General features: G+C 35.1%; 3 protein-coding genes and 1 pseudogene across 5 annotated transcripts; 2 read left to right on the top strand and 2 right to left on the bottom strand.

Annotated features, from left to right (window-relative positions):
• Positions 1–15689: 15689 nt before the first annotated feature.
• On the bottom strand, positions 15690–16906 carry LOC120072047 (metalloendoproteinase 1-like). Its single transcript, XM_039024469.2, has one exon. It carries the CDS (start codon positions 16888–16890, stop codon positions 15940–15942), a length of 951 nt encoding a protein of 316 aa, XP_038880397.1. The 5' UTR covers positions 16891–16906; the 3' UTR covers positions 15690–15939.
• A 63181-nt stretch (positions 16907–80087) lies between these two features.
• LOC120072048 (Zinc finger C-x8-C-x5-C-x3-H type family protein) lies at positions 80088–134782 on the bottom strand. 3 transcript variants are annotated; one of them, XM_090310862.1, is made up of 10 exons: positions 134534–134782; positions 133190–133388; positions 122089–122186; positions 121887–121982; positions 108518–108611; positions 95238–95455; positions 94994–95112; positions 83782–83962; positions 81130–81202; positions 80088–80350 (listed from the first exon to the last, which is right to left on the bottom strand). In XM_090310862.1, exons 1-10 carry the CDS (start codon positions 134575–134577, stop codon positions 80312–80314), a joined length of 1161 nt encoding a protein of 386 aa, XP_090166988.1. In that variant the 5' UTR covers positions 134578–134782; the 3' UTR covers positions 80088–80311. The 3 variants fall into 3 exon arrangements, with proteins under 3 accessions (XP_090166988.1, XP_090166989.1, XP_090166990.1); XM_090310863.1 differs by having other exon boundaries at positions 94994–95091; XM_090310864.1 differs by lacking the exons at positions 80088–80350; positions 81130–81202 and adding an exon at positions 81742–82026.
• LOC150037885 (uncharacterized) lies at positions 97855–98607 on the top strand (annotated as a pseudogene).
• LOC150037884 (uncharacterized) lies at positions 103980–105702 on the top strand. The gene is made up of 4 exons (XM_090310752.1): positions 103980–104007; positions 104134–104159; positions 104245–104956; positions 105464–105702. The coding sequence occupies exons 1-4, from the start codon at positions 103980–103982 to the stop codon at positions 105700–105702; spliced, it is 1005 nt and encodes a 334-aa protein (XP_090166878.1).
• Positions 134783–144179: the final 9397 nt, after the last annotated feature.

The raw sequence follows: 144179 nt of genomic DNA, 5'->3' as shown, positions 1-144179 counted from the left end.
ACTATACCCAACGTTGCAATGCTCCGAAAGTTGACAGAAAAAGTAAAAAGCGTGTGCGCGCCTTTCGCAACCAAGCATTAGAGCCAGCGTCGAGCTAGGGTCGCAAAGCTGTGACCCTCATCAGTTAAAAGCTTCGATTTTCCAGATTTTCAAAAAGGCATATTTTATTTTTATTTTTTTAATTGAGAGGGACAGTGAGAAAGAAAATAAGAGATAAACCCACGAAATTCTTTTGTTTTTGAGAAAGTTATTGTAAAATTCACAAGCCTTTTTTCTGAATTGCTTCGTTGATTCTATGAATTCTTTCAAGACTTCTTCAATTTATGGCTAGGTAAGTAATTTTCTTGGGAAATCAAGCCTAGGTTTAAATTCTTGAGATCTTTTGTATAATTTTCTTGAATTTTGTGCATTCTTGAATGTTCTTGTGTTGAATTTGAATAGAAATTAATGAAAAATAGTTGACGTCTTGATTCTAAAATTTCTTGTATGCAAATCTTGCTTGGCACTATTGCATAATAGTAAGATAGGTTGTAAAAATTAAGATTTCTTGTTTTATTTAGGACTTTCTTTCTGAAATTAATTCTTGAACTTCTTAATTCAGAGCATTCAATTAATCATTCTTGAAATTTACTCTAATGTGTTTCTTGAATGTCATAATCATGAGAACCCTAGTTTCTAAAGCAATCTAAGAAAAGAACATGAATTTGTTGAATTGAAGTGTTTTTGACTTAGATGAGGACTAATTGGTATGGTACATGTTAATTAGCTAATTGGGTCTTTAGGGTTTTTACCCTATTGGATTATGGAATGTGAATTTTTATGTATTTGTTCAAGATCAATGATAGAATTAACCTAGCAAATAAAGATTTCCCAAGATCCCTTTCTATCAATTCTTTACGAAAAAAAGAGGAATTTTTTGTTACAATTGTTATTACCTTGATTGTAGTTAGTTTCTTTAAAATAAACAACCCCCCATTTGTTACGTTTTGGAATTCAATAATCCAAACCTTGCCAGTTAATAGAGGTTCCTTGTGGATCGACCTCTTACTTCCGCTATGACTACATGCATAGCATATGTCAAGTCGTGTACATAACATGACATACATTAGACTACCAACTATTGATAAATAGAGAATACATCTCATATCCTTAACTTCTTGAGGTGTCTCAGGACACTGTTCCTCCGACAGATGAACTCCATGCCTGAAAGGTAACAAAGACCTCATGGAATTTCGCATCTTATATCTAGACAACATCTTGTCTATATACGATGCTTGAGGTAGGGCTAACGTTCTGTTTTTGCGATTTCGAATGATTTGGATTCCAAGAACATACTAAGCCTCTCCTAAATCTTTCATTTGGAATTGTGTTGCTAATCATTGCTTAACGTCAGTCAAGAATCCTACATCATTCCCAATGAGTAGAATTTCATCAGTATACAACACTAGGAAGGCTATAGTAATTTTGACAATTTTCTTGTAGACATAAGGTTCGTCAATCTTCTGTTTAAAACCATAGGATCTGTTCGCAGTGTCAAATCTTATATTCTAGGATCTAGATGCTTGTTTTAACCTATAAATGAATCATTTAAACTTGCAAACCTTTTGCTCTTGATCCTGTTCAACAAACCCTTCTGGTTAAGCCATATAGATATCAGGATCTACTAGTATGCAACGGAAGCCAACGGAATAAAGAAACACTCTAATTACATTTAATTTGAGTTCTAAAAGCATGCTTAAATATAGAAACTTCAGAAAAGGGTTTCTAAACTACATACCTTTGATGAATTCTCCCAATTCCAAGCTGCTATTCACGTGATTCCAGCTCCAATTCAACAGTGAACCACCAAGAGATCTTTTATACTATCTCAGACTTGAATTTGAGTAGTGGAACTCAGATTGGAGTGAATTTGTGAAGGGAAAGTTGAGTTTTTTAGATGATGAACAAGCTTTTTGTAGAAAACTTTTTTTCCAGCAGCAAGTCTCTCCTTCATCAATAAAAATGGAGTGTTTTATATATTATCCACATGCAGGTCCTCAAGTTCAGCAACGTTGACACTTCAATTTGCTGAAGAAAGTGGGAAATATGTGTGTTTCATGGAAGAACACCTCATATTTCATCAAGAAGTGGAAATTCCCACTTTCACCTAATTTCCATTTTATTCATTAATTAATTTTAATTAATTCTTAGTTAACTAAAATTAAATAATCATTTTAAATTCTGAATTTGAAATTAAAATGAAAAAATTTTGGATTTTAATTAATTAAACAAGTTTAACTAATTAACTAATAATTTAATATCAAATATTAAATTAATCACCCATCTAATTTAAAAACATGAATTCTATTCATGTAATTAATATTTACATCAATATCTAAATATTATTAACTCTTCAATTTCATTTATGATAAATTAGATATTAATTAATTATATCAAATATAATTATACAAACCCTAATTTGAATTTGAACTTATTCAAATTCAAACCCTAACTTCAATTTGAACATTTTAAATTGATATCATTTCAAATTCACTCAATTTATTAATTCAAGGTGTTCATGTTTTACGAGCTAGTAGAGGGACCTTATGAACCTACAAATCATGAGCTCCAACGATTTAAGAATAATTGGCTAAAACTCTTTAGATCAAATCAATCACTATTCATTAACTATCAAGTCACACCACTATAGCTCAGTAGTTACACTCTCCTCACTGTAGATATATTTGTATCCACTTGATTTAACCATAATCAGTAAATTGACCCTTCACATATTGTTCGTAATACTGTTTGGGTCAATATGCTATTTTACCCTCGATATTACATCTTACTCCTTAAGTTCCACTGATCCTCTAATGAACAATTGGTTTGTGATCTAATCACTAAACCAAATCCCTCTTGGACCAATGAGAGAGTGGAGCGCTTGTTCAAGACCTGAATTCAGTATTTAAGAGAACAACCTTTCTCCTATCCCTAAATTGGGTAGGCGTGAATTTCTTATTGCACCCTATGTTCCCAGCTATCTACCCGATCTTACCCCTGAAATGGGAGGCTTATTGAGTTGGCGCTGTTGAGCCAACTCTCACCTATACAAATTTAAGGATAATCTCGAATAAACAGGAGTTCATAGTTAGCTCAGGATTAAGATCGAGTTACCTAGGTCATATAAGCGAAATAGTTAGTCTTAAACAGTAAACAACGTTATAAAGTAAGAGTGACTTATTTCTTGGTCCGATCTTATGCAAACTCATTGCATAGGATGCCCCCACTCCTCATGTCAATACATGAACAAGTCAGGATCACTTAGTTTGTAGTACCTTTACAATAACTTGTAACAACTACGGAGTGGGCCGTATCTGGTAGTGTTACCAGAATAAGGCACCTAACCTTATTTGTATACTATAGACCGTTTTGGCTATTTACTCGAATCTGATCCATTTTTATGTCTCCACATAAAGTTCAAGTATTCATATAATAGCCATGAATCTTAGTTTATTGGATTTAGACTTTATAAGTGCAATTTATAGATTCAATAATAACTTTATTGAAGTAATGTCGAATAACATCTTTATTGATAATAGAATATGTTTAACTTTACAAACTGCGAGTTTCAGGACATACAACCCAATAATAGATACTCTCTTCAAGATTGGCATTTCGAAAGACTATCTTGACATCCATTTTCCAAATTTCATAGTCACAAAATGTGGCAATGGACAAGAGTATGCTAATCAACTTTAGTATGACAACAAGGGAAAAGGTTTCTTCATATTCCACCCTCTCTCTTTAGGTATAACCATTTGCCACAAGTCGAGCCTTAAAGGTCTATACTTTCCGATTTGGTCTCATTTCCTTTTATAGATCCATTTACAACCAATAGATTTTACCTCATCTGGTTGATTTAAAAGTTCCTAGATCGAATTGAAATACATAGACTCCATTTTGAGGTCCATGGATTTGATTCACTTGTCTCGATCTACATCATTCATTACCTGTTCATAGGTCAATGGATCCTCAGTGCCGTCATTGGGTATGATGACCTAAGTTTCTGTTAAACCTATGTAATGGTCAGACTGATGGACAACCCTTTTATTATGTCGTGGTATTCTTAACTCTTGAGAAGGATGTAACTAACCAGAATTACCAGCTTCATCAACAACTCTTGTTGAAGGACTGACCTGATCAACAACCCTTATTGGTTTATTTGTAGCTTCTTTGGAAATTTAACTCAATACTAGTTTACTGTGAGGTTAATAATCTCTCATGTGGTCATCCTCTAAGAATGTAGCATTTATTGTTATCTTGAGGATCATAAAACATACCACATTTGGTTTCTTTGAGGTATCTTACGAATAGGCACAATCTTGAACGACATTCCAACTTCTTTGGATTTTACAACAACACACATGGAGGACATCCTCAAATTCTTAAATGACGTAAACTACCTTTATGTCCTCTCCACAACTCATATGATGTTTCAAATAATTTTGAAGGAACCATGTTCAAAATGTATACAACTGTCTCTACTGTATATCCTTAAAACGAATCAGACAATTGAGCATAGCTCATTATTGAACAAACCATGTCTAATAGGGTTATATTTCTCCTTTCTGATACACTATTTTGTTGAGACGTACCGGGTGCTGAGAGCTGAGACTGAATCCCATGTTCTACCAAATAGTCCTGAAATCTCAAGTCCATATACTTTTCACCTCGATCTGATCGAAGTGTTATAATTGTTTTATCTAACAGATTCTCAACCTCTGCCTTATATTCCTTGAATTTTTCAAAGGCTTCAAACTTGTGCTACATTAGGTAAACATAGCCATACCTTGAATAATCATCAATAAAACAGATGAAATACTCATACCCTCATCGTACTTTGACATTCATTGGACCATAAAGATCTGAAGCACAAGTTCTAAGGGTCCTTTGACTCTAAGACCTTTTCCTATAAAAAATCTTTTTGGTCATCTTACCCTCAAGACAGGTCTCACATGAAGGTAAAAAGTTGTCTTCTAACTGACTTAGTAGTCCACTCTTGACCAATCTCTCAATCCTGTTGAGATTAATGTGGCCAAGTCTCAAATGGCAAAGATAGGTACTAGGAGAAACTTTTTGTCTTTTATTTTGAGTTTCAGCTGTTTTAAATATCTCAATATTTAAAATGCTTTTGCCTTGGTTGATCTTAACACATATAAGTTGTTTTCAAGTTTTGCAGAATAAATTTGAACACCTCTTGAGCTAACAAACACTTCATTAACTTTGAAAGATACTTTATACATTTTTCTAACAAATAAAAAATAGATATTAGATTCCTTCTCATATTAGGAACTAAAAGTACATTTTCCAGTAAAATGAATCTATCCAAAAAACAACTTCAAGTCTCCCACTGCTTTAGCTGAGATAACCTCTCCTATTCCAACTTTGAGAGTTATCTCGCCTTCTCTAAATTGCCGCAAGGAAATAATTTCCTGAAAAGAAATACAAACATGGTTAATGACCCCGAAATCTAGTATCCAGGTAGAGTTATCCCGATAACGAATCCCTATTCATGTATACAATTTTTAAATCATATTTAAATTCTTCCAACTCTATTTGTAATATAGTTTAATTCACAATATGATTATGTCAATTATATCGCATATAATTAATGCTTACTCCCTAAGTCGAATTTGAACAATTCAAATATCTCTCATCACACTATTTTAAGGTTTAGTACAATATGAGCTAGCAGGGGGGCCTAATGGACCTCAGATCATGAGCTCCAACGATTCAAGATTAACCGTCTGAACTCTTTAACGTAGCTTACTAATATTCATAACTATCAAGATACTCCACTATAGCCCAGTAGCTGCACTCTCCTCATTGTAGATATATTTCTGTCTACTCGATATAACCATGATTAATAAGTCGATCTTTCACAGGTTGTTTGTAATTAAAGTTGGGTCAAAATTACCATTTTACCCCTGTAATTACATCTTTCACTCAAAGGTAATTGTATTCTTGAAACCTATTTTAGCAGAAAACTATTTTGCATGCTTTTAGAACTCAAACTAAATGTAATTAGAGTGCTTATTAATTCTGATTTCTTCCGATGCATGTTAGTTTACTCTATCAACACAGACCACCTTTTGTCTCGTTGGGGTATCCTACGAATAGGCACAATTTTGAATGATGTTCCAACTTCTTTGGATTTTGCAATAACACGTGTACAGGACATCCCCAAATTCTGAAATGACGTAAACTATCTTTACATCCTCTCAATAGCTCATATGATGTTTCAAAAATAATTTTGAATGAACCATGTTCAAAATGTATATAGCTATTTCTACTGTATATCCTTAAATGTATATAGCTCTTTCTACTGTATATCCTTAGAATGAATAAGGCAATTGAGCATAGCTCATTATTGAAAAAACCATGTCTAACAGGGTTCTATTTCTCCTTTCCAATACACCATTCTACTAAGGCGTACTGGATGTTGAGAGCTGAGACTGGATTCCATATTCTATCAAATAGTCATAAAATCTCAAGTCCATATATTTTCCACCTCGATCTGATCAAAGTGTTATAATTGTTTTATCTAACAGGTTCTCAACCTTTACCTTATATTCCTTGAACTTTTCAAGGGCTTCAAACTTGTGCTGCATTAGGTAAATATAGCCATACCTTGAATAATCATCAATAAAACAGATGAAATACTCATACCCTCATCGTACTTTGATATTCATTTGACCACAAATATCTGAATGCCCGAGTTCTAAGGGTTCTTTGGCTCTAAGACCTTTTCCTGTAAAATATCTTTTGGTCATCTTACCTTCAAGACAGGTCTCACATGAAGGTAAAGAGTTGTCTTCTAACTGACTTAGTAGTCCACTCTTGACTCGTTTGAGTTCCTGTCTTCTAACTGACAGGTCTCACATTATAATAGTCTACACCCTAAACATAGGCTATAACAACACACCATTTATTATAACCCACAGATTATAATAACCACAAACTATATAACCTACTCTGTGTCCCAAATGCCCCATTTGAGTTCCTGTTGTATTAGTCTTCTCATCTATTAGAATATCTTCATTGGGAGATAGAGATGTTCAAAAAACCCAATAGCATAAAAAATTCGATCAATCCAACTCAATCCATATGGTTTGGATTGGGTTATCAACTTATTTGGGTTGATTTGGATTCAAATAAATGAAAACTTTATAGGACAGGTTGGTTCATAGATTTCTAGAATAACCTAAACCAACTTGAACTTATTAATAAAAAGTATTTTTTTACTCTCAATATATATATACATATATATATTTATTACAATTTTACCTAGTTTCATGATTTTTTTTAGATTTTATATTCTTCAATAACTATTAAAAGCAATTTTCTAACACTATAAAAAATTCATAATATAAATTGAAACTGACTTGCTCATTTTAATTCAACATGGGAAAATAAGTAAATAAGTTTTTTTAATTTTATTTTTTTACAAATTTAACATTTTACCTTTTTGAAAAATAAAAATTTAAATAATGACTCGAGTAACCCTAAACCAATCCACCCAAATGTTTCATAATTTGGTTGGGTTGGGTTGAGTTATTATTTAATCAGGGTTATTTGAGTTAAAAAAACTTACAATCCAAACAACTAGATTGAGTCTAAAATATACTTCAACCTAGTCTAACCTAACCTAATCTACGAACATCTCTACCATGATAACTAATCTTAAGGGGATAAATTTATGCCATTTCCTAAAAAGGATGTTCATAAAATTTTGATGAGGTTGGCACTCCCACGTTTTCAGTTTTGACAAAATACAACTCAATAGATTCATCATATAACAATGAATTGAAATATAATTACATAAATGTCAATGTATTATTAATATATGTACCAAATATCATTTATTATATACTTACATTAAACTCTATCAAGATGAGTTCCTCTTGTCATGTTCTTTTTTGGATGCCTCTTTACTTGAGAAATCCAGAATCTGTTCACTTCGTCTCTTTTGTGCTCTTTCACTCGACAATTTTACATGAACCATTTTCATATAACACGTTCACAACATTGTAGTATGAATTCGTATTTCAGATAACCTATGATATATATCTTATATAAAATAATTCATATGATATATCAGAACACAGATTAATACAACGTTCAACATAAACAATATATTTTAGAGTATATATCATAACATAAATTGATACAATGTTCAACATAAACAATATATTTCAGAGTATATATATCATAACACATATTAACACCGATACATTTCACAGATTTACACCATGTTGAACAGAAATCTTTTTCCTTAATCATAAAATCCCACATTCACCAAACAGTTTTTTAGGGTATATATCATAAATATTCAAACTTTGAAATAACCAATTTTTTGTTTTTATCAGAGTACATATCACAACATCACAATGTAAGCACGAAATAAAGTTGGTTCATATGAAGTTTTGTATGGATGTTCAGCTGAAACACCCTAATGTATGAAGTACTCTTCAATGGACAAATAGAGTAGCAAAGAAGTTGGTTTACAACCAATTATATGAATAATAGACCACAAAATAAAAGACTATGTAGGTGAAAAAAATAAAGGAATTTTCACCTCAAATCTACTATCGTCGTTTGGGATAAGGAATGGAACAAACTGGAGTAAGAAGTTATGAAACCTAGAGAATTATGAACTTTTGGAGTCTACATTGTAAGAAGTTGATCAGATAGATATAAAGTTGATGGTTTTTAATAGTGGGACCACCAACTCCTTGGACCAAACAAGAAGTGGAGTTCATGAATTCCTATTTTCGTACTTCTACTTTCCAACTCCTTGGACCAAACACATCCCAAGGGTTTCAATACTTCCACTCTACTATATATACGAAATAGAGATGAAAAAGGGTTGAAAATAGGATCCCATTTGGTAACCATTTGATTTTCGTTTTTGAAAATTAAGCCTATTTCATTCAAATTTCTTACAGTAATTTGCATCTTTCTTAAATACAATGATTGAATTCTTAGCCAAATTCCAAAAACAAAAAAAACATTTATGAAAGCTACATTTTTTAGTTCTAAAAAATTGGCTTGGTTTTTTAAACTATTGGTGAAAAGTAGATAACACAAGAAAAATTTTGGATGTGAAAGTAGTATTCATAAGCTTAATTTTCAAAAACAAAATGATTACCAAACGAGACTTTTGTATCTTCATTATCGCGAGAGTTTGAGAAGGATAATAAAAAAGAACGGAGTGATTTTCTATTTATTTCAAATATATTTGATATAATGTATTTTCTAAAAATATGCGCGTGAATGACCCTTCAATTTTCTTTTAATGATATGTAATTTCGTCACTAATATATAAATAATGACGTGAAAATTTGTGATTAAAAAAAAAAAATCTCTTAATCTCTTTAATAAAACAAATCCACCAAACAATCATGACTACCTTAACTCAATACATATACATAATTTATTCCTATAGACAAACAAATATTTTTATTTATATGCTACCTAAACTTTAGCTTATATTTTCAAGGGTTACAACTATTTTTTTTAAGTTCAACAAATATTGGATATGAGTAAATTTGAACATCCGACCTCAAAAAAAGGAGTATATAATATATATCAATTATTATTGAGTCGTGCTCATGTTGATTTAAATAATTGGTAATTTGGTTTTGCTATGATAAAAAAATAGAGCTTAATTTTGCAGTACCTCAACTCTTATCATACAATTTCATTGTTCACCATTTTAAAATCTCACCTCTTCTCTTAATTAGGGCATTTTTCTGTACTGTTGTTGAACTCACGTTTTCCTTTTTTATTAGTAAATACTTCAATGAATGATAGTCTTGACTTTGTCTATTTTAATTGATTCCTAACTAAAAAACATTCTATTTTATTTCTCCCAAGCACTTGGGGCATAAAAAAAAAAAAAGTTACCAATTATAATAATTATTATTTATTATTTCATTAAATATACTTCTATTTATCTTACGAAATTTTAGTGCAGTTCTATTGATTAAGACATATATCATTGGCTAAGAGATTAGACATATATCACCATTACTTTGGTTATACTTAATAAAATAATAATAATAATAATAATAATAATAATAATAATAATAAGTCCTTTATGTTATTTTATATTGCTCTTTTAGTGGTTCTATTGTTTCAACCAATTTCAATCCTGTTTGATAACCATTTGATTTTTGTCTATGAAGCACAGACACAGATACAACTACATGATATAGATACGATCGGATACGGTGATTTGTCAATTTCTAAAAAACTAAAATACGGATACGTCTAAGGATACATCATTTATATATATATATATATATATATATATATATATATATATATATATAATATATATTTTTAAAAAATGAGGATACTGATATGTTGAGGATACATTATTTTTCTTTAAAAAAATTATAGGATATAGATAAATTTAGCATATAAGTTAATAACAATAGCACAAAATAGAATACAAACACTAAAATACAATACAAAAAAAAGCAATATCTAAGATGTTGAAGTACAATAGTTAATAAAATGCAAAAGAAAAGTGATTCATATTGTAAAGAAGAAGAAGAAGATTATAGAGAGAAGTATGAAGATAAACGAAGAACTTATTATTGAAGATATCCAAATGGTTTATATTTTGGTGGACTTTGCGGGGACTAAAATATGAAGATGGAGATTAGATGATTCTAGTCTAGGGCTTGGTCCATTATTTATTTATTTCTCTTTTAGTTTTGGACTCGAGTAGTGAGCTTTTTATATGTTGCCGAATTTTAGATTGGGAAAGATTAGATGAGTTACTTGTCTTTTTTCTTTTTTAAAAAAAGTACGCATAGAAATAGATACGTCAAATCGTGTGTCAGATACGTATCTGTAAAGTATCTGAAAGTATAGATACGTCAAATCGCGTGTTAGATACGTATCTGGGAAGTATCTTGAAGTATCGGTATCCGATACGTGTCTGATACAGATTCTTTGTCTCACATGAAATATCTGAACTTCATAGATTTTTGTTTTTGTTTTTAGAAATTAACACTACTACAAAAACAATATTTCTTGACTTTTTTAAATGTCAAGTGTTACTTTTCTTGACGTTTTAAAATTTTTTAAAAAACGTCAAGGAATCAAATGTCAAGAATGTGGATGTTCACTAATATGAGTGTTCTCGACATGTTTGAAATGTCAGAAATATGAGTGTTCTTGACAAAGAAAAAACGTCAAGATATTTTTTACTTGACATCATTCTTCATATCATTCTTTTAAAAGAAAAAAAAAAACGTCGTCACATCATTCTTTTAAAAGAAACAAAAAACCAGCCCACAAAAAAAGGAAAACCAATAAAGAAAAAAGGTCTCTAGTATTAGAGTTAAAAAACATACAACGGAAGAAAAAGCGGATCATTAAGCATTCTAATTCATTAATTTTGGCTTTGAATTAAGCATGCTCCATAATTATGAAGAACGTTTCAAGACATACCTTTGAAGAAACACTTGAATCACGATTCCAGCTGTAAATCTTCTCCAAATTAGCTTGTGAACCATCACAAGACCTTCCCCACTATCCTCTTGGTGTCTTGGATTGAGTTATACGACTCAAAATAAACTTGGATTAAGAGAACATGAAGAGGAGGTCACTAGTTTTAGCAGAAAAATTGAAGAACAATTTCTTTAGTTTTTTTTTTATTCAGTAATTGTCTCTCCTCCAATTTCTCAGTCCAATCTTCTTTATTTATTGCATGACTATCATGCAAACACCATTGCTGCATGTATTGCAGCTCATGCTTTGGAAGATTCACTGAATTTGGAAATGGAAAATGAGTGAGCTTCTTGCTTAGAAAGTGGAAAAATCTAACTTTTGGGATTCTTCCATTTTCTATTTCATTTTCATTTTTTGATTTCCAAATTAATTTCCAAAATTAATTTTCTTTCCAAAAATGAAATTTTATTAATTTTACAAAATTAATTCAGTAATTAATTTATCTAATAAAATTAATAATAAATAAATAAATAAATAATTTAATTAATTTAATATCAAATATTAAATTAATATTTTACCAATTCCACTATTATGAATCCCTATTCATGAATTTAATACTTAAATCATATTTAAATATTAATTGATTCTCAAATTTCATTTAATTCCAAAATTAAACGCGTAATTATATCATATATAATTACTAATTCCCTTAATTCAAATTTGAATGTTTCAAATCAATTTATCACGTTACTCTAAGGCTAATCCATTTGTGAGCTAGTAGGAGACCTCGTGGACCTACAGATCATGGGCTCCAACGATCCGAGATTAATTGGCTAAACTCTTTACACCGAATTAACCCCCAATCGTTAACTACTGGGTTACTCCACTAAAGCCCAGAGTTGCACTCTCTTCACTGTAGATATATTATTTCCACTCGATATAACCATGATTAGTAAGTTAACCCTTTACAGGTTGTTCATAATAACGGCTGGGTCAAATGACTATTTTAACCCCGAGATTACCTCTTGATCAAGTCCTACTAATCCTCTAATGAACAATTGGTTTGCGATCCGATCACCAAACCAAGTTCCTCTCGAGCCAATGAAAGGGTGGGACCCATGTTCAAGAACCGAAGTCAGTACTTCAGGGAACAACCTCTCTACTATCCCTGAAAGCGGGTAGGAGTGAATTCCATCTTGCACCCTATGTCCCCAGCTATTTACCCAATCTTACCCCTAAAATGGGATGTTTATTGAGCCGACGCTGTTGAGCCAACCCTCATCTATGCAAATCTAAGGATAATTTCGAATAAATAGGAGTTCATAGTTAGCTCAGGATTAAAGTCAAGTTACTAGGTAATCGCTTTGAAATAGTCAGTCTTAAGTAGTAAATAACATTATAAGAGTGACTTATTTCATGGTCCGATCTTGTGCAAACTCATTGCACAAGATGCCCCCAATCCTCATGTCATTACATCTACGAATCAGGATCACTTCGTATGTAGCACTTTACAACTCCTTGTAACAACTACAGGGTGGACCACATCCAATAGTGTTATTAGAATAAGACACCAAACCTTATTCATATACTATAGATCATTTTAACTATTTACTCGAACCTGATCCACTTTTATGTCTCCACATAAAGTTGAAGGACTCATGTAATAGTCATGGATCTTTTAGTTTATTGGATTTATTTCTTAAACGAAATAAATAATTTGTATATTCAATAATAACTTTATTGAATTTTCAGAATAAGTTTACAAGCCATGAGTTTTAGGACATAAAACCCAACATCTTGTCATTCTACAAAATCCTTTTACATTTATCCCTAACTTAAGATTTGAAAATACAAAGACAATGAAAAGAAAAAGTTTTCAAAATTTCAAATGACCCTCATTTTCCATTTTCAAGTTTCTCTTAATTTATTTTACAAGTCTGGATGATATATTAATATGGTATTGACTCTTGATTCTTCCTAAACCAAAAAGAAAGTAGCGAAATTAGGTGAATTAGCATCAGTAAATGTTGACTTCTTCATAGCCTTTTATTAAGCTCTTTCGTCAATCACAGTGCACGAAATAAAACAACAATGTAGAAAATACATCAAACATAAATTCAGTGCATTCTTCATTAAAAATACAGGGGCTCGCAATAATGGGGATTACAATGCAAACAAAAACCTAATACAAATAAAATCCATGATCTTGTGGAAGCTAAGAGAATCAAAATTAAACAAAATATTAAGGCAAAAAAACAAAAAACAAAAATCAAAATCAAAATAAAACTCACATTACTGCAGATAGACAACCTCAAGCCGATGACAGATGGAGCAAACTCAACCTCAAGCCGATGACAGATGGAGCAAACTTTGTTGTCAATGAAATGTAAATATCCTTTGAACCCTAACGAACCTTTGAAATACAAAAATGGAAGGTCGAGTTTCTGAAATACGAATCTTTAAATCCTAAAATACCGTACGAATCTTTGAAATACAGAAAACGAAAGCTTGGATTAAATGTTTCACGCAAGAAAATGAAATCTTGAGATGAAGACAAAACGAAGTTGCGGCGGCAAGAAAGCTTGAGACGAAACAAAAGCTTGGGCAGTAGGGAGAAAACAGTGGCGACGGCGTGAACGCTTCCACGGGAGGGAGCTGGTCGAGTTCGTTTGAGAGGGAAGCTAAGGCAGCAGCAAAGCGAGAGAAGGAAAATGGCTGGGTTCGTTTGAGAGGGAGAACGAAAATTAACTCATCATGCATACTGAAATTAAAGTTTTGGAAAAAAATAGTTGAGGAAGTCTTAGTCACTCTTGACATTTTTAAAATGACAACAAAACATCGCTTAAACTTGACATTTTTAAAACATCAAGAATTGGTTAGCATGAAAAAAATTCGAGAAAAACTCCAACCTCCACCTTTTTTTGCATTTTCTTGACATTTTTCATTAAAATCACTAATGACTTGACATTTTTTTTTCACAAAAATGTCAAGTAATAAAAATTGCAAATGTCAAGAAATGTGCTTTTTCTTGTAGTGTAGGCTTGTAGACACTACTTCCTCTTCCAATTTTCTTCATTTGTTATTATTATTTTTTTTACCAATAGTTTAAAAACCCAAACAAAATTTGAAAACTAAAAAAAGTAGCTTTTAAAAAGTTGATTTTGTTTTTAGAACTTGACTATTCAAACACTGTACTGAAGAAATATACAAATCATTATAAAAACTGAGATGAAGATAGATTTAATTTTTAAAAGTAAAAAACAAAAAACAAAATAATTACCAAATGAAGCTTTAATGTTGCATTTTATCATTTTTCATTCCTAAAATTTCCGTTGATAAATGTTGAGAATTGGTAAAATGATAGGCTTGCTTGACATGATGTTAACTGAGTTTGCATAAGTTTAATTATAAACACCAAATATTAGAAATTAATACATACAATACATATAGACTATTTTCAAATATAGAAAAAAAAATCAAAATTTTTACAAATATAGCAAAATTTCACTATCTATTTGTGATAGACTGCGATATACTATCTATCTGTATCTATTTGTATCATGATAGACATAAATAGTAGTCTATCACGGTCGATCGCAGATAAACTGTGATATTTTGCTATTATTTATAAATATTTCCGCAGTTTTGTCATTTAAAATAATTTTTTTTATAAAGTATTCTACAAAATATGTTAATATAATCTTACACAAGATTTAAAATGTTGTTACCGAATGAAGTGTTAATGTCTCAAATTTATGTAAATGTTCATGAAACTATTAATATAATGTTGATGATAACGTGGGATATGTCCGAAAAAACTTTAAAGATAAAAAATAAAAAAATATATTTAAACTAACAATTAAACATTTTACATTTTTCAAATAAAGTAAAATTCTTATTGTTTATATTTCACATTAATTACTTTTTCTTTTTTTTTTTTTAATGTTATTTCTCATTGATTTTGTATGATACAATAAAAACGTTGATTCACCCAATCAAATCACTTTTGGTCCCTGAATGTTTATTAAAAATAATAATTTAAACTTTTATTTTATAACGATTGAGTTTCTACACTTTCACTTTTGTGACAATTTAGTCTTTTAAACTTTAATATATAACAATTTAGCCATTATATCTTAAAATTTGTAATGATTTAATCTTTAAGAAAAATTATTATCAAAGATTGAATGAACATTTCTTACCAAACTTTAGTATGTAACAAATTTCATACAATGGATTGAAATTTAATGAGAAATAGGTCAAACAAAAAGAATCCAAAAACATTGAAAATATTACCAAAATACAATAATAGCTAGAGAGCATCACACAAGTAGAGGTATAACATAGATCATCATCAAATGCATTATTATTATTTAAACAACACAATCTAGTTTAAACTTTTTGTTGAGGAGGCTTGTGATCCAATTAGGGTTAGCGTCTGTTGTATAAAACCTTGATTCCTTTGATATCATCTGCATTCAAACCCTTAGTAGTCCCTGATTTGATATAAGGATACATTATAGCATTCCTAACATTGCTATGCCCAAGTCCAAGAAGATGTCCAATCTCATGCAAAGCCACTGTTTGTAAATCATATCTCCCTTTCACTGCCCCAACAGCCCATTTCTCCGTTGAATCATAATGAAATCTTCCATCAGTTGGAGCAAAAGCATGTGCCAAAGTCCCCCCTGGCCCATCAAATGGGTACCCATCTCCATGGTTTCCTCCATAGAAACCTATCTTCAAGTCAGCTCTTCTATAGTTTGTGGCCAAAGAAAACTTAAAATGGGTGTTCCGAGCCCACGTCGCGAATGCTCGAGCCACCGGTGCTTTTGCATCCGCACGAGTGCCAGGAAGAAATGCATATGTGAGGCGGTATTTGGTTGATGGCCACCTACGCCTTCCTGGGAAGAAAGCGTAGTGCGAGACGGCGTGAGGAAGGTGATGGTGATGGTGATCATGTTCACTGTCGTTATCGTTGTCATGTTCTGATAACATTCGACTGGTAGTTCCATTGATGATATCTGGAACACCGCATCGAGGTGTTGCGAGTTGGGATATCGTCTCAACATCAAGGAGTCCAGTGGGGTTGAGATGGAAATATTGTTGGTAGGTTTTGATGGCTGACTCGAGGAAATCGTCAAAGGTATCGTCGAAGTCAGCTTCGATCAAATGGCCAGTGACGTTGATTCGATGGTTTAAATAACCATAGTAATGGAAAAAGTTCTTAAGCTTGGATATGCCATTGACATGATCACCTTTCTTACATCCTTGGAGGTCATTGAGAAATGCAAATGGAGAAACTTGGAGCAACGGAAGTGAAAAGCAAAGAGGAAGGAAGATGGAGATGAAGAGAAGAATTACCAAAGGTTTATTCGCCATTGATGAGTTTGATATATATTTGGTTGATGGTTTTGATAATATGGATAGAATTAAGGAGAGGCTATTTATAAGCATAGCCTTAATTATTATATATTAAATTATATAATATAATTATAAACAACAGTTGGAACTAATAATATTGTTAATTTAAGAAGAGAGAAGAAATGGGAAGCATGTTTTGTTGACCGCGGAGTCGATTAAGCATAACTTATTTGAGCTTAGAATATTAGTAGTCGATGTAATTAATGCTCTTTCGAACATTTATATAGTTTTTAAGGTTTTCTTTCAATTGGAACTACCTATATTTTTAGAAGAATACTATTTTTGTCCATTTTAGTTTTCATACTTCCAAAATTCTAACTTTAAATAGTGTACTTTCAATAAATCTAAATTTAGTCTTATGAAGTTAATTTATATCCAGATTAGTTAAATAATAATAATAATAATAATAATAATAATAATAATAATAATAATTTTCATGTAAAAAATACAATGTGTGAATATGTTTCTAAAATTTATAATAAAAAAGCAAATAGATAACTAAAAAAATAAAAATAAACAATAAACTGGTAGTAGGCCTGCTGTTAAGGTTAGAAGAATTAAACCCACTGAAGAGACCTTGAGCGGAAGCGAGATTGTCCCAATTTCTCAAATTTACAAAAGAATAATTTTACAAAGAAAAACATTTAGATCATGCATTTAATTTAGAAACAATACAACATGCTTAATGAAATTACAAAAAATTAAAATGTGTTACAAAAACTCATACCTCTTGAAGAACGTTTCTTCAATTGGAAAAATCCTCGATCTCTAAAATGGATAGCACCACGATGGATACCTCAATATTCTCAGGCAGAGAACCTAAGAGGTATGGACTCTGGCTGGCTATTTTGGTAAGGGAAGGGAGATTGAGGAAGGGAAAAACTTTTGGTTTTTCACATAACTCTTCTTTGTTTTATGTGTATTCTTTTTCTTTTTTGCAGGAAGGAGATGAAGAATCTGCAGGAACAAACCTCCCACTTATGAGATGTGGAGAGAATTAAGGGGAAGAAAGTTATTTCCCTCCCTTTAATTTAATTTTAAAATAAAATAAATTAATATAATATTATTTAATTTTAATAAATCAAAATATTATATATATAATAACAAATTTATTATACATATATACATAACTATATGTTATATCATATATAACATATAACCCATAGTTTCTATTCTCTCTCACAAATGGCTTTTAATATAAATCATATTTATATTAAATTCAACTATATGAATCCAATTCATATAATTAACATTTGAATCATATTCAAATATTTATTTTCACTCATAAATACTTAATATAATGTATCAAATACATATAGTAAATATATCATATATAATTAAATTAACTTAATTATATCACATATAATTAATTATCTCAATTAATTTGAACAATTCAAATAAATCCAAAAACTGATTCTCATTTATTCCAATTGAGCTATCGAAGGGACCTCATGGACCTGTAGCTTGAAGCTTAAAAAATACATGAATAATTAATTAAACTCTTTAATTAAATTATTCATCATCTGTTAATTGTCAGGCACTCTACTAAAGACTGACAACTGCACTCTTCACACTAAAGACGTATTTCTGTGTCCATTAAATAAGACCAATTAACAGTATGATGACCCTTCACAAATTGTTCGTAAGTACAACTGGACCAAAATTACCATTTTGCCCCTGTAGTTACATCTAACTCCTTAAGTACCACTGATCTCTCTAATGAACAATTAATCATAGTCCACCTATGATCAAACCCTTCTCTGACCAGGAAAGGGTGTGGCGCCACACTATTTAAGCCCTGAAATCAACCCTTAAGGGAGTAATTTATCTACTTGCTCCGACATTGAGGAAAGAGTGAATTCATTTTTGTGTAGTTGTGTTCTCAACTCCCCAATCAGATGAATCTCCAAAATAGTAGGCTTGTTGAGTCAGTGATCTGATCACTCTCATCTATACAAATCAAAGGATCGTCTTCATAGGTAAGAGTTCATAACTTACTCAGGATTCAGGTCATGTTACCTATGGTCATTCCGGTGAATTGTAAGTCTCTATTATAAACGACGTTATATAATGAGATTAAACATTTTGTGGTCTGGTCTTATACAAACTCCTTTGTATAGAATATCTCTACTCACATGTCTCCACATGAATGATCAAGATCAAATCATTTGTAGCACTTTACAACAATTGTAACATCTACAAAGCGGGCCATACTCGTAGTGTCACCAGGAAAAGGTATCCAACCTTATTCATATACTACAAACCACTTAGGTTATCACTTAAACATGATCCACCCGTATGTCTCTACATACATGTTTAAGCTACAAGATAACCTTGGATGTTAGTTTATTGGTTTGTGGTTACAACTAATTTTGAAATAAAACATCATATATTTTATTATATAAATAAAATGTTTGTACATTGCAATTACAAACTATGGGACCCTACGAGATTTAGGGCATCAACCTCAACAGTAACTACTGTCGTCACATTCTCTTCTAGATTAAGAGGGTAGTCTTGAAGGGGGTGTGACATGTATGGTGTATGAGAAACTATGAGAAACTAACGAGCAGTTTTGAATGTATTTCCATATAATTCTTGAGTTAAAGACTTCGTGTGAATGCTTGTTTACTTGTTGTAAAAGTATCTCTAGTTTCATTATTATTTTGCCTTTAACTTACTCATATATCATATGGTATGTGAACAAACTGTGACTCAAATACCTTTCAGCTAGTTTAGTTTATAACTAACTTTATCTTGTAACAGTCTGTTGGTATGTGTCATAAATACCACTGATCAGAAATCAAAGAAGAGTTTTTTCACACATTCTATTTTTCTGTAAACAAAAACAACCTGTAAGCAATCTTCAATTTAGAAAGAAAGTGAATCTTTCCATGGTCGTAGGCTTATTGTCCGAACAACGTAATCCCGTGTGTTTTTCTTCTTCTCTTTATCTTCTTATTTCAATCGATATCAATCTTTTTGCAAATCACAAAAACACAATCTTGTTATTAAATCGTATCGATTTCAGAGTATCAAGTTGAACCGCATATCAATTTTCTTCTATCGAGTATCATTGAGTCTGATGTTTTTCATCTTCAAGTTGTTTGAGTAAAGATTAATACTCATCGAATAGAGTTGAGTATCGAACAATACTCATCGTGTTTCATCGAGAAAAGAATAGAAACTCGTGAGGATAGAAGGAAATTTCCATCGAGTATCGAGTAGAAACTTATCGAGTGTCGAGTATCTAGCATCGAGGATTTAACAGAGCCTTTCTCAGCCATTTCTTCACCATCTAAGTGTTGATCTTGAAAATTGGACATAAAAAAGATTGAATAACCCAACAGTATACAAATGTTCTCTTTTTTGCTATGGTTGGAAGAACCTCGAGGTATATTCTCTAAAATTATTTTTGTTGATTTTTGTTGAATTTAGTTGCTATTTTGATAATTTTGTTTACTTGTTTGTGTTTAATAAATTCGTTGATTAGTCGTCAAACAACGCAGAACAATAAGTAAGCAACATTATGAGTTGAATTAAACACATGCAATTGCATTGGTTGCATTCATGGTTATCAAAGATGAGATTTCAGTCAATTGTTGATAGCTTTTGAAATTGTTCAAACAAATCAAAAAGTTCTATTGTGCATTTATTGATATTAGTTTAAACGACTTCAAGATTGTACTTTTAGTTTTTTTTCCGACGTACTTTAAACTCCTTTTTAGTGATGTGTTGGGATGAACCCTAAGATGAACATTCGTTCTTTTACTAGTTCTTTGTGCAAATTCAATAAAGTGGACAAGCAACAGCCAATAATTGATATACAATATCGTTTTGTAGGGTTAGTGATAACAATTCGTTGCAATGTACTTAGCAATAGTGATCCTATTCATATTCTTTGTAAAGACTTTTGTCAATTTCTAGTGTTGGATTGATATCAAACCTATTTGGATATTTCTTCAGCAAGTATATGAGTACATTTTTTGCAAGGTTTTTCCTATTCTAGTTATCTTGGTAGTTGTTACACATGTTTGCATCTGTTAATTATGTAGGTTATCAAATCAAAGTTGACTAAGCTTGAAAGACTACTTGCAGGTAGCATAAATTTATTGGTATGTTAGTCTTTGATTTGTTTCTAAAATTCTATTCTTATGTTTCCACATTCTTATGTTCGCTTTGTGAAGGGCTTGAATTTGACAAGCTATTCAAGTTGCCAAGGTTTATCACAAAGTGAAATGTTAGTATGGGAGACTGCTTTTGCATTGTGTTATATACTTATATTTTGTTTTGTTTCACTTTATTTAAAGACTAAGTTATTAAACTTTGTTTTTTGTGTTAAGTTTCTCAACACACGTATTCTTTATTAAATGATTTTTAGGGTTAATGGTCGAGAAAATTTTATTTAAGGTGCAAATATGGTATATTTTCAACTCTTACTCTCTCTTTATAGTTCGGGACTGATTAATGTTTGAATTAAGGTTTAAGATTGTTTTGTTTGTTTTTGGTGTTCAAGCTTCATTTAGATCATTTCAAACTCTTTCTAAATGTCGAGCCTAGTTTATAATTCTTGGAAACTCTCTATTGTAGTTTAGAATTAAGTCACAGTATTGAATTAAGGTTTAATGTTGTATTCTTACTAGGTTTTGAATGAACCCACTCAAGTGGTGAAGCTACCAAGCAAGATAATGGAGAGAGATTAACGGTGGAGTAAAGTTTTTTGACTTGTTGAAATACAAGAGATAAAATGTATAAGAAAATAAAGAAATTCTCTCTCACAAGAGAGAATAATATAAATAATTTTCATCAAGATAAAGTAAACGAAATCTTTTATCAAAAAGGAAGATTCAATAAATTTGTAGAACTAATGTTGATATGATGTTGCCCGAATTAAATGAGTGGTATATTTATCTTCCTTCAGATATGTCACAATTAAAAAACTCTTCACTAAAAATTGATAGGATACACAATTTATATAGAAGTAGGCTTCTCCACCGACATTCCGACGATCAAGTTATTAATCGTTTAGAATGAGAGTTAGAAAGAAAAAATTAGAGAGATCAAGGTATATTTCAACGTACCTCAAATGTCACGAGTCCTCTCGATTATATAGAAATGAGTTTCATAATGGTTATTTGTTAATTAACTTCTCAGTCACTAATCAAGCCATTGTAAATTGTCGAATGTATTTCACTAGTGGCCAAAGTATGTGCCAAAGTACCAAATTTAGGCATAATTTTTACCTTCATAGGGTCGACTTCCTCAAGTTTTATGGTTGTTCCTATGTGTCGGCTTCTATATTTAGGCATTATGGATTTATGGTCGACTCTATGACGATCTTCATACTTAGGGAAATATATTAGACATATTTAAATAATAATATGTTTAATTAAAGTATGGGCTATGTATGTGGATTAATAATTTATCACATTGGGTTATTTTATTAGATTGGGTCCTATTATGTGATCTAATTAATTAAGGCCCTAGATTCCTAATTGAGTATGGACTTAATGGGTAGAAGCCTATTCCTAATTAATTAGGGTTTAATGAGAATCCTAATTGAACTAGAGACCTTAGGGCTATGGTCTCCAATATATACCAAAACAATAAGTTTCTTGAATCCCATCTAGAGAGAGATCCCACTAAGGGCATTAGGAGTTTTGGTTGAGGAAGACCATAGTCATCTATCAACTATCATCAATTTTGCAATGGAATCCGGTATGTTATTCTTGACAATTTGGCATGAATGATCCTATTAAGAATTTATGCTAACAAGTGCTATCATAGCCTGAATTTCATGTTGGTTTGTTGGTTTAGATTTATTTTCTATTGTTTTTTTTTTTTTTTAAATTTTGGTTTCAGTAAATAACTTATAGAATCTTTAATTCTTTAAATCTTGGTTTAATCGGCGGGTTAAAGTATTTTTGGTTTAAGGAATTCAAAGATTTAAAGTATTTTTGGTTTTGTTGGCTGTGCGTGCGTGGGTTTCACAACAATTGTCGCCTGCCAATAGCCTTTTTAATTCAACGAATTTGGTAGTCTGAAAGTTTTTTTTTTTAATTAAATTGTTCTTGCCGACTTCAGAAGTCCAAGTGATTTCTTGTTTCCTCACTGCAACTCAATGTTATAACTATTTTCCTTTCAATATGGTTTTGGTGACCATTGCTTAATCTGAAGCTAAAATTATGTATTTGCTTTTAATAATTAGTTTGATTTATTGCATCCACTTGCAATTTAATGGGTATCTAAATAGTCATTTGTAGATTTAATTTAAATTAGCATATTGATGATTTAAGGTTAAATTTGATTAATCATGTTGTGGATTCAAGGTTAATTGATCATGTTGTGAATTAAGTTTAAATATGATTGATAATGTGGTAAATTTAAATTTAAATTTGATTGATATTTTGGTGAATTTAAATTTAATTTAATTGATGATATTTTGCGATATTCACATGTTTATGTTGCTTTGATTGTATTATGTATATGCAACTATTAAGTGAATATTGGTAAAGACTATTTGGTGTTCTTCCTCCTTTATTTTTGTACAATAATATTTTTATGTTATTGTGTCTTATATTTTAGATTGAATTGGTCAAAATAACATGTTACCAAAGTAGCCTCTATTATCTATATTAATTTAATTCTAAAATATAAGATGTGCATATTCATGAATTTATGCGAATAATTATCCGCCCAAAGGAAGATAATTATTTGGCCAAATTGTGGGTATGCATGTGGTAATGAGTATGTGGCAATTTTAAGGATTGTTAAAAATAGTCGGTCCAAAGAAATGCTATTTTTTGATAGAGTTAATTGTTAGTACTTTGATTACTACGTTGAGAGTACCATTTACAGTTGGTGTTTTTGCCCAAAGGCTGGACCTCAATGTTGTGTTAGGTATCTTGTTAAAGCGACCCACCACATATGTGAAATTATTTTGTTATATTTTAATTGTGAGCATATGTTTTGTTGTTTATTGTTTAAGTTGATCTTACTTAAATATTTGGAAATCTGAGTTCAATCCCTAAGTTGAATGGATCGAACTTCAAGATTTGAAAGAAAAGCCTAGAGATACTTGTCGGGTGTATGGATTTGGACCTTGCATTAAGGACCGATAAACTTACTTCTACTGAGGAACAACCAAATACGGCTAATATAGAGAAGTGGGAACGGTCAAATCGCATGTGTCTGATGATCATTAGGCATTCCATTCCGGAGCTCTATCATGGAAAGTGAAAATGCCAAGAAATTCCTTGCTCAAATTGAGAAATATTTTGTTAAAAATGAGAAAGGGGAAGCAAGTAGTGTTTTAACTTCTTTAACTTCTATGAGGTATAAGGGCAATGGAAATATAAGGGAGTACATTATGGAAATGTCCAATCTCGCAGGTAAATTAAAGGCACTTGATATCGAGATAAATGAAAATTTACTCGTGCATCTGGTACTTATCTCTCTTCCTACACAATTCACTCAGTTTAAGATAAGCTATAATACTCAAAAGAATAAATGGAGTATTAATGAGCTTATCTCACAACGTGTGCAAGAAGAAGATAGGATTAAGAGAGAAAGGACAACAAGTTCTTATTTGGCAATATGCTCTCATGATAAGAAGAAAAGAAAATTTGTGGATGCTGCAGAAGGGACATCTCAGCAGAATAAAAACAATAAACAAGCTACTGAAAATCCTTGTTTTTTCTGCAAAAGGAAAGATCACTTCAAGAAAGATTGTCCTAAGTACACCAAGTGGCGTGTAAAGATGGGTAAACTTCTTACTTTGGTTTGTTCTGAAGTTAATTTAGCTTCTGTACCTATAGGTACTTGGTGGATAGATTCTGGTGCTACTACTCACATAAGTATATCAATGCAGGGTTGCCTGTGGAGCCGACCGCCAAGTGATGCTGAAAGATTCATCTATGTGGGCGATGGAAAAGCAGTTCCAGTTGAAGCTATTGAAAATTCTAGATTACTTTTAAAAACTGTTATTATTTGGATCTGAATGAGACTTCTGTTGTACCATCATTTAGACGGAATTTAGTTTCTATTTCCAGTTTGGACAAATTTGGTTTTTTTTGTTCTTTTGAAAATAATAAAGTTAGTCTTTTTTCAAGATTCTAAACTTATTGGTACGGTACTTTAATTGATAATCTATATATGATTGATTCTTTTACTTCATTTAACAAGATCCTGTTATCTAATTCACGTGGTACAAAGCGTAAATTAAATGAGAATTTCGCTATGTTATGGCACAAGCGTTTAGGTTACATCTCTAAACAGAGAATTCAGAGACTTCTGTCAGATAAAATTTTTGATTCCTTTGATTTAAGTAACTTTAACATTTGTGTGGAATGTATTAAGGGAAAACAGACAAACATAAGAAAATTAGGTGCCAACAGATGCTCAGACGTCTTAGAACTAATACATACAGACATTTGTATATTTCATTACGTTCATAGACGACTATTCAAGATATGGGTACCTATATTTAATTCATGAGAAGTCTCAATCCTTGGACATTTTCAAGTCTTTCAAAGCTGAAGTCGAACTTCAACTTGGAAAGAAAATTAAGGCTGTCAAATTTGATCGTGGTGGTGAATATTACGGTAGATATGATGGATCAGGTGAACAACGTCTAGGGCCCTTTGCCAAATACCTAGAGGAATGTGGAATTGTCCCGCAATACACTATGCCGGGCAAACCCAACATGAATGGTGTAGTGGAGAGGCAGAATAGAACACTTAAGGATATGGTAAGAAGTATGATTAGTTATTCTTCTCTACCAGAATCTCTCTAGGGTGAGGCACTAAAGACTGCAACATATATCCTTAATAGGGTACCTAGTAAAGTAGTAGCCAAAACCCCTTATGAGTTGTGGACAGGAAAGAAGCCTAGTATTAGACATCTTCACATCTGGGGTTGTCCATTTGAGGCTAGGCTTTATAGGCCTAATGAAAGAAAATTGGACTCAAGAACTATTAGCTACTATTTTGTTGGGTATTCTGAGCGCTCTCGGGGTTTCAAGTTTTATGATCCCACTTCTAGATCATTGTATGGGACAAGAAATGCTAGATTCCTTGAGGATGTTGAGTTTGGGGGGGAAGATAACATAAGGAAAGTTGTCTTTGAAGAGGAATTAGTTTCTTTTCCTCATGTGATTATAAATGATGTTCAGGCTCCAATTCCTGACTTCATTATTGAACCAATTATATAACAAGACAACATTGAAGTCCCCGTTGTTGAACCTGAAGTTCAAACTCAATAACCTCAAGAAGTATCACTAAGAAGATCTACTAGAGAGAGAAGAAGTGCAATTCCAGATGATTATATTGTGTTTCTTCAAGAACATCAGGATGATGTAGGCGTAATGGAAGATAATCCAATCAACTTCCAACAAGCTTTACAAAGTTCTAACTCTCAAAAGTGGATAAGTGCTATGGAAGAGGAAATAAAATCCATGAAAGACAATGACATTTGGGAACTTGTCGAATTTTCATCAAGAGTGAAACCCATAGGTTGTAAATGGATATTTAAAACCAAAAGAGATTCACATGGCAATATCGAAAGATATAAGACTTGTCTTGTTGCAAAGGGTTTTACTAAAAAGGAAGACATTGATTATAAAGAGACTTTCTCTCCGATTTCATCGAAAGACTCTTTTAGGATAATCATGGCACTGGTAGCTCACTTTGATTTAGAGCTACACCAGATGGATGTAAAAACTGCATTTCTCAATGGGAACATTGATGAAACGATTTATATGGTGCAACCAAAAAACTTTGTGTCTGATAATTCAAAGTCTATGGTGTGCAAATTAAAGAAATCCATATACAGTCTCAAGCAAGCCTCTCGTCAATGGTATCACAAATTCCATGAAGTGATAACCTCATTTGGTTTTGAGGTGAACATTGTGGAAGATTGTGTATATCACAAGTTTAGTGGGAGTAAATCAATTTTTCTGATATTATATGTTGATGACATACTCATAGCTAGTAATGATGTAGGTTTATTGCATGACACTAAGAGATTTCTCAAAAGAAATTTTTAGATGAAGGATCTTGGTGATGCTTCTTTTGTATTAGGAATTGAAATACTGCGAGATAGTTCTCAAGGTATTTTGAGATTGTCACAAAAGAACTACATTGAAAAGATCTTGAGTAGATTTGGCATGAAAGATTGTGCGCCGGGAGATACCCCGATCTCTAAAGGTGATAAATTTCATTTAGGTCAATACCCCAAGACCACACTCAAGACTAAGTAGATGCAGAAGGTTCCTTATGCATCAGCCATTGGAAGTCTAATGTATGCCCAAGTATGTACGCGTCCAGATATTGCGTTCATAATTGGAGTGTTAGGCAGATATTTGAGTAACCCAGGGATGGATCATTGGAAAGCAGCCAAACGGGTTATGAGGTATTTACAGAGAACAAAAGATTATATGCTCACTTATCGGAGATCAGAAGTTTTGGAGATCATTGGGTATTTTGATTCTGATTATGCTGGATGTCAAGACATTTTGCGATCCACTTCAGGCTATATCTTCACGTTGGCTGGAGGAGTTGTATCCTGGAAAAGTGTTAAACAAACACTTATGGCTTCTTCTACCATGGCTGCGGAGTTTATAGCATGTTATGAGGCATCTAATCATGGAATATGGTTGCGAAATTTTGTCACTGGGCTGTGGATAATGGTTGGCATAGAAAGACCACTAAAATTATTTTGTGACAATAAGTCGGCAGTGATGTATTCCAACAACAACAGAAGCAATATGAAGTCAAAGCATGTTGATGTGAATTTTTTGGTTGTTAAAGAAAGAGTTCAGAATGGTCAAATTTCGATAGAACACATAGGAACAAACTCTATGGTGGAAGATCCATTGACTAAAGGTTTACCACCTAAAGATTTTCATGAGCATGTTGCTCACATGGGTGTTAGTCACTTTTCTAATTCCATGGTTTAGTGGGAGTTTGTTATTGAGGATGTTCTTTGACCTTATTTTGTTTATTTTCTATATAGAATAAAGTTGATGGTTTATGTTTTATTATCTGAACTCGTTTATCATGCATGCAGTTTAGCATAAAGTTTTTTAGAATGATCTCATTAAGGAATTTGGACCAGTTGGAAACAGGCATGATCTAGATTACTTTGCATGTAGTTTCTATGCTATCCATCCATACTTGATCTATGTCATCGAATGTATTGGAATTGGTGATCAAGGAAGGTTTAGTTACAAGGGTAGTGATGAAAGCCGCCTTGATTCCGTGCTAATATAGGAGATGGACCAGATTGAACTAAAGGGGAATTCTATTATTGAAATAACTTGTTTATGCGCGCTTAAGGTTTATGTGATTTAATTATATCAGGTACACAAACATAGCCCACGTGGGAGATTGTTAAACATATTTAAATAATAATATGTTTAATTAAAGTATGGGCTATGTATATGGATTAATAATTTATCACATTGGATCCTTTTATTAGATTGGGCCCGATCTAATTAATTAAGGCCCTAGATTCCTAATTGAGTATGGACTTAATGGATAGAAGCCTATTCCTAGTTAATTAGGGTTTAATGGGAATCTTAATGAAACTAGTATATAAAGAGACCTTAGGGCTATGATCCCCAATATATACCAAAACAATAAGCACTCAGTCTTTCTTGAATCCCATCTAGAGAGAGATCCTACTAAGGGCATTAAGAGTTTTGGTTGAGGAAGACCATAGTCATCCATCATCATCTTGAAGCTATCATCAATTTTGCAATGGAATCTGGTATGTTATTCTTGACAATTTGGCATAAATGACCCTACATCTATTCAATATAGATATTAAGAATTTATGCTAACAAAATAAGCTTAATGGCTGACCCTATTGAGTCGATCTCCACACTTAACTAAATAAGTATTCAATTTTTTATTCATTACAATATTGATAATGATGAGATGAGAATCATGAGATAGCTATTTAATATTAAAGAAATGTTGATTCATTAAAAATATTAATATTTCTTAAAGATGTTAAACACTTTGATTATATCATCTCGAAGACAATACTTAGTATGAAATTTTTTGGGAAAAAGAAATACTGACAAGTGCAAGTGAATTTTAAAATATTAAACTTGAAGTGAAAAAAAAAGTATAATTCAAATCAACGGGTATATTATCGTCCAAAGAAAATCATCTGGTATATTCAATCTTATTTGAAATAAGAAATTAAATAAATAAATAAACATCAATGGTTCAAGTCAACGATCAACAATGGTTGGTTATTAAATAATTATCTGAAAACAACTGTACGTAACATTTTAGAAAAGAGAAAAACAAAAGTTTATATTCAAGTCGATGGATAGAGAAATCATTTTCTTTTTGTAAGAAATTATCTTTTTCTTCCGTGGATTTTTGGCAAATGAAAATACATCAATAGTCAAAATTAAGATAATTGTCTATTTAATCTTTGAAAATCTTTTAAAAATTATTTTAAATGATAATTTTGACTATTTACTCGAACTTGATCCACTTTTATGTCTCCACATAAAGTTCAAGTACTCATATAATAGTCATGGATCTTTTAGTTTATTAGATTTATTTCTAAAACGAAATAAGCAATTCATAAATTCAATAACAACTTTAATGAATCAAACTTCAATAATAACTTTTTTTAATTTCAGAATAAGTTTATTGTTTTACAAATTACAGGTTTTAAGATATAATACCCAACACTTATCTACTTACCCAAACGTTAAGAAAGGAGTGAATTACGTCGTTGTGTTCGCAGCTACCTAATCAGACGAATCCCCAAAATGGTAGGCTTATTGAGTCGGCGATCTGGCCACTCTCACCCATACAAATCAAAGGACCGCCTTCATAGGCAGGTTCACAACTAACTCAAGATTCAGGTCATGTCACCTATGGTCATCCTGGTGAAATGTAAGTCTCTATTATGAACAGTATTATATAATGAGAGTATTCATTTCATGGTCCGATCTTATACAAACTCCTTTGTATAGAACACCACTACTCACATGTCGCTACATGAAGATCATTTATGGCACTTTACAACAATTGTAACATCTATAAAGCGTGCCATATTCATAGTGTCACTAAGATAAGGTACCCAGCTTTATCAATCTACTACAGATCATTTGAGTTATCACTTAAAAATGATCCACCTGTATGTCTCTACACAGATGTTTAAGCTATATATGATAACCTTGAATGTTAGTTTATTGGTTTGTGGGCTAATGCTACTAAATATTGAATTAAACATCTCATATTTTATTAAATAAATAAAATGTTTGTATATTACAATTACAAACTACAGGACCCATGAGATTTAGGACATCAATCGCAACAATCTCCCACTTGTCCTAAAACTAATGGGTTGTACAACATAAAAGTCATATTAAAATAACAGTACACATAAAACAATAAACTAGAACATAATACACGCCCAGTACAAAATCTCCCACTTGCCCTAGACTAAATGTGGCTTGTTCTGTAGACCCATACTCTGCAGATGACCCTCAAACACTTTAGCTGTGAGGGGCCTTTGTAAATGGATCAACAACGTTGTACTCCGAAGCTATTTGCGTGATGATTACGTCCCCTCGATGCACAATCTCTCGGATGAGATGATACTTCCGCTCTATGTGCCATGACCTGTGTGATTAGTTTTATTATATAACGCCATTAATAATAGAGACTTACATTTCACTAGGATGACCCTAGGTGACATGACCTGTTGAGTGAGTTGTGAACTCTTACTTATGAAGGTGGTCCTTTGATTTGTATGGATGAGAGTGGCCAGATCGCCGACACAATATGCCTACCGTTTTGGGGATTCGTCTAATTGGGGAGCTGGAAACATAGCTACACAAGATGAAATTCACTCCTTCCCTGATGTCGGGGTAAGTAGATAAAATTTTCCTTTAGGGGCTGATTCTGAGGCTTAAACAATGTGGCCACACCCCCACTTGGCCTGATAAGGATTTAGTCATAGTTGGATTATGACATAATGTTCATTAGAGGGATCAGTGGTACTTAAGAAGTTAGATGTAACTATAGGAGCAAACAGTAATTTTGGCCCAACTGTACTTACGAGCAATTTATGAAGGGTCATCACATTGTTGACTGGTTAAATCCAATGAAACAGAAATATATATATATATATATATATATATATAGTGTGAAGAGTGCAACTGTTAGTTTTTAGTGAAGTGACTAGCAGTTAATGGATGTTGGATAATTTAATTAAAGAGTTTAATTAATTATCCAAGTACCATTGGAGCTTCAATCTACAACTTCATAAGGTCTCCTCTGTAGATCAATAGAGATTATTGAGAACTAATTTTAGATTAATATGAATTGTTCAAATTAATTGAGGGAATTAATTATATATGATATAACTAATTAAATTAATTATATGTTATATAATTAATATAATGTATTTGATACGTTATAATATAAAGTTTATTTGAGAGGAAATAAATATTTGAATATGATTCAAATATTAATTATAAGGTTGAGATTCATATAATTAAATTTAGTATAAATGTGATTTATATTAAATATCATGAATGATTGAGAGAAATAAAACTATACGTTCTATTGTATTTGATACAATATGAAAACTATAGGTTATGTGTTATATTTGATATAACATATAGTTATATATATATATATATATATACATATATATTATTTTTAATTTAAATTTATTTTAACTTAATTTTAAAATTAAAGGGAGGGAGTTGTAACTCCCTCCCCTTAATTCTCTCTCAATCAGATGTGTAGGTGATAGGGATGTTCAGTTTTTTACGATTCATCTTTTTCTCCTAATCTTTGAGTGTCAAAGTGATGCTCTCTGGGTTTTTGAAAAAGAAAACACAGAAAAAAAAGTTTTTCTTCTTCACTGCTCTCAAATTCTCTCCCTCTTCCCAAAAACATAGAGCCCACAACTCCTAGATTCTTATTCCCAAGAGAATATAGAGGTTGACCTCTTAGTGGTGGTCATAGGTTTTGTTGTGTCTTTGAAGATTGATGTGTTCTGTACATGTGATGAAATAATAATGCTTATGAGATTTAACGCTCGGTTTTCTTTAGTCAAACACAAAAGTTTCTGGTGAGTCCAGAGTTGAACACAGGGATTGCTTGTAAGTACGCGATGAAACTACAAATATGATCTTAGCGCGAATATAAAATGTTCAAAGGAGTGATTGAATAAGCGAGCTTAAACTTATATATGCGATTGGGATGTTGTTTAAAATGAAGCAGTGCAAGTTGGGTAATAGTTATGTGATAGGAGGGTTGAAAAGAATTTTTACTAACTTTCTCTAAAAAACTAGATGAAATATGCAATCAAGCTATATACTCAATATTACGACCAACACTTCTCAGTGTTCTTTGCCACATTATCTTATCTCTAAGATGCATGCGATAGATGTAATATGCAGAGAATGAACTTATTTTTAAGGAACATTTTCTCTCGTTTTATGAGGTCTTAATCTAAATTCTTTCAAACTTAGATTAGCTTTACTTAGAACAATTTCTCAATTGATTCAAACAACAAATTTAAGCATGCATAAAACAAGTTGATCGCATGATTCCTTCAGTTATTTAGTCATGTTAGCTACAATCTTCTCAACCCATGAAATGATTTAGCTATGCATGATTTTGGTGAAAAAGATAGACAATATATATATTAAACATGTATTCATACTGTAATTCTGAATTTGACAATATAAGAAATACAATGCAAATACACAAACAAAAAGAAAGGGTCAGAGAGTCAAGTCGTGGTTCACAATGTCTTGCTTCCTCCGGCTCGTTTTACAGCTGCTTCATTTAGATAATTGAACTGTAACATCCCAAGTTTTTAGGAAAATTTAAGTTAATTATCCCAAATTGTTGAGGTTTAGTTTCCTTAATCTTTGAAATTTGGAATGAAATTGTTACAGTTGAAGAAGTTTTTTTGGTTAATGTGGATTCTTTGAGTAGAGTTTTAAATTAATTAGAAGGGATAATTGAATTATTTGGATAAGAAATTTTGAGTTTTTGTGAAATTTGAAAGGGAAAAGGGGGAATTGTGGTTTTAAGATCTTTACACTCTTTAATTTTGGAATTTGGATCCAAAATTTTAGTAAAGAATTAGGAGAAGATAATTGGTTCATTTGAAATTTATTAAATCAAGTATCTAAAAAGATCTATAAATTTGGATTTAGGTTAATTTGGGAAGTTGGAATTTAATTTTGTGATGTAGGATTTCCGCCTCGCCTCTCTGTCCGCTGCACCCAGCCACGAAGTTGCACTAGCGCCACTCGTCCAGATCTCTTTCGCCGCACGCTGTTCCGCGCGTCGATCTTGCACAACCATCTGCGTCCGCCGTTCGCGAGCCCGTCCGATGCCACCCGAAGCCGCCATATCATTTTTCTTCTTCACGACCTCCGTCCACCATAGTTCAAGCTTCGTTCGGTTTTACCATCATTAGATCTATTTATTTGGGTAAGATTTATGCCGTTTGGGTTTGTTTTCGGTTGATTCTTGAATACCCATTTAGTTTTGGCATCAATCGGTTGATGCCTATTGTGTTTCAACTTTGGATTCAAGTTTGTGAAGGTATTGAGGTATTGTTCAGTAAATTTGGAGTTTCTTTTAGCGAATTTTGGTAATTTTTATGCTTTGATGACCCTCTTGTGGATTAATTTTTGTTGTTGAGAAATTTTGGTAATGTCATTTGGAAGTGATTTTTTTTACGAAGTTACATATGGATAATTTATTTGAGACATTGGTAGTGAAGTATGTGTGTTATTAAAAGCAGTGAAAAACAACTTCAAAGGTTGTTGAATCAGTTATACAAGACTGTCTATAAATACTTTTGTAATCATATTTATATATTCAAGAGAGAAAAATTACATCTAGAAGAAAAACTAGACAGAGACTTATCTTTGTATAACCATTGTAACTCCCCATCTGCAACAGCTAGCTTCTCTCCATAGATGTAGGTAAATTTTGGCCGAACCACGTAAATCTTCTGTGTTCCTTCTTCTTCTCTTTATCTTCTTTATCTTCTTGCTCGTATTCTTTAGCTCCTCAACAATCTTGCAGAATTTCGATAGCATTTTGCATTATTCTTTTGTTTTCCTCTCTCGGTATTTTCTACAAGAAAGAAATATTGTGTTAGTCATTAAAATTCTTTCTTTTTTATGAGTGCTCAAAGTTAATCAGGGTCGTCAACGTGTATGGTGAAGATTCTTCTTCACGAGAATTGTGCTTTTAGCACATAGAATTGATTTCCAACTGAAAACAAGTAAGTGGTATTTGTATATTCGGGTTAGACTCTTTAGTTTGCAAAAGCCCAAATTATTTTTCCTTTTGCTTTTGTTTTCTAAGCCCATCAGTGCAACAAGTGGTATCAGAGCCTGCAAGAAAACTTCAAGATTATTCAAAGATTCATAAAGAAAGTAAATCTTGGAGCTTTCGAAATTAAAAGGGAAAGAAATGGCGGTAGCAAGACATGGTATTAAAAATTTTGATGGGAAAGGAGACTTTGGCTTATGGAAAGCCAAAATCAAAGCAATTTTGGGGCAACAAAGGGCTCACAAGGCCCTTGAAGATCCAATCAAGCTACCTACTACAACAACAGAAGAAGAGAAGGAGAATATGAAGCTACTTTCTCATGGCACACTTGTTCTTAATTTGTCAAACAGTGCATTAAGACAAGTAATCGACCAAGAAACAACATTCAAGATGTGGACTAAGTTGAATGAACTATACGAGACAAAGAATCTGCTTAACAAGCTTTTCCTGAGGGAAAGGTTTTTTACCTTCAAAATGAGTTCTTCAAAATCCTTAACAAAAAACTTGGATGACTTCAAGAGGATTACTACTGAATTTAAGACTTAAGGTGAAGAGATTGGGGTTGATAATGAAGCTTTTGTGCTTCTTAACTCACTACCGAACTATTATAAGGATGTCAAGACTGCCCTAAAGTATGGTAGAGACTCTTTAACAACTGATATTACCATTTCAGCCCTTAAAATCAGAGAGATAGAGCTCTTAACCAACAAAGAAGATAAACCCAGTGCTGAGGGTTTATTTGTTAAAGGGAAGTCTAAACAGAGTAATAAGGAAAAGTGGAAGCAAAGCTCAACAGAATAAGGCAAAGAAAAAACCAAGGTTAGATGTAAATATTGCAAGAAGTTGGGACATCTAATCAAGGATTGTATAACTTTGAAATGGAAAAATGAACAGAAGAATAAGCAATCACAGTCTCAACAGAAAAACTAGCAAAGTCAGTCAGGAGAAGCCTCAGTTTGTGAGGATTCCTACTTCTATTCAGATGCCCTAGCTACATCAAATTTAAAGGCAGATGAAAGATCAAATAAGAAACTAGATTGGGTTCTAGACTCAGGATGTTCCTTTCATATGACACCCTACAATGACTGGTTCAGCACATATAGAGATCTGGATGGAGGCTTAGTATACATGGGTAATAATAACTCATGTCTAGTGGTTGGTATTGGTTTTGTATCACTGAAGCTTGAAGATGGATCAGTCAAATTACTAAGAAATGTTAGATATGTGCCTAGGTTGAAGAGAAATCTGATTTCACTAGGCATGCTTGGCTTAATCGGTTGTGAATATAGAGGAAAGGAAGGCTATTATGAAGTTTTGAAGAACAGTAAGCCTATTTTCAGAGAGATCAAGATAAATGGGGTCTATGTTGTTCAAGGAGTTCAGAAATTGCATTCAGCTTTGGTTGTGACTCAAAAACAGCCTACTGAAGGAGATCTTTGGCACAAAAGACTCTCACATATTAGTGTCAAAGTTCTATAAGCTCTTGCCAATAAGGGAATTCTACCTAAGGGAATTCATCAAAGTCTATCCTTCTATGAACATTGTGTGATAGGCAAAGTTACAAGGCAGAGTTTTGTAAAGGCTCAGCATACAGCCAAGGCCATCCTTGATTATATGCATTCGGACCTATGGGTCTTTCACCTTTCCAGTCTTTGAGTGGAGCCAGGTATTTTTTTTTAATCTTTATGGATGATTATTCTAGAAAATGTTGGATATTTTTCCTTAAATTTAAGGACTTAGTGTTTGATAAATTCAAAGAATGGAAGACTATGGTTGTAAAAATGTCTAACAGACAAATCAAATGTCTAAGAACTGATAATGGGCTTGAGTTCTATGCAGAAGATTTTAATGTTTTTTGTAGACAGCAGGAGATTATTAGACACAAGACTGTTAGTTATACATCTCAGCAAAATGGGGTGGCAGAGAGATTGAATAGAACAATTATGGAAAAAGTTAGAAGCCTACTGCCTGATGCTATCCTTCCTGAGAAGTTTTAGGCTGATGCAACATCATACACTGTCTATACTCTTAATAGATGCCCTCATGCCTCACTTGATTTGCTAACTCCTGAAGAAAGGTGGACCAAACAACCTCTAAACTTAAATAATCTAAGGGTGTTTGGTTGCATAGGATTTGTTCACAGGGGAAGTTGACTGCCCGAGCTGTGAAATGTATGTTTTTGAGTTTCACAGAAGGAGTGAAGGGTTTCAAAATGTGGTATCCTACAGAAAAGAGGTGTACTAGTAGAGATGTTATTTTCAGGGAGACTGAGATGTTTATGCAAGGATCTACTCCAAGTGTTACAACACCTCAAAGGGAGAATGATACAATTGAGGTAGAGCAAGTTCTTAACCCTATCACTGATCTTTCAAGCTCAGAATCACATTTTGATCAACTACCTCATCATGAAGAAGAAGTAGAAGATGCTATTTCTGATCCAGAGCAAGAAGAACCAAATCTAAGGGGGTATAGCCTAGCAAGAGATAGGCAAAGAAGAACTATTGTGCCACCTTCAAGATATGATAACTATATTAATTTAGCTCTAAATGCCTTAGATCTATATAATGAAGCAGAACCCTCAACCTTTGAAGAAGCAGTAAGTTGTCCTAAAGCTAAATTGTGGATAGAAGCAATGAATGAAGAAGTTGATTCACTTGTCAGAAATAACACTTGGGAGTTGACACTTTTGCCCAAAGGCTACAAACCAATTGCATCCAAATGGGTGTATAAATATAAGAAGGGATTCCCTAATGGTCAAGGACCTAGATATAAAGCTTGGTTGGTAGCTAAGGATTTGCTCAAAGACCAGGTGTTGACTTCAATGAGATATTTTCTCCTGTGGTCAAGCAAACTTCTATCAGACTCTTATTGTCTATTGTGGCTCAGAATGATCTAGAGTTGAAGCAACTTGATGTTAAAACAACTTTCTTACATGGTTTCCTAGATGAAGTCATTTACATGAGTCAACCTAAAGGGTATGAAGTCAGAGGGAAAGAAGATCATGTTTGCTTACTTAAAAGGTCAATCTATGGCCTTAAACAGTCCCCTAGGTGTTATAATAGAAGATTCAGTGACTTTGTGCAAAAGAATGGATTTATCAAGAGTTCCTATGATAACTGTGTTTATTTAAACACCCACATCTACACTCATCCTATCTATTTGTTACTCTATGTGGATGATATGCTGTTATCAGGAAAAATTATGCAAGATTTGAATAAAGTAAAAAATCTACTCAAGTCATAATTTGAAATGAAAGACATGGGTAATGCAAAAAGAATATTAGGCATTGATATAATCAGAAACAGAAAATCATGAATACTTAGCATTGATTAGTCTCAATATTGTCAGAAGCTACTCAAGAAATATCATATGACAGAGGCTAAATCAGTTTGTACTCTTATTGTTAATCATTTCAAACCCTCAGCAGAAAATTCACCTAAAGATTCTGACATTGAACATTTAAAGGTAATGTCAACTATTCCCTATTCCCAAGTTGTGGGAAGTTTAATGTACCTAATGGTGTCTACAAGGTCGAATATTGGTTATGCTACAAGTCTGGTAAGTAGGTACATGGCTAATTCGAGAAAGAGGCATTGGGAGGCAACCAAATGAATAATGAGGTATCTTAAAGGCACTACAAGTGCTAAACTACTGTATCAACAACTATCAGACAGAGAACCAGAATTAGTAGGGTATGTTGACTCTGACTATGTTGGAGACCTAGACAATAGGTGATCCTTATCGGGTTATATCTTCCTATATGGAAGGTGTGTTCTAAGTTGGAAGGCTACATTACAATTAGTAGTAGCTCTCTCTACTACTGAAGCTGAGTTCATTACACTTTTAGAAGCAGTAAATGAGGGATTATGGCTAAAGGGACTCCTACGTGATTTTTGGATCAAACAAGATATAGTAAAGATATTTTGTGATAATCAAAGTACTATACACTTATCTAAGCATCCACAATATCACAACAGAACAAAGCATATAGACATGAAATATCATTTCATAAGGGAACAGATTGAAAATAAGTAGATCGAAGTGTTGAAAGTACATACATCAGAGAATGCTTCCGATATGTTAACTAAGACTATCACTCAGCTCAAACTTAAAAAATGCCTCGATATTATAGGATTTGAGCTGAGAGACAAGGGTTAAAGAAGAAGAGCGTCAGTAAAGAGAAGCTGAAGAAACTATTTGAAGTTTTCTTTCAAGGTGGAGATTGTTATTAAAAGTAGTGAAAAACAACTTCAAAGGTTGTTGAATCAGTTTTGCAAGACTGTCTATAAATACTTTTATAATCATATTTGTACATTCAAGAGAGAAAAATTACATGTAGAGGAAAAACTAGACAGAGACTTATCTTTGTATAACCCTTGTAGCTCCCCATCTGCAATAATCAGCTTCTCTCCGTGAATGTAGGAAAATTTTGGCCGAACCACGTAAATCTTCTGTGTTCTTTCTTCTTCCCTTCATCTTCCTTATCTTATTACTCATATTCTTTAGGTCCTCAACAATCTTGCAGAATTTCGACAGCATTTTGTATTGTTCTTTTGTTTTCCTCTCTCGATATTTTCTACAAGAAAGAAAGATTGTGTTAGTCATTAAAATTCTTTCATTTCTATGAGTGCTCAAAGTTAATCAGGGTCGTCAATGTGTATGGTGAAGATTCTTCTTCACGAGGATGGTGCTAGCACATAGAATCGATTTCCAGCTGAAAACAAGTAAGTGGTATTTGTCTATTCGGGCTAGACTCTTTAGTTTGCAAAAGCCCAAATTGTTTTTCCTTCTGCTTTTGTTTTCTAAGCCAATCAGTGCAACAATTTTTTTGTTTAAGCTTTAATTATGTAAGCCTAATTTCAAATTATGATTAGGGAGGGTTGATTCAAGAATTTCACGCAAGATGAAAAAGAGTTTGGTTTGCTAATTATTTGGGCTTAAAATTGGAGGTTTTGAAGGTGAATTCGAATTGGACCACACCTTAGGTAAGATTATCTTGAAATATTTTGTAATATTTGGGTGTTTTGAATTTGGCCTTAGTTATTAATTTTAAAGCTTGCTTTATGTTTAGGCTTGATTAAGGATTCAAGAATTTCACAAAGATTCAATTGCTTTTTGGTTCGACCTAATATCAAGGTAAGTAATCTTACTACTGGAACCCCTTTGTGTCGGGCGATAAATTTAAGATTTATTTTGAGGATTTTAAGACTGTTTCAAGGATAATTTTGATTGTTCTGAGATTGAATGGACTGTTTAGAAAAGATATATGAGCATGTGATAATATGTTTGAAGCATGTTAATGTATGAGCATGACTTAGAATTTTATGAGACATATTAAAAGGACGATTGAGCATGATTGATAACTTGTAGAAATACAAGTTATTTATACTGTTTTATTTAGATATTGCGGCTAAAGGATAGAAAAGTTGCGTCGAAAGTATGATATTTGGCTAAGAAATGCAAGAATTATAAATTATCATCAATACACCCACTAACACCATTGCGATGATAGAAAAGGATGTTTCAATTCTGTTTTGCAGGAAATCAAGTCACCGCTTTCGTTCATGGCTCAAAGATGAACTGAACAGGCATCTCCATTGCATTACGTCCGTCAATCAATAATGAAGAAACGATCAACGAAATCACGGCTCATGCGACAATCAATCCAGAGCTTAACTTCAACCACATGCGGTAATAAAAAATAACACCGCATGCGGGCAAACGATCGAAGATGCAAAAGAGAAACACAATTATGGAGGATTCAGACGTGTGTACAACTAACTGTTGTGCATTTTTAACGGGATTGATTGCGTAACAGAAGGAATATTCACTCCACCATTTCAAGAACTGCCTTAACAATAAAGTGGGGTCCACACTGCAAAGAGTCAAAGCTGAGCTTATAAATAGCCTTTGCAATTCCATTGCAAAATATAATTGATACGGGCATAATTTGATACTTGTATATTGAGAGAGAGACTGGTCTGAGTGCTGATCGAAGTAGATCCGGGAAGAGTTAAGAGACAAGGCCAAGAGGTGAGTCTCAGAGAAAATCCTTTCAATCCCTGTCATTGAAGATCTGTACCAAGGTCACTTCTACTAAATGAGTAAGCCTGAGAGGGAAGCTCTTCTCTTTATCCACTCCACAAGCCGGCAAGGAAATCCACTGTCCAGATCTGTGTCAAGACGTTGGCACTCTTCTGTATTTGTTTCTATCTCTTTTCATCACTTGTACTCATCTTCTTAATCTCTATCATTCACACCATGTATCAGATACTTAATCTTAGTATTAATTGTATTGATCATTTCCATTATCATCTCTCTGTCTATTTTCGTTCATCCATGAATCGCTTTCTCCATGATGTTTTCTTAATCCCTTGGTAATTAGTAAGAATTAAGCAAGTAAATTAATCTATGTTAAGGAAATAAATATGTTTAGCTAAAGCATGCTAGACGGCATCTTCACCTGTGAGAGCAGAAGTGAAGATGCCATTTCGCCTATCGAGAGAAGGTTGGAAGAATTCATTAACTAAAGCGAGAAGTACTTCTAGAGATGGAAGCAACCTTGCGTTCATTACGTTCATCCCTGTTTCACCACAGAGATGTGGGAACGCGGCCGATCACCGAAAGGTGTACGCCAAGGGAAAGCGAAACCTTAGTTATATCTTTAACGCAACTAATGAACTTGCGATGTTTGTACTAGTTATTCTTTCTATTTCTGATTCATATATAAAGACTTGCCAACGCATACCACGATCCTTTGTATAAACTTCACAGTCAGTCTCAAACTCAGTATCTTGTATCATGTATCTTGTATCATAATAGTTTAGGTTTACTTTTACCGCACTTTATTTTATTATCGCAATTTATGTTTATCGCACTTTAATTTCCTGTACAAACCAAATTCTTATTAATTGTAAAAACCGGTCGCATGTATCACGAATGTAATGCATTAATGACAACAATCCCTGTGTTCGACCTCGGATTACTCTAAGAAACTTGCGTTGGAATTATACTTGGTTTCAGCGCAAGGAAACTTGTGACAACGCATAGTATACTACAAGCATATAGTTAATAACACATACATCTAGAAGTAGTATCGCATAAAGTGTGCATGAGCAATCACATAGCAGAACATACATTTTCCCGTTACAAGTTTATGGCAACATGAGCTTGTAGCGCATTATCATGCATGCACAGTACCCGATTCATTTATGCTTGTCAAGTTTATGGCGCCGTTTCTGGGGATTAATAACGGTTAGTGTTGAATACGTTTGTGATATTTTGTAGGACAGATCTTTTTGTACTGGCTGTTTATCACAGAGAGCAGTCTGATGGTTTATGAGTACTGGAGTGATCCAAAAATTCTAAGTTGACATAGAGATCAGGTGTATTTTTCACACAAGAGCACATCAAGGCCGAATTAAGCGGAGAAGAATCATGGCTAATAATAATGAGGCACCGGCAGGGAATCAAGAGGAAAATTGGGCAGCGCAAGACCCCATAATTCTTGCTGCTGACCGCAACATCCCTATGAGGAACTATGCGGCGCCGGATTTTTATAACTTCTCGCCCGAAATTTCATGACCCATGGTTGAGGAGAATGTAAGTTTTGAGATAAGACCGATTATGCTGCAGATGATTCAGAATGTGGGGCAATTCGGAGGATTATAAGGAGAAGACCCACATGCTCATTTGACGAACTTTGTAGACATGTGCAGCGCATTCTCCATGCCTGGTGTGACTCAAGAAGGACTTAGATTATATCTCTTCCCATATACACTGCGGGATGAAGCAAAGAGGTAGGTTCAGTCGTTAGAGCCAGATGAGATTAATGCATGGGATCAGTTGGTTGAAAGATTCATAAATAGATTCTTCCCTCCAACCGTCAATGCAAGAAGACGGAGGAATGTGTTAAACTTCGAACAAAAGGGTTATGAAACTTTGAGCATCGCCTGGGTACGATTCAGACAATTAATGAAGAGCTGTCTGCATATCGGGATTCCCGATTGCATTCTGATGGAGACTTTTTACAATGGCTTAGATCAACCAACGTAAGTAGTTGCTGATGCCTTCGCAGTAGGAGGATTAATGGACATATCGTATACGGAAGCAAAGATCATCTTAGATCGCATCTCGCGACATACAGATGAGTGGATTGATACCAAGTTTGAGGAAAGTGGTTTGGAGCAAGAAAGAGTTGAAGATGCCGTTGTACCAATTGATACAATGAGCACAATGGTAGATCAGATGACCACAATGACCTTGCTCCTTCAGACTATGGCTAATCAACAAAGACATCTCTCTCAAGGTTCAGCGCAAGTCAATGCATTGACACACATGGCTGCAATGAATTGCATTCAATGTGGAGAGGGACATTCAGTGGAAGTCTGCCCGTGGAATCAACAGTTCGTATACTCTGTCTACAACGAACCGTTCGGCAACACCTACAACCCTGGTTGGTGGAATCACCCAACTTTCAGTTGAGATGGGAATCACAATCAGGGCAGCCATAGTATTCATCAGAACAGTTATCAAGAGAATCGAGGCAACCCTCCAGTCTTCATTAATCAGGATCACAGCTCAGGTAATTCTCAAAGTGCACAACCCTATGACCAACCGTTCTTATCTAACACCTCTTGTAGTACCTCGTCTCTAGAAATGTTATTGAAACATTATATCGAGAAGAGCAAGGCAGTAAGGCAATTGCAAGCTTCCTCCCTTAGAAAGCTGGAGGAACAGGTTGAACAGCTTACGATTGAATTGAAGAATAAAGAATCTAGTACGCTGCCTAGCAGTTCGGGAGCATCGGGGCCACATGGTAAAGAACAATGTCAAGTAGTGACATTGATAAGTGGTAAAACAACAACCTCTGTGCCACTAGTACCAGATTCAATAACAAGACTAGTATATTTAATCGTCGATGATGAACAACCAACCATTAATGACAGAATTAACAGTTTAGAAGAGAGTACATTTAGAAGAAATGAATCTTAGCAAGACTTGAATTCAAAATCAACGCAACCCCCATTTACTAAAGCACAGCAAGCATAGGAACCCAATGAAAGCCAGTTGCACAAGAAGTACGGTGGGATCTTCCACCTTTTCCGTCCAGGCTGAAAAAGAAAGATGATAGTAAACAATTTCAGAGGTTCCTGAATGTTCTCCGATAACTTACGCATCAATATTCCCTTAATAGAAGCTCTGGAACAGATGCCGAGTTATGTCAAATTTCTCAAGGATATACTTGCTAACAAAAGAAAGATCGGGAAAAATGAAACAGTTGCATTAACATATGAATGCAGTGAACTGTTTCAAAACAACATTCCCACCAAAATGAAAGATCCTGGGAGTTTTACATTGCCTTGCTCAATAGGGAGAAAGAAGGTCGGAAACGCGCTGTGTGATTTGGGGGCGAGTATAAACCTAATGCCCTTGTCGATCTTCAAGAAGTTGAATATCGGTAATGCAAGACCAACAACGATTACATTACAGTTGGCCAATAGATCGATAACGCATCCCGAGGGCAAAATAGAGGATGTACTCGTACAAGTAGATAAGTTTATCTTCTCTGCTAACTTTATCATATTAGATTATGAAGCTGATAGAGAAGTGCCTATCATCTTGGGTCGCCCATTTCTTGCAACAGGGCGAGCACTGATCGATGTACAAAAATGAGAACTCACCATCAGGTTTGACGATCAACAAGTGAAGTTCAACGTTCTCAACGCGTTGAAATACCCAAGTGATATGGAGAATTATCAATATGTTGAGGAATTACAGGAAGAACCTTGGCACGAGCCCCCAGAAGAGTTGAAGGAAAAAGATTTTGGAATCGGAGCAATGTAGGAGGAGAATTGTGCCGCTATTTAAATTGAATCAAATTTTGAAACACTCAAGTTATCTGAACGAACATCGCAACGCACTAAGCCATCCTTGGAAGAACCACTCTTGTTAGAGTTGAAGCTGTTGCCTGTGCACCTCAAGTATGTTTATTTATGAGACAATAATACGTTACTGGTTATTATATCTTCCTCGCTAAGTAAAGAGAAGAAGGATGCAGTTATCCAGATCCTGAAAAACAACGCAAAGGCATTAGGATGGACTTTGGCAGACATTCGAAGAATCAGTCCCTCGTATTGCATGCACAAGATTCGTCTGGAAGAAGGAAAAATGGGATCAATAGAAAGGCAACATCATTTGAACCCTGCCATGAGGGAGGTTGTGAAGAAAGAAATAGTGAAGTGGCTGGATGCAGGCGTCATTTATCCTATATCAGATAGTAGCTGGGTGAGCCCAGTGCAATGTGTTCCGAAGAAAGGGGGAATGACAGTCGTCACCAAGGACAAGAATAAATTAATTCCCACAAGGACAACTACCGGGTGAAGAATCTGTATGGATTATCGCAAATTAAATCTAGCCACTAAAAATGACCACTTCCCACTCTCGTTTATTGATCAGATGTTTGATCGACTTGCTGGGAATGAATTCTTTTGTTTTCGACGGCTACTCAGGGTACAACCAAATTGCAATTGCACTAGAGGATCAAGATAAGATAACCTTCGTACCCATTTCGCACGTTTGCATTCCGTCGAATGCCGTTTGGACTCTGCAATGCGCCAGGTACTTTCCAACAATGTATGATGGCGATATTTTCAGATTACTTGGAGGAGTCTGTCGAGGTATTTATGGATGATTTCTCAGTTTTCGGCAATAGATACGACTCCTGTTTATCTAACCTTGAGAAAGTCTTGAAGAGATGTGTGGAAACTAATATTGTTCGGATTTGGGAGAAATGCCTCTTTATAGTTGAAGGAGGAATTGTACTGGGTCATAAAATATCGAAGGCAGGATTGGAAGTTGACCAGGCGAAAATCGACGCAATTTCCAAGCTACCTCCACTAATAAACGTGAAAACACTTAGGAGCTTTCTGGGACATGCGGGGTTTTATCGAAGATTTATTCGCAACTTCTCCCAGATCACAAGGCCTCTAAGTGCGCTCCTTGAGGCTGACCATGAATATGATTTTAATGATGCGTGCACTGAAGCATTCCAAACACTGAAGAATGCGCCAGATTGGATGCAACCATTTGCATTGATGTGTGATGCTAGCGGATATGCAGTGGGTGCATTTTTGAGTTAGTGCAAGGACAAGGTTTTGTATCCATCTTCTACGCGAGTAAAACGTTAAATGATGCACAAAAAAATTATACAACCACGGAAAAAAAAATGCTCACAGTGGTATTTGCAGTTGAGAAATTCCGACAGTAGTTGATCGGAACAAATGTAGTGGTGTATACTGATCATTCTGCGATCAAGTATCTTATGACAAAGAAGGATGCGAAGCCGAGACTGATACGGTGGGTGTTGCTCCTGCAAGAGTTTGACTTAGAAATAAAAGATCGGAAGGGCACCGAGAACCAAGTTGCTGATCATCTGTCGAGATTGGAAAATTGCGAGGTTGAGGAAAAAGAAAAAGAATTTGAGGAAAGATTCCCTGATGCGCTGCTGATGTCGGTAGGCATTAATGTTCCATGGTATGCGGACATTGTGAACTTCATTGTTTGCGGCCAAGTACCAGATGATTATACTTACCAGCAGAAGAAGAAGCTGAGACATGACGTCAAGTTTTATTTCTGGGACGACCCCTTCTTGTATCGATTTGGACCTGATCACATTTTGCGTCGATGCGTTCCTGAGCATGAAGTCAAGCACATTCTGGAGCTTTGTCATGAGTCCCTTTATGGAGGACATTTTGATGGGCAGCGAACTACCGCAAAGGTCCTACAGAGTGGCTATTTCTGGCCAATACTTTTTAAGGATACCCATGCCCACGTTGTGTTGTGCGATAGATGCCAAAGAACGGGGAATATGTCTAGAAGAAATGAAATGCCTTTGACGTCAATCTTGGTGATTGAATTATTTGATGTATGGGGAATCGACTTTATGAGCCCATTTCCACCATCAGAAGGTCATCAATACATCCTGGTCGTGGTTGATTACGTATCGAAGTGGGTTAAGGCCATTGAATGTGTTAAGAATGATGCGGCCATGGTGGCGAAATTTCTCAAGAAGAATATCTTTGCCTGATATGGGACGCCCCGGGCCTTAATCAGCGATGAAGGCTCGCACTTCGTCAACCACATAATCACCAACCCGTTGACTAAATTTAACGTCAGCCATAGAGTTGCAACCGCTTATCACCCATAAACTAATGGCCAGACAGAGATTTCTAACCGAGAGATCAAAACTATCTTGGAGAAGGTAGTCATTACCTCCAAGAAGGATTGGTCACCCAAGCTTGACGAAGCGCTATGGGCACATAGGACTACCTTCAAAACTCCAACCGGCATGTGTCCATATGCCCTAGTCTTCAGAAAAGCTTGTCATCTGCCTCTCGAGTTGGAACACAAGGCGATGTGGGCATGCAAGACATGAACTACTTCTGCCATTCACCTTGATCTTGACTCATACAAACACTTTCCGAATGGAGCAATCGAGGTATAATCGACACGAAGCGTTGCATGGACCTCACGATGTGAATTTTCTAGGGACATGAGAGTTGAAATCAATATATCACATATTTGATTTTACAATGAACAACTTTCCCTTATTCACTTTGATCTTGTCCCATACAAACACTTTCCGAATGGAGCAGTCGAGGTATAATTGACACGAAGCGTTGCATGGACCTCACGGTGTGAACTTTTAGGGACGTGAGAATTAAAATCAAAACATCGTGTATTTGATTTTTCTGTGAACAACTTCCCTTATTCACCTAGATCTTGATTCATGCAAACACTTTTCGAATGGAGCAACTAAGATATAATCGACACAAAGCGAAACATGATCTCGATGTGAACTCTTAGGGACGCGAGAGCTAAAAACAACATATCATATATGTTATTAATCTCCTACTGAAGCATTCTAACAACATATCATATATGTTATTAAATTCCTACTGAAGCGATCTAACAACATATCATATATGTTATTAAACTCCTACTGAAGTGTTCTATTTATTATTTGGGTATATTTATACTCAGGTTTATTTCGGCTAATTAAACAACCCTAAGTCTATGTGGTTTATCCAAAACACTTATAAATAGATTTTAACCTACAATGTCTAGGTGATAAACCGCTTTATTACCTCATACCACTCGTATGTTTATAAAACCAATTAACAACCCTCAATTATTCGGCCATAATTCCCAGGTAGGAGATGTTCCATAGATCGTCAATTTAAAAACCTCCAGCCTCAGACATGATTATATATCGGTTGAGTTTGTAACCGTGATTTATAAGATAACGACTTATTTTAACTACTAAAATAAATGTTTAATCAACATGAGCATGCAAGTTATCTTTGTTATGGATTTTATTGTCTAATTTAATTTAATAACAACTTATAAAAATAAACATGCTTTGTATCCATAACATTCAACAAAGGTATTCAACATTTAATATAATACTTATATTAAACAAAAGAAACCCTAAACATGCATACTATATGTTATAACAATTTATAACATATATCCAATGCATGTTATATGCCTCCTATGGTAGGAATTTAAATCTACATGGCATATAATATGCACAAACATGTTTTCATTTAAATATAACATACATCACATACATAAATATTTAAACAATACTAATATGGTTCAATTTTGGCATCCTAAGCAAGCAATAATAACTAAATTATTACAAAACGGGTCTAAAGAAGCTTCAAAACTATTCTGGATCGCATAAACTGACTCGAACTAAACCTCAAGGCCTTCAAAAGATGTTGAACCGGTCTAAGGACGGCTGAACCGGATCGAAATGGTTGAAAATTGGTCAAACCGGACGTCCCGTGCAAACCGATTCACGAACGTGCTCATTGTTGGGTTGGGATCAGCAATGTTGCAACGCTCATCCTAGCTTTGTGACGCCTCGGGCTGCAGGTGAGCAACAAACGCTCTAAGGGTAGCATTGCAATGCTTCCTGGCAAAAGCATCTTCTCCAAAATTTTGTTGTTGTGCTTGCTTTCTTCAATATTCAAATTACAACCTAATTTCGACTCTATTGATTCTAAATAAATTACAGACTCTAGGGCACCCATATAAGCTCATCAATCAAGAGTCAACTACAAATTTAACTTAGGAACCAAAGAGAAATCTAAAGCCAAAGTTGATTAAAGTCCCATATCAGTCCCCAAACATGCAATCATAGAAATTCACACACCAAACTCAAATTAACGTTAATTGAGTGTTTAAATAACGCTATGATACCAATTGATAGGATATAGAAGCATACAGCGGAAGCAATTATAATCAATAAGCACTCTAATTACATTTAATTTGAGTTTTAAAAGCATGCAAAATTAGATTTTCAAAAAAGGGTTTCATGAAAAACATATCTTTGAAGAATTCCTCCAATTCCAAACTGCTTCTCTCGAATCCTCAGCTTCAAATCTTCAGTGAACCACCAAGAGACCTTCTCTACTATTCTCAACCTTGAATTTGAGTAGTGGAACTCAAGATTGAAGTGAATTTGTGAAGGATTTGGGGTGGGTTTGAGATAGGGAAAAAAATTCTACAGAAAAATTTATATTTTTTAGCAGTCAATCCTCTTTTAATTTCTAAAACCAGAGAGTTTTTATGTGATATTCACATGCAAGCACTAATGTTAACAGCAACTGACACTTCAACTGCAATAAGTTGGTGGCCTAGGTGTTGGATTTAGAAAGAATCCCCCAAACCATCAAATTTTGTGGATTTTTTCACGATGAAATTAATTTCCAATTTCTTGTTCTTAATTTTAATTAATTAAAAATTAACTAAAATCAATAGTCAATAATTCAATTTCTGAAATTGAATTAAAATGAAAATTAATTTTATTTTAATTAATTAAACAAATTTAAATAATAATTTAACATCAAATATTAAATTAATTAGATACCTATTATTCATGTAATTAATATTTAAATCAATATTTAAATATTTTAAACTCTCCAATTTCGTTTAATTTTGATAAATTAAACGTTAATTATATCGAATATAATTATTTAAATCCTAATTTACAATTTGAACATTTCAAATTTAAACCCTAAATTCAATGTGTAAACACGTCAAATTGAAATTCAATTTAAACACTTCAAATTGAAATCATTTCAAATTCACTCAATTTACTAATTCAATGTGTTCATATTTTACGAGCTAGTAGAGGGACCTTATGGACCTACAGATCATGAGCTCCAACGATTTGAGATTAATTGGCTAAAACTCTTTAGACTGAATTAATCAATATTCGTTAACTACCGAGTTACACCACTATAGCTCGATAGTTGCATTCTCCTTACTGTAGATATATTTGTGTCCACTTGATTTAACCATAATCAGTAAGTCGACTCTTCACAAGTTGTTCATAATAACGGCTAGGTCAATATGCTATTTTACCCCCAAAATTACATCTTGCTCCTTAAGTTCTACTAATCCTCTAATGAACTATTAGTTTGTGATCCAATCTCTAAACCGGATCCCTCTCGAGCCAATGGAGAGTTGGGCTCCTTGTTTAAGACTTGGATTCAGCACTTAAGAGAACAACCTTCCGTCTATCCTTTAATCGGGTAGACGTGAATTCTATCTTGCACCCTATGTCCCCAGCTATCTACCCAGTCTTACCCCTGAAATGGGAGGTTTATTGAGCCGATGCTATTGAGCCAACCCTCACCTATGCAAATTTAAGGATAATCCCGAATAAACAGGAGTTCATAGTTAGCTCAGGATTAAGATCGAGTTACCTAGGTCATCTATGCAAAATAGTCAGTCTTAAACACTAAACAACGTTATAAAGTAAAAGTGACTTATTTCTTAGTCCGATCTTACTCAAACTCATTTCATTGGACGCCCCCATTCCTCATGTCAATACATGAATGAATCAGGATCACTTTGTTTGTAGCACCTTACAACAAATTGTAACAACTAAAGAGTGGGCCACCACATCCGATAGTGTTATCAGAATAAGACACCCATCCTCATTCGTATACTATAGACTGTTTGGCTATTTACTCGAATTTGATCCATCTTTATGTCTCCACATAAAGTTCAAGTATTCATATAATAGTCATGGATCTTAGTTTATTGGATTTAGTCTTTACAAGTGCAATTTACAAATTCAATAACAACTTTATTGAATAAATGTCAAATAACATCTTTATTGATAATACAATATGTTTTAACTTTACAAACTGCGAGTTTTAGGACATATAACCCAACATATTTTTTTTATATTTTTTAGTAAAATACGATGATGGGCATTTTCTGACCCAAAATGAGACAACTAATGTCGTTTTTAACTCTTTGACCGATATTAAAAATGGATTGCACAATTTAAAAAATGAGGCATTAAAAAAAGGACAATTATTGAAAAAATATTGATAAAAAACCCACACAGAAAATAGTGTAGTCGATTTTCCACTGACGTTGAAGATGGTGTACAATGTCGGTTTCAAACTGACATTGAAGATGGTATACAATGTCAGTTTTCAACCGACATTGAAGATAATTGGCATTAAATTTCGATAAGCTATTATGTCGATTTAAAACCGACATTGAAGACAACTGACATTAAAGACCTTTTATAATATGATCTTCAATGTCGTTTTTCAACCAACATTGTACCCCTACAATGTCAATTTTAAACCGACATTAAAGCCCAGTTTTTTTATTAATAGTGCTTATTCTCATTTTTCACACTCACACATTTGGTTGATCAATAAGAAATGAATCTCAAGACAAAATCAGCACGACATGATACATGTTATAAAAATATGTTGTTCAAGTTTTGCCTATAATAAAATTAGCCATATATTACGGTAACAAACTCTCCAACACCAGCTATGCAAAAGCAACTAATAGTATTCATGAAAGGTGGACCTATACTGGTGTTACATCAATTTTAGTCTCCTATAGTCTGTAGATTTAGTTATTCCTAAAAATGGTCTCTTTTAATATTTTCTTTACAAAATTTGAAAATATATTCAGTGTCTATTTTTATATTAAAATTATTATTATTATTTAACCCATACTAAATTTAATTTTTAAAAGCATAGGTACTAAAATCGAATGGAACCCAAACTACTGAGATCCAAATAAGATCGACAGAGAAAAATTCAAATGCTTTAATAATTTTTAAAAATACATTTGTATTCAATGATGTATCCTATTTTAAATGTTTTAAATGGATTATAGTTTAATATTTTGTGATTTGGTCGAGGATATAGAACATTTCAATAGTTTATATCTTTGCGTTTTATTGAAAAGTTGTGTTTAAATATTTGATTTTAGTTATATTTAAATGTTTGGGATAATGTTTGAAGATATAGATGAAGAAAATTTGAAATGAATTCATATATATATCTTTGCATTTTATTCATAAATTTGTGTTTAAATATATGCATTTGACTATAAATCAATGTTTTGTAATTGGGTTGAGGATATTGATAAAGAAAATTTTCGAATACTCTAATAATTTAAATATATTTCAATGCATTTTTATTGATAAATTGTGTTTGAATGTTTGTATTTGACTATAATTCAATGTCGTGTGATTAGGTTTACGATATTGATAGGAAAAAAATGAGGAGTCTTATAACTTAAATGTATATCTTTGCATTTTATCGATAAATTTAATTTGATATTTTAATTTGATTAGACTAATGTTTTGTGATTCGGTTGAAAAAAAAAGAGTTCAAATACTTCAATAATTTAAAGGTTTAAATATTTTGTTTTGATATACTTGAAATGTTTTGTACCATAGTTCAAAGTATACATAGAGAATAGTTCAATATCAGCACATCATTACATCATAACACTACATATCAAATTATAGGTTTGTAATTACTTGAAAAAAAATGGTAGGTTTGTATCAAATCTAATTCGTAAACTTTCATTTTCATCAAATATCAAATTGTGACCTTAAACTTTACAAGGGATCCAAATAGTTTCAACCTGAGTAGTAATTGTGTCCACCATGTGCCTGCAAATAGTCCAATTAGATAAAGCCCATTCAATAAAGGATGGTAATAATCCCATAAAAGAGTAATCTTTTTCGACCTAAATCGTATTAGTTTGAGGGAATTTTATGATTTAATGTACATAATTGTAGGATTTGGAGCTCAAGAGTTATTTAGGTCAATTAGATAAAACTCCATCTCTAGACACCACATGACCTAGAAAAGTCATCTGCATCAACCAAAACTCACATTTGAAAAACTTAGTATATAACTTGTTCGACCTTAGGGTATCCAAGACTTTACATAAAGGTTCCTCATGCTCTGCCTCCGTCTTGGAATAAACCAGAATATCATCAATAAAAACTATGACAAAAGTGTCTAGGAACTCTTTGAACATTCTATTCATCAGATCCATGAATACTACAAGAGCATTTGTCAAGCCAAACAACATTACAATAAACTTGTAATGTCCATATCTAGAGCGAAATGTAGGCTTGGGAATATCACTATCTTTAACCTTGAGCTGATGATAACCCAGATGTAAATCAATCTTAGAAAACACTGTGGCCCCCTGTAATCAATCAAACAAATCAAACATTCTAGGGAGAGGATACTTGTTCTTAATAGTCAGTTTGTTCAATTCTCTGTAATCTATACATAATCATAACGAGCCATCTTTCTTCTTTATGAACAACACTGATGCACCCTATGAGGATACATTGGATTGTATGAACCCTTTATCAAGTAATTCTTACAATTGTAGTTAAAAGTAGCCGAGATAAAATCGCTGATTTAATCGCTGATTTGGAGTGTGTTAAGAAAGATAAAGGAAAGTAAAATGCTGGAAAATGGAGGAAGACAATAAGGAAAAGTGATTTAAAGGGTAATGAAAGAAAAGAGAGATTCAAATCGTTTCAACCTTAAGTGGAAATTTGTCCCCATCTTGTGATCGCAACTTACTTTGCTCAGCTCAGATCTACATGCATCTTTCCTTTTTAATTGAGAGAGGTTAAGTTGTATGCGACCAAATTGCACCCGTAGCCTGATACTTAACAACATGAAGCGAATTGAACACACATTAAGCTCACTTTGACACATCTTTAAGAAACTAAACAATTAAATATATATTTCTACGACTCATTTGATTCTTAGATAAATGAGCATGCAATTCTAAGGGCTCTATAGACATTACCCTCTTTTCAGGGGTTGAACAAAATCCTATGTCTAGACTTTTCTTTGATATCATTTCTATGACAACTTTATAGTATCCAACTATTTTGATATTTAGCCTAAAATACAATTGTTTCCACATTAGACTCAACATGGTGTATTAATCTAGGTAATCATACTAATTTAACAATAAGCAATAAAATCAATAAAAAGCAAATGACTGCTAAGTGTTGCATATGAACAAAGTAAGAGGACGCAAGTGAGTCAATTATTCTCTTTCTTAGGTATCCACATTCCAAGAAAATAATTAGCTCGTTAATGGAAAAAAAAAAAAAAGAATACAAAATAAAGAGAACCAAAGAACTCATTATGTAAACTTACAAAAAATACAAAACTTGTTCCAAAGTAAATAAAGAAAAAAAAGTAAATGGAGAGCATAAACTAGAACGTCTAATAAAAAGGAAATTCCAATAAAGATGAGGAAAATAAAGTAGCAACTCTTCGAGCTTGCTTCTAGATCTACGTTCAGTCTCTTTCAAGAAGGTCTTTAATTGGTCTTGGCGACATCATTCCGGCAAGGGTGTTGAAGAAATTGACACAAAAAAAGAAGAGAAGCAATCTTGGAAGAAAGAAACTTCTGTTAAGAACCTACAAAGATGGACACTTTTGAGAGAATACTCTTTTACTCTCTAACACTCACCCACTTTTCTTTGTTAACTCTCTTTTCTTGCTTGGCTTACAAATGGAGCTACACCTCCTATTTATGGGGCAGGAGATCCTTGGAGCTCAAGCAAAAATATCTCTCTAGATTATTCTTGGATTCTAAATATCTAGATTTTTTTTTTATTTATTCTTATCTAAAGTTGTTCTATAATATTTTTAGATTTTTCAGTTGAGATATTTATTCATACTATAACATAGTTCTAGAAAAAAACTCATTTACATATTTATGTCATATGGTAGATACTCTAAGAACCTTCTCGACTAGTTAGTGCCATTATATATTTTAACACTTCCCTTGAACACTAACTATTCTGGTTCGTTCAATCATCCCGAGCTATTGTTGAAACTTTGCATATTTGTTTGGCAGTAACCTTTTTGTTTATGTGTATGCAATTTGATCTTCTGTCTTTATTGGCTTCATCTCAATTTTCTCTTGAAGTACCTTTTCTATAATGAAGTGGTAATGTACCACCACGTGATTGGTCCTCTCATGGAATACTGGATTCTCAACTAAGTGAATTACAAATTGGTTGTCGCAGTATGAAGTCATTGCATGATTAACTTCTTGGTGCAAATCCTTCATTAGTTGCTCTATCCACTCTCTTGTGCTGCCATGGTTGCTGATCTACACTCTGCTTCTGTGGTAAACAATGCAACTATTGCTTGCCTCTTGTTATACCAAGAAACTGCTCCACAACCATGTTTGAACAAGTAACCAGTAGTCAATCATCATGTATCATGATTGAAGAAACTCTAAAATAGAGAACTTGTGAGCGGAAGCGGATCGTTCCAAATGTTATTGAGAAAAAATACATACATTTACAGTCTAATAGAAACGATTATACACAAAGACTAAATTACAACATGCTTTTTTAAGTAAATATAAAGGAATCGAGTATAATACCTTTGAAGAATTCTTTCTTCACGAATTTCCCTCGATCAAACTCCAACGCGTCTAAACAAGAACTTGAATGCAACGATCAGAACAGCCAACAGCACGAACTAGAAAAATCTCGATCACAATCGAGTACAACTCGATCCTCGACCCTCGAAGAAAACTCGACACCACCACAAGGGTACCCTTGTATTCTCGGTGTGAGAATCCAGGAGGTCTAGGCTCTATATGACTTTGGATAGAGGAATGGAGGAAGTGAATGATCGAGTATGTGACAGAAAGAGGAAGTCTATCGTATAAACTTGGTACTCGATCGTGTAGTAAGAAAAAGCCTATCGTATAGACTTGCTACTCGATGTGTAGCAACGAGTAACTATCGTATAGAATACTCGACGCCTATCGTTTACTCTCTCTACAAGTAATCTGATTACTTGATGGTTGTAGTGTGTGTTATGACAAAATGAAAACTATTTTCATCTTTATCCATCAGTTAGCCATAAACCGTAAATAACCTCCCATTCAAGTCGGTTATTGAGAAAAAGAATTATTAATTATCATATAATTAATAAATTATAAATAAATGCAATAACTAACTTATCATATTATATTTATAACCTATAGTTTTAATATTATATCATATGCAACATATAAACCATAGTTCTTTTTCTATTTTATGGCATTAAATATACATCATATTTATATTAATTCCTCCAATTAAATAATGTATCAAATACATCATATAAATTATATCACATATAATTGAATCAATTTAATTATATCATATATAATCAAATTCCCTCTTGTTAATTTGAACACTTCAAACTAACCCAAAATCTGATTCTCAACTTGAACCATTGAGCTACCAAGGGGACTTTATGGACTTGTAGCTTGAAGCTCTAACGGTGTGTAAATAACTGACTAAACTCTTTAATCACGATATCCACCATCCGTTAACTGCCGGTCACTTTATTGGGTTTTATGTCCTAATACTCGCAGTTTGTAAAAAGATAAACATTTTCTATAGTCAATAAACTTATTATTGATTTTATAAATTGTATACATAAAAGTCTAAATCCAATAAACTAAGACCCATGACTATTATATGAGTACTTGAAATTTATGTGGAGACATAAATTGGATCAGTTTCGAGTAAATAGTCAAAATATTCTATAGTATAAGAATTAGGTTGGGTGCCTTATTTTAGTAACACTATGGGATGCGGCCTACTCTGTAGTTGTTACAAAGAGTTGTAAAGTGCTACAAACGAGTGATCCTAATTCGTACATGTTATGTCATGAGGAGTGAGGGCATCCTATGCAATGAGTTTGCATAAGATCGGACCAAGAAATAAGTCACTCTTACTTTATAACGTTATTTACTGTATAAGACTGACTATTTCACTTAGATGACCTAGGTAACTCGATTTTAATTCTAAGCTAACTATGAACTCCTATTTTTCGGGATTATCCTTAGATTTGCATAGATAAGGGTTGGCTCAACAGCGCTGGCTCAATAAGCCTCCCATTTCAGGGGTAAGATCAAATAGATAGCTGGGGACATAGGGTGCAAGACGAAATTCACGCCTGCCCGATTTAGGAACAAAAGAAAGGTTGTTCTCTCAAGTACTGAATCCAAGTCTTGAACAAAGGGCCCCACCCTCTCACTGGGCTGAGAGAGTTTTGGTTTAGTGACTGGATCACGAACCAGTTGTTCATTAAAAGATCAGTAGAAACTTAAGGAACAAGACGTAATCTCGGGGGTAAAATAAACATTTGACCCAGGCGTTATTATGAACAACCTGTGAATGGTCGACTTACTAATCATGGTTATGTCATGTGGACATAATATATCTAAAGTGAGGGGAGTGCAACTATGGGCTTTAGTGGAGTGACTTATTAGTTAACGAATGAGGGTTAATTCAGTGTAATGAGTTTAGCCAATTAATCTCAGATCATTGAAGCCCATGATTTATAGGTCCGCGAGGTCCCCTACTAGCTCGTAAATGGATTAGCTTTAGAGTAACACGATAAGTTAATTTGAAACGTTCAAATTAGAATTAAAGGAACTAGTAATTATATGAGATATAATTACACGTTTAATTTTAAGAATTAAACGAAATAGGAGAATTAATATTTAAATATGATTTAAATATATTAAGGTGGATTTGTGTGAAAAATAATTTAATATTTGATATTAAATTAATTAGAATTATTTAAATTTTTTAAATAATTATTTATTAATTTTATTAGAAAAATAATATATGAAATTAATTTTGTAAAATTAATAATATTTTTTTAATTTTAAAATAAAATTGATTTGTCTAATGAACTATAAGTCATAATCTCACTATGACTGAGTCCTCTCTTCCCAAGAGAGGGTGTAGCCACTATGTTCAAGACCCAGAATCAGCTCTTATGGAAGCAATTTATCTACTTACCCCTGCTTAAGGGAAGGAGTGAATTCCGTCTTGTGTAGCTGAGTTCCCAGCTCCCCAATTTGACGAATCCCCAAAATGGTAGGCTTGTTGAGTTGGCAATCTGGCCACCCTCACCCATACAAATCAAAGAATCGCCCTCATGAGCAGGAATTCCCAACTCATTCAAGATTAAGGTCATGTCACCTATGATCATCCTAGTGAAATGTAAGTCTCAATTATCAACGGCATTATATAGACTAATCATTTCGTGGTCCGGTATTATACAAACTCTTTGTATAGATACCCCCGCTCGCATGTCTCCACATGAATGATCAGATAAGACCATTTGTAGCACTTTACAACACTTGTAACATCTACAAAGCGGGTCATATCCGTAGTGTCACCAGGATAAGGTATCTCTTATTAATCCATATACTACCGACCATTTAGGTTGTTACTTAAGGCATGATCCACTTGTATGTCTCCACATACATGCTTAAGTTACATAAAATAACCTCGGATATTAGTTTATTGGATTGAGTAAATGCTTATAAAATAACACTTATTTTATTTTTAAAGAGTTTACAAACTATGAGACTGCCAGAAGATTTAGGACACCATTCCCAACAATCTCCCACTTGTCCTAAAGCCTTGGGAGACTAATGTATAATACAAAAGTAGTACAAAATACAATAAACTAGGGTATACACTATACCCCAGTAACATCTTCCACTTGCCCTAGACAAGATGTCGTATATTCCGTAGACTCAGACTCTCTAAATGACCATCGAACACTTTAGCCATGGGAGCCTTTGTAAACAGATCAGCAATGTTGTGTTTTGATGCAATCTTCGTGAAAATCACATCACCGCGATGCACAATATCCTGGATCAAATGATACTTCCATTCTATGTGCTTGCCTCTTCGGTGACTCCAAGGTTCAATAAAATTTTCCACAACCCTGTTGTTATCACAATAAAGTGTGATCGACAAAGACATATTTGGAACAACTTCCAAATCAGTAAGAAACTTCCTAAGCCAAACAGCCTTTTTAGCAACTTCACAAGCAACTACATATTCGGCTTCCATAGTGGAGTCCGTGATGCATCCTTGCTTGATGCTTCACCATACTATAGCTCCTCCATTTAGAGTGAACACTGACCCTGATGTCGATTTTCGAGAATCTCTATCAGTCTGAAAGTTAGAGTCTGTGTATCCTGTAAGGATCAAATCTATATCTCCATACACGAGCATATAATCCTTCATTCTTCGAAGATACTTGAGGATTGTTATGACTGTCGTCTAGTGATCTAGTCTTGGATTGGACTAATATCAGCTGATAATTCCTACTGCATAGTAAATGTCAGCTCTAGTACATAACATTGCATACATAAGGTTACCAACAGCTGATGCATAGGGAACCCGTCTCATTTCCTCAACTCTTGAGGTGTCTTAGGACACTATTCCTTAGACAAAACAATTCCATGCCTGAAAGGTAATAAACCCTTCTTAGAATTCTGCATCGAGTACTTGATCAACATCTTTTCAATGTACAATGCCTAAGACAAGGCCACCCTTTTGTTCATCTGGATCCCTAGAACAAACTGTGCCTCTCCCAAATCTTTTATTTGGAATTGGGTGGCTAGCCATTTCTTAACGTCAGTCAGAAAACTTACATCATTCTCAATGAGTAGGATATCATCCACATACAGCACAAGGAAAGCTACTGAGTTGTTGATGATTTTCTTGTAAACACAAGGATCATCAACATTCTGATCAAAGTCATAAGATTTGATTGCATTATCAAATCGTATATTCCAAGATCTAGATGCTTGTTTCAGTCCATAAATGGATCAATTAAGCTTGCAAACTTTTTACTCTTGATCTTTTTGAATGAAACCTTCTATTAAGCCATGTAGATGGTCTCTTCAAGATTACCATTCAAAAAGGCAGTCTTGACATTTATTTGCCATATCTCATAATCATAAAATGTGGCTATAGACAGGAGAATCTAGATAGATTTTAACATGACAACAGGTGAGAAGGCTTCTTCATAGTTCACTCCTTCAACTTGGGTATAACCCTTTGCCACAAGTCTAACCTTAAAGATCTGTACCTTTTCATCTAGACCTCTTTTCCTCTTGTAGATCCATTTATAACCTATAGGTTTTACCCCATCGGGTAGATCTACAAGCTCTTACACATAATTGAAGTACATAGACTCCATTTCTTGATTCACGAGTTTAATCCATTCATCTTTGTCAACATCTTCCATTGCTTGCTTATAAGACAACAAATCCTTAACTCCATCATCAGATAAGATGTTTTGGGCTTCTATTAAACCCATATAGCGTACAGGTGGGTTCACAAACCCTCCCACTATGTCAGGGCAGTCTCAACTCTTGAGATGGTTGACTAGATATACTGACATCAACAATTATTGTTGATCTATCAGCCTATTCAACAACTATTGTTGAAGTCTCAGCAGTCTCATTAGAAATCTCATTTAAAACAAGCTTATTTCGTGGCTTATGATCCCTTATGTGGTCTTTTTTCAAGAAGTTAGCATTTATCGATACAAACACCTTATTTTCACTTGGATCATAAAAGTATCCACCTCTTGTTTCTTTGAGGAACGAGGTTCCAACTTTTTAGGGTTAGCCACAAGCACGTGGGTTGGACATCCCAAAATCTTGAAGTGGCGTAAAATACCTTTACGGCCTCTCCATAACTCAAAAGGTGTTTCAGAAATACTCTTTGAGGGAACATTGTTCAGAATGTAGGTTGTAGTCTCTACTGCATATCCCCAAAATGAGTCTGGAAGATGAGCATAACTCATCATAGACGAAACCATGTCCAACAGGGTTCTGTTTCTCCTTTTTGATACACCATTCTGCTAGGGTATACCTCGAGTTGAGAGTTGAGACGTGATTCCATGATCTATCATATAATTCTGGAATTCTAAGTCCATATACTCTTCACCACGATCAGATCGTAGTGTTTTTATCTTTTTACTTAACAAGTTTTCAATTTCAGTCTTATACTCCTTGAACTTTTCAAGAGCGTCAGACTTATGTTGCATTAGGTATAGATACTCATATCTAGAATAATCATCCATGAAAGAGATGAAATATTCATACTCACCTCGTGCTTTTACACTTATCGGACTATAGAGGTCTGAATGTATAAGCTCCAAGGTTTCCTTGGCTCTATAACCTTTTCCAGTAAAAGGTTGTTTGGTCATTTTGCCTTCAAAGTAAGATTCCCATGCTAGCAAAGAGTTTTCTTCTAAACCATTTAGAAGTCCACATTTCATCAACTTCTCAATCCTATTGAGATTAATGTGACCTAACCTTAGATGCCAAAGATGGGCATTTTCTTTAGAGGAAACTCTTGGACTTTTTACAGTTGTTGTTGTTTTGAACATTTCAGTATTAAGCAAGACTTTTATGACTAACGACCTTAGTACATGCAAGTTATTTTTCATTGAACCAAAACCAATCTCCATACCATTCTTAAAAATAAACATTTTATTCTCAGAAATTGAGATGGAATAACTTTGTTCAATCAGACAAGAAACTGAAATTAAGTTCCTCTTTTTATGAGGAACTACATAAACATTATCTAATAACAGGTACTGTTTCTTATCCAAAAATAACTTAAGCTTGCCTACAGCAATAGCTTAAACGGGCTCACCAGTACCAACTCTAAGAGTCAACTCTTCAGCTTCCAATTATTTCCAGGAACTAAATCCTTGATGGGAAAAACATACGTGGTTAGTAGTACCTGAATCAAGTATCCAAGTAGAATCATCATTCTCTACCAAACACGTCTCTAAGACAAATAAATCACATTTATCGTCTTCAGATTTCTTCCTTTTCTAGAGAGTAGTGGGATCAGTATCAGAACCGTATTATAAACTCAAGTTCCATTTTAGAGAACAAATCTCGTCGATGAACTTCATCAGAGTCAGCAACAATTGCTTTCTCTGTTAGTCCCTTGACATTCAAGAAGGACTAGAGATTACCTTGGGAACTAACATTACTGGTTTCTTTGTCATCAATCCTATATCACTCAAAAGGTGAGAACCTACGTTCAAATAATTCTTGCAATTAGTCCATGATCTCATGTGCAATGACCATGTTCTCAACCCTTTTGGCTAATGCATTAGGTATGCTTGCCAAAATGTGAAGTCGGGTCATCGAATTAACCTTCATCAACACCTCATATGCATTAAGAACATTTTGCGATGCATCAGGGGTTGGGACTTAAGGACACTCCTCAAACATGACAAAATCGAGGTTGTTTATCATGAAATATGTTTTAATAGACTCTTTCCAACGCATGTAATCGATCAAAGTAGAAAAGGCAACTAATAGAAAATCAAGCATTGACATGCTGCTAGAAAAAAAACATATTGATCTATGTTAGATTTTAGCAATTACTCTTTAAAAAAAATCCAATTAGGTTTAGCAAAATCTAAATGGACCCCAAAACACATCTTGTTTTGCAATGACGCTTCAGAGGTTTATTACAAAATCCATCGAAGAGTAGTCAATTTATCCTTCCACTGAATTCAGACACTCTCAACTAACCATTACACCAGAATAACTCTTATTCCTATAACGATTAGCCATCATTGATTTGGTCAAGAAATCATTAACTTTCTTAACAATTTCTTGTAAGTGTGACCCTTCATTTTAGATCTTACAGTTCTGCCCCAAGCAACCAATTCGAAGGGAAAAATCGATTGGAGAAAAAACTAAAGTGACCCTATCCATTTTTGGAGTTCGCCTTGATATTGACCAACCTCACAAACCATCCAAAGGGGGGATGCTCCCAGGGTGCTACGAGGCTGTGCAAGAAGGTCTCACAGTGCAAACCAATGAAGGAAACCGCAGGACATATTGACACACATCCTTCTCCTAGTTACTATAAATACACTCTCCATTCACTTTGATATTGACCCATACAAACACCATCTGAAGGGGGACGCTCCCAGGGCGCCACAAGGCCAAGCATGAATCTCATGATGTGAACATTAAGGGAGAACATGAGTGGAATTGGCATATCACATATATCTTTTCCTCCCACTGAGTATTTTAACAACCTAAAGTTTAGTTTACTTAGAAAACAACGGCTAATTATTTTTACTAAGTGACTGTTTAGGTTTGCCCAAAAGTAACACTTACTTTGGAAAGTCAAACAACTTTTGATCATCATTCATTAAACACTTTAACGAACTTTAATCAACTATTGCATGCTTGTAGCAAATCTATCTAATTCACCTTTCCAGGTAGATTCTCAGGTAGGGGTATTCCATTTTCGTCAGCTTAAATACCCCAGCCTAGCTAGAACCCACCTTAGACAAAAGGTCCCTTATAGATAGATTTATTACAAATTTAATCTTTTATTCAAATCAATTTAATCCTATTTTACCGATTTAGATTAAACTTAGGTTTCTAATCTCATTAGAACCGTGATCTTAGGTCTATCTCAATCAAATTTTAAAACTATTTTAAAAAATGATTTTACCTAAGTTTGTATGCAACTCTTTTTTATTGATTTTAATTCTAATTTCATTAATTATAACTCTTATAAAAAATGAAACAATCAAAATCAACCACAATGCAAAGCTAGACATCCACAAAGCATTTATAACTCTTATAAATAAACCTAAGTGTCATGCTTCATGCAATTTTCATTCATTACTACTTTATATAACTCTTATATAACAAAGTAATAAACTAAGCGTACATGCCAACATACATCCTTATACTATAACACTTATAATATAAAGCTGATGCATGAATATGCTTAATGTATGCATATAGTATAACTATTATATTATGTGATGCATGAGCATGCTTTAATGTAATTTAATCATGCAATCTACTATATTATAACACTTATAATATAAAGATGATGCATGAATAAAATGCATAACCTAAGGTGGGTTTTAAATATATATGTCATACATTATAGCATATAAACAAACATAATTGATGGATCAGGATAGTATGCCTCAAAATCGGAAAAATAAAGCTAGCTATTACAAAGAACATCGAGTCAAGCAGTTCAAACAGGCAAAGCGAGTCTTGAACCGTCCGGGCGAAGTCTCTTTAGTTGATGATGTAGCAATTCCTTGTGATCGTCGAGTAACACTGATCGGGTATAAACAATCGTGTAGTATGGCTCGAGTGCCTTTTAACTATGTGATGAAGCATGAAGGCCACGCGATCGTGTAGCGCACATCAAGCAACGCATGCCTAAACGATCGAGTAGACGACGACTATGCGATGAAGCGTGATCGTCTAAACGATCGAGGAGCAAGCGTTGAGTATCTTATACCGAGTGATCGAGTAGCCAGTGACTATGAGATGAGCATGCTAGTCTACACGATCGTTTAGTGCGTGCGCCATGCATCGAGCATCATATACGCTATGTGATCATTTACCCCGAGCGTCTACGCGATCGAATAGCCAATGCAACACGATCGAGTAAACTCTTTACTCAATCGTGTAGCATTAGCTATGCGGTCGTTTAGTAAATAGTATACGATCGCATAGCTAAATCTAAATGATCGTTTAGCCTGCGCTACACGATGCGACCAACCTTTGGTCTTCTTCCTCAAAGAGAACAACATCTTCATGCGTCTGTGAAGCTTCATTATGAACGACTCAAACAAAGCAAAAACTTGAATACAGACTCGATTGCTTGTTAAGTATAACACAAGGGCCCTTATAAATTAACACTTGTAAATATAAATAAAAGCTTCAAACCGAGGCGATCATCCCAAAATTATCCATCAACACATCCACCAACAAATTTAACTCTTAAACGCATTGTAGAAAACTTAAAACCCACCAAGATTATAAATGAAATTCAATACAACAATGGAATTTGGAATATCAGATAAACTTGACTTTGTTACCAATTAAAGGAACTCTAAAATAGAGAATTAGTGAGTGGAAGCGGATCGTTCCAAATGCCATTGAGAAAAAAATACATACATTTATAGTCTAACAGAAATGATGCATAAAGACTAAATTACAGCATGCTTCTTTAAGTAAATATAAAGGGATCGAGTATATTGCCTTTGAAGAACTCTTTCTTCACGTATTTCCTCGATCAAACTCCAACGTATCCAAACAAGAATCGAATGCAACGATCAGAACAGCCAACAGCTCGAACTGGAAAAACCTCGATCACAATCGAGTACAACTCGATCCTCGACCTTCGAAGAAAACTCGACACCACTACAATGGTACCTTGGTATTCTCGATGTGAGAATCTAGGAGTTGTGGGCTCTGTATGACTTTGGATAGATGAATGGAGGAAGTGAACGATCGAGTAGACGATCAAGTAACAAAAAGAGAAAGTCTATCGTATAGACTTGGTACTCGATCGTGAAGTAAGAAGAAGCCTATTGTATAGACTTGTACTCGATCGTGTAGCAACGAGTAACTATCGTATAGAATACTCGATGCTTATCGTTTACTCTCTCTACAAGTAATCTGATTACTTGATGGTGGTAGTGTGTGTTATGACAAAATGAAAACTATTTTCATCTTTATCCATTAGTTAGCCATAAACCATAAATAACTTCCCACTCAAGTCGGTTATTGAGAAAAAGAATTATTAATTATCATATAATTAATAAATTATAAATAAATACAATAACAAACTTATCATATTATATTTAGAACCTATAGTTTTAATATTGCATCATATACAACATATAAACCATAGTTCTTTTTCTATTTTATGGCATTAAATATAAATCATATTTATATTAATTCCTCCAATTGAATAATGTATCAAATACATCATATCAATTATATCACATATAATTGAATCAATTTAAGTATATCATATATAATCAAATTTCCTCTTGTTAATTTGAACACTTCAAACTAACCAAAAATCTTATTCTCAACTTGAACCCATTGAGCTACCAAGGGGACCTTATGGATCTGTAGCTCGAAGCTCCAATGGTATATAAATAACTGACTAAACTCTTATCACGATATCCACCATCCGTTAACTGCCGGTCGCTCCACTAAAGATCGACAGTTACATTCTTTACACTACAAATATATTTTTGTGTCGATATAACCAATCAACAGTGCAATGACCCTTCACAAATTGCTCGTAAGTACAACTGGGCCAATTTACCGTTTTGTCCCTATAGTTACATCTAACTCCTTAAATACCACTGATTCTTCTAATGAACAATAAGTCATAGTCCAACTATGACTGAGTCCTCTCTTCCCAAGAGAGGGTGTAGCCACTATGTTCAAGACTTGGAATCAACCCTTATAGGAGCAATTTATCTACTTACTCATGCTTAAGGGAAGGAGTGAATTTTGTCTTGTGTAGCTGAGTTCCCAGCTCCCCAATTCGACGAATCCCCAAAATGGTAGGTTTGTTGAGTTGACAATCTGACCACCCTCACCCATATAAATCAAAGGATCGGCCCCATGAGCAGGAGTTCCTAACTCACTCAGGATTAAGGTCACGTCACCTATAGTCATCCTAGTGAAATGTAAGTCTCAATTATCAATGGTGTTATATAAAGATAATAATCATTTCGTGGTCCGGTCTTTTACAAACTCTTTGTATAGGATACCCCCGCTCGCATGTCTCTACATGAATGATCAGGATCAGACCATTTGTAGCACTTTATAACACTTATAACATCTACAAAGTGGGTTGTATCCATAGTGTCATCAGGATAAGGTATCCCTTCTTTATCCATATACTATGGATCATTTAGGTTATTACTTAAGGTATGATCCACTTGTATGTCTCCACATACCTACTTAAGTTATAAAATAATCTCGAATCTTAGTTTATTGGATTGAATAAATGCTTATAAAATAACACTTATTTTATTAAATAACAATATGTTTACAGAGATTACAAACTACACGACTACTAGGAGATTTAGGACACCATTCCCAACAATGATCTCCTGCATAATCAGTATCACATAAGCCTTCTGATTTGCAGTCTTCCCTCTTTCTTATAAAAGGGTCAAATTCACTTGTTCCTCTTAGATATCTTAAAATTCTTCGAACTACTTCAAGATGAGGCTTCTTCGGATTCTGCCTGTAATGTTTTATAATTCTGACGAAATATGAGACATCAGGTCTTGTTAAGGTAAGGTAGATTAAACTACCTACCAACTCACGATACATCGTTGAGTCTGCAAGATTTTTACCTTCATGTATGCTGAACTTTTTGTTAACCTCCATCAGTATAGATATGGGCTTGTAGTCACTCAAGCCATACTTCTGTATAAGATTCTTTAAATACTTTTGTTGTCCAAGGAACAATCATTTTTCTGAGTGTTCCACCTCCAGTCCAAGGACTTTGTGTTCTTAATTGCTCTTCTTCGTCTTCGTTGTTTTCTTCTTCTATTTCTATTGGAATTTGTTGCACTTGACTTATTTCTTCTTCTAGTCCTTCTTTAAGAGTCTTCTCATCTTTTGATTCCTTTTCTAATTCTGTTGCCTACCATGATGATGTTTCATCAAATATTACATTCCTTGATGTATAGTTTTGTCCACTGATTGGATTGATAACGGGCAGAAATGCACGTTATTACAGTACTAAGTTATTAAACAATGCAGGTTTGCGTTGATAAAATATATAAGATTGCGTCCAAAAAGCGTTAAGTTCATGACATTGCGATCGCATGCATTCATCGCATGAAAATAGTTAATTTTTGTATTTTTTTTTATAGAATATGCGTTGACGCAAGGCGAAAAATGCGACCACAAGAAATCAACGGTCGAGCGCAGTATTACTGCAAGGCTTTGCGGTGATTTGTGCTCACAAATATCTGTTCAAGAAGGATTGCCGCATAGAGCCAGCGCAACTTGGTGGGCGCATCTGGGTGAAAAGCATAATAAATCACGATGGGGACAAAAAGCTGATGACGGTCAATTCTGAATTAAGTTGACAAGCCGCTAATGAACTACTGTAGCAAGTACACTCAACTTTTCAGTGACAAATATTTGGCGCATCAGACAGAGAATTAATGTCATCCCATCAGTGCAATCATAAGAGAGAAGAAGCCTTTCATCTCGAAGCTCTATAAATACCAAAGGCAACCTTCAGAGAAGGGATTCGGTTCGTATGTTCGTCCAGTTCAACAGATAGATAATTTTCTCCATATTTAGAAGTAGCCTTGTTCTTAGTTTTTATTTTACTTAAGGCGGAAGTGAGAGAAGCGAGATTGTGCCGAGAGATCGTTCCGGTGAACTTGGAAGAGTGTCGAAAGCGTCAAGATCAGAGAGAGGGCCAATCTTGCGGAAGTAGGAATATCTTTTGAACAAAATAGAGTTAACAGTGTAAAAGCCTTGGGAACCAAAGGATTGCTACCGGACTCTCTATCCTTATCTTCCATTGTCATTTTGTACTTAAACTGATCTATAGAAATGAAATCTACTTCTTTATATCTGTTCACTCTCTGTTTATTACGCATGAGTAGCTAAAATCTGTCTAATGGGTTGAGAAGTACTTAGCTAGCATAACTGGGGATCTTCATTCTATGCGATTATCTTGTATTATGTATGCATCATTCGTCTATTAGAGATACTCGGGAGGGTAGTCTAAGGATTGAATCTAGGCTTGGAAAAGTCAGGTTAGAATCTAGGCTCGAGAGAGTCAGATTAGAGTGCATAATCAAGAGATAGGAGCTTAGGCATAAGCACTGTTTGCTATTAACGCATCGCATGCATCCTAAAGATAGGTTATGATTGTGTGCGGTCACCTTGTCTTTGTGTGCATCTTGCATCATCGCATAGGCAAAAAAAGTGGAGACTTAGGAATAAGCTCTATGGACATTATCGCATTCATCACATGCGTCCTAGAACTAGGAATACCGCATTTGCATTGGAAAATGATTTGTTGTCGCATGAGTGTAGCATGATCGCATAGTTTGACGCATTCCCAGGAAACGCTAACTAAAGACCTTCTCAATCTGTTCCTTTGCATACTCAGTGTATCTACCGCATAATCAATCTTTTCTCAAATCCGCCACATACTTTTTATACCACAAACAACAACCCAAAATAACTATGTGATTTATTGGTTACCGCAAAATCTTCTTAAAAATTATCACCGCATACCATTTTCCCTAGTCCCTGAATTCGACCCTGGACTTACCAGGAACTCAGTAGAATTTATACTTGGATTTTACTGAGAAAACTTGTTGCTCAATGCATTCCCATCATCGCATTTCATTCCATTATTTCATCACATAAAATAACGCATTAAGGATCAACGCATCTCCACCCTTTTCTTTGGTTATCATATCCAACAAAGATGAATCTAATTACTTTCTTGTCAAAAATTTTTCTTAGATGATTTAGTACAAACACATAACACACACAGCCAAAGACTCGAAATCGTCCAACTTTTGGTTTGATATTCAGCAACCTTTCATAAGGCAACTTGAACCCAAGCCTTTGTTGAGAAAGTCTGTTAACCACATGGGATATTGTTCTCATGCATTCAACCCAAAATCTTTCTGACACATTATTTGCATGTAACATACTAGGATATACTTTTGCAAGGTGTCTATTTTTTCTTTCTGCCACTCCATTTTGTTGTAGAGTGTTTTACGTATCTTATACTTTTGCAAGTATTCAGAGAATTCATTAGACGTATATTCTCCCATTTTATCTGTACGTAGGCATTGAACTCTCTTTCCTAAATCATCTTCAACTTGTTCTTTGAATACTTTAAACTTTATAATAGTTTCAAACTTCTTTTTCATAAAGAAAATGCAAACATACCTGGAGAAGTCATCAATAAAGGTCACCATGTAGGGCATACTGTTGATTGAAGATTGCTTTACATGACCTAGGTTTTGATATGTTTTTGATAACCTAGGTTTTAAAAATGAGAGCTTGACATGAATAAATTCATATTTTATTTGATTTTTTCCAAATGGGGAGTTCGTTGGTGTATATTGATTTGTTAATTTTATTGTTGTAACATTTTTTAACATTTAATAACTTTCTTAAATTTGGAGTTTCATCTGAGTTAAAAGAGAGTTCTTTTGTGTGTAAAAATTTACTTGATTTGTAAATATTATTTATTATGTATATTAAATTATGGATCTAAAATATTATTATAAATGACTCTCTTACCATTCTCTCAAACTATAACAATAATTAATACTCAAAAGCATATTTCTCTCTTATTTCCATTCATTAGCTCTTTTAAGAACAATTGGCCAAAACAAGGGTGTTCTTAGTTGTGGAGCTTTGATCTCAACTTTTCAGTGCATAATGGTTTGAGCTATACAACGTTCAATTATGTTGTGTTAAGTTGTATGTCCTAAAACTCGTAATTTGTAAAGTTAAACATATTCTATTATCAATAAAGATGTTATTCAACATTTCTTCAATAAAGTTGCTATTGAATTTGTAAATTGCACTTGTAAAGACTAAATCCAATAAACTAAGATTCATGGCTTTGAACTTTATGTGGAGACATAAAGATGGATCAAGTTGGATTAAATAGACAAAACGGTCTATAGTATACAAATAAAGTTGGGTACCTTATTCTGGTAACACTATCGAACGCGGCCCACTCTATAGTTGTTACAATCTATTGTAAAGAGCTACAAACGAAATGATCCTGATTCATTCATATGTTGAATGAGAAGTGGGAGCATCTTATGCAATGAGTTTCCGTAAGATCGGACCAAGAAGTAAGTTGCTCTTACTTCACTATTTACTGTTTAAGACTGATTATTTCGCTTAGATGACCTAGGTAACTCGATTTTAATCCTGAGCTAACTATGAACTCCTGTTTATTCGTGATTATCCTTAGATTTGTATAGGTAAGGGTTGGCTCAACAACGTCGGCTCAATAAGCCTCCCATTTCAAGGATAAGACCGGGTAGATAGCTTGGGACATAAGGTGCAAGAAGGAATTCATACCTACCCAATTTAGGGATAGGAGGAACGTTGTTCTCTTAAAAGTTGAATTCAAGTCTTGAACAAGGAGTCCCACCCTCTCATTGGCCCGAGAGGGATCAGATTTCGTGATTGAATCACAAACCAATTGTTCATTAGAGGATCAGTAGAACTTAAGGAGCAAGATGTAATTTCGAGGGTAAAACAACATTTGACCCAGCCGTTATTATGAACAACCTGTGAAGGGTCAACTTAATGATAATGGTTAAATCAAGTGGACAGAAATATATCTATAATGAGGAGAGTGCAACTATCGAGCTATAGTAGTGTGACTCAGTAGTTAATAAATATTGATTAATTCAGTCTAAAGAGTTCAACCAATTAATCTTAAATCGTTGGAGCTCATGATCTGTAGGTTCATAAGATACCTATACTAGTTCGTAAAATATGAACACCTTGGATTAGTAAATTGAGTGAATTTGAAATCATTTCAATTTGAAGTGTTCATTTTGAAATGTTCAAATTGAATTTAGGGTTTGAATTTGAATAATTCAAATTCAAATTAGGGTTTGTATAATTATATTCGATATAGTTAGTTAACGTTTAATTTATCAAAATTAAATGAAATTGGAGAGTTTATAATATTTAAATATTGATTTAAATATTAATAACATGAATAGGATTCATGTTTAAAATTAGGTGTGTAACTAATTTAATATTTGATATTAAATTATTATTTAATTAATTAAATTTGTTTAATTAATTAAAAATAAAAATTAATTTTCTTTTTTATTTCAATTTCAGAAATGTGAAATATTGGTTTTGACTTTAGTTAATTTTGAATAATTAAAATTAAAGATTGAAAATGAAAATTGGAATTTAAAACTTGGTAGTGGAATTTTCCATATTTTGGTGAAGTGTGTGGTATTTCTCCTTAATTAATACACCTTGCCCATTAGTTTCATGTATTTGAAGTGGCTTCAACTGATTCTAGTAGGTCTTGCATGAAAGAAAAGGATAAAAAAATCTCTGAATTTTTGAGATTTGAGCGGGTTGATGCTGTGGAAAGGGAGTTTCTATTGAATCCCATCTTCTTCTCTCAAACCCTCTTGATTCTCTCACAAAATTCAGCTTAACTGTGAGTTCCACCACTCAAATTCAAGACTGGAAATAGTAGAGAAGATTTGGAGATGAAATTACGTGAAGAGCAGCTTGGAATTGGAGGAATTCTTCAGAGGTATGTGTTTCTTGAAACCCTCTTCTAAAAATCTAATTTTGCATGCTTTTAGAACTCAAAATAAATGTAATTAGAGTGCTTATTGATTTTGATTGCTTCCATTGCATTCTTCTTCATTCCTTCACGCCATTGTATCCTAGAGAGGACAGACTAGAGAATATCTATTACACCGGTGGCTGATATAAATAAATTATATATACAGTAGAAGGCTTGAATCTCCTTAAAGAAAGCTTTAGGGGAGTTTGTTACTACAGTATGATTGGCTGATTTTATTATAGGAAAAACTTGAGCAACATGTTTTGTAAATATGTCATGAATTATGTCATAACATGTTCTATTATATTGTTACACTACGGGCAACAGATTCTACACAGTAATTTTTCTTTATCTGTTAGTGTGATTTTGCAAATTTCATGGCCTGCCTTCTTTTTTCTTGCAAAGATGATGTATTCCTTCTTTGAAGATACTTTCAAAGCTAGCTATATATAATGTGATCTTGTTTAATTTTAGGGCTAGCCTCTTTACTAAAAAAATGTGTGTTTCGGGAGTTTTGAGATTAGGGATTGTCTAAGCCTTAACATTCATATATTGTGATTAAAAGTTTTATCTTTTTCGTGCGTGCATTGTTCCAACCGTCAATGAGACTTGGTTGGATTTTTGTGAGTGTGGCAAATCACTTAGGGAATAAGTGAGAACTCAAGATGAGTTTTTGATGGGTATTGAAGGGAGTTCAGTCAAAGCTTGTGAAAACCTTACTTATGAAGATGAGGAGATCTCACACTCAGGGGAGCCTGAGTACGTTGTTTTGAGGGGATCTCTGATGGGATTGAATCCCCAGTAGAAGCATATAATCGCTTTTGTGTTGATTTTGGAAAGATGAAAATTATAGGAAAAAAAACGAACAAACATCACATGTTGTTAATTTAAACTAAGCATGAATTATAAAATGAAAAGATGTATTACCTTTGTAGAACTCTTCCAAGCAACAATTCTTCTCCATTGGTGAAATGAAATCCTCTTCTCTGTGAGAACGCCTCCAAAAAGCCTTTCTTGCGAGGAACCCACTAATGGGAGTGCCTTTTTGAAAGCTTAAGGCAATTGAGAGGAAGATGGATACTTTTATGCAGAGAACTTTTTCTCTGTATTTTTCTTCAAGTTGAGAGAAAGAAATCAAGAAATTTAGCCATGTATTTAACAAAGTGAGGGAATAACTTCCTCACTCTCCCACTCCCCTGTAATGCAATTTAAATTAATTAATTAAATAATTAATTATTTATTTATTTTAAATAAAATGATATAATTAAATATCTAATATTCAATTAAAAATTTGAATTATATTCACATGTGCATCTCTCATAACCTATAGTTTTAATATGAATTTCATTCATTTAACTTTTAACCCATAGTTTTAATATTGATTTTATCCATATTAATTTATTATCTTAATCATATTCAAATACACTAAACCTTTCATATTATATAATATAATGTATCTACAGACATTATATTAATTGTATCATCTATAATTAGCATATGTCTCCTTAATTTAATTTGAACATTTCAAATTATTCTTTCAAAACCTTTGGTCCTCATTCATCTATTGTGAGCTAGTAAAGGTACCTACATATTATAAGCTCAAATGATTCGGGATTAATTAATTAATCAACATTCATTAACTATGGGGCAAACTAATATAAACCTACAGTTGCACTCTTATGCACTATAGGACAAGTTGTGTCCATGGATATAATCATACACATAGTCAATCATTCACGAGTTATTTGTATTTATAATTGGGTCAAATGTCTGTTTTACCCCTGTAACCTTAAGTACAACTGATCCTCTAATGAATAATTTGTTTATGATCCAACCATAAAGCAAGTCCCTTTCAAGCCAATGAATGGGTGGAGCCCCATTGTTCAAGTCTCAGAGTTAGTACTTAAGGGAACTACTCATCTACTTTTTCCCTATGGGAAGGAAGAAGTTTCATCTTGTGAAATTACATTTCTAACTCCCTATGCAGTCAAGTTCTCAAAATAGTAGGCTAATTGAGTCAGTATCTCAAGTCACTCTCACCCGTACAAATCAAAGGACGAGTCCTTACAAACAGGAGTTCATAACTCACTCAGGATTAAGATCAATTTACATATGATTATTTTGTCAAATATTAATATCTTCGGTCAACGGCATTACAAAGACAGATTAGTTATTTCATCGTCTAGTCTTACACAAACTATTTGTATAGGATATCTCCATTCACATGTCTCTACATGAGTGACTTGGATCAGATCTTTTGTAATAAAGTAGGTCGTATCCATAGTATCACCAGGATAAGACACCCAACCTTATCCATATACTATAGACCCTTTGGGTTATTACTTGTACATGATTCACTTGTATGTCAACTACATACTATTCAAGTTTCGTATAAATGACCTTGGACTTTTTTTAATTGAGTTATGCAATATTAAGACATAAAATAAAATCACAATTATTTTATTAATAATCTGTAAATTTTATTATTTACAAATCATGAGTTTAGAGCATAAAACCCAAAAATCTCATAAAAATTTTGGAGAAGCATTATTGTGGAAGCAAAGGGATCTCGAACTTAGGGGAGCATAAGTTGAAACTGAAAAGTAAGTTGTACTTCGTTGTAATTGATAAACTATTTATATAGTGAAGTTTCTTTCCATCAAGTACATAGCCTCCCAGATGTAGGTGATATTGCATTGATCTGGATTATCAATCTTTGTATCTCACTAAATTTGTTGTGATTGTTTGATATTAAGAGGTTGTTTGGGGCATTGAGTTGAGACATGATGTCTAAAGTTCATATGTCTGTGGAGTTCATATGTCTGTGTTTTGAGTGCAGAATTATTTGGTCTAAGTTCATATGTTCTGAGGTATCTGATGCAGTTTTTTAAACTCTAATAATCTACTTTTATGATGACTATTTTTGTTTTGAAAATTTTATATTCAATAATTCTACCAATATTTGTATTGAATAAAATATAGATTGCAATCTTTTTCTTTTAATTTTTAAAGTTTTTCTTTCTTCTTTCTTTCGTTCTTTCTTTTTAAATAAACAAAAGTAATCCACTATATTTTTTGTAGGAATATAGTTAAATAAAATGGAAAAGTCAAAATTTTCTCCATGAATTTCATCACCACCTTCTTCTTTTTCTTCTTTTCCTATTGTTGCTTTGTAATTTTACTCTGTCATGCATTTTTTTAATTGAATCTCCACAATCATCTTAGTAGCCAATGAAATGTCACCACATTTCTTCAACAATTTCAATTTCATTTCCTTCAAATTTGGAGGATAATCAAAGATTAAATCTTTATTTTTCACTACTTCTTGCCAGAAAATGTTTCAGAAAAAATATCTCCATTTTATAGTTTTTTTTTTTTTTGTTATGTGTTACATACTATTCAAATAAATACATGTTTTTCCAAATATAATTAACACTCATTTGGTATGTGAATTCAATTAAATAAAAATATATTTTGCAAATTTCTACATATAAACATTACATTTTGTTACCAAGTGCGTATTGTATGCTCTAGTTTATTATTTGGGTATTGTGCTTTATTTATTTTTTGTATTTGTACACCCCACTAGCTTTAGAACAAGTGGGAGATTGTTGAGGTTGATGCTCTAAATCCCGTGGTTTCATAGTTTGTAAATTTATTTGTATAAACAGATTAGTTATTTGATAAAATAAAGTGTTATTTTATTTGACATTTAATCTAGACAAAATACTATTATTTATATAATCAACAACCCTACAACATACTTTAATAGTCATCAATTTTATAATTGTCAAAGTTAATTATCGAAGATAATTTTCATTGGAGTTTGTAGTTGGAGGTGGTTGTTGGAGTTTAAAGTTGGTCTCATGAAGGTGGTATTAGAGTTGGCCGCGGGAGTTTGTCGTCAGAGGTGATTTTCGAAGCCTGAAATTGTTTATCGGAGTTGGTCGTGAGAAGGTGGTCATCAAAGTTGATCATCGAAGGATGATTTTCATTGGGATTTGTAGTTAGAGGTAGTCAAAGCTCGAAGTTATCACATGAAGGTGGTATTGAAATTGGTTGTCAAATTTCTGTCGTCGGAGGTGGTTGTCGAACCCAGAGTTGGTCGTCGGAGTTGTTCGCTCGAAGGTGGTCATCAAATGTGATTTTTGTCAGACTTTGTAGTTAGAAGTGGTTATCAAAGTTATTTGTCAGAGTTTGTTACCAGAGGTGGTTATTGAGCCCAAACTTGGTCGACGGTTTTAGTCGTGCGAAGGTGGTTGTCAGAGTTGGGTTACTAGAGTTTTCGTCAGAGGTGGTTGTCGAAGCCTGAAGTTGGTCGTCGACACCTGTCATCAGAGGTGGTTGTTGAAACCTAGAGTTTGTTTCCAGAGTGTAGTAGTGATAGTCAATGGTCAATTGGTGGAGCTATTGAAAATTGGAAGGAGGGAGAGTAGGGGTAAATTGATAAAATATACCAACTCCACCAACATCTAATGCTGGTGGATCAAACATTGAGTTGGTACAAACTCAACCCAACTCATGTTGGTGAGTCAAACACCCCATAAGTCATTCTATTTGTCAATAATCACGTTACAACATCGTGTTTGATATTTGTATTATGTGTTAGATCCACTTTATTTTTTCAATTGGTATCAAAACAGGCCCCTATCTTTTCGGTGTATTGATTCCAAGATTGTCTCTCAACTAAGATGGACACTATGAAATAAGGTAGATCTACTACTCGTCCTCCGATTTTGGATGGAACAATTTATGCCTACTGAAAAGCATGTATAATCCATTGATAGCAAAGCTTGGAAAGCAATGGTTATAGGCTGGTCTCATCCAGATGTCACTAATTAGAATGGTGCTAAGATACCTAAGCTAGAAAACGACTGGACTAATGAAGAAGATGAAGCTTCTAAGGAAACTCGCGTGCTTTAAATGTAATTTTCAATGGTGTAGACAGAAACGTTTTTTTGTCTCATCAATACTTATACTTCAACTAAAGAGACTTAGGAATATTAGAAGTTGCTCATGAAGGAACTTTTCAAAGTGAAGATGTCAAGACTACAACTCCTTTCGACAAAATTTAAAAACTTGTAGATGCTTGACGATGAATCAATATCTGAATTTAATGTTGTCTATTGGACGTAGAAAATGAATCTTTTACTCTGGGTGAAAAATTATCTGAAGAAAAACTTGTTGGAAAGGTTCTCAGATATCTACTTAAGAGATCAATTTGATATGAAATTAACTGCTATAGAAAAGGTCAAGATATTTCCAATATGAAAGCTGATGAACTCATGCCCCACTCACTTTCGAGATGACTTTTGATGACAGACCTGAAAAAGGGAGGAAAAAAAAGTTACTTTACAATCATATATGAATGACCAGTTTGATGTGACAAACAAGGACTCTTAAAGATAATCTAACATACTCCATTTTATTTGTTAAAGCATGAGGTACAATGTTGCAGGAGTTGCTTTCCTTTATTATTGCAAAGAAGATTATATTCGTATTCAAAGATCTTCTCAAGACCGTGACATACATAGAGCATGGATTTGTTTATGTTAGGGTTATCCATTTTGAATAAGATTGTTATTATGATAAGGATGTTGTCAATAGTCATCTAGACTAGCCCGAAATGTGTTCATCTATTGTCTGTCACTGTGAGTGAAAAAAAATAGTTTACTCATACTTAGGGGAGCCAATGTTTCATTGTATTGAGAGATCTCATACTCAGTTTGGGAGAAGCTATTTCATAAAGGTGAAGGGAGCTAGTGCTTAGGAGGGTCTATATGAGGGGATCCCTAAACATAGTTTGAAAGTACATTTGTGAAAGTAAAGAGATCTCAAACTTAGCCTAAGTTGAAATGGAAAAGTGGGTTGTACGTGAGTCATTGTAGAAGAAGTCTTGTACGTGAGTCATTGTAGAAGAAGTCTAACAAGTAAATATTTTGATGTTATTGCTTAATTCTTTTAATAGTGAAACTTCCTTTCACTAGGCATACTACCACCCAAAATAGGTGATATTACAATCAAACTAAGTTATCAACCTCTATGTCTCTTTATCTGTACTCTTATTGTTTGTTATTCAATTTGTCTACTTATGGATTGTTTTGTTACAATATGTGCTTGACTCGTAGATTCACTTTAAAATTCCATCTCCAATAATTTTCATAATTCTCACCATGACTACCTAGATTTTAACTTTACAAGAGAGAAGTTGAAGTTGATTTCATCGTGGATTTGAGGTATCTAATTACCATTTATTTAGAAGCTTTTGTAATTATTTACACGAATACCACATTTGTTACATGATACAATAATTTACATGTTAAAATGTTTTACAAAGTCGTACACATTGTCTAGATTTATGAGTAATGCACAATTATCACAAAAATGAACATAACTAATTGGTATAAAATATGTACTATCAACCTTGAAATCAAATAAAATATTATTATATTTAGTGGCAGAATATCATAATTACTCATAAAAAAATAGACCAATTAAAATATTTCATACATTTTCTTTTGTTTTAGTGAGAATTCAATTTCCTTACTTTCAAAATAGGTTACTAATATATGCATTTTAATTTAACCGAATTTTGGGGTTGAGACGTTCTTAGTTTCATTTTTACCTAATCTTGAAATGTGGCGACTAGATGTCAAATTTCGAATCTTGAGGCATTCATAATTATATTTTTATCTTTAGATTTTTAAATTAGTTTAAAAAACCATATATATATACTAATAACGATTTACTTATCATGCATGTGCTTATGAATTTTATAGTTTATTATATTATTTTTTATGTTTTAAAGGTTAGTGTGAATGTTGAAAATTCATTTATATTTATTAATTGTAAATCATTCTGATGAAGTATATTGAAATAGCTTCTACTACTCTACACTTTATAAGTGTATATGAAACAATGAAACTTCCTTCTAAGAACAAAAAAAAATGTAAAATTAGCAACAGATATAGAAATTCGATATGTAACACCAACTACACCTGAATAGTGGTGCTCTGTTGACATAAAATGTACTTATTCAACTTCAAAATTAACTTTCACATAGAATAAATCTACTTTGTAAAGTGAAAATATGAAAGACAACCTTCATTGTTCTAACATGTCTCAACAAACACCTAAACTCGATAAGTTGCCTTTTATATGGATCACATCCATACATTGATGAATATCCGATGTATAACCACCTACACAAAAACAATCAACAGACATCTAAACTCTAAGAGTCATGTCCCAAAGATTGAAAGATATCAACGGATATCTAAACTCGAATAGTCACATTTTTATACATGAATCACATTCCTATAGGAATGGATACATGGATGCAATATGTGTAATCATTTGAATAGTGTCCCATCGACAAAAGGTTATACCTCTATCGTTCTAACATCGTTCAATAGACACCAAATGAAAAATCGTACTCAAAAATGGAAGACAAAGTAGTCATTTATTAAAAATGTAGGAACAAAAAGAGAATATAAATGTTCTCCTACTTTCACTCTTTTAATATAGTATAAATAGATATATATATATATATACACACAAACAAATGATTATTAAATTAGCCTAAATAAGCTTTGGAGTAGTCGAGAAGCATTTTTCGAAAGAGGTTTGAGATTCCGTAAACAACTGGAAGATTTTCCTTAAATTAATTGACAATAGAGCAATATGTTTACTTCATATTCATTGACTTCAAACAAGAATCTCTCTGTTTTATTTATTTATCGGAGCATTATTCTCTATCCTTTTCGGTACTTTGGACGGCTGTTCTATAATCTATGGGTTTATTTTTCTCAAATCTTCCCGTCTGTTTGACAAGAAAAGATCTGCAAATCAAACAGCATTAAATATTTAGGTCTTCTAAGCTGATCAACATTCAACTCCTGGTAGATTCTAAAATAATTAAAATCATTTTTGTTATTTTTAAAATCACCCTAAAACATATATTTAGTTCTTTAAAAATAATTTTGATGATATAAAATTACATTTAAATGTGTAAATTTTAATATTAAAGTAATTTTGAACGCTTAAATGTGTGTTAATTTTGAGTGATAAAATGTTTAAAAGAGCCTAAAATTTAATATTAAAGTTTGTAATTTATCTAGAAAATAATAATGATAATAAAAAATATATCATTTAGTACAACTTAACAGGAAGTAACTTAACAAAAAAAAAAGAAAAAAAAAAGACTACTTATAAAAAATAGACCTAATAATAGTCTTGATACATAACTTTTTCAGAAGTCGAAGCTGGAATGAGGTGAGAATTCAAATTCCTTATCATCGCAAGAGGTTAGTAATATACCATTCATAGTTTCATTCGTACTCTTGAACCTGGAAATGTGACCACTAGGTGCTGAATTCGAATTTCAAATCTTGGGTTTAAAATATTTATAGTTTTATTTTTATCCCTTGATGTATAATCCTGTGTCATTCATTCGATAGAAAATTCTAAAAATTACCCTTAAACTTATAAAGTTTGAAGTTATACATATATTAGTTTCCTAAACTTCTATACTATATCTTTCTATCAAATCTAGGTATTTTAGTACATACATTTGCACGTACATATTTTAGTATATGGTCTTCAAAAATATGGGCTACTGAACAAGTGAATCTGGAGGAGCCACTTCCGGTATCTGAATGCATTCACAAAGAAATTGTGAGTTTAATGTTAATAACACCTCAAAAAAATCATTATTATTAATAACACTTGAAAAATCATCAAATAAAAGGAAAATGCTTTTTTTTCAAATGATGCAATGATCTATTGAGAGTAGAAAGAATGTGTAAATTTATGTTTATTTTGTGATTGAAGGAAAAACTAGGTTGGCTTGACGTTGAAATACACAATATCCTCGTAGTTTTAAGGTTCAATTCCGAGTTTAATCGTAACTTTGAAGTTTGCCAATTTAGTCATGGAATTTTTAAAAGTGTCTAATAGGTATCTATACTTTCAATTTTGTGTCTAATAAGTACTTGAATTTTCAATTTCGTGTTTTATAAGTCCACAACATATTGGAAACGTTAAAAAAATGGACATATTTAATATAAATTTTCATGTATAATGAAACTCCAAACTTTCAATTTTGTGTCTAAGTCTCTGGTTTTTAGGCTTGTCATTTAATTTTCAAACAAACATTCAAAGAATATTTTTTGAAAAAAATAAAGAAATAAAGAAAACCAAATAATTATAAAGCCAACCTACATTCAACTAGTCTATATTCCTTTTCTTAGAAAGATTTACACTTTAATCTTTTATATAAGACATTTAAAACGAATTGGTAAATATTGTTGCAAATAGGCATGTCTCATAATTTATCAAAATAAAAAATTCAAAGTTTGTAGCTTAGATCAATAAAACTTGAAAAATTGGTGAGAAAAATAAAATAGAATAGACATTAACAAAATATCGTACCTCTCCAGGAACCCATTTCTCTTTCATCCAAATGCTAACATCCACAGAACTATTTTCCTGCTGTAACTTATTTCTGCATAATCGAGAAGAGAAACCGAACTTAAAACATAACTTTCTAACTTCTTTAGGTGGTACAAATTTAGTAATGTGAAGTTGCTTGAATTTAATTGTTATCGAAAGAAATGATGTTTAAGCATGATGTTTGGAATGAGAAAAGATCACAGGACTCAGAGGCAATGGCTCCTTATTCTACTCGAGAGACAGACCATGTAGCATTTGTCAACCTGTTTAGGCACGAGCACATGCCACGTTCATCAAATCCGCTTTTAACTTGAGTGGTGTTTTGACCAACATTTCGTGGTGTGAATTAAACAACCGTTATCTTTACTTTACACTTCCTAGGATGGAGATTTGAACTTCTAACCTTCTAGGTCAAGAATATAAGCCTTAATTAATACTCAAGTTGGTTTTTAACAATAGTGGTAGTAACAGCAACCATATTAAAAATCAAAAGTGTAAATTTGTTTATAATATAGGTGAATCTAGATTAAAATATTAGTCATTTATCTTTTCATTATAATTAATTATTTTTATAATTAAGAGATAAGTGACCAATAGCTCATCCTGTCGTCATTATCTGCCGTCCAGCAGCATTTCCGGCCGTTTCTATCAAAAGTTACGCGATTTGGGACAGAGCATGGATTTTCCCGCTTTAACTTCAGTTTTTTTCCCTCGGGTATCAGTTCTTTTTTCCGAACACATTCGTGTTTTCAGGTTTTCTTTCATCTTCTTGAGCCCCTGTGAGTTTCCAGGTCCCTGGATTTCATCACTAAAATTTGCGTTTCATTCCTTCCATTGCTCGTAGGGTTTTCTGATCGTGTGGGCCTTCATCCTCCCCTAAAATGTATCAACAAATTAGAACCATTTTTTTCTCAATTGAAGCTGAATGCACTGACCCCGCAGTTGCTACCTCCAATTGGTAGAGTTTCAAATTGCAAAAGCAGATTAAAACTGGAAACAATCTTCCAAAGAATACTGAATTTCTTTCCAAGAATAATGTACAAGTAGTCTATTAACTACAATAACAAAATCAAAACTTCAAATCCAAAACCTCTCTCCCTTTTTTTAACCCAAAAGGCAGACACGTGAAAACAAGGAAATCTAGAATTTGCTTCTACTGAACCAAAAAACTGTCTCCACTTGGAAGTTTGGCAATCCACTTTCTACAAAATTTCTCAATTTTGACTTACTAATCTGCAATTCCTCATGAGGCTAATCCTTTTCAAGAAAACAAAAAGAATTGAAGTTCAAATTTCTAAGCTTGTCAAACTATAGAGAGTCTAACCATTTCCCAAAATACTAAGCATCCCCCAGTACTAGGCCAAACAGCACACTTAGAAACTGTTCCATAAGATCTAAACATAGATAATCGGATAACTCCTGAAGCTCCACGGTCTCTTATTAAAAAATTTCTTTGGGAGATGCAAAAACACAACTAAACAAGCTTCAAACCGACGAGAAAGGATGAGAGAAAGGATTATCTTTGTTTGCAGCTTCAAACCGACAAAAAAGGGAGGGGGTAACCGGTGAGAGAAAAATGGAGGGGATCTAGGGTTTAGGACATGGCCACCGACGACAAAGATCAACGCCCAAGGGCATTGGGGTAGGTGGTCATTGATGTAAGCGGCTGTTAGCGGAGGCTACACGATGGATAAATGTTGGACAAAGAATAGTGGGACGATGATGATTGATAGCCAAAAGAAGGAAGAAAAAAAGAAGTTGACGACCTGAAAGAAGAAAGAAAAGAAGTTGACGACAAGGATCAACAGCCAAGGGTGACCGCAGTAGATGAATGGAGGCATCTCGGTTGACGGCAGTGGTCAGAGGTTGGACTGAGAGGCGGCTAGGTTTTCGGCACATCTAGGGTTTTGGGGAGGAGTTCCTAGGTTGTTGGTTAAAAATTCATCAAACAGAATGGTAGAACTGAATACTAATGCTAGTTGGGTAGAAGAATTAACTGATCCTACATTTGGATATTGTTATTGTTTTTGGGGAGAGCATTTAATTGTCGCAAGCAGTGTAAAGATCGAATATTGAGAACTAGCTTTGGAAATTTGTGAAGGAATGTGGATTAAGAAGCTTTTGAAAGAACTAAGAATAGAAACCCTAAGTTCATTCAAAATGTTTTACCATAGTCAAGCATTAATCAAAACAAAGCACATAAGCACGTAGTGGAACTAAACTACGTTCCGTCTCACCATCAAATTGTTGACACTCTCACCAAAACATTGTCAAGTATAAGTTTTTTGATGAATTCAATTCCAAGCTTGGCTTGTATTCTATATACAATTGAGTATGAGGGGGGAGTGTAGATTTGTGTGTTATATAGATTAAAATATTAGTCATTTATCTCTTAATTATTTTTAGATATCATTTTCCTTTATAATCTATTTCCTTAGTTGGATTTTCTTTTGTTTTATATTTACCCATTATTAAGTGATTTCCAGGAATAAGAAATAGTATGTTTCTCCCCAATAATTTAAAAATTTTTTTTAAAAAAAAGGAACATCAAAAGGTTAGTTATTTCATTTCCAAACAATACATTTGTACTAAATGGCCAATAATAATAAAAGATGGCTTCAACAAACTTACACCAACTGGGCATTTGGCACAATTTGTCCATCGGCACCTGAATTTGCACTCGTTGTAGGGAAGTTTGTTAGCATCGCTGGAGAGGAAAGATTACTTTCAGCATTTGTTATGCCACTGTTATTAAAGCCACTTAGGGTAGAGTTTCCAAATGTTTGACTCGGGAGTTGGCTACCAAATGCACCTAAAATTGACAATCACAAGAAACTAAAAGTTTATGATAACAATAATAACTAAAAAGTCACTACACTGCTGAGCTACCATTAAAAATGCACAAAATCCAGATCAAATAGAAAGCATCTTATCCTTTTATATAATTGATTATGGAACTTATCTTCAAAACCAAAATGTTTGATGCATTCTTGGAAAGCATCTTCCCCACTTTCAAGAATTTCTTGGAAAGCATCTCCATTGTCTATTGTCTGTCCTAGTTCATGACTAGAGTTTTATTTGCCATAAAGCTGGGGAAGATAGTTGGGTTTAACTTTTGATCATTGGCTGGATGACGGTCCACTTTGATCGTTTTTTTCTCGTCTTCACAATTTGTCTCTTCTAGTCTAATTCCATCCAAGTTGGCTCTTTTTTTTAATTGTCACTTTCGACAAGCTGCTAGATTCTTTCAATTGTCTTCATAATGGTGCTGGAGTCCGCAAGCCGCTAGATTCCTTCCCTCTACACCCGCCAGATTCTACCCCGCTAAAAGAAAGGTAAAACACGGGAGATTAATGTTTTTGCCTGGTTGACTTCTTATGGGAGGATTAATACTATGGGTTTCGTCCAGATTCTTGATTTGGCTTTTCTTTTCCAGCTCGTGTTTCAATATTGGGGCCTAAGGAAACCTAGATATGGGCATGGACACGAACATGGACACAGCCAAACGTATACAATGATACATCAATTTCTAAATAACTAGCACATGAACATATTGAGGAATCGAGGAAACATTCTTTTTTTAGGATACATGTAAATCTAATATTAAAAAAAAATACTAATTTACTCCACTAAAAAAAGCATAATTTAGTTGAACCTTGAAGAGCAATGTTAGGAAACCACGAAAATTTGATGCTAATTTAATTTTGTTGACAATACTTCTTATTTAGTTCAACTTATAGGAAGTTAAGGGGGGAAAATTAAAATACTAACAAAAACTGGGAGGCTAGGACTAGCGCAAACAAGGCCGATGGCGGTGTTTGCTGTTGTTTCCTTTCTCTTCTTCGTGAATAAAATATAGAAGGGAGAGAAGGCTAGTTAAAGTTTTTAGCTTTTAACTTTTAATGACCATTTTTTTTTTGTTTAAAATTAAAATTTGATGGAGTTTCTAAATGGGCTGGGCCTTTTTCTTTCTTTTTTTTTTTTTTTTCCAAAATATACCCGTGTCTCCAAGAAATTGTCCAAAATAACCTCATGAAGTTTTGCCATTTTAAAAGTATCACACTTTAAGAAAACACGTTCGAAGATTTTTTTCTCGGGCGATCTCGGCCAAGATCATGTCCCGAGATTTAATCAAAATATTACAATTTCAAATAGATCAATAATGTGAAAGGATGAAAATATCCCTCATGCTTAAAACTGAAGGGTCAGTCTACACCGTCAATTCAGACATTCATTCTTCTTCATCAAGAGTTTTTGTTTGAAGTTTTTGTCCATCTCCAAGATTAGTTGCATTGGTTTGTTGTTGGTTCTCAACAGAGGAATTTCACTCTTTGTTTAGTTAAACATTTGATTTTTAATTTCCAAAACTTCTTAAGGTTTAGTATTAGGCTGAAAAATTTTCAACAAATCTGGTGCGTTTTTTGTGTTTTTTGGACATTGGTTGTTGTTTTTGTTTGTAACTTGTCTGTTTACATTGAATTTATGGGTTTCTGAGCATCATCTCGCACGAGATTATTTTAAATCTCGACCGGGATTTGAATGAATATGGCCCAAGATTCATGCAACCTGTCCCGAGATTTAAAAATGATTTTGGGTGTTTTAGGGCATCTGAGGTGTTAAATCTCGGGACACGATTTCGGTCGAGATTGCCCTGGGATTTATAGCAATTTGCATATTTTTCATGGTTTGTTGTGGTTGTTTCTTGAGTTCATCTTTCTTGTGTTATAGATGACTTTGGTACCAAAATTCTGCACTTCAGACTATTTTCCTGCTAATTTTGACCTATTGTTCCCATCTGGAGCAAACAATTTCTGTCATAAGAAATTAACGCCTAGACAGTTATATGTTTAGGCAAACAGTTTTTGGACATTTTTTAGACTTGAAGTTTGTTTTCGGTGGGTCCCTCTGCCATTATATTCTTCCGAGAGAGGTGGAGGAGGAAAGGGAAGACACCATTAGCTTTAAGTTGTTAGGGAGGAAAGTGTCTTATGGGCGGGAGCAGTTTGACATACTGACAGGTTTATGATGCAGCACGTAAAGTTGAGTTTGACAAGGATAGAGCTCATAGGCTCAAGAGGTTGTACTTGGTCGACAGGACTGACATGAATGGGATGGAGTTGGACATGAAATTTCCGGACTATGAGTTTGAGAGTGATGACATGTAGGAGTGTACATGGGTTGGGTTGGGTGGGGTTGTAGCGTTTTTTTGGACCAACCCAAAAATTCGGGTTGGTTAAGTTGGCAACCCAAATAACCCAAACATTGTCTCCAACCCAACTCATCCCAACCCTCAAAATTTGGATTGGGTTGGGTTGTCAGGTTATAATTTTTTTTCCTTAACTTAAAATACTTAAATTTATCTACAACACATATCTAATAACTAAAATCTCATGAAACTAAATTTTTACCTATCAAATATCTATAATATCTATTACAAACTTTATGAAAAAAACAAACATTCTTAAAAGAAAAACATAAAGAATTCACAAATTCATCAATTTTAAAAGAAATATATATGTTTTATTAATATATATGTAATTCGGGTTCGGTTGAATCAACCCAAATTCTTTTTTATTCAACCCTAGACCCAACCCAACCTAAGAAAAAATTCATCCTAACCCAACCCAAAAACAAAACTAACCCAACCCAACCCTTATCGTTTTGATTGAGTCTAGGTTGTTCAAGATGTCGGGTCATTTGAACATCCCTAACATGTAGTGAAGATGGTTATATTCTACTTCATTGAGTTGGCTATGATGGATAGGGAATGGAGGCAACACGTGTATTGGACCATGTTGAGTGTAATTGACGACTAGGAGGAGTTCTACAGCTATGATTAGGGCAACATGATTTTCAAAAAGAGTCCAAGTACCTTAAAGGGTGCACTAAACGAGAAAGTAGCAATATACAAGAAGAAGCCTGCTAATAGTGAGTCGTTTGAGTCGTACAGTCTATGCGTATTTCCGTTCGTATTCTAGGTTAGTTGATTGTACCTTATGATATTTGTTACTGGTAAATAACAATAATCGTGTCAAAACTGTTTTTCATTTGTTGTTTAATATGGTAGGTTTGGGCATATGAGACCTTATCGTCGCTTAGTGGATAGGTGGCCAATAGGTCGTCCAGTGATGCCACGCCGCGCATCCTACAATGGAGTTGCACGTACTCTCCTGGGTCGAAGGTGATTCAAAACCAGGTGTTTGGCTCTCAAGCGGTAAGTCTTTCTTCTTTACTGTTTGTATTTCATATTGTAGGATCTAGGGTTTCGTATCTTACATTATGGTTACATGTGGGGTTGAATAATAGACCTTGTTCCGACTGATGAGGAGCTAGCTTATATCAGTCAATTTATCGACCCACCATGCGCGGATGGGTACCAAGAACCTGTTGAGGATGTGAGTGATGCACCATTAACGGGTGAGGGTAATGAAAGGGTGGATGCATCTTGGAGGGTTGATGATCAAACGAGAGGTGTTGATCAGGACGATATGGGTCTAGCTACGACGATACAGTTATGAGGGGCCCGGATATCCAAATTCCGACTGCTGGACAAGAGATCACGTACCATTGTAGCTAGCACCTGAAACGAATCGTGATCGATTGGATCGCATGGAATCCTCATTCACTGCTAAGCTTAAGCTCATTAAGAACATGATAATGATTTTGCTACTACATTATCATATATTGATCCTTCAATATTCATGTTTGACTTTAAACATTTATATATAAATTCTTCATCCAATTTGTAGGGTAAGTCGGTTGATTCTCGACACTATTATGTCACTGGGGAAGCTCCGTCATACCAAGATTTGCTTACCCAATACCTGCCCTTGGAGATTCGAGCACCCACATGTGGAGACTTCACATGCTCATGATTCAGATATCGTTGTTTAAAGGAAATTAAGGTTTATTATTAATTATTGTTTTCCATTATTATTTTCCTTTTGGGTATTTGTCATTTATGTATTTTCCTTCCGTGATTTCTTGATGTCTATTTATTCATCTTGTAAAAGGTTGATTGTGTACTTTGCTTTATTCAATAATATACAAAATTAACATGGTTTGAAAGCATTAGGTTTTGTCTTATTGAACCCTAGCCGCCAAAGCCCTGTCCATTCTTTGCCTCTACCAATCAACGTCGATGGAGGCAGACCTATCGCCCATTAGGTTTTAGTATAGTTATTATGCTGCGTCCAACCTCCGTTAGATCCCTTCCATCCTCGATTTTCAAATCTGCCAACCATCCTTCGTCATACCAAGATCTGTTAGATCCCTTCCATCCTCGAGGCAGACTCACTCGCTATCATCAATTCGCATGCTACCCATATTTGGCTCAATCCCTGCCGTCGTCGCCCAGCCTATCTCGCATTGCTCCACGCTCAAATCCACCACCTTAGCTCTTCATCCGCCACTGCTCGGATCCCTATTGACGTTGTCAGACCTAGTCACATGCACAGATCCTCTTCCCTCCCCTATTTTCTTCACACATCAACCTGGGTTAGACCATAGGTTTCTGTTAGACTAGCGGTTTTCATGGGTTTCAGCTTTCAGACCGGTTCAATTTCAGTCAGCCTATTTTTGGTTCAATTCAGTCTGCCCGACTCGGCCTAGTTAGACCAGTCTGGTTCAGTTTGATTCACTGCGTAGTTCAACTTCGGTCTCTGATTTTTTTTCAACTTTGTGTTTGTGGATTTATGTTCCCTTTTCAAATAAGTTGTTCGTGGGTTTTGTTGTAGATCTCTCTCTATGAGGATCTTTGTTTTCAACCCAAAAGTTGTTGTACATTTTGTTATCGATCTCTCGATCTTTTTTTCCAGCCTAAACGTTTTCTTCTGTTCTTCGTGGGTTTATGTTTCCAGTCTACTTTGTAGATTTCTATTTCCATCTCAGATCTGTTGATTTATTTTGAAAGCTATCTTTACAAACTCAAGTTATTTGTCATTCTACCACCTTGAGTTTGAGGAAGAATGTTAAAAGGAAATTAGGGTTTATTATTAATTATTATTTTCCATTATTATTTTCCTTTTGGGCCGTTTTCAAATATAGGAAAATGAACCAAAATAATTACATTAATAGCAAAATATCATAGTCTATTTATGATAGACAACGATAGACTACTATCTGCGTATCTGTATCATGATAGTAGTCTATCGTTGTCTATCACGGTCTATCACAAATAAACTGTGATATTTTGCTATTAGTTGTAAATAGTTTTAGCAGTTTTGTCATTTAAAATAATTTCCCTTTCCTTTTTGGGTATTCTTCATTTATGTATTTTCCTTTGGTGGTTTCTTGATGCAGTAGTAGATCCAAAAATTTTGTTAACGGGGAACTTTATATAATTTAGTAAAAATAAATGTAATAAGTAGGGCTTGAACCTAGGTTTAGAGGGGGCTAGAAGGTAGTGGTTTTGATACTATGCCAATTGTGTGTGTGTGTGTATATATATATATATATACTGTAAAGAGCCCCTAGACCCATACTAAATCCGCCTTTGTCTTGATGTCTATTTATACACCTGGTGAAAGGTTGATTATGTACTCTGATTTATTCAATAACATACAAAATAAACAAACTTTATACATTTATATATAAATATTCTTCATCCAATTTGTAGGGTAAGTCGGTTGATTCTCAGCACTATTATGCCGCTGGGGAAGGTCTGTCATAGCAGGATCTGCTTTCCCAAGACCCACCTTCAGAGGATCCGCACGTTGAGCACCTGCATGACGAGATTTCACATGTTGATCATTCAGATGTCGTTGATCCACATGTTGAGGACCCACCAACACATTCGAGTGATGTAGATACGCACGATGATGGGCGAGACAACGTTATTCTAATTGAAGTATCATCAGGTGGGGATGAAGTGGCTCGTTTGTTCGATGTTCATTTGTCGAAATTGAAAATCGAGGTATGCTCTTATCCATGCAATATGTAGTTTAGGGAAAATGTAGCATGCTCTTATCAATGTTTTTTTTTTTTTTCATGTAGCCTGTGGAAAAATGACGACAATTTCATTTTGTTGATTATTTCCTTTATTGTGAAATTTTATATTGTACTTATTGTATTATATTTGTTGTATTTTATTCTTTCCTTATTTGTAATTATTTTATTTTGTCCTTATTTGTAATTGGGTATTTCTTCTATTTAAGAAACCCTTTCCTCCTAAGATTAATAAGAGAAAATAATATTTCTTTTAGCATGGTATCAAAGCAACAAAATTTTTGAAACCCTAAAAACCCACAAAATTTTTGGAACCCTAAAAACCCAAAAATACTGCAATGAAGGCTTCTAATCAATCCAATAAGCCACATGAAAAGCCTCGTGTCTAGTACGACCATTGCAATAAACCTTGACATACACGTGAAACTTGTTGGAAACTTCATGGAAAACTTGCGAATTGGAAAAGTTATAAGCAACATGCCTCTAATGCTAATGTTGTTGACTCCAAACCGTTTAATAAAGAGCAAATTGATCAAATTCTGAAGCTACTACAGACCAATTCATCATCTGATAATCCTAGTGTTTCCTTGGTACAATCAGGTACTTGTCCTCAAGCTCGCTCTTGCCTTAATTCATCTCCATGGATTATAGACTCTGAAGCTTCTGATCATATGACCAGTTCCTCTTGTTTATTTGAATCATATTCTCCTATGTATTACAATGAAAACATTCGCATTGTCGATGGCAGCTTCACCTCTATTGCAGGAAAAGGAACTATTCGTTTGACTACAAAACTTATATTACGTACTGTTCTTCATGTACCAAAATTAGCTTGTAACCTGTTGTTTGTTAGTAAACTCTCTAAGGATGTTAACCGTCATGTTATCTTTTGTAAAAGTCATTATCTTTCAGGATCAGGAATCGGGAGGGACGATTGGACGTGCTAGGATGATTGATGGTCTCTATTATTTTGATGAAGTTTCTGCTAGTCATAAAAAAGTTCAGGGCTTGAGTAGTGTTTGTTCTTCTGTTAAAGAAACTATCATGCTTTGGCATCGTAGATTAGAGCATCCAAATTTCTTTTATTTAAAGGATTTGATTGTTCAATTTTTCAATGTAAAAGTTGCATTTTTGCCAAACATCATCGATCCACCTATTTGCCTAAACCGTACAAGGCTTCATCACCTTTTTCCTTAATTCATACTGATGTTTGGGGTCCGTCTAAAGTCTTAACTCATAGTGGTAAGCGTTGGTTTGTTACCTTTATAGATAACCACACTCATTTAACTTTGCTTTATTTGTTAACAAAAAAGTTAGAGGTAAAAGACATTTTTGTTCGATTTTACAATATGATAAAGACTCAATTTCAAACTAAAATTCGAATTCTTCACTCTGATAATGGCAATGAATATTTCAATAAACAATTAACCAATTTTTTGCAAGAAAAGGGCATTTTTCATCAAGCTACGTGTCGTGACACGCCTCAGTAGAATGGCATTGCTGAGCGAAAGAATAGACGCTTACTTGAAGTTGCTCGTGCTCTTATGTTCTCTATGAATGTTCCAAAATATTTGTGGGGTGATGCCGTTCTTACAGCTACATATCTGATCAATCGAATGTCGTCTAAGGTTTTGAATTTTAAAACTCCTTTTAATCACTTCAATGAGTTTTTTCCTAATAATTGGCTATCTTCTGATTTACCAATTAAATTGTTTGGGTGTACTGCTTATGTCCATACTTCTCTTTCTCGAACTAAACTTGATCCTCAAGCCATTAAATGCATTTTTGAAGGCTATGTTTCTCATAAGAAAGCTTACAAATGTTTTGATCCTTTGACCCGCAAGTATTTTAAGAGTATGGATGTGTCTTTTTTGGAAAATCAACCTCTTTTTGGCCCAAATTTTCTTCGGGGGGAGATATCTAACCTTGAAGATAATTTTTGGGATACTTTATCTCTCCCAAACATCAGTGGTCCTGTAATTATGAGCTCTAGTCCTTCGACACCAAGTATGGAGAGTTCTTCTTCAGGGGGAGAAACACTACAAAATGACTCTACAAGTCAAAATCCTGAACTTCAGGTTTATACTAGAAGAAACTTGACTCAAAAAGTCCGAGATCAGACAATTGACTTATGACAGGACCAATCAAATACTCCGATGAATAATCCTGAAGATCCAGGTATTAGACACTCTACTCCTATTTCTACTAGTTCTTCATCTCCTAATCCTTTAGCTGATGTCTCTGATCTTGATATTCCAATTGCCCATAGGAAAGGTACTCGTAAATGCACCAAATATCCCATTGAAAACTATCTTTCTTATCATAGATTGTCCGACTGTCATAAAGCCTTCACATCTAAAATAACCAACCTATTTGTTCCAAGGTATATACAGGAAGCCCTAAATGATTTGAATTGGAAATTAGCAGTGATGGAAGAGTTCAATGCACTGAAACAAAATTATACATGGGACATAGTCGAACTACCAAAAGATAAGAAGAAGGTGGGATGCAAATGGGTGTTCACTGTAAAATGTAAAGCTGATGGTAGTATTGAAAGGTACAAGGCCAGATTGGTTGCCAAGAGGTTCACCTAGACCTATGGCATTGATTATCAAGAAACATTTGCTCCAGTAGCTAAAATTAATTCTATTAGAATCTTGTTGTCTATGGTAGTTAATTTTGATTGGCCTCTTTATCAACTTGATGTGAAGAATGTCTTTCTCAATGGGGATCTTGAAGAAGAGGTTTTTATGGACTTGTCACCTAGTTTTGAGGTGGATCTCGAGATTAACAAAGTGTGCAAGTTAAAAAAATCATTATATGGGCTTAAACAATCTCCCAGAGCATGGTTTGAACGGTTTGGAAAGGCAGTCACAAGCTATGAATTCAGTCAAAGTCAAGCTGATCATACTATGTTCTATAAACATACTAGAAGTGGTAAGTTGGTTGTTTTGATAGTGTATCTTGATGATATCATTCTTACAGGTAATGATGAGACAGAACTGAATATCTTGAAGAAAAACCTTGCTAATGATTTTCAAATCAAGGACCTGGGAACCTTGAACTATTTCCTAGGAATGGAGTTTGCCAGATCTAAAAATGGCATTCTTGTCAACTAGAGGAAGTATATTCTTGACCTACTGAATGAGACAGATTTACTTGGTTACAAGATAGCAAAAACTCCTATTGAGCAAAATTTAAAATTGGTTGCTGCAACTGAAAAAGAAGTAAAAGAAAAGGAAAAGTACCAGAGGCTTGTAGGAAGACTCATATACCTCTCTCACAGACGTCCTGACATTGTTTTCGCAGTTAGTCTAGTAAGTCAGTTCATGCATGCTCCCGGGTCAGTTCACTTTGAAGCAATTTATAGAATTTTGAGATATTTGAAAAGTATTCCAGGAAAAGGAATATTATTCACGAAGCATGACCACCTAAACATTGAGGTTTACACTGATGCTGATTGGGCAGGAAGCACGACTGATAAAAGATCTACTTCGGGGTGCTCTTTTGTTGGAGGAAATCTGGTTACTTGGCAAAGTAAAAAACAAAGTGTGGTTGCAAGAAGAAGTCCTGAAGCAGAATTTAGGGCATTAGCCCATGGTATTTGTGAGGACATATAAGAAGACTATTGGAAGAATTGAATCTCTCAGACAATGCCCATACGCATCTATTATGATAACAAGTCAGCAATTTCCATTGCCCACAATCCAATCCTTCATGATAGGACCAAACATATTGAAGTTGATAAACACTTCATAAGGGAAAAGATTGATGCAACAGAGCAAATTACAGATGTGTTAACCAAAGGTCTTCCAAAGTGGCAATTCACCAAGTTGATTGACAAGCTGGCTATGAATGATATCTTCAAACCAGCTTAAGGGGGAGTGTTGATTATTTCCTTTATTGTAAAATTTTATATTGTACTTATTGTAGTATATTTGCTGTATTTTATTCTTTCCTTATTTGTAATTATTTTATTCTTTCCTTATTTGTAATTGGGTATTTCTTCTATTTAAGACCTTTCCTCCTAAGATTAATAAGAGAAAAAATAATTTTTTTTAGCACATTTTGTTGCCCGACCCTATTTTTAGCTCAATCGGAAAGGGCTCTGAGGAAAAGGCAGGCCCCATGGAAGCTACGTTTGCCCAACAAGGCAGGAGGAAGAAGCGAAAGATTAGGCCATACAACTCGATATCGAAGATCCTAGTGAAGTGCAAACTGCAGTTCACAACTTATATTGACTCACCAAAGAGCATTCATTAGGTACATATGACAGTCCAATCGATGCAGAGGAAGCCATTGTTCAAGAGCTTGTTGAAGTCAACCATATTTGTGGATGACGATGCAAGTACATTTCATTTATTTAAATGTTTAGTGTCAAACAATAATTTACATAATAGAAATGGCACACCAACGTGTTTGGTTTGCAGACGACTGATACATTATTCCTATTCATCCATAAGAAGATCATGCACAATGCGCATCCACGACTAACATCCTGATACTTGGACTTCAGTTCAGCAATAACCCAACTCCTACCTTGTTTCTGATCATGTTTCCTTAAAAAAATTTGACATGTGTGAACACGGACGTATTTGGTGATTTTGAACACGTTAGAGTCCTTATGTTTAATTGCCCTGACTTTCCATTTGCATGCCATTTCTACACATTATGACAGACAATATCTTACATAAATCTTTCTTTTTCAAAAAACAGGTTACCGACCTAGACATCTTCTACAGTCGAATTTGATGAGACAAAAATTGGGTTCATGATTAAAAAATTGGGTTGGTTGTTTGAGGCAACCAGGCTCTATTCAAGAAAGCTAAATGATCGTTCCAAGGATCTGATAAAAAAGTTTAAACACATATACTTCTACAATGATTCAAGAACGCACCTCCAACTGCAACAGCACTTGTTGATGGAAAATTGGTTATTCCAAATCCACTCGAGTTTTGCAGGGGGCTTGAAAATTGAACTGGCTGACCAAATACACTATTAGATAGATTAGAGGGCCTGTGAAATAAATTCTCAAAATGTAAGCCCCAGAGAGTTACAGTGACAGCGTAGCATCAAAACAATTTTGTGAACTACATACAATCCCTAGATAAACAATAAAATCAAGCTATTTGTCTTCTTACCTAGCACCAAATCCCATATTAAGTGATGCACCCAACTGGCTAAAACTTGACAATGAAGGAGTATTACTTTGAGCATTTGGTAGATTTGAAAGAGAATTAGTCCCCGAAAATGAGCTTTGGTTGCCAGGAGCACGATTTGCTGGTTTTACATATGGCTTATGAAGAAGGGCCTCAAACTCGGCTAACTTAGAATTAAGTAAATTTCTCTCTCTTTCAACCTGCAAATACATGAAGTTAATAGTTAATGAAAGATGCAACTGTTACCACTTCATTCTTTTAGGAAGCAATTTCACAGTATTATGACATTATACAAATGGGAGTAAATCAAATCCAAGGAAGTTAACAAAGCTTCTCCAATTGGAAAGAAGAGAGCTCATGCTATAGCTGCTAAAAGAGAGAACACTTCTGCACCAAGATAATGCCAGAAAATAAAAATGTAAACAGTAAACAGTTTCAATATCAAAAGAATGGAGGTGTTACTGCTTCACAATTCACACAGGGAAGGTGTTACTGCTTCACAATTCACACAGGGAAAATATTATATGATCAAAGATTAGACCACCGTATAACTAAACATATATTCTACACGTCTAATTTGAGGGCTCGGGACAAGTGCCAATCTCTTGTGGTTTGTGGGAGTGTGCTACTCTGTGGGGCCTCAGGATTGAGAGAAGTCGAATCTTACTCCTACATCCCAAACACTACAATCCTATGCCCACGATCATTTTGAATACCAAACAGCCTCCTTACTAATTTTTCTCTTCTCGATCTCATCTTATCAAATCTTGAAAGTCAAATTAACAGTGTGGGGACTGAGATCCGTTTTCTTTCTTTCTTCAAATATTTGTTGACCACGGAAGAATCCAATACAGGCTATACATTCGAGTTCAATATATACAGGCATACATGAAAGCCCTAAACTAAGAATAACAAAATGACAATAAAGGACAAAATGACAATAAGCTCCTATATCTACACACATATACTTTTCTTGAACAAGGATATGACACTTTTCAATAAAAAAATGACTAAAGCTCAAAGATACAACCTTCAAAACGAGAAATAAAAGAAACAAAAGACGAAACCATCAACAATAAAAGCAAAAAAGCAATGAGAAAACAAGCAGTGTTATTGAGGCGACTTCGGGCGCGCGCCTGAGGCGAGAGGTGAGGCGACCAGAGCCCTCTGCGCCTCCTGTGGCGATGAGGCGTGCAGATCCAATGAGCCGCTCACCTTGCCGCGCCTGGCAGTGCCTTGCGCCTTGGCCAAGGTGGGCGCCTGGGTAAAATTCATCTTTCTTCTTTTTTTTTACCTTTTTTTTTTAGTTATAAGCATAAGCCCACGTAAAAGAGGCCCACCAAATCCATGTAACCGAATATTAAAATATACAGCCAGCTATACACGAAAAGGCAAAAATCATTATAGGAAAACGTGATGGTCTCTTCCTGTTTTCCATGTTTGGGTTAGTTTTTTTATCTTCCAAGTTTGAAGTTCTCCTCCTAATATTCTGAGATTCTTCCAAAAGAAGGGAAGAAGTTTTCTACAACTTTTCCCATTCAAGTTCTACTGCTGCAATTTTGAAGGATAGAAAAAGCAATAAAAAAGGTTAGGTTTTTTTTCTCCATTATAGATCTTCTCGGCAGATTCTGGAGTGGTTTTATTAAAAAAAAAAAAAAAAAGCAAAGGCTTTTTAGTTTTTTTTTTTCTATTGTAGTTGTTCTCTTCAAATTCGGTGGGTTTATATAAAAAGAAAGTACTTTTATTCAGTTTTCATTCAACTTCTTCAGCATATCTTCATTGTTTTCCCAAAAAGGTTGATTTTTTTTTATTATTATTTTTGTTTTTCAGCACACTAGTTGTTTTTCATGTTCAACTTGTTTTTTTAAAAAAGATTAGTTTTTTTTTTCCAGACTTTCAGTATACTGTTTCTTCAAAGTTCAACCAAAAAGGTTGGTTTTGTTTTTTTTTTTTTTTTTTTTTTGTTAAGTATACTGTTTTTCATATTCAACTTCGTTTTTTAAAAAAACCTACTTTTTCTTCTGTTTTTTTTTTTCATATTCAACTTTCTTTTGAACAAGATTAGTTTTTTTCAATATACTTTTTTTTTCAACTTGTTCTTTTCCGATTTTTTTATTTTCGTTTTTTCAATATACTACTTGTTGTTTTTCATATTCAACTTGTTTTTAAAAAGATTAGTTTTTTTTTTCTTTTTTCGGTATACTTTTTAAGTTTTTATTCAATTTTGAGTGGAAACATTTCTAAAATAGGCTTCTTTTTTTTTAAAGTTTTTGGGTTTATTTTCATTGTTTTATAATAGGATGGGAGAAGGAGAGCAAAAACGGAAACATCCCGGTTGGCAATATGTCATCTTAGAAAACAAAAAAGATACGAATATATGTAAATATATGTTTTGTGGAAAAATCACAAAGAGTGGCATTTGTCCAGCAACACAACACTTAGTAGGTGAAAACCGAAATGTTAAAGCATGCTTGAAGTACCCTACCATTGTAAGAGAGGAATTGAAGGAGTACCAAATGAAGACAAAAGCACAGCAGGAGGAAAGCAATGCCCTCCCTAACTATGGTGGTGCTTATGATTTGAATATAATTGATGGAGGATGAGATGGAAGTTGGTGGATGTGGATCAAGTACCAGAACATCTAAAAAACGAGCAATTCAATCACAACCGCAAACACATCCACTACGAACTAAAGGAGCAATGGATAAATTTATATCCAAATCCAGCCAAAGTAGTTGATGATCGGAATAAATTAAAGAAGCTGAAGCAATCAACCATCACCAAAAAATACAACAAAGAAGGGAGAGATGCTACAGTTCAATTTATCATGCGTTGGATTTATCAAGCATGTATTCCCCAGAATACAATTCGGTTGAAAAGTTTTCAAATAATGATCGAAGTCATAGAACAATTTGGACTTAGGTTGATACCTCCTTATCATGAGGCTACATAGACATGCTTAAAAAAGGAAGTAGAACATACAAAAAAAATAATGAGCAACCATGAGGTTGAATGGAAAAAAAACGGTTGTTCTTTGATGTCTGATGGGTGGACTGATAGAAGAGACAGAACCTTGATAAATTTTTTAGTGCATTCTGCTGCGAGGACATTGTTTTTGGAATTGATTAATGCATCTTCATGCATCAAAACTGAAGAAAAAGTATTTGAACTCTTGGATAGCATGGTAGAAAAGATAGGAAAGGAGAATATTGTCCAAGTTGTGACTGATAATGCCTCGAACTATGTTCTAGCTGGCAAATATTTGGAAGCTAAGCGGCCACATTTATATTGGACACGATGTGTTGCCCACTGTTTAGATTTGATATTAGAGGACATTGGAAAGATTGATTAGTCTTGAAAAGTTAGGGGAAAAGAAAAAATACTAGAGTTACGTGGAAAACCCTAGACCAGGGAGAAAAAACCACGATAAGAGTTTTTTATTTTTAATTCAGATACACAGTACACAATACAAGAACATGTATAAATAACCAAACAATGAGAAACCCTAGACTGATAAAAGACAAAAACGCCCTTAGGGCTAAAATATAATTTCAACACTCCCTCTCAAGTTGGGGCGTAGATGTCAATGAGACCCAACTTGCTAACACAGGTGTCAAAAGTTCGTTTGTGTAACTCTTTGGTGAGAACATCCGCAACTTATTGGCTGGACAGAACATAAGGAATGCAAATGCTACCATTATCCAGTTTTTCTTTGATGAAGTGTCGGTCAATCTCAACGTGTTTGGTTCTGTCATGCTGAACCGGATTGTGTGCAATATTAATGGCAGCCTTGTTATCGCAGTAAAGTCTCATCGGGTCATGACTTTCTTGATGTAGATCTACCAAAACCTTCTTCAACAAAATCTCTTCACATATACCCAAGCTCATAGCCCTATATTCGACTTCGGCACTGCTTCTAGCCACAACGCCTTGCTTCTTACTTCTCCAAGTAACTAAGTTTCCCCACACAAAGGTACAGTATCCTGAGGTAGATTTCTTATCTGTAACAGAATCAGCCCAGTCAAAATCTGTGTAGGCCTTGATACACCTTTCATCATGCTTTCTGAAAACCAAGCCCTTTCCAGGAGAAGACTTCAGATACCTCAGGATCCGTGTGACTGCCTCCATGTGTCTTTCACACGGAGCCTGCATGAACTGACTGACCAAGCTAACTGCATATGATATATCAGGTCTGGTATGTGACAGATATATCAGTTTCCCCACAAGCCGTTGATATCTTTCTTTGTTTACAGGAACATCATCTACTGACTCTATCAGATTGAGGTTGGTTTCTACAGGTGTATCTGCAGGTTTACACCCTGTCATTCCAGTTTCTTTCAACAAATCGAGTGTGTATTTCCTCTGAGACACTGAGATCCCTTCTACTGATTTTGCTACCTCCATTCCTAGAAAATATCGCAAGGTACCGAGATCTTTTATCTCAAACTCATCTGCCATTCGTCGTTTCAACCTGTCAATTTCTACTGAATCATCTCCTGATAGTATAATATCATCAACATAGACAATCAATACCGCTATTTTGCCTGGTGCTGACTTTTTAGTGAACAAGGTGTGATCTGAATGCCCTTAAACAAACCCCTGAGATTTAATAAAGGTGGTGAATCGATCGAACCAAGCTCTAGGGGACTGCTTCAGTCCATATAAGGATTTTTTTCAATATGCACACCTGATTGCCAAACCGGGCTTCAAAACCTAGAGGTGGGTTCATATAAACCTCTTCTCCCAATTCACCATTTAGGAACGCATTTTTCACATCCAACTGATGGATAGGCCAATCTTGATTAATAGCCACAGAAAGGAGGACACGAATAGTGTTAAGTTTTGTCACAGGTGAGAAGGTTTCTGAGTAATCCACTCCATACGTCTGAGTGAATCCTTTTGCAACCAATCTGGCCTTATATCTGTCGAGAGTTCCATCTGACTTGTATTTGACAGTAAACACCCACTTGCACCCTACGGTTTTGTGCCCTCTCGGAAGACTAACCAGATTCCATGTTTTGTTAGTCTCAAGGGCCCGCATTTCCTCCATAATTGCACCTCGTCATTCAGAAATTTTCGGAGCCTTGTGCACATTGTCCGGAATTATCACATTATCCAGGCTGGTGGTGAAAGCTGTAAATCTCGTAGACAGGTTACTATAAGACAAAAAGCTTGTCATAGAGTGTTTAGTGCATGACCTAGTACCTTTTCGCAGAGCTATCGGCAAATCCAAGGTAACATCAACCTCAATCTCATTGGTCTTGTCAACCTGTTGATCTGTACCCAACTGTTGTTCATTTTCAGTTCCCTGAGCACCACTGGGCGCTTCATTATTGCCATCATCCCTGACTGCACTGTCATCATCTCTGACTTCACCTGAGTCCCCTATATCACCTTCAACATACTCATTGTCATTATGACTAGGGTACTTTGACCCTGAGCCGGTTCCGGTTCTGACGCTTGAACACCTTCCAGCGGAGCAACAGGGGAAACAATTTCGGGAACCATTTCCTTTCGGAGATGCTTTCGATAGTAGGTTATCCAAGGCACTTGTTTTGTAGGAAGGATAGGTTCATTTGTTTCTGTTTCAGGGATAGGTTCAGGAAACAAGTCTAAGGGAACAGAGTAGGTGGAAGTGTTAGCCTCTTCACTCGAAGTCTCCCCCTAAAGAGGACTAACGGGAAAGAATGGCTTGTCCTCCAGAAATGTGACATCCATGGTGACAAAATACTTTCGAGAGGAAGGCTGAAAGCACTTATAGCCTCATTGATGGAGCGGATAACCAACAAAGATGCATTGTTGGGCCCTAGGAGCAAATTTACTTTGGTGAGGACCATGATTATGGACGAACACGGTGCATCCAAAAACTCTAAGAGGAACATCAGGGAAAAGGCGAGTGGACGAGATGGATTCTTTAAAATGTTCTAAGGGGGTTTGGAATTTGAGCACACAGGGCATCCGATTTATGAGATGAGCTGCAGTAAGAACAGCATCCCCTCATAGATATGAGGGTAAGGATGCAGGTATCATGAGGGATCGGGCTACTTCAATGAGGTGGCGATTTTTCCGTTCAGCCACCCCATTCTGCTGAGGTGTATAGACACAGGAATTTTGGTGGACAATTCCTTTCGAGTTTAAGAACTCACGAAGGGTCTGATTAACAAATTCACGCCCATTGTCACTTCGAAGAATGGCGATTTTGGTATTGAACTGGGTTTCGACAGTAATGTAAAACTATTGAAAAACCGTCGTCAATTCAGACTTGTCTGTAAGAAGAAACACCCATGTAAGACGAGTGTGATCATCGATGAAGGTAACGAACCACCATTTACCTGATACCGTTGTGACATTCGAAGGGCCCCAAACGTCACTATGTATTAGGTGGAAGGGTCGGGAAGGTTTGTAGGGTTGTGAGGTAAAAGACGCCCTAGGCTGCTTAGCACGGATACAAACATCACACGACAAAGATGACACATTCACATTACGAAATAAATGGGGAAATGGATATTTCATATAATGAAAATTTGGATGTCCAAGACGAAAATGCCATAATAAGAAATCAGTTTCAGAAATAGTAAGAGAAGACAGTAAACAAGTGCTAGATAAACTCCTAAACGAAGCATCGTCGGAAAGAAAATAGAGTCCCCTATTGTGTCGGGCAGTGCCAATCATCTTCCCCGAGCTCAGGTCCTGAAACAAAACAGTATCTGATGAGAACACGACTTTGCAGTTCAAATCTCTGGTTAACTTACTGATTGATAGCAAATTATATGATATTTTTGGCACATGTAAGACATTATGCAAAATCAGTCCTTGAAGTGGGGATAAGTGGCCTTTTCCTGCAACGGGGGCAAATGACCCATCTGCAATTCTTATTCTCTCATTTCCAGCACTTGGATAATAGGAGAGGAATTGGTCAGACGATCCAGTTAGATGGTCCGTTGCTCTAGAATCAAGAATCCAAGATTCATCTCCCTCAGCAAAGAAACTAAAGGAATGGGGAGTACCTGACTGTGCAATACTACCGCTTCCGACCGTACCAGGATCCACCTGGCTCGTCCCTGGAGGGGCACCATCAACAGCTTCACTAACGAAGGCACGACGGGACTTACATTTGTCGTTCGGAGGACGCCGCTTGCTGTTTGGAGATCGGCCATGTAATTTCCAGCATTGATCTTTCGTATGCCATGGTTTCTTGCAATGCTCACAAATTGGAGGGTTCTTTCCATTCTGTTTGTCATTTTCTGAACCCGTTGACTTGACTCCAAACGCAGCAGAGTCCAGGGTATTAGGCGTTGTACCATTCATAGCGCTGGTTCGATCTTCTTCCAATCTGACCTCGAAGCAAACTTCCATCAGGGACGGCATTGGTCTTTGTCCCAAAATTCGGCTCCGAACACCATCAAACTTCGAGTTTAAGCCAGCCAGAAAATCATAGACACGGCCAGCCTCCTCAATATTTGAATACTGAACCCCGTCAACTGGGCAATTCCAAACTATTTCCCGACATAGATCCATCTCCTGCCACAACAGTGATAATTTATTGAAATAGGATGTTACGTCGAGTGTCCTTTGCTTGCACTCATGCACCTGTTTTCTCAAGGTATAAAGGCGTGAAGCATTCTACCTCTTCGAGTAAAGTTTCTGGACAGCTTCCCAGATATCCCGATCAGAAGCTGAGTAAAGAAGAGGCTTACCGATCTGAGGCTCCATACTATTTATTAAAATTGAGCGAAGGAGAGAATCCTCCCCCTTCCATATCCGTTCCTGAGGATCCTCAGGGTTTGGTCTGGGTATTTCCCTTGTTAGATACCCGAACTTGTGCCGCCCCACGAGAACCATCCTCACAGATTGTGACCAAGAAAAATAATGTTGTCCATTAAGTTTTTCGCCAATGGAAATTCCTGCAGAATTGCCTACAGACCCAGACATAATATTTGTGAAAGGCAAAGTAGGGTAAGTAGTTACCGGAGTTTCTGAACATAACAGAACCCCTGGGTATGTATCTGGTAGAAAATCTGTTGAAGGATTGGCCGAAGATCTAACAGCTGCTCCAAGTGCAGAAATTTGGTGTTGAAGGTTTGCCAGTTGCTGTTGAACACTAACAGTCCCACCATGAATCGTTGTAGGTTGTTTCTGCCCATAAACCCCTGAAGATATCATTTCTGTCGGTGTGGGAAAACCAATAGGAGGAGATGGTTGACCAGAGGAAAAATAGTGGGAGACAAGTTGCTGTAAAGGGTTCGACTGGACCGGGTTCAGCTGGACCGGGTGGTTCAAATGACGTTGTGGGTTCTGGTAGACCGATATATCGGGCACATTCAGAGGGCTTGGAAGATTCGAATATGGAAAACTCGATGATGAAGGAAGACTCGAAGATGGAAGATTCGATGGGTAGACAGAACTAGGTAACGTCGGAAGGGAGAACGACTGACCTAAAGCCCTTCCGTCGGTGAGATCTGAAGCGGAATCAGCGGCTGGAAAACATAGGAAGTCGACGGCGGACGCTCGTATCTGGGCTGGGCTGACAACGGATGGTCGAGTCTCGACGACAGCGGCGGCAGTGTGGTTGAAGTCGTCGTCGGCAGTGGCGGGGGTCCTCCGACGGCAGTAACGGCTGGATCTAAATCGGTCCATGTAATGACCGTAGGTATTGATCGACAGTAGCCCTAATTTCAGCACTGTTAGAGTTTTCTCTTGGAGTTCCATCCCCTACTAGAGTCGATGACTGAATCTCTTCTATTCCAGCCACGTTCTCATCACCCTACTCTGATACCATCTTGAAAAATTAGGGGAAAAGAAAAAACACCAGAGTTACGTGGAAAACCCTAGACCAGGGAGAAAAAACCACGATAAGAGTTTTTTATTTTTAATTCAGATACACAGTACACAATACAAGAACATGTATAAATAACCCAAACAATGAGAAACCCTAGACTGATAAAAGACAAAAAGGCCCTTAGGGCTAAAATATAATTTCAACAATTAGATCAAAAGATGCCTTAAAAGGGTTGTAGCACTAAGTGGTTTTATGTATAATCACTTGTGTGTACTTAACATGATGAGGGAGTTCACCAATCATCATGAATTGGTGAGATCGGCGGTTACACGTTTTGCAACATCGTTTTTTACCCTCGCAAGCATCCACAAGAATAAAGTGAACTTGAGAAAGATGTTTATTTCTGAAAAATGGACGACTTCCAAATGGGCAAAAGATCCAAAGGGAAAGAGAGCAGCCAACACCGTTTTGATGCCATCCTTTTGGAACTCAGTGGCCTACACTTTAAAGGTATCTGAACCATTAGTTCGAGTACTTAGACTTGTCGATGGTGATAAACCTGCAATAGGATATATCTATGAGGCGATGGATAGGGCAAAAGAGACCATTAAGAGTAGATTTAATGATAACGAGATGAAGTACAAGCCAATTTGGGAGATCATTGATAGAAGATGGGATTGTCAACTTCATCGACCATTACATGCTGCTGGATATTATTTGAATCAATCACTTTTCTATGACCACAAGGATAGAATTACTCAAGATGTTGAAGTCATGAATGGTCTTCTTAAAGTTGTGCAAAGATTGATACCATCTACTAGTGATCAAAATCGATGCACAGTGGAATTAGAGTTATATTCTGAAGCTAAAGGCATGTTCGGCATTGACTTAACAATCAACACAAGAAAAGTTAAGACGCCAGGTAAGGACTCACATTCCCTACTAAATTAATAGTGTATATAAGTATGTTATTTCTTCTAAATCATGTCAAATGTGTGAACATCATCGTGGTGGGCTCTTTATGGTGGTAGTACTCCAGTTTTGCAAAAGTTAGCCATGAGAGTCCTTAATCTGACGTGCAGCGCTTCTGGGTGTGAGCACAATTGGAGTGTTTTTGAACATGTAAGTGATCATTTTGTTTCTTACATCATTAATTTAAATTTTAAAACAAACTTCTAATTCCATATTGGTTAATAATTTGTAGATTCATACGAAAAAAAGGAACAGGTTGGAACAGACGTTTATATAAAGTATAATCAAGTACTTAAAGAGCGTTTTGATTTAAAGGATCAACTTGATCCAATCTCCTTAGATCACATAGACGAGAGTAATGAATGGTTGGTCGGAACATTGGATGAAGAAAATAATGAAGCTAAAGTTGACAATGAGTTAGTTTTTCATGATGACGACCTCACATGAGGAGATGTAGCTCATGCTAGTGGCGTTAGAGAACCCATCACGTACACTAGATCAAAAGGAAAGTCAGCTGCCTCTACCTCTGCCTCCACTTTTAGAGTTCAAAAGCAAACAGCAACTATACAAGTGTTTAGTGATGAAGTTGAGGACGACGATGAAGAGGAATTAGACATTGAGGAGGACAATAGCCAAGGGGGAGCAATGGATGAAACCTTAGATTTAGATGGGGATGATGTTGAATTTGATGTTTGATCATGTCTTGAACTTTTACTTTTAGAGTTTTGTTCATTTTTATTTATTAGATTACTATTATTAATCTTTGAGGCTTTGACATTTGTATATAAACTTATGTTCTTCTTCTACATATATATATATATATTTATTTATTTATTTATTGCGCCTCGCTTCGCTCGAGCGTCGCCTTTTTGTCGCCTCTAGCCTTGAGGCGATCAAGGGACTTGTCGCTTTGAGGTGCGCCTTGCGCTTTGAAAACACTGAAAAAAAGTTATGTCTTGGTCCGAGTGGGGATAGTATTTCTCTTCTGCATGTCCATGAAGTTTTGAAAAATCCAAACATCTCAGAGATAGATAGAGAGGTAGGAATTTATCGAACGAGATCAGTCTAGATATTTTAACAGAAACAAGGGAACAGAACCCAGATGCACCCTCCATCCCCACCTCACTCCACGATCTGGGGAATTCAGGTCAAGTTCAACGAGTCCCCACAAATTATCAGAATTCCCCACAAGAAAATTTGTTGTTATATATTTATTTTTAATTATTTGTTTCAATAATAAGTAATTAAAGATTGAAAATACATTAAAATTATATTTTTTTAATAACAAAATTAGAATTGAAATTATTCATTATTTTAAAAATTGATATACTAATAATTGGAGAAAAGGGCTCAGGGGAGAGTTGAAATGGTAAAAGTTCACCATCTCTATCTCTGAAAAAAAATAATAATAATAATAATAATCAAGCAAAATGGCTATTCTATGATCCTATTTTAAATGGAGATTCACTGTCCCACCAGCCCACGAGGAAATTATACTTTTGGTCCCTGAGGTTTGGTTTAGGTTGCATTTAGGTCTCTGATTTTTCAAACTCGACAATTTTACCCCAGAGATTTGCATTTAGTAGCATTTTTTTGTCCCTCTATCATTTTTTTTTTTTTTTTTTTTTGTTAATTACCAACAGAAAGCTAACGTAGCACCTATTTTCTATTTCTAAAAAGTTCTAATTGTCAGATAGTATGATATTAAATTTGTCTTCACCCATCAGCTTAAGTTTTTTGGTCAATCGGTGATTTAATACGGTATCAGAGTAAGCGGTCCTGAGAGATTTTGAGTTCAAAGCCCTACAAGGTTATTTCCTCCCCCTCCTCCCAATTAATATTAATTTCCACTTGTTGGGTCTTGTTCATATGTCAAGCCCACAAGTGAGGGAGTGTTAGATGGTATGATATTAAATGTCTTCACCCATTAGCTTAAGCTCTTGGGTCAATCAGTGATTTTTTTATATCGAGTCAATCGGTGATTTAACACTAATATTTTTATTATTAAAAAAATTATATAAAAAAATATTATTCTTATTTGTTTTCTTTTTCTTTTGCTCTCCCTTCTTTCTCCCTCTTCCCTTACTCTCTCCCTCTCCTCCTTCCATCTTCTTGCTTCACCGTCCGTCAATGGCAACCACTACCACCAGCAACTGTAAATATATATTTTCCTTCTTTCCTCTTCAATCTTTCTTCTTTTTCTCTTTCCCCTTCCCACTTTGTTGCAATGCTCTATTTCTACTTTCCTCTGTCACACACGGCAGTGCTGGTTGTCAATAGGTATTTCCATCGTGATTTGTTTTTCTTTGATGTTTATTGAGATGGATTTTTCTTTTTCTTGTTTCTTCCACCGTTCTGCCTGTTTTCTTGACTTCATTAATTTTTATATCATAGTTTGTTAATCAGTGTAGTGGCTATGACTTTTTGTTTCTTTCGATTGAAGAGAAAATTGATTACAGGCAATTGAAGAACACCCATATGAGAAATTGGGAGAATTTTTTATTCGAAGAAACTCAAAGATGGAGAAAATTATGTTATTGAGAAAATGAGCGAAAGTTTGAATTTTGAAAATAATACAGTGATCAAATTTAGAAAAAGTTGAGCAAATTTCTTAGGAAGGGAAGAAATTTTCGGTAGCTACAGACAGTGGTGACTATTGACGGATGGTGAAGGAAGAGGATGGAAGAAGAAGAGGGAGAAAGAAAGAAGAAAGAAAACTAATAAAATAAAATAAATGGTTTTTTAATTTTAAATTAACACAGTTATTAGTTTGGAGTTTTAATTGAGTTTAGGGTATAAATTAATTTTTTTCTTCCTTTTTTAAATTCCAAATGTCACATTAAATAAGGGAAAAATTACTCTATTACTGTAACAAATGGAAGAAGAATGCCAAGAACCTTTTAAACCTATTTCTCAAAATTCAGAGACTTAAGCATACATTGTAACATCTCGATGACCACTTGAACCTATTCCTAAGAACTCATAGACCAAAAAGGTAATTTTATTTTTTTATTTTATTATTTAAGGTTTCTGTTATTAAACATATCTTTCTTGTTAAAGAATGCCATGTAATACTCATTTAAGACACCTCACCTTGAACTAAAAAAATCAATCAGCACAGCATAACAGAAAATTAACGGTAAACTAGATCAGAAGTGTTAACAGTAGGACCGAAACAATATTATTCAAATTTCAAAAGGTTGAAATGCTGAGTTTGAAAACTCAAGGCCAAAATGCAATCTAATTCAAACCTTAGTAAATAAAAGTGTATGTTTTCCAAAAGGAGAGGGACCGAAACAATATTATTCAAAATTTCAAAAGGTTGAAATGCTGAGTTTGAAAACTCAAGGCCAAAATGCAATCTAATTCAAACCTTAGTAAATAAAAGTGTATGTTTTCCAAAAGGAGAATCCATTTGAAAAATATAATCAACTATGAAAGCTCAACCAAAATGTAACAAGAAACATTATGCAGTTTTAGAAAGTCAAAAGCAGTCAACTTGTTTCCTTACAATTGATTGCAAACTTATTCCTCGTTTGGCTTCATCATAAGCAATCGCCCGTAGTTCTTCGTAACTAACATCACCAACAATGTCACAAGGTTCACTGCAAACAAAAAAGTGCACTGGTGTGAAATCAGATAAAGTACCACACCGAAGGCAACCAAAGACATGAATATGGGATAATCCATGTACTCAATATTGGAAAAATGTACAGAAGAAACCAAACCTAAAGAATGTATGATTACAATAAAGGACAATTATATGTGATAATATATATATATATATATATATATTTTTTCTTTTTTCTTTTTTTTTTAAACAGAAACAAGGCTTTTCATTGAAATAATAAAATATATTATAACATGCCTAGGTCGTTGCAAAGATAGATAATATATATTATAACACTCCTCTCAAGCCAGAGCAAATAAGTCAATCATGCCCAAGTCGTAAAGATAGCTTATTCTTGCTCTGTTTAAAGCTTTAGTTAGGTCATCTCTCAATTGTTCTTTAGTCTTCACATGTCTTGTGGACACCAACCCTTGTATTTTCTCACAAATTAAATGACAATTCACCTCAATATGTTTAGTCCGCTCATGAAACATTGGGTTAAACGCAATGTAAAATGCTGCTTGATTATTAGCTGTAATTTAGCTTGCACCATAACACTGAAGCTTATCTTATTGATGTATCCACCTATTTCACACACAGATTGTGTCATAGGTCATAGCTCTATATTATGCTCAACACTTGAACGTGAAACCACATTCTCCTTCAGAATCTGAAAAATATTCAACTCTTATATGACCATGATACTTATATAAGATTCTACACCCAAGTGCAACTTTTAGGTAGCATAGTATTTTGTGGAAATGGTGGAATCTTTTATTAAATTATTCCTCCCTCTCTTATGTTTACAAGAGTACACAATAATTAAGAAATAAGGTTCAGACCTAATTACATAAAAAGAAAAAATCCTACAGAAATAATTACAGCTAATAAAATCAAATCAAATCAAATAATGAGGCATAAACCAACACTCCCTCTCAAGGTGGTTTAAAGATATCTTGTATTGCCAGCTTGTTGATCAATTTGTCCAATTGTAATTTTGGAAGTCTCTTTTTCCACACATCAACAATGTGCTCTGTTGTTCAGAGATAGGTAGTGCATATCACTTCAACATCAATCTTCTCCTTTATAAAATGCTTATCAATTTCAATATGTTTTGTCCTATCATGTATGACTTGGTTGTGAGCTATGGAGATTGCGGCCTTATTGTCACAATAAACACGCATAGGCATTACCTGGATAAATTTTAATGCTTCCAATAGTCTATTTATCCTATACCCTCACAAATATCATGTGCTAAATCCCTAAAATTTGCTTCAGTACTACTCCTAGCTACCACATTTTGTTTTTTATTTCGCCATGTAACAAGATTGTCTTTAACAAAGGTACAATAACCGGAAGTAGATCTCCTATCTATTCTAATACTTGCCCAATCAGCATCACTGTAGATCTCCACATATAAATGATCAAACATCTTGTTGATATGGTTTCTGTTTTTTTTTTTTTTTGGGACTCTAAACTGTTTGGCCACTCTACATGACCAACTCCGGTATCATTGTTTATCTCCCACCATGTGCCCTTTGTGTCTAGCAAATGAAGAAGTCGTGCAGCACCTACTGTTTGAGAGTTCATATACAAGCAAATTTTTCTTGGGTTTTTGGGAAGTCATATAGAGAATATGCATCAACTTTTGATCGTCTTGGAACAACCCATCTAGTAGCTTCTTGGTGGAGCTCCCATTTGAAGTCCTTTGCCAATTACTCTATTCAAGATATATGCCTTATTCGAATGCTTTTGTTTTTCTATGTAATCATGTATTCTTTATATATATCAAGTGGATCTCTTTCGTATAGGGATATGATGTGGGTGCTTTGAATGTGTCAACCTAATTGATATATCTAGGTGCACCTCCCGATCCTGAGTCTATAATTCGTTGTATTTGCTCTTATGTTTCTATGTACTTTGAGCATTAGACTCTTTTCATTTGATCAACGAAAAGTTATGTTTTTGTTTCAGGAAAAAAAAATGATCATTCTTATTAAACAATATGCCTTTTCCTCGAGCCCCTTTCAGATATCTGAGAATTCTATAAACTGCTTCAGAGTGCATTACCCTGGGGCATGCATGCACTGACTTACCATACTGACTACAAACGCAATATCTAGATGAGTATGAGATAGATAAATAAGTCTTCCCACGAGTCTTTGGTATTTCTCCTTGTCTTTCATCTCTCCATCTATTGCAGCTTGCAATTTTAAATTCAGCTCAATAAGAGTTTCTGTCGTTCGAAAAACAAGTAAGCTTGTCTCATCAAGAAGATCAACAATATATTTTCTTTGATTGACAAGGATACCTTTCTTTGACCTAGCAAATTCCATACATAGGAAGTATTTCAAAGTTCCAGGTATTTAATTTGGAAGTCATTAACTACTTTGTCCTTCAAGTTGTTCAACTCAACTTCCTTATTACCTGTGAGAATGATATCATCGACATACACTATCAAAACAACTATCTTATCATGGCTAGCGTGTCTGTAAAAAATGGTGTGGTATGCTTGACTCTAAATGAAGCCATAACTTGTCACTGCTTTCCCAAAACATTCAGACCACGCTCTTGAGGATTGTTTAAGGCGAGAGATTGCTTTAACTTGCACACTTTCCTGGTTCTAAGGTTCACTTCAAAGATGGGTGGTAAGTTCATAAATACCTCCTCTTCAAGATCACCATTTAGGAAGGTATTTTTTACATCAAGTTGATAAAAGGACCAAACTGAAATAACAGTGATGGATAACAACACTCTAATAGAATTGATTTTTGCAACAGGAAAAATGTTTCTTGATAATCAATCCCATAGGTTTGTGTAAAGTCTTTAGCCACAAATTGTGCTTTGTATCTGTAAAACTCTTAGGTTTGAGAGAGAATCAGAATCCTCTATTCATTCACCAAAGATATGAATATATATAAGTGTACAAAGCATAGAAAAGAAAATTATCACAAAATATTTACAAGAATGGAAAACCCTAACAATAGAATTATAACACCCTCTCAAGTTGGAGCATATACGTTAATCATGCCCAACTTGTTACATAGATAATCTATACGTCTTCCATCCAATGCTTTCATGAAGATATCTCCTAATTGTTCTCTAGTCTTCACATATCCTGTAGATACCAATCCTTGTTGAATTTCCTCACGTACAAAATGGCAATCAACTTCAATATATTTAGTCCTTTCATGAAATTCTGGATTAGATGCAATATGAAGTGTTGCTTGATTATCACACCACAACTTTGTCGGTGTGGTGATTTCAAATCTCAACTCAACAAGAAGTTGATATATCCAAATCAATTCACACACAGACTGTGCCATTGCTCTATATTCTGATTTCGCACTTGAACGTGACACCACATTTTTCTTCTTACTCTTCCAAGAAATCAAATTACCACCAACAAAAACACAATACCCTAAGGTTGATCTTATGTCTTCTTTAGATCCTACCCAATCGGCGTTTGAGATACATTCAATATTAGTATGACCATAATCCTTATATAATAAACCACACCCAAGAGCAACCTTTAGATAACAAAGAATATGTTCCAATGAAACCCAATGATTAACTGTAGGGCATGACATGTACTGACTCACAATACTTACCGAATAGGCTATGTCGGGTCGAGTCAAAGTAAGGTAATTAAGTTTTCCCACTAACCTCCTATATCTTTCATGATCTTTTAGCAATTCTCCATCTTTTGTGAGCTGTAAGTTGAGCATCATTGGGGTACTACATGGCTTAACCCCTAGCTTTCCTGTTTCAGTCAACAAGTCAAGTATATATTTTCTCTGTGATAATAGTATTCCTTTCTTGCTTCTTATTACCTCAATTCCTAAGAAGTATTTCAACATGCCCAAATCTTTTATATAGAATTGACTATGAAGAAAGGTCTTCAGAGACTGGATACCTAAAGCATCATCACCAGTAATCACAATATCATCCACATATACGACTAATAAGATGACACCACCCTCAGATCTTTTAAAAAAGACCGAATGATCTAACGTGCTCTTCCGCATTCCGAAGCTTTCAATCACCTGACTAAATTTACCAAACCAAGCTCGTGGACTCTGCTTTATTCCATACAAGGATTTACGAAGGCGACACACCGTTCCATTCTCCCCCTAAGCAACAAACCCTAGTGGTTACTCCATATACACCTCTTCTTGAAGATCACCATGAAGAAATGCATTTTTAATATCAAGATGATGTAAAGGTCAATAATTGATTGAAGCTAATGAAATAAACAACCTCACAGATACCATTTTTGCTACAAGAGAAAAAGTATCGGCATAATCAATGCCATAAGTTTGTGCGTAGCCTTTCGCTATAAGGTGCGCTTTTAACCGAGCAACAAAACCATCAGGATTGGATTGACTTTAACTGCAAACACCCATTTGCAACCGATAGTCTTCTTTCCTACAGGGAGAGAAACAAAATCCCAAGTACAATTATCATCTACGGTAATCATCTTCTCCACCATTGCGGCACACCAACCAGGATGAGACAAAACCTCATGCACAGTTTTAGGGATGGATATAGACTCTAAGGATGTAATGAATGAACAGGTGGAAGGCGACAAATGATTATGTGAAACAAAAAAGGAAATAGGATGAGCACATGTACGTTTACCTTTACGAAGAGCAATAGGAAGATCATCACTCATTTCTGGATTCAATGACAAAGAAGAGTCTGGTACAGGGTGTGGAACTGAAGGAGGTTGTCGTCGAGTATAGACCTTGACAATGGATGGAAGAGTAGAGGTAGCCACAGGTAGAGATGAATCAGGAAGAGGATCGAAAGGAGAAATAACTATGTAGATAAGGAAGCCATCCTCTAATTCCTTATGCTCCCCCTGACTCTTATTCGAAGAGAAAGACGGTGATGAAACAAATGGGGTATGTTCAAAAAACGTAACATCAGGAGAAATGAAATATTTATTTAGACTAGGACAATAACACTGATACCCCTTTTGAACACAGAAATAACCAAGGAAAATACATTTTAAGGATTTTGAATCCAGCTTTGTATGTTGAGGCCGAACATCCCGAACAAAGTAGGTACAACCAAATATTTTGGATGGAATGGGAAACAAATGTTGCTTGGGGCATAAAGTACGAAAAGGTATCTCACCCTTAAGAATGGAAGAGGGCATGCGATTTATTAAGAAACAAGTTGTGGAAACAACATCAGCCCAAAAGGATTTTGGAACATGCATCTGAAACATCAAAGCCTTGGCTATCTCAAGAAGATGACGATTCTTTCGTTCTGCAACCCCATTTTGAGATGGAGTATCGACACAAGAAGATTCATGAAGAATTCCATGGGCATCTAAATAAGACTTGAGTGTATGAGAGAGATATTCCTTAGCACTATCACTCTGTAGGATTTTAAAAGCACCACTAAACTGAGTTTGAATTTCAACATGGAAGTTACGAAAATGAGAAAGTAACTCAGAACGACTTTTCATTAAATATAACCACGTAATACGAGAATAGTCATCGACAAATGTAACAAAATATCTAAACCCTCCTTTGGATTCAACAGGACATGGATCCTAAACATCAGAATGGACTAATTCAAAAGGAGCACTAGCTCGTTTATTGACTCGAGGATACAAACTCAAACGATGAAATGTAGCAAACTGACATGACTCACAATCTAAAGAAGACAAATTTTGAAGTTGTGGACGAAGACTCTTCAACACAGAGATAGACGGATGACCCAAACAACAATGCTCTTCAAAGGGAGACGACACACTTTAGCATGTAATGGCTGTAGGTGTTTGTGGTTCAAAGATGTAAAAGACCTCCAAATTCACGCCCTTTACCAATAGTCTGCTTCGTCGTAAGATCCTGAAATAAGCAATAACCAGGAAAAAATGAAACAACAATGAAGATCAGGAGTGAGTTTACTGACCGAAATCAAATTAAACGAGAAAATGTGGTAAATTTAAAACTGATGACAAAGAAATTGATTTAGTAAGATGGACGGTTCCTGATTCTAAAACAGGAGTGGAGGTTCCATCAGCTATAGTGACATTAGGTGAAGAGGTAGATGTACAAAGGTTAGAGAATAAACTGGGGTTACCTGTCATATAGTTTGTAGTGCCAGAGTCAATGACCCATTTTGACGTGGAGGAAAGAAGGCATTTAGAAATGCTCTGTCTCTGCGATGGCCATAATGGGAGTAGAAGATGATGCCCTCAATGACTCTTGATACTGCTGAAATTTAGCAAACTCCTTTACAGAAATCGTAATTGACTTGTCAAGATTATCAGGAGTAGAGGCGACATGTGAAGAGGGTGATGGCATCCTCTGACCCTTATTCATCAATCTTCTGCATTCACGCTTCGTATGGTCAGGTTTATGATAATAATAGCAAACAACACCTCCTAGATTTGATCTTTGGTTATTGGGATGACCTTTGGAGCTATTTGATTCAACTCCCTTATTACCTCTATAATCATTTGTACGCCCAATCAAAGCACTACTAAAATCAATGACGTAACTGCTTGTGTCTTCTCGGTACGAAGTATTCGAGTGTAAGCTTCTTCCAACGATGAGATATTTGAGCTTGACAACACTTAATCTTTGGCCATCTCATATTTAGGTGCAAGACCTACTAAAAGGCTCATGATAAATAACTTTGCACGTTGAGCCATTAGAACTTTTGGATCCGTGCTGATTGGCATCAAGGCATTGAATTCCGCACATGTATTTTTAACCTCCATAAAGTAGCTAGTAAGAGATTTTCTCCTTGATCAGGTTGATATAGAGTCTTACAAACATCAAACACTCTATTAATATTCTCTTTCCCTAAATAAAGGAAATCCAAATATTCTAATAGTTCCTTGATTGATTCGCAGTGATTTACTAGTTCAACGATTTCATGGTTAATAGAATTCTTGATTTGTAGAAGCATTCTTAAATTGTCCCGCCACCAAATTTTTTTATTAGCATCAATCGGTGGTTCTTCTGTGATGTGATCATCCATCTCCATGCTCCTAATAAAGTAGCGACATTTGATCTCCATGAATTTTAGTTGGATCCATTCAACTTGTGTTCAGTTACTTTTGACACCATAGGAACAATCTCAGACATGACTACTAGTTTCTTATCAGCCATTACCTGAAAAAATAAACACCGGACAGCAGAGAATCAAACCATAATTTACCGAAGAGATGTCTTTACAAGTAGTGAGTATATCTATATATCCCAAACAAACACACCACCAAGAAGAGTCAACAAAACTGAGGAAACCCACAGAAGACGAACCAAAACAAATGGCGCACGCGGCTACACGCGCCGACGCGTGGACCGACGGCAGAATGGAACAAACAGCGCGTGAGGCGGAATCCGGAAATTGGGGTTTTGTAGATCGGCGGTTGGGCTCCTCGACAGACTAGGCGGTGTCAAAAAACTAGCTTTTTTTCTTCCCACGACAGCGGCGGTTGACGGCGGGGAACGAACCAAAGCTGGCGACTGTGAGCAAAAGTGTAAACTCACCTCTCCACAAAACTCTAAACGTATCACAAACGGGTTCTAAATTCCTAAACCTTAAGGTTCACAAAACCCTAAGTTTGTTTAGAGAGCTCTAATACCATTTAAAACTCTTAGGTTTGAGAGAGAATCAAAATCCTCTATTCATTCACTAAAGATATGAATATGTACAAGTGTACAAAGCATAGAAAAGGAAAATATCACAAAATATTTACAAGAATGGAAAACCCTAACAATAGAATTATAACAGTATCTTTCAATGCTCCCTTCAGCTTTGCACTTTATAATGAACACCCATTTACATCCCACTGTTTTCTTTTTTTTTTTTTTTTTGGTAGATCAACAACTTCCCACGTGTCATTTTCTTTAAGAGCATTCATCTCTTCCATAACTGCCAAGTTCCAATTTGGATCATTCAAGGCCTCCTATATATTCCTTGGAACAAATAGATTGGTTTCCCTAGAGGTGAAAGCTCTCATCAGACAATCTATGGTAAGAAAGATAGTGTGCAATAGGAATATGAGCTATCGGAATGTCAAGATCATTTAGAGGATGATAGAGTGAGAATAGAAGATGGGTTGCCTGAATTTTTTGGTATCATTCGTCGGGGCATTAGATTGGTGTTGTGGCACGTTGTTTGTTTGATCTTGATTCGTTTGATTGCATTCCCTTCTAGTATAATCCTGAAGTTCACATTTTCGATCAGTAATATCTTTTTGAAGTGTTTCTCCACCTTAAATCGAATTTTCCATGTTTGGCATTAAGCGACTAGTAGTCTCCAGACACAGGATAGAGGGAAGAGGAGATGTATCCCAAAAATTATCTTCTAAGTTGGACATCTACACCCCCCCCCCCCACCAAGAGTATTTTTGCCAAAAAAGGAGGTATTTTCCAAAAACACCACATCCATATTTTCAAAGTATTTTCCGGTCATGGGATCAAAACACTTATTCCCTTTTATGTTAGAGGTATACCAAAAAAAATACATTTAATAGCCCGAGGATCAAGTTTAGATCGAGAAAAATTGGGAATATGAACATGAGTAATTCACCCAAAAACTTTAATTGGTAAATCATAATACAAACGAACAGTAGGAAAAATAGCCTTGAAGTGGTTAAGAGGCGTTTTGAAATACAAAATTTTTGAAGGTATGCAATTTATAAGGTAGGCAGCCATGAGAACAGTATCGCCCCACAAATAATTAGGAACATCTTCCTTATGCCTGAAGGAGTTATTTAAAAAATGGAAAGGATAACAAGGAACTTCTTTTGGGAAGGACATAATGGTAGCAAGCTGAATCACTTGGTGAAGTGGGTTTCAGTGCAAAAACCCTTAGCGGATGGAGGCCTCGGCCTTGGTGGCTTCAAAACAATGAATTTAGCACTCCTAGCTAAATGGGGGTGGAGATACTTTAACGAGGAAGATTCCTTCTAGGGCCAGGTAATCAGAAGCATATATGGCAAAGATTCCTTTAATTGGCACACGACTGGCAAAGGTGGTAGAAGTTTGAGAAGCCCTTGGGTTAGTATCTCGAAGTCTTGGCTGAAAGTTGAGTCTTTGGCCACATTCAAGCTCGGAAATGGCAGCCGGTTTGCGTTTTGGTTAGACCCTTGGGAAGGAGTGACTCCCTTCAGCACCTTGTTTCCCTGTCTTTTCAGAATCACCTTGTTTCCAAATGGTTCAGTAGCTGACCATTGGGACAGCCGTTTGGCCTCATGGTCAATCTCCTTCCGCCGATTACTTAAAGATGCGGAGGTGCTGGCCTTTCAAGAGCTGCTTGGGAAAATTACAGCAAGAAAAGTCTTAAATGCGTTTGATAAATGGGTGTGGTCCATTTCAGCCTCGGGTCTTTTCACGATCAACTCTCTTAAAATCCACCTTTCGCCCTCCTCCCCTTTGGATAAGTCTCTCTTCTTGGCCCTATGGAAGACAAATAGCCCTCGAAGAGTTAGCATTCTCATCTGGATAATGCTTTATGGTCAACTGAATGTAGCCTCGGTTTTACAAAACAAGTTACCATCCAACTCCCTCTCCCCTTCAATCTGCCCGCTATGCCTTCACTCTAACGAAGATCCTTTCCACCTCTTCTTTTCGTGCTCATACTCATTGAGTCGGATTGTGGTGATTTGGACATTTGGAATCTGACAGTTATAGGAAACTTTGGCCATTGATTACTTTTCGTCGGACATGTTGTGTGCTACTGGATCTTAACACCACTAACCAAAAATAGGGGTTAAAACACAAAAAAGATGAGAAAAAAGCAGCCTCACCGAAAAACCGAGACTCAATTGATAGCCTCTAAACCACACAAAAGACGCTTACAAAATTGGGAAGCAGACTCTAGGCATGGCCGGAAAACCGATTGTCAGCTACAGAAGAGGTATTGCAGTCGAGCGAGTGGCCGCTGATGAACAGATCTAAGATGAAGTCACAAGAAAAAAACATTTAGTCACGTCGAAATCGAAATCGCAGTCAAAATCGCCGAAGATCGGCATGAGGTGAGCCAAAAACAGGCGAGTACGATGTTGGCAGTGGCGGTGGTTGAAGCTGAAGCAGCGGCGGCACTAGGGTTAGGATTAGGGTTTTTTTGTTTGGTGCTCTGATACCATGTGGCAAAGATGGAATCCTTTATTAAATTACTCCTCTTTCTTAATTTTACAAAAGTACACAACCTTAATTTAGCAGGGTTCAGACTTAATTACATAAAAAGAAAGAATCCTACAGAAATAATTACATCTAATCAAATCAAATAATGAGGCATAAACCAACCGAATTTGTTCCACCGCAACTCAATGATCCACGGTACGTGAAGACATATACTGGCAGGTTTGTGAGCAAGAATTGGTTTGTGAGGTTTACTCCATGTGTGGGTTCCTAAGGGATGAGATGAAGCATATGATGGTATCTAATGTAGTTTCTTTTGCTTCAAAGATCACATAAGTTAAATGGATCCAATTACTATGATTGGATTCGGACGATTCAATTTTATCTATAAAGTACTACTATCGATGATCATATGACTAAGGATCCGCTGAAAGATGATACAAAAAAAGGTTTGACTTTAAGAGGATATACTCAATGTAACTATTCAATTGAAAGTGAGGTAGTTGGCTTGGTAAATTGTTGCAATTCTGTGAAGGAGCTATTAGAATTTTTATACTAAAGAAAAGAGCAAGTTCATCGAGTGTTTGAAGTTTGCATGTAGTTCTTTCCTGCATCATAGAGAGAATAATTTGTTACGATTTATTTTATGAGACTTATAAAGACAACAGCAAAACTTGCTTTATAATTACCTTTTAGTATAGATGTAAAAGTTTAACAAGCTCAACAAGACAAAATGGTTGTCATGATCTTTTTAATTGGCCTTTCACCTAAATTTGGAATGGCAAGAACACAAATTCTCGCTGACTCTAAGATCCTTTCTTAGGAAGATGTGTTTGGTCGTGTTCTCCATATAGAGAGTTCTCAATCAATTTCGTCTATTTCTCAATCCATCAGTGCTCTTATTAGTAAGAACAGTAACCCTAGGGTTACTAATGGGATGGGCACCAATATCTAGAAAACTAGTTATGATAATCAGAGATAAGATTCGTAGACGATTTTTTGTCACTACTATCGTAAGCCTAGTCATAGGAAACGTAATTGTAAGAAGTTATTGTATAAGGGCCAACGACCTTAGCTTGCTCAGATTTCTTCCACCAATGATCGGGTTGAGAAGTTAGTTACCATTTTGACGAATGACTTGGATAAATTCAAGGTGTACCAAAAATCATTGTAAGCACCACCACCATCTTCATCTATTCCTATTGCAAAAAAATTGTTGAGCCAGTCAACCATATAACTATACTATACACAAATCTACAAGTTCCATTCATGCCTACATCAATAATACCCCTTTCCTAAAACTCACAAAAGACTTTCCAAATGTCATCTTTAATACTATCCTAGCTATCCTGAAAAAGGCCAACATGAAACCATCAACCCCAAGGTCTCATCAATATAAAAACCAAAATAATGTTACAAATTTCCTCATGAGTGAACAGGGCCTCCAACTACTCTCCTCGAACAAAAATAGGATTCCGATCTAACCCTTTCTACAAGAAATCTAGGAAGACCAGCATAGAGATTAGAGAAAAAAAAGAGATAACCTCCAACTCAATCCCAATATCTTCCCTAATCACCTCTCCATTGTCCTCCTTCAAAAACTTGATCAGATTCAAGTTCAAACTAAAGTCCTTCTATTGAGTAAGGGTTTCAACTTCCCCCTTCGAAGGTACCCCTTCCTCCTTCGACTCCCTACATAGATTCTTAGCCTCCACCAAGCTATCAATAGTGTCGAAAATAGTAGTTTAGGGGCATATTTGTAATTTATCATACACCTAGGGTTTCCTCTTGTCTATTTATTTGAGCAGTCGTCTTGTATTCTTGTATTCTGAGTATTAAATCAATAATAAAAAATCAATCTACTATCGTGGTTTTTTCTCCCTATTCTAGGATTTTCCACGTAAACTGTGTTCTTTTTCTTTCCCCTTTTTCATCAAATAGATTTATAGTGTGTTCAGAATAACTTTCGGAAAATTCTTGTTAAATAAATTTTATTTTTTCTATGAGCACCTCTGAAAAAATTAATTTAAACGTACATGGAGTTAAAAGAAGCAAAAAAACTTCCCATTTTCAATCAACCCTTGTATTCTACCAAATGGAAAAGGAAGACTTAATAGAAGGATGGTCCAGCCTCACATTCTCGTTTTTAATAAAAAAAAAAAACAGAAACGAAACAATAATAAGGTAGAAACAAAATACATAAGAAAATATAAGATCAATAAGGGCAATGCAAAATAACAAAGAGAGATCAAGACTTCAGAACCTATGAGATTTTAACACCGCTTCAAAATTTCATTCTCTTTTCAACACCGCTCCAGCCACCCATCCTCACATCTAAACTGATATGGACTCCAAGAAATCCTACCAAAGTTGAGACTAACAGACCAACTATATGAAGTAAACCTAGTTCCCATAACCTGTCTAGTTTTAGGGAAGACTCTAACCACTCCTTAGACAACGGGAATCTATCAAACCTACAAAATACCACTCTTTCTCTATTGCTAAACCAAGCAAACTTCTCAATTTCGAAGGGAGTCTCCATAAGGTTATAGTCTTTTATAAATCTGTTAAAAGGCTTTATGGACTTGGTAACTATCCCTCCTTCAATTTCTCCAATGGATATCTCAGCACATTGAAATCTCCAGCCAGCACCAATATCCCTAGCAAAGACCAAACAGGCCACCAAACTCCTCCTAGAACGCCTTCCTTCACTTGGGACTAACGATCCATAAATTCCTGAAATCCAACCAACACCCATATGAGGGAAATCAAAGGTCACTAACAAAGAAAACACCCCTTTTACAACATATGAAACTTCAAGCAAACTCCCATTCCAAAAGATCAAAATACCTCCAGATGCCTCACTTGAACTCCAAACCCGCCCATTGAACATTCCTTTCACCCCACAGGCTCCTAATAAAAGAATGCTTATACGTCTCTTTCTTAGTTTCCATGAGAACAGCTATATTTGAACAATCCCACAAAAGCATCTCTTTAAGTCGTCGAGTAAATGTCACCAAACAGGAACTCCAAGTTTCTGTTTTCCATCAAAAGTAAATAAACATTGATAGCAAGATTCATTGGTGCTAAAAAAGATTGTTCAGGATAGCACGATATAGAACAAAATTAATGACGAGTCCACAACGTGAACATACTTTTTATTGTGGCCATAACAAGTCAGTTTCCATAATGGCCTCTCATTTTGAAAATCTTCGGCAATTTGGCGCTTGCAAGACTCCCCATCTGTGCATCTTCATATACACAAATTTGCATTTCCATTTAAGTGATTGACATTTATGACTAACAGCAGCAAACAGAGAAAAACATAATCTGATGACCAAAGGATTGAACACACACTTGTGATTAGCTGACGGGAGATGATTGTCCGGTTTTCGAGACTGAGCATTCCCCATAGCCGTAGGTGTGGAAGAACGAATCCACTTGTTTTCAAACGGCTATTGGAAAGAAAAGTAGTGAGTTAAAATTATGAATATGATCTCAGTCATGAAAAAATTAAGAACATAAAACAAAAAAATATAGATATATATTAAAGCCTTTCTAATCCCTCGTAGAAAGCTAGAGAAAATAGTAATCTTCCAGAGCCATAACCATAAGAAAACGAGCAATTTCCAAAGGTAGCTCCGTAGGAGATTTAGTTAGTAGATCTTGTTGGGTCATGGTGTGGTTAAAAAATTAATTGGTAATGGTTGCAACGTAAGTTTCTTTTTTTGTGAGAAAAAAAAATATTGGAAATGTTGCATGGAAGAAATACATAGATATTTTCTTCCCAAATTCAACTGGAAAACATGAAAGAACATAAGACGCACAAAAAGACTACAAAACAAAAGAAGCCAAAATAACACTAACTATAAAGAAATCAAAAAGAACAAGGCCAAGCAAATAAGAAACGAAAAGTAATAATTATAATAAACCTCATAATTAGAACGTTGGTTTGTAAAAAGCAAATAATCTTCAAAGAACTCACAAAGTTCTCGTAGGGTCTCTATCTCATGTTTTTGTGGCTATTCACTTTCTGATATTTGTTCTAATTGGTCTTTTTTGTACTCTTGTTTCTAATGGTTCCTCTTGTATTTACGCTTCCTTCTTTCTTTGTCTACTTTTCACATGGGACACGTTTGAACTTGAACGCATGGGAGACATGCTGACACATCAACCTAAATACACGCATGGAATAGTGACCTCAGTGGTGTTCATTGTCTTCCTTGCATTCTTATCTACTTGTTAGCTGTATTTTTGCTGCTTTCATATATTTGTCTCCCTTTGCAGATTGCCTCCTTAGTCCTTTGAACATACTTTTTTATCTTTCCACGACCAATAAAAAGTTCTTTTCTTGTTACAAAAATTTTAAAAATAATAACAATAAATAATAACCCAACCCATTCTGATGATCATTACGCAACCCATCCAAATATTCATGATCAACCATAAATTTAACCCAACCTAAAAGAGGTTGATCTATTTTGCTCACTACTACAAGCACTTTCTTCATCTTTTTCTTTGTCTTCTCTTTTTCAAAAAAGAACTACTTTCATTTAGAAGAAAATGAAAGAATACAATGGCGTACAAGAAACCAAGCCCACAAAAGAGGGATCCCACTAGAAAGAAGGGGACCAATCAAGTGAAATAGTGTCTACAAAATATTTATTTAAAATATTTAAAAAATAAAATCACTTTGAAGTCGAAACCTACAGGAAAACATGAAACCTAATAAGAGACCAAATTTCACTAGGCTCCCTTTCCAACCCTTTAAACAGTCTATTGTTCCTTTCCCCTAAAGATTCCACATGATAGCACACACCCCAAGCAGCCATAAAAAGTGACTTTTTTTTACAAAAGGAAGGATGGAGGAGAAACTCCCCGATCATATCTCTAGCACCCCTACAACAGGCAATAGGCACACCAAACATCTAGAAGAAAATGTTCCAAACAAAATATGCAAAATCCCAAAATCACATCTCCAAAGAAGGTGATCAAGGTTTTCCTCCACCTTTCAATCGATAATGCAACAAAACGGGCCCACTAACGACGGCATCCTTCTTAAGAGTCAATCCAAAGTGTTCACGTGACCACATAAAACTTGCCAAATAAAGAATCACATTTTCATTGGAATATTAATCTTCCAAAGGGCTGAAAAAACAAACTCACTAGAAAGAGAGGGATCCAACAAACGACGAAAAAAGGATCTACAAGAGAAATCTTCTAAAGGGTCGGGATCCCAAACACGCAAATCTCTTCTCCCACGTCTAAAATTAACCTCCCCTAATATAGATAACAGAGAGACAACATCGTTCGCCTATCTATTCATCAGAGAGCGACTGGACCCAAGAGGAAGGGAAAACAAGCTTCCCAACCAAATCAAGAGATCAGAAACAAGATGATTTTTAAAGGAGGATAAATGAAACAGGCAAGGAAACAAATAGCAAAGAGGACCATCCCCCACCCACCGATCTTTCCAAAAAAACGGGTCCTTACCTTCTCCAACCAAACAACAAACAAAAGGAGAAAAATGGAGAAGCTCATTAGAAATATCCTTCCACATATTCTGGTAAGTGCCTTTACTCCTGCCCGATAGCCACTCAAAAGGTGAGGCCTATACTTACTAGCAATAACCTTATGTCAAAGGGTATAAGGCTCGTAGGGGTGGTCATTCAAACCATAAAAACCGAACCGAAAACTCAGTGAAACCAAAAAATTCGATTCGGTTCGGTTTCACTTTCGAAAACTGAATTTGAAATCGAACCGAACCGTTTTTAATTTATATATTTAAAAAAAGAGTAAAACCAAATTTAAAACCGAACCGCTTTTAATTTAAAGAACAAAACCGAATTTAAAACTGAACCGAAACCGAACCGCTTTTAATTAAAAAAGAATATAACATGGATTTTTTAAAAATGCCAAAACCGAATTTGAAACCGAACCGAACTGCAGTTCGATTCGGTTCGGTTTGAACCAATAAATCTGTTCAGTTCGGTTTGACCACCAAACCGAACTGTTTCCACCCCTAAAGGCTCGAGCCATTTGGCTAACAGAATATGGTTAGAAGTACTCAGATTTCTCTAACCCCCCTTTCACCAACCTCCCAACAACTTCCCACCTAACCAAATGCAACCCTTTCCTTCGCCCACCCCTTCCAAAAGAAAGTTACCCATAAGTTTTCCAATGTCCTTGCAAACCTAATAGGAGCTCTAACAAAGAGAAGTAGGTGGGGATACCATTTTTTTTAAAAGGAAACGAGTCTCTTTATTGATAGAATAGTGAGACAAAAGCTCAAGGTACAAGAGTATTATACAATGAGCAATGAGGCTAAGGATCAACAGGTGTACCTAGACATCTCAACTAGGTCGACACCCCATAGCGTCCTCTTTATATCCAAAAAAACAAACACAAAATGGACTAGATTGTGGCTGGAACTCAGCCATTACAACAGAAACAGCAACTAGACCAAACCATACAAGAATTAGAAACAAGAAAGAACAAAGAGTGAAAAGAACCAAGAAACAAAAAACAGCAGCTGAAACAAAGGGCATAAAGTCCACAATTAAGATGGAAAGATAAAAGCTCTCCGATTCAGGTTGAACTCTAGGATGCTGTAACTTTCAAAATGTTTGGAGAGGATGCACCAAGATGAAGCATTGCGACGGCGGTTTCGAAACAATCCAAACAACCAAGTGATTTGCCATTGAACACCCTCTGATTTCTTTCGAACCATAATTCTGCCAGTATTACTTTTACCACATTAAACCAAAGTAAAGGAAAGGATTTATTGAAGCACGCCTCAACTAAAAATTGCTGCACATTTCCTCGAAAATCTTTGCTGAACACCCAAGATAAACTGAAGATAGAAAACAAATTCTCCCAGCACCTAACTGAATAAGAGCACATAAAGAAAAGATGATGAGGATCTTCACCATGCTGATGACACAATGGACAAATGGATGGGGAAAAGGTATCTGGAAGGCAATTTGTGCTGCATTATTGATGCTACATTCAAGTGAGCAAACAGCATAATCCAAATGAGATTGTTCACCCTTCGTGGGCTGTTTGTCTTCCCAAGAGCCATATACATAAATTTGTCCCCAGGGGAAGATGGAGAGAGATGAGTTTTGAGAGACTTAACCGAAAAAATCCCATTGTCTACTAAAGACCATGACCGTTTATCAAAGGCATCTGTAACTCTCCTTGCTGCAATTTTGCCAAGCAATTCCTGAAAGTCAAGCACTTCTTCTTCCTTTAACAAAGGACAAAAATTAATTGACCAAGAGGCCAAGGAACCGTCCCAATGATCGGCTACGGAACCTTTTGGAAAGATGACAATTCTGAAGAGTCTTGGAAACATAATATGAAAAGGAACCTCCCTTCCCACGGATCTAACCAAAATGCAATCCGAAAGCCATTTCCTAACTTAAATTTAGCCAAAGCCTCCACTTTCAACCAAGTTTTAGAAATATTTACCCAAGGGCTTCTTAAACTCTTACCATCTTTACCGGTCGTGTGCCAATTGAAAGAGTCTTTACCATGAATGCTTCTAACCACTTTGCACCAAAACGAATCTTCTTCTTCGATGTATCTCCACCCCCATTTAGCTAGAAGGGCTAAATTTTTTGCCTTGAAGCCACCCAAGTCGAAACCTCCATCTACCAAAGATCTTTGAACTGATTCCCATTTCACCAAATGATTTATCTTGCTACCATTATGGCCCTCCCAAAAGAAGTTTCTTAGTATCCTTTCCAAGGTTGAAATGACACTTTCAAGCATAAGAAAGATTGACATGTAATGGGTGGGGAGATTAGATAGGACAGAATTGCATAAGGTAGGGGAGATTAGATAGGACAGAATTGCATAAGGTAGCTCTTCCTCTTGAAAGATTAAATCTTTTCCATTTATCTAGTTTTGCATGAACCTTATCTACCACCGGTTGCCAAAAAGGGGATTGCTTTGGATACCCACCCAATGGTAAGCCAAGATAAATTAAGGGGAGATGTTCAACCTTACGATTCAGATTTGCGGCAATGGTTAACAACTTGTTCAATCCACATTAATACCATATAAGGCCAATTTGTCCCAATTTACTTTTTGAGCAGAACACCATTCAAAAAACTCAACTGCTTGCTTTAGCTTGGCAAGCATAATGTTGTCATACTTGCAAAATAATAAAGTATCATCCGCGAACTGGAGAATGGAAATGTGAATCTTTTCTTTTCCCACCATGAAGCCTTCAATTATACCGGATTGAATGAGGTTGTTCACTAAAGCGCTCAACACTTCACTAACAAGGAGGAAAAGAAAAGGTGAAAGGGGGTCACCCTGTCTAATTCCCCTTGTAGCAACCACTGTCCCCCTTGGTCTTCCATTGACAAAGACTGAATGTCTAGGGTTCTTGACACAACCCATTATCCATTCAATCCATTTCTGACCAAACTTGTTATTTCTCAATACTTTTTCTAAGAAATCCCAATCAACACAGTCGAAGGCCATCTCTAGATCTAACTTAAAGATCCACCCCTTCTTTTTGGCCTGATAATCCTCCACCACTTCATTAGCTATAAGAATTGGGTCCAATATTTGTCTTCCTTCAACAAATGCGCTTTGGGACGGAGCAATGATAGTAGACATCACTTTTTTTAGCCTCTCAACCAGCACCTTAGCAATGACCTTATGAGTCAAAGTAGTTAAACCGATTGGCCTGAAGTCCTTAACAGCAACAGCAAATTCCTTTTTTTGTATTAGGCAGATGAAGTTTTCCTGAAAACATGCATTAATTCTTCCACTTTTGTAGAATTCCTCGAATATGGAATGGAAGCTCGACTTTACTAAGTCCCAAAATTTCAAAAGAAACTCAGCTGTTTATTCATCAAGACCAGGAGCTTTGCATTTTAATTTCCTGAATTAAGTTAATTTTAACCAATTCAACTTACTTTTCTGAATTAAGTTAATTTCCTCCACCTTATAAAGTGATATTGATTCGGCCTTCAAGGAGGATCTAAGGTCATTTTCTGTGCCTGAGAGAAGAATCGATTCAGTAAGAGCATCCCATTTTTCAATTTCTTTTAACAGCCCCTCTTCTTTTCTTCTTTGTTTCTCTTGAAAGTCAGTATGTCATGCCTTAACGGTTGTTTTCACCTTTCTCAATTTGACACTAAGATCAAAACCAACCCATCCACCAGAATCACAACTCATCCACGCTCTTTCAATGATTTTACCACATTCCTTGTTAAGCAACCAACTATTGCAGAATCTAAAAGGGGAGGGAACCCAACTGAAAGAGTCGACTTCAAGTAATAAAGGAAAGTGATCAGAAAATTTGGGCTTTCCTATTAACTCTCGAGCTTGCAAACTCCTCATCCCAAGCTTTAGTGATGGAAAACCGGTCAATTAAAGATCTTGCAACAGAATTTCCTTCTCGAGAACAAGTGAATCTGCCATTGCAAAGAGGGACCTCCAAGAATTTAGCTTGATCAATAAAATCATTAAACTTCCTCATACCTGTAGTGTTTCTGCCAACTGGGAACCGTTCATGAGCCCATTTTGTGATATTGAAGTCTCCACCGATGCACCAAGCTTCAATGCAATAATCTGAAAGGGAACAAAGCTTGGGCCAAACAAATTTCCTCTCCTTATAATCATTAGGACCATACACGTTTGTGATCCAACAAGTTCTTTTACACAAAGTAATACACTTAACTAATAGCGAATACCTATCTTTCAACGCTTCAACTACCGTTATCTTACTCATATCCCACATTGTCAATATACCACCTAATGTGCCAAAAGATTCCACAAATTCCCAGCTTATATCCTTGGAGCTCCATAGGGATTTAATGAAATTTACATCGAAGTTTTCTTTCTTTGGCTCTTGAATTAGCATTAGAATAGGATTATGCTTTTTCAAGAATCTTTTGAGAGCCAATCTCTTGTTTGCATCTTTTAATCCTCTCGTATTCCATGACACAATTTTCATTATTATTCGGACAATTTATAGAACTCTGCCTCCACTGTCGATATTCAATCCAAGATAAGTCTACAATCAGTGAGTACGGACTTCAAATGAGTTGGAATTTCAAAGGATTGAACTAATGAGGGGCTGACATAAGCTTTTTTATCAGTTAACTTTTCTTCCTCCGTCTGAAACAGGGCATTGAGGTCTGTCTCTAATGGTGCCTCTTGTCCCAACTCCTTTGGACCTTCATTTTCATCAATACGACCAATTTCTTCACTGCTTATGCTGAAAGGAGATTCAAGGAATGCTTCACCCTTTCTTTTTGAAGAAAAAACTGGAGTGTGGCTTGGAGTACCTCTCAAAAATTTTACTTTCGAGTTAGGCAAGGAAAAGCAGAGTGTTTAAATTGTGAAAGATGAGAGGATTGGAAATCTGACCTGTTAACTTGAGTGGGGACTTGAATTTGAACACAGCTTGCTTCCAACAGATCCGGATTTTGCTCTAATAATCGCTTACACTTTCTTCTGACGAAGTGCTTAGGAAATGATTTGAAGGGGTACTAGGAATGCCTTACTTTTGAATGACATTTAGCCTTTGTTCGGATCGCTCTAGATACTGCCTTGATCGAGGAGGAGATAGCTGAAGAAGAATTAGCTTGAGAAAATGAGGAGCTGCTCGAACTCTTTCCGGAGGACGCCTTGCTAGGTACTGAAACGGCAATAGAAAAAGGTGCCAACGGTTCTGATGTAATAGGGGATGAAGTTTTGCTATTGGAAGAGCTTGGAACGACTGGAGTGGGGTCCAGTGTCAATTGGACTCCCTTTTCGGCTATGCAACCGATTTGCCCTGCAATGGGTCTAATCTTTTATTTGCCACGTCATTTAAACTTGGATTCTCATTAGACATCAAAAATGGCTCAGCCGTAAACTTCTCTTTCCTCTATAAATGAGGTGCTTCGACTTCCTTTGATGAGTTCACACCACACTTGGATCCCATCGCCAGAACTTTTGCAGTGGGAAGAGAGCTCTGATGAGAAGAAGGAGGTTCTCTGGCCATCTTCCGGTGATCTTCCTTCAACCTGAGAGCTGCAAAAGGATTGCTTGAGAATCCTGGCTTCGATTGAACTGAAGTTAGGAAGGCCCATTCTGGTTCCAAGACGTTTAAACCAACCTCTTCATCCTTTAAAACTTGATTTAATCTTGCTAAATCTATCAGATCTAAAAAATCTTTAATGAATAGATCTCCAAGGACAAATTTAGGTTCTTCAATAGCTTCAATATCATTGAAATTAAGGAAGAAATTACCACGGTTTTCATCTCTCAATTCAATTGTTGCTAGCATATAACCGCATAAATTTTGTTTAACTTTAACCTTTGCTTCCAAGCAGTTGATCAAGCTCAACGTACCTAATGAAATGCTTTCAAGCCCTCCAAAATAAGCTCCTATTGCATTAAAAACGTTATTGTTCCAACAATTGAGAGGCAGATTTTTTATGGAGATCCAACCACCAAAACCTTTTACTACTTCGGGTCTGCTATGGAGGCCCGAACTTCCGCCACTTACCTAGGTTCTCAACCAACTCTTCCAAATTTCCTGAAGAGATTCTAATAATTGCATTGTCTACAGCAGAGGATTAATGAAAACCTTAGTCTGAAAGTAGTCCTCCAGCAATTTTACAATGTCCTTTCATTAAACACAAACAGCCTTAATATAACCTAGATTACTGAAATTTTCCTTGAATAGAATATTATTTTTATGAACCCAAAATGAGGAAATGCTTTGTTTTGTCAGAAATGGAGTGCTTTGTTTTGCTAGTACAGAAACAGGGGCTCGCTGCTCTTCAGAAATTTGGTGGTTATTCTAGGAAAAACAATCTTGTCCTTGTTCAGTTGTTCTATCACATTCCCTACCGTGTTTTTTGGAAGCAATACCGGTAACTCAACCAACCCCACCCTTGATGGCAACGTAACCTTTTCGCCTTCTATCCTGGTTAGAAAGCTTTTCAGCATACCTGAGAACGACCTCCAACCCTGACACTGCAGACCCACCAGCACATGAATGATATGTACGACCACCGAAAGCAGGCCAAACAACACATCTTAACACCCAACCTAAGAAACCTCTGAATTTTGAGATTTTTACCCCCCCCCCCCCGCCACGTCATCTTTAGCTTTTTGAATAAAGAAGTTATTGACTTGCCCCTGAAGTAGAGCCGAAATTTGATCCACGAACCATTTTAGATGAGCCTTTGCTAGAGGAAGACCTTTTTAAGCTCCATGTCTTCCACAAAGAATTTTTCTTCTTCGAACCATACGCAAAAGAAAGAACCATTCACTGTGCAGCTTTGAATTTCCATTTTACAAATTGATATAGGAATAGAGGAGCACGGAAAACAATTCTGGCCGAAATTGTTGTCGGAGAAAAGAAGGTGATCGAAGGAGGGAAGAAGGGAGAGAAGAGAGGAGAGAGAAGATGTTGACCTTTTTACCTGTCACGGTACTTTTTGTGGGTGGGGATACCACTTAAAACCGATTGAATCAAAGTGTGTCTCCCTGCTTTGGAAAAATTTTTCTCACTTTCTCAATCACCGAATCCCAAACAGAAGGGGATTTGGAATTTTTTTCGTCCAAAGGAAGAACAAGATGAGAAGAAGGGGATTCACCGATTGAACAACCATTCCTCTCTACCAAACTCTTAAGCTTGTCCATATCACAATTGATACCCAGAAGCTGGCACTTCTTCTATTAATTTTAAGCCTAGGTATAACTTTAAAAAGCCCCGAAATATGAATAAGAATAGAGAACGATGCCTCATCTCTAGAGCAAAACAAATACATACATACATACATACATACATACATATATAGATACATAGATATATAGATATATATATCGTCGGTAAACTGAAGGTGGGATAAGGTCACCTTCTACTCACCCACCTCAAATGGCTCCAGAATCTTATCCCCAACACACCTACTAATAATCTTGCTCAGAACATCACCACCAACCAAAAAAAAAAAGGGGACAAAGGATCCCCTTACCTAAGCCCTTGAGGACCAAACATTGCCCCTCGGTCTACCATTAATTAGGAAAGAATCTAACATTCCTCATACAACCCCACGTTCACATTCTCCATTTATAACCAAACCATTTCTTATCCAAAATTTCATCCAAAAAAAATCCAATCCACGTGATTGTAGGCCTTCTCAAAGTCAGTTTTGAAAACCACCCCCTCCTTCTTTAGAGCAAGGTACTCCTCAATGGCTTCATTGGCTTTCAAAGACTATCCATAATTTACCTACCCACAATAAAAGCACCTTGCATCTCAGAAATTGTCGATGGAAGGACTTTTTCCAACCAGTTAGCCAAAACCTTAGCTAAAATTTTATAGACACTAGTAATGAGACTAATAGGCCTATAATTCCTTGAACTTGTGGATCTTATCCTTCTTCAGGACAAAGCAAACAAAGGTTTCAGAAATAGAACTGCTCAAAATGCCCCTCTCAAAAAATTCCTTAAAAAGCTTTCAAACGCCCCCTTAAGGAGATCACAATTATTTGGAAAGAATGCCCTTGAGAAACCATCTGATTGCCTCAACATCATTGGTCATTTCCTCTTTAAGTCTTTTCCTTGGATTGCATGCTTTTTTTCAGCTCGGGTTCAAGCCTCTTCATGTTTGATCTGGATTGGTCTTTTTCTCCTACTTAGTCCTTCTCTTTTCTGTGTAATTTTTTTCTTTTATATCTGTGATTGTTCAAGCCAGCTTACATACACCTCAACTAATCTCACGGGACAATCCGTCTAACCCTACAATATTTGGATGTCAAGGAAACTTGTAGGATATTAAATCCTAGGTAGGTGGCCACCATGGATTGAACCCATGATCTCCTAACCCTTTATCAAAATCATGTCCTTTATTTACCACTATGTCAACCCGTCATGATTTCTCTTTTTTATGTATTTGTTTTGGTATTTTTGGTATTTTAATTTGTATTCCTTGTACTTTGAGCATTAGTCTCTTCTCATTTTATTAATGAAAAGCTTTGCTTCCTTTCCAAGGAAAAATATTTTATTTTGATAAGGTTAAGCTTTTTGAGTTAATTGGTAATATAACAAAAGTAGTAGATTTATCAATAAACATACATATGTTCTTATAGAAAGATGCATCCCCAACATTTTCGTGTCCTACTCCTACTTTATTATAAAGTGACGTATTGTCATATCTATGTTATGTCATATCCATTCCTATATTGGCATATCTGTGTTATGTCATATCCATGTCCCATATCTTTGTTCGTGCTACTTTTGCTAATTAAGTCTTTAAATGAGTCCTGTTGTGTATGATGTATACTGGTAGTGGCATTCTTTCATGTAATCCAATGTTGTTTTATGTGAATGAACTCCAACTCCTTATATAGACATTCTTGTACGTGTATTGTTAAAAGAATAATGTTGCTAGTTATAACTTCAATCATCCAAGGTCTCCAAAATGAGAAGTGACCTTATATTGGTTTTGTTTGGATCCAAAATCAGCAGCTGCTTTAGATTGACCGGTGCTAGGAACGCCAAATCCAAAGGGATTAGGTTTCTGTTGTTGTTGTTGTTGTTGTGAGCTAGTTTGCACCCCAAAGCCAAAGCTACTCGATTTCTGTGGTTGCTGAGTGCCGTGGAGAAATTTGCACCTTTCACCATATTGACAACTGGAATATGAAAAATTAGGCAGTAAGTATAAAGCAGCACATAGATATAAAATAAGTGCCACCAGTAACTGAACTTGGATCAATCATAAAACACAATATCATGTAGTTGGGGGTGTGAAACATGAGAAAGAGAATGAGCCCAAAAGAAAAATGTAAGCCTAATGGCGAGCCATTTAGAATGATGTTCTAATCTAATGGACAATCTAAATCTCTTCGTTTAGTTGGCCCATTAAGGTCTCATAATATAATTGTCCAAGTTTGATAGTATACAAGAAGATGTATCTTCATCTATTGAAGAACCAAGCAACAAGATTCCATCACGATCCAACAAAAGGATTTCACGTGTAAAGCCCATAAGAAAATGGTTGTTTATGAAAAATGCAGTTAATATATTAACAAAAGAATACAACTTACAAGAAAAAGGTCCGAGGAAAAGGAATCTTTCCACCTGAGATGGAAATAATAAGACTACTGACCTAAGGCATCAGCTATTAGACAACAATGACGCAAAGTGTTCCTAAAACTAAAACTTCCAACAAAACAACAGACAAGATACCTGAAACTACTAATTTCAAGAATCTCTTATTCTTGAAGAACTCGTCCCAACAATTCTTAAATGAGAAAACATGAGATACTGTTGTAAAACAACCAACAAAGCTCAAATCATTGAAAAAGCTTAAGCTATATCAACAAGCATGGATGTATTATCCAAGAAAGATTATCAGATTTATATGCATAGTGCATTAGATTTGCACATGCTGCAAAAACATATCAAACATGCAAAATAAAAATGTAGCTTCATCCAACCTTTAACTCAAAATCCATTTACTCCCACATTTTATAATCAAACTAACAAACTTGGAAAGCTTTAAAAGTATCTTAATTCCCTGAATGGATTAAATTTCAACACTGGTACAATCCACTAAATCTCAGAAAGAGAATAACAAACCCACACTTAGTTCATACTTAGCTCGGTTCAAATTATCAAAAAACTTAGTTTTCATTTTAAAGATACGGTGCATTGGAAGTCTTGGCACTAATTAGCAATTATAAACAATCGGGGAAGGGGAAAACAGGATTATATTGTCCAATATAGCGATCAAAAAGCAATAAATAGACGAAAATATGAAGGAAATTCACCGTACCTGCCACGCTGAAAATCTCTGCAGGGTGCTTTCTTGTAATGCATGATTGCTGCTTGTCCCTCGATTCAAGATTTTGCTTCGCGCTCAGTCTCTCCTAGATTGTGTATTTTCCTAAACTATTCTCCGTACTTTCTTTTATAGCTTCCACATATGGCGCCATGTAGCGGCGCTACGAGATTTTCTAAGTTTGTTCTCGAAGAGAAAAGGCTTGGATTCAAAACAAAACACAAGATTAATCATTTTGAGGGCAAAAAAACGACATTACTTTTTTCTATTTTTGTCATAGTGTTTTTTCTTTTTTTTCTTTTTTTGGTTAAAATATATTTTGGTCCATGTACAGAAGAATTTAAATATATATTTTTAATTGTTTAAATATAGTCCTATTCTAAATAAATTTTAAATTTAACCTCTCAAAATTAATTTTTATGAAAATTTGTTAAATAATGATAATAATTTCTTTCAATAAAATCTAATATGTGAATATATTTTTAAAATTTAAAGTAAAAATGTTAATAGTATTATAAATGTAATATATATTATAATATATTATTTAATGTAGATATCCATAATCTACATAGGTTATCAAATATCACAAACCTCTCATTGAATTTCATGTTGTAACATGCACCCTCTATTGATTCTATATTGTAACATACAACATTTTATGTCCTATAAATAGTGGTGTATGGTGCCTTTGTAATATACAGCACAATTGAGTTCAATATTTGTTCTCTCTCATCTCTCTTCTACTTTGATTCTTGTGTTCTTGTTTTGTTTATATATTGTTCTTATTTTCACAACATGTTATCAGCACGACTCTACCACTTTCATTTGCAAAAGGTAAGTTAATTTCATTTTTGCTCTTGTTTATGTGTTTTGAGTTATAGACATTTCATATATATAGTGTATATGTAACCAACACCTCATATGTTTGCACGAGGTTTCTAGAGAAACGTGTGTCATGGTAATGAACTTGAGTTTATGTAAATTTTATGCGGGTGCAGTTCAATCTCTAATACTTGGTCATTCGATTCACTCTTTTGAATGTGTATGCTTGATTTGAAGAAGCAGAGCACATGAATACTTTTGAAGATGAAGTCTTGAAATAATGTTTATATCTTAACAGGGTCGTGTCCTCGAGGAGTGTTTAGTTTTAGGAGTTTAGAGAGTTTTTTGATTGATGGGAGAATTCTCTTTATATTCACTGTAGTCTTAAATTTTTGAACTCTTAAAATGAAGAATAACTCGAGTTTTTTGTACGAATGACCTTCTAACCGACACCTTAATGTTTTATGACCTGCCCTACACGATATTATGAATTATAACATTTTGCTTACATCAGAGGACACTTCCAGCCTTCCCAATGAACTCCCACTTGGGATGTTATCTCTAACTCGACGCCTTTTTCAAAATTTTAACTTGATGCTATCATAATAACATGATTTTATTTGTTAAATTAAACAATATTTTAGTAAAAGCTTAAAATCTCTACCCATATATCTATTTTATTAATGTGATTGAGATTTAGAATTGTGATCGATAAAATAATAAAATAACTATATCTTAAGTTATAAATAGATAGATTTATTCATTCAACTTATATATCTATTTGTCAAATTAAAGAATAATTTAATTCCCAATTTAACTATTAGGTATTCTATTCGTGAGATTGAGATTCGAATCATGGTTAACAAAAGAATAAAATACTTCAAACATTTATTTATTTGTATTATAAATTTATAAATGATGTATAATATAGATATCCATGCTTAGTGTCCAAAAGCCAAGTATCATACTCCTATTACCCCATGTGTTGTCCACGTGTCTTAAGATTAGACACTCTTAGGGGTTATTTGGGGCTTTGAGTTGAGATAGAATGTCTGGAGTTCGTATGTGCGTGGAGTTCGTATGTCTGTGTTTGGGGTGCAGAGTTATTTTTTATGAGTTCATATGTCATGCAAAGTTGAGTTCATATGTCTGGGTATCTGATGCAGTTTTTTGAACTTTAAATAATATGCTTTTATGATTATTATTTTTATTTTGAAATTTTTTTTATTTAATAATTCTACCCATCTTTACTTTGAATAATTCTACCCATCTTCGCTTGAATAAAAACACGGATTGCAAATTTTTCGTTTAATTTTTAAAACTTTTCTTTCTTTCTTTCTTTTTGGGCAATGACTAACAATTAACCCTCTACATTTCTTACAGAAGTATGGTTAAATAAAATGAGAAACCAAAGAGAAATCAAAACTTTTGATACCTAATATTTTTCCATTAGTTTCATTATCATCTTCTTCTTTTTTCTTCTTCTTCATGTTGTTGCTCTATATTTTTACTATGTTATGGTTTTTTTTAATTAAATATCTCCCATCATCTTAGCAGCTAATGGAATGTCACCATATTTCTTCAATAATTTCATTTTCAATTCCTCTAAATTTGGAGGATCGTCAAAGAATAAATCTTTATTTTTCACTAATTCTTGCTAGAAAATGTTCCAAGAAAAAATCATTTTATGGTTTTTTTTATATTTACATACTTTTCATTTAAATATTCTTAACACTCAGTTGATATGTGAATTCAATTAAATGAAAATATCTTTTTACAAATGTTTATATATAAATATCACACTTAATGTAGACAAAATAATTTCGAAGCCCAGAGTTGGTAGGGCAAAGGTGGTTGTCAAAGTTGATCATCAAAGATGATTTTCGACAGAGTTAGTAGTCGAAGGTGGCTATTGGAGCCCGACAGCTAGTCACACGAAGGTGGTATTAGAGTTGGTTTTCGGAGTTTGTTGTTGGAGGTGGTTGTCGAAGTCCTGAGTTGGTCGCTTGATATAGTATTGGGTGTTTGATGTCATGGGTGCTTTATGTCAAAATACACCTGGATGCCATGAACCTTCGTCAGGAAAAGGCAAAAGTCATGATTTTCCTTCGTCATTATCTCCATAAGGGATTGAAGATGGAATATCTAATAGTATAAAAGATCCTCACATTCTGTGGAAGAATTTGAACGAGAGATATGATCATCTAAAAATAGTTATTCTTCTTAAAGCTCGTTATGAATAGATGCATTTGAGGCTCCAAGATTTCAAATCAGTGAGTGATTACAACTCCACATTATTCAAAACCAGTTCAAAATTATTGTTATGCGGAGAGAAAATTACTAATGTAGACATGTTAGCGAAGACATTTTCTACTTTTCATGTTTCAAACATACTCATGTAGCAGCTGTTGGGATTGGTGTCCTAATTCTCCCGGAGTCTCGTTGTTTTGTAAAGATGCACATTGTTTAATGAATAAAATAATTGTTATTTAATTCTGGCATTTATTCATATCCAATAAACAAAACTCCTTGGTTATCTTATGTGAACTTAAGCATGTATATGTGATATACAAGTGGATTATGCCTTATGTGATAACCTAAATAGGTCTGTAGTATAAGGATTAAGGTGGGATACCTGATCCTCGTGACACTACGGATACGGCCTGCTTTGTAGAGGTTTACGAGTGTTGTAAACTACTACAGATGGTAGATCCTGACCATTCATGTGGAGACGTGGAGCAGGTGTGTCCTATACAAAGAGATTGTATAAGACCTGGACCACGAGATGACTAGACTCTATATATAACGTCGTTGATACTAGAGACTTACATCTCACTTAAACGACCATAGGTGACACGACCTCAATCCTGAGTGTTTTGGGAACTACTGCCTTTGAGGGCGGTTGTTGAATGAATTTTAATTGTGGTGGATGGAACGTAATGCATAATGCGACGTAATGTAATGCCGCTGCAAAGATAGGGAAAAGGATGGATGGTGATGATGTGGATGATGGTGTGTGGATGATATGTATGCGCTTCTCGATAATAAATGCGATACTATGTCTAAAATAATGTATACGATACTGCTGATATGCGTTCGTAGTATGCGTTCATGTAGTACGCGCGTGTCACAAGTTTTCTTGCGCTGGAACCAAGTATAATTCCAATGCAAGTTTCTCAAAGTGATCTAAGGTCGAACACGAGGATTGCGATGATCAATGCGATACTAATGTGATATATGCGACTGAAAACAAAATAATAATGAATTGTATTGGAAAAGTAAAATGCGATGATAAAATAAAATACGGTGACAAAATAAAATGCGATGATAAAATAAAATGCAGTGACAAGTGAATAAATAAACAAATAAATGGTTGACTGTGAAGATGTGCAAGTATCTGATGGAATGCAGTGGCAAGTCTTGTGAAATGTGTCAGAAAGAGAATGGGTTGGGGGAAAGAACACCGCAAGTTCATCAATCTTGGTGAGGACGCAACTAAGGTTCCGCTTTCCCTTGGCTTACACCTCTCAGTGATCGGTCGCGTTCCCATATGTCTATGGTGAATCAAGGATGAACATTGCGAATGCAAGGTTGTTTCCATCTCTGGAAATACTTCTTGCTTTAGTTAACACATTCTTCCAACCTTCTTTCGAGAGGTGGATTAACATCTTCACTTCTGCTCTCACAGGTGAAGATGTCGTTGATCATGCATTAGCTAAACTTAGCCAATTTCTTCAACAAGGATTAACTTACTCGCTTAATCCTTCCCCCTTACCCTGAGGGATTAGTTACACATAGTGAAAGAAATAGACGATGAATGTATGGTGAAGAACAGAGAGATGACGATGAAAATGATAATGATATTAAAAGATAACGATAAAGTGTTTGTTACAGATGAATGAATGAAGGATTAGAAATGAACACAGTTGATGAATAGAAAGTGAGAAGAAATAAGGAAAGCATGTCAATATCTTGACATGGATCCCGATCGGAGACAATTTGCTTGCCGGTGTGTAGGAGGAGTGTGGTGGAAAACTTCCTTCTCAGGCTAGTTTCCCAAGTAGAGTTGATCTTTGCACAGAGTTCTCTTCGGGCTTGTGAAAGAATTTCTGGCTCCTGAGACTTCCCTTTCGGACTCGACTCGTCGTTCTCCTGGATTTTCTTTAGTTGTCTCTTCAGACCAGCCTCCTCTCTTTGGAATTGATATAGCTATTTATAGACCTTTGCACCTCCTTCGTCAATGGTCCCGCTCTAAAAAGCTGTTTTTTCTGCTACGGCTTGGTGGAAACGTCCGCTCTGCTCCACATTCAATTTGTCAAATCGTACAACAGAAAAGCTGTACAATTTCAGAAATCCCTGCGAATGCGTCGCTCTTTTCATCTACGATCGATCACAGCATGCGGTGCAAATGCGTTGGTCTTTTTATCGATTGTCGCATGCGGTGCAAATGTGTTGCTCATTTGCGTCCATGATCGACCGTGGAATTCGTTGCTCTTTTGCATCCACGATCGATCGTCGCATTCGGTGCGAATGCGTTTCTCTTTTGCGTCCACGATCGACTGTCGCATTCGGTGTGAATGCATTTCTCTTTTGCGTCCACGATCCACCGTCGGATTCGGTGTGAATGCATTGCTCTTTTACGTCCACGATCCATCGTTGGATTCGGTGTGAATGCATTGCTCTTTTGCATCCACGATCGACTGTCGCATTCGGTGCAAATGCATTGCTCTTTTTGTCCTTGAACGATCGTCGCATGCGGGGACCTATTTCCTGCAAAACAAAGACTTGGACATTCCATTTTTCCATCGCAATGGGGTTAGCGGGTGTGCTTCCGACACTTTACAACTTTTGTGTTTCTAAGCCAATTTCTATATGTTCAACGCAACTTTTTCCTTCTTTTTGTCGCATAATATAAATAAGATAATATAAATAACTTGTACTTCTACAAGTTATCAGTGGTCTTTTGATTAGTGTGAGTGAGAGTGGCCAGATTGTCAACTCAACATGCCTATCTTTTTGGGGACTTGTCTGATCTGGGAGCTGAAAACTCAATCCACAACATGGAATTTACTCCTTTCCCAAAGTAGGGATAAATAGAGAGATTGCTCCCTTAAGGGCTGATTTCGGGGCTTGAACATAGTGGCCACAACTTCTCTTTGGAAGAGAAGACTCAATCATAGTAGGACTATGCCTTATGTTCATTAGAGGAATCAGTGGTACTTAAGGAGACAGATGTAACTATAGGGGCATAATGGTTATTGGCCCAGCTGTACTTACGAGCGATTTGTGAAGGGTTGTCGCACTGCTGATTGGTTAAGATGGACACATAATATATATGTGGTAAGGAGAGTTCAGTTGTCGGTCTTTAGTGGAGTGTCTGGCAGTTACCGGATGGTAGATCCTGTAACTAAATAGTTTAGTCAGTTATTCACGTACCGTTGGAGCTTCGAGCTACAGGTTCATGAGGTCCCCTTGGTAGCTCAATGGATTCAGTTAAGGATCAGTTCTTGGTGTTGATTTGAAATATTCAAATTGACAAGAGGTATTTTGATTATATATGATATAATCGATTTGATGTATGAGATACATCTAGTGAAGGATTGATGTAAATGAGATTTACATTAAGTACCATGGAATAGAAAAAGAACTATGGTTTGTATGTTTCATGAGATGAAATATTAAAACTATAGGTTATAAATATAGTATGATAAGTTGGTTATCATTTATGTTTATAATAATATTAATTATTGGATAATTAATTCTTTTTATTTTAAATAACCAAAGTAGTGGGTGGTTATTAAATCATGGTAAACATGAGTTTAAAAGGAAAATAGTTTTCCTATTTTAAAAAGAAGTTTTTACAAAAGATTGAAAAGATTTTGAGTTTTCTCTCCGCGCAAAAGAAACTCACGAAGTCGTCAAGTAAATTCGGATTTACTAAACGACGGTTGGGCGAGCTAAACGATCGTGTAGAGTAGAGCTAAACGATCATGCAATAGTTACTAAACGATCGCTGGCCCAAGGTAAACGATCGTGTAGAGTCTGTAGGCGATAGATCGACCTAAACGATCGCATAGCTTTTACTAGACGATCGCTTAGCTTTATCTAAACGATTGGGCATCGACCTATACGATATGTCTTCGCCATCTCCCACTTGCCCAGTCGTGTACGTGATCAGTGTTTTCCTCCTCCATCTGTTTCATTCCAAGTCCAAACAGAGCCCACCCTCTGGATTCTCACACCGAGAATAAAAGGTAGCCTTGTTGGTGGTGTCAAACTCAACTCGACACCGTCGAGGTTTTCTAGAGGTTTTCTAGTGTCCTCGATTTTTTGGAGGTTCTCAACTGGACACCGTTAGACTCAACTCGACATCGTCGAGGTTGTTCGTGTTGCGGAGGAGTTCGTGACCGAGGAGATTGTTGAGGACGAGTGCGAAGATTTCGTGCTATGTTGTTGTTGTGTTGTGGTCGTGTAGATCGAGCTTTTTTGGTTGCTGTTGTTTGAGTGGCCGTGCGCATCCGAGCGTGGAGACGCTTCTGCTATTGTATGTAGAGTTTGATCGCTTTATGCATTTATATTGTTCATGTTGTAATTTCTGCATTTGAATTGTATAACTGCTTATTTAGAAGTCGACTGTAAATGTATTTGTTCATTCATGATTGTAATTTGGAATTATCATTCTTCCGCTGCTCATGAAAATCTCAATTTCGATTTCTTTCAATTGGTATCAGAGTCAGGTTCTCTGATATTCCAAATTACAAATCTGAATTGAACGCATTTTTCAGTCGTGGTGGGTTTCTGCATTTGTGGTTAACCGTTTTCTGCATTTGTGGATGGATATGATGAATGTTTCGGGTTTAAATTGCCTTTTTGTTAAAGCTTTCGGTATTACAAAGTGTTAATTGTAAGGGTCCTTGTGTTTTTGGACAAAATTAACTTTGCAATCAAGCCTGTATATCGAATAGTTCGAGTTCGTCCTGTCGTTCGTGATGAAGCTTCGGCGCATGGCGATGCAGTTCTCAACGAAGAAGAAGACCAAGCATTGGTCGGATCGTGTAGCCTCAGGTAAATGATCGTAGGGATTCTACTAAGCGACCATCTAGATTTTATTTCTAGACGATCGTGTAGTATTTTCTAAACGATCGTTTAGCTAATGCTCGTGTAGCGTTGGTTGCGAGATCGCGTAGGCACTGGAGGTAGACGATCGTGGTGGGAAGATGCGATGCTTATCGTTTAGTAGAAGACGCGCGCTATACGATCGTGTAATTAGCAAGCTTCATCACTTAGTTACTACCTATGCGATCGCGCGTATGCAATATGGAGACGCTGGCTGATCGCTTAGGCGATGGTACTTTGCGGCATCGTAGTCGCTTGGACGATCGTAGAAGGCGGGCGTTGTGCAGAGCGCGCTAAGCAATTGTGTACTTCAGGCTTCATCACTTAGTAAAGGTACACGATCGTGTAGTAATAACTAAACGATCATTTGATTTTTCTAGACGATCGTATAGTAAATGCTACGATCGTTTAACTCTGGAGCGTTGGTAAGCAATAGAACAAAGAGTTTGTTTTATCATGTAGACGATCGTGGGGTGCTTATTACACGATGGTTGGAGAAGCGATGCTTTGCTGAGCGGTTCAAGACCCGGTTCGCCTATTTAAACCGGAGATTCCTTGTCTTTGTAATAGTTAGCTTTCCTTTTGTGTTTTAAGGCAATTTTACCCGATTCATCAACATTGGTTGTTTATACATGTGATGTATGGTGCTTATATGCCAAAGTGTTTGTCATATAGTTAAAACCCCACCTTAGGTTGTGCAATTATTCATGCATCAGGTATTATAAATGTTATAATCAAGCATGAAGAAATTATTTGAAAGCATGCGCATGCATCATGAAATATAAGAGTTATATTTTGCATGTAGTGAGCATTATCATGCATCATCCTTTTATTATAAATGTTATAGTCTAAAGGTGAATGGAAGCATGTTTCATTGTTATTTTGTATAAGTGTTATATAAAAGAAGTAGCAATGAATGGACAATGCATTGAGCATGACACTTAGGCCATTTATAATCGTTATGAATGCCTTGCATGTGTTAGCTTAGCATTGTGGTTGTTTCTGTTTATAAGTGTTATAAAGAAAATTAGACTTACAATCAATAATTCAGAGTTGCATACGAACTTAGGGTGAACTCATGTTTTTTTTAAAAGGGTTTTAAAATTGGATTGAGATAGACCTAAGTTCAAATGGTTCTAAAAAGTTTAGTAACCTAGATTAATCTTTTAAAATCGGTTTAATAGGATTAAATTGATTGGAATAAAAGATTAAATTTGTTGTAAACCTATCTATAAGGGACCTTTTGTCTAAGGCGAGTTTTGGCTAGGCTGGGGTTCTTAAGTTGACGGAAACGTAACACCCCTACTTGGGAACCTACCTAGAAAGGTGAATTAGATAGATTTTCAACAAGCATGCGATAATTTGGTCAAAGATTGTGTTAAAGAGTTTAATGGATGATGATCAAAAGTTGTTTAACTATCCAAGGTAAATGTTACTCTTGGGAAAACATAAAAGTCACTTAGTTAAAATCCTTAGCCGTGTTTTTTCTAAGTAAGCTAAACCTTAGGTTATAAAATACTTAGTGGGAGGAAGAGGCGTATCAGATATGCCTATGATTCCACTCACATTTCTCCCTGTATGTTCACGCCGTGAGATTCATGCTTGGCCTCGAGATGATCAGGATGCATCCCCCTTCGGATGGTGTTTGCATGAGTCAATATCAAGGTGGACGGAGAAAATATTTATAGTAAGTGGGTGAAGG

Source organism: Benincasa hispida, chromosome 2 (assembly GCF_027475165.1).
Source record: "Benincasa hispida cultivar pf3 chromosome 2, pf3_genome.v1.1, whole genome shotgun sequence".
NCBI lineage: Eukaryota > Viridiplantae > Streptophyta > Magnoliopsida > Cucurbitales > Cucurbitaceae > Benincasa > Benincasa hispida.
The sequence above is the reverse complement of the archived record's forward strand: the minus strand, read 5'-3'. Positions and strand labels throughout refer to the sequence as shown.

Excerpts from the sequence above, each read along its gene's own strand:
- LOC120072047 (XM_039024469.2), bottom strand. The coding sequence starts at position 16,890 with ATGGCGAATAAACCTTTGGTAATTCTTCTCTTCATCTCCATCTTCCTT.
- LOC150037884 (XM_090310752.1), top strand. The coding sequence starts at position 103,980 with ATGACTGAATCTCTTCTATTCCAGCCAC. Across the intron at positions 104,160-104,244 it reads AGTACACAATACAAGAACAT|ATCAAAAGATGCCTTAAAAG; the intron begins GTATAAATAACC and ends TTCAACAATTAG. Across the intron at positions 104,957-105,463 it reads AAGAAAAGTTAAGACGCCAG|CTCATGCTAGTGGCGTTAGA; the intron begins GTAAGGACTCAC and ends GAGGAGATGTAG.
- LOC120072048 (XM_090310862.1), bottom strand. The coding sequence starts at position 134,577 with ATGCATTACAAGAAAGCACCCTGCAGAGATTTTCAGCGTGGCAG. Across the intron at positions 95,113-95,237 it reads AATATGGGATTTGGTGCTAG|GCCCTCTAATCTATCTAATA; the intron begins GTAAGAAGACAA and ends TTTATTTCACAG. Across the intron at positions 81,203-83,781 it reads GTGCCAAATGCCCAGTTGGT|AAATAAGTTACAGCAGGAAA; the intron begins GTAAGTTTGTTG and ends TCGATTATGCAG.